The sequence below is a fragment of the Heterocephalus glaber genome, unplaced genomic scaffold, assembly GCF_053883595.1.
Source record: "Heterocephalus glaber isolate CG9 unplaced genomic scaffold, H.glaber_assembly_v1.0 deba00001673, whole genome shotgun sequence".
NCBI lineage: Eukaryota > Metazoa > Chordata > Mammalia > Rodentia > Bathyergidae > Heterocephalus > Heterocephalus glaber.
In genome coordinates this window covers 644,575-785,188 of record NW_028258410.1, presented here as the reverse complement: position 1 = coordinate 785,188, position 140,614 = coordinate 644,575, and the positions used below count along the sequence as shown (strand labels likewise).

Here is a 140,614-nt window from a genome sequence, read left to right as displayed (position 1 = left end):
TCACTCTGCCTATGACCTTCATGTCAGCCACCGGGGCCCCATTCATCTGTAACAGGGAGGAGGCACACTTGATTGTTAAGAAACAGTCCATGGCAAGCAGGCCAGAGTCAAGAAGCATCGGACTTCCTTCTCTCCCTGGTACCCCAGCCAGGTTTCAAGCCTAGTGGGTGGTGCCACCCACACCCAGGGTGGGGGTTCTGTCTTCAGTAAATCCATTCAGCCACACCTTCAACTACACTAGACCAATCAATGGACAAATGCGGGTATCTCACCCATAATCCAGAATCACACAGCCATAATCCAGCTTCCTCCAAAGGCCCATCTATGAGCGCATGAGGCTTTGAGAGGGCATCTAGATACAGACCATGACATTATTATCTGCTCAAATATATAGATGAGAAAACAAGAAAAATTAAGTTAACAGCACAAATCAAACACTACTAGGTGTGAAAGCTAGAAATTTAATTCAAGCAGACTCTAAAGTCAGAAGTTATTTTCACTGTGTTATACAGTACACACACACAGGAACACATACATACAACCCTTCCCCAGAGACATGTTTTCAAACACAGAACACAGTCATCATGACCTTCGAGGACTGTGCTATTTATCCAAGCTAAATGTGTAGCTGTACAACAGGTTAGAGCAGCATGAACCTCTTCCTGATTCTCCGCTTCACATACCTGGGCTCAGTAGAAGACTGCTCATGTGCAAAGTGTCACTTCCTTAGTAATGTCCCTATCTTCTGTGCAGGACCCTGGGCTCACTTCTGCTGTACTATGTCACTAGCTATCTGTGCGCACTCAAGAGTTGGCCTCTGCAGTGGTGCCTGTCTCAGGCTCAGGGTGGTGTTCTCTACATTTCTGTGACCCTTGGCTCTCCACCTACAGTCCACTCATTAAGCATTGAAAGAATGGAATGGGAATGAATGAATGGTAACATGTGTGGTCGACACCGACCCTTGAGAAATGCTCTGAGCAAAGAAAATCACCATCCATGACCTTCATGACCCAGAAAACAGACAGGAGGATCAGAGAGGCAAAACTTCTCTTAGTTCTTTTGAGTAATCAGAAATTTAAGCCAGACTAGAAACTCAGGATTTTGTTTCTGGATAAGGACTTGTGAGGATTGTGCTAGCCTACCTACCCTGGGAAGGAATGTATAAAAACCTGAGATCAGGAGGTGGCTTCAGGGTGACAAGGGGACCTACAAGCTCACAAGGAAGACAGTGTCCTGCTGACTTGAATTCTCAGAATTCAAACACAAAGGGTGAACCATTGACCATGATGGAAATACCAGCTTTGGTATTTTTCCATTCACTCTATTCAATAGATTTTTGAAAATGCCAAATGCATTATAGCAACTGTTATCTTAGATGATAACAAGAGGAAAAGAGACAAAGCCCTACTCTCATGGAGCTTTTATTATAGTAGAGCAAATAAAAATAAGCACAATGCATGCTGGATAACACTGATGTTTTCACTCCCACTGGTAAGGATAGTCACAAAAAAATCTGGAAAGAAGAGAAAAATGAAAAGCCTCTTATGCACATGTGGAAGTCGAGGCAGGATGCTGGCAAGACAGGAAGGTAGAAGTTGCAGGAGCCACTGGGCTGCCTCCTGTGCAGCCACATTTGGTGACTGTGCTGGCAGCTGAGGCCACTGCTGCAGCTTTCATAAATTTCTAGTCTTTCCATACTCTGGAAAGTCACTTGAGAATTCCACTTGACCTATGTCCCTTGATACTTTCCAACAGTCTTTCATACAATCGTTTCCTCTATTTAAAATTTTCTTTCACAACTACCTACATATTTTCAGGGTTCTGATTGAAACGTGAATAGTAAGGGATCTGACTAGGGGTTATTTGCAGAGAAGCCTGAAGGAAGAGTTTAGGATGTGGATATGAGGAGTGTATGCAAGTTCTAGGCAGTGACAAGGACAAGGAACAGACAAATGCGTAAATGCTGTCATCATTACAAAGTTACGTCAAAGCCAACATGGCTGTAGGAGTGTCAGAGAAGGGAAATGGGGTAGGAGACCTGAGGTCTAGGGCTTGGTTCATGGAAAAGTTGAGAATTATGGCAAGGAGTTTGGATTTTATCATCCACAGGTTATCCGAGGAGGAATGACAGGATGGAAGATGATGGAAGTACCGCATGCACATTAGCCTATCAATGGCGCCAGCATCAATAATCGATGTACAGAAAAAATGTGTAAAGCTTACAAACAGAGTACATATTGTTACCTCATTAAACCTTCATGTTAATCATGGTATGTTAGCATGCTGGATTTACAGAAGAGGGTCCTGAATTAAAGGAATTCTAATAGTGTACCTGACTTAAAATAAGTGGGAAATGACAAGGCTGTAGATCCAATCTAGATCTCCCAATTCCAAATCAGGGTACCTGTTGTGAGATCACAAATGGGTGTGTGGCAAGGTGCTATGGTTTAGATCTAAAATATCCCCCCAAAGTCTAATGTGCTTGAGGGGATTGGATCATGGGCCTACATACTCATCAGTAGATTCATCCATTGCTGAGTTCACAGCTAAACGTGCTATTAGAAGGTGAATCCTGGTTTGAGGGTTGAGGTGGGTCACCCCTGGCTTGACCTGGAAAGGCGTATTCTTGTCCCCTGAGCCTCTCATCTCTCTCTGACTCCTGGTTGCCATGGGCTGAGCAGCCTTGTTCTGCCACGCCCCTCTGCCATCCTCTTTCTTACCTACAGCTAGCCAAATGTGCCTGAACTGTGAACCAAAATGAACATCATCTCCTTTAGGTTGTGAGTGTCAGATATTTTGTGCCCTGAAAGTGACTAGACCACAATGAAATGTCTTCCCTTCTTTCTTTTTCATATACTCTAAGAAGCACCTCGAAGCCATATACCCAGGATTTGAGTGGCGAGGGTCTGCACCTTTTCACAGTGACTTCTCCAGCTATGCAGTTCTTCTGAAAATGTAGCTCTTCAGTCAAAAGAGGCTCAGATTCTGCCTTTCTAATTCAATTCAGGGTTTCCAAGTGCTGTGGCACCAATGGCGGTGAGGTTCTACCTTGCATCAAATTATTGTTCACTCAAAACACAATTTTGAGTTTACCAGGTATGATCGAAAAATTTAAAGTGTGTGCTTAAATTTTACAAACATATTGCAGTAAAAGATATATTGCCACTAATTCCTCTCAGAATATCCCCCATCCCTTCAAATACACTTATCCCATTGTTCTTGCCATTTTTTGAAGGTTTTCAAGAAGTCCTTTTTTGTCATTGTTTTTCACTGTACTGTCCTGCCTGGCACAAAGTCCTGAATCCATTCATTTTGTCTCATTTTGGTCATTTTGGCTATGCCAGATTCAGTTAGTAAGGTAGATGATGACATATTGTGATGCTTTCTGGGCCTGCCTTTCTTTTGGATGGCACTGGGTGGGAACATTGAGCTTATTTTTTTGTTTGTTTGCTACATGTTTGTGATACATCATGAATACATCCATCCTTGGGAACTGGTAATACACATATCACATCTTAGTTGTTTTTATTTCCCCTTCTCACCTTTTGCTTTCCTCACTCTCAATCACTTGATCCCCTTCTCATCTGTAAAATATCAACCTTCCTGTTTCCTATCATCTTTTATTTTGCTCTTTAAATTATTTATATTGTAGGTCTAATTTATAAGACTAGCTATGAGATAATTAACCTTCTGTGTTTGATTTATCTGGATTAGTACTTTGGTCTCAAGGTGTATCTATTTTTCTAAAAAATAACTCAAATTTATCCTTCTTTATAGCAAAGTATACTTCATTGTTTATAAGAATAGTGCCTTTGTCCACCCATGAGGTGATATACATATACGCTACTTCTAAGATTTAGCTTTTATCAATTATGCTGCTATGAACATGAGTATGCATGTATTACAGTTATATTATATCCTTAAAATTTTGAAAAGATACCTGGAAAAGGTATGGCTGGGTCAAGTAGAATTTCTGTTTTTAGTTTTTAAGGGAATCTCTGTACTGATTTCCATATTGGTTGTTCTAACTTACATTCCCACCAAGAGTATAGAAATGTTTCCCCACTACCATCTCACCAGTATTTCTTCTTTTTTGTAATCATGATGATGGCCATTCTTGCTCCAGTAAGGTGAAATCTCAATGATGTTTTGATTTGCATTTCTTTTACGGTCAGGACACATTGCCATAATGTCCCGCAAAGTATAACCTCTAGCTTTAAACACATTTGTCCCACCCTAGCTACTTTGTGAATCAGTTCTTCAGGGGTAGATGAAACAGGGTTTTCAGAACTGCTTCAGAGTGTGGCAAGAATGAAAGTATAAGTACACGCAAAGATGGGGGACTATTTTGAGGGGAATTATGGCTTGTGCCTTTTACAATAGTAATTGTAAAAATGTAAACATTCACTTTAGTTTGCAATCAACCTTTACACTCCATGCTTGGATCTCTAAGAGCAAAGATAGAATGACTTTGATTTAACTGCAGCTAGCATGGTACCCTCAAAAGTTTGAGAAGAAAAATGATTGATGTCCATTAAACTGATTATCAATTAATTTTGAAATTGTCTGCTTTCGCTATTAAAATATCTAGCTCTTGACAACATTCTAGATTCCTCTATGAAATCTAAGTAAAACCCTAACTGTATTTTCTTTAAATTAAATTTTTTATGAGTAAGACTGAGATGCTACTAATTTGATATACACCGTAAAAGGATTAAACATTCTATATTATCCAAATAAGGAAAAAATTTTAGAATAAAAATCTCAATTACTTTTGACAAAACTATGTACATATGTGCTCCACTTTGATTGCAGAATGATTTTAGATGTTATTATACAGCATCAGTTTAATGTTTTCCAGTATAAAATATGGCTATTTTACTGAATGATTGAATACACTTAATTTCAGGTTGTATGCTGTGAACTATTGATCCAAAAATAATTCATATGGACTATTAGAAAGGGATGATTCATTTCTCATTTTACCATTTTAAGCAACCCTTATATACTATTTACAGGTTGAAACCTAGGAATAAAAGATTTTAGTGCAATATTTCTACAGTAGAGCAGCTCATTGTGGGAGTCCAAGGTAGCATTACACAGTGTAATAAAAAATTCTGTTACTTTGAATTTCAGTAGGTGAAAAGGGATCCCTTTCTCCCTTCAGTTAAATATTTTAATTGCAGGACTGTTCACAATGACATATGAACCTTTCCAGCAAAACTGAAATATTTAATATAAAATATAAAATATTTTAAGTGCTCTGTAGATTTCTCAAAAATGAATCGAAGGGGAGTTCATTTTTCTTTCCTTTTTTGGCTCCTATAGGAAAGCATTTTTTCCCTTAACTTAGTCATTTTTCCTTTTATATAAAGAACAAAGGATTTGGGTCAGTGGTGAGTTTCATCCAAGAATGTTTAGAGCTCATCACTTAATAGTGGTTTAAAAAGACAGCTTAGGAAAGTATTTTATAGGTTAGGTGTCTCACTCTTGTTTTTAATGGACTTTCCTTCACCGGGCAGTGTATCAAGCACAGTTTCATGTTTAGCCATTTATTATGTGCCTCCTGATCTACAAGATAACAGAACCCACTGAGATCAATTAAATAACTACTGTGTGTAGGACAAGTAGCCCCCAGTGTGTTATGTGCGCCACTTTATGTTGATTGACTCAACCGTTAATCTCACTATACAGAATAATGAAATGAGAGGTAAGAAAGGAAAGTGAATTTGCAGGGATGTAAGTCCAGGGATGAACAGAGCTCAGATTCATAGGCTAACTTTGACACTCATTAAAGGCTATTCTTTTTTAAAAATTTTTTTCCCCATCATCTTACTTAAAATATTGTATGGCTGATTTTCTCAACTGCAGCTCTGTGACACCAAGGTCTTTGGTACAGCAAGGTGTTTGTTCCTGAAAAGGAAGCAGCTTACAAACTTCATCTTAGTTTTCATGGAATGCTCGGGACTGGGGCTTAGAAAGGAGGTGGCAGAAAGCAGGACTTGAGGGTCAAACAAGAGGTTTTACATATTAAACTGGGAAGAAATGCACATATTTTCATCAGATGAGCCTTAGGATCACAGTGTAGATGTACTGGCATATGAGAAAGGCAGGAGAACAGCTGTTGAGGTTGGAGGGAACGAATGACAAGTAAACTAGTGAGGGCTCCATTTGACAAGTGGTGAAGTGTGCACCAGCGCACCGCTCCCACCTTCCCATGGATAGGAACTCCATGAGGATGTTGTTACAATGGTGATTATGACTCATGTGGTCTGATTCTATATTTTTAAGAAGCTTTCAGATGATGCCAGGATCACTGGAACGTATCTCTAGTAGCAGAAAATAAGACCAGCGATGCTGCAAGTTTGATCCTTGTTCAGCAGCTTCAACAGCACCCAAGATTTTTTTAGGACTGCAAATTCTCCTGCCACATCTCAGGTCAATTACATCACAATGTCTGGGATTAAGTACAAGCATTAGTATTAGGGTTTAAGTTCTAATATGCAGCATGAGAGCAAAACAGTGACTCAGAGAGGGAAAAGTAGGAACGGAGAAAAGCAATGGTCCTTGCAATATTGAGTTAAGAAGCAGAACCAAGAGTGACTGAGTAAAACATATTTAGATTCTACTTATATTAGAAGGGCGCAAGATGACCTAATTTTATCCCCCAAACCTTGCTTTTTTTTTTTTAATATGAAAATGTTTGTAATCTTTCTGGCAACAGTGTACTACATGCTTGGAAAGATCTAATGTCTTCTGCCAGGCAATTAAGTAATTTGGATACTTATGTTAATTAACAATTGTGCCCAAACCAAACCTCATTGCATAAAAAAGCTTCTAATGAAGCAGGAGAATTAGCTGGGAAAAATGCGCTGTGGTAATATGGAATAAGAATGACGAGACTGATGGTTCCCTTAACCAATAAACCAAATTGCTTCCAACTTTTATTGTGAACCACTCATGAGGTATCTGGAAAGCTAAATGGAAACAAAGCATTATTGCTGCTTGATACAATACTATGTGTCATCTTAGAGAATGAACTTTAACTGGAGTATTGCTACTGTCGAATTAGCAATAAATGTTTAAGACAAACTGTGATTAACAGTACTGCAGGAAACTTGCCGCTGATGTAAAATCTGCTGTAAATTGCAAAGAATTTATATTTTCCATTAGCACACAGTCATGAGCATCAAAATGATAAAAGATTAAATACAGTTTGGATGTTCTTTAACTGTACTGAAATTATCACAGAAAAGTAGCGTAACACTTCAAATTTCTGGGGCTTGAAAATTCATGAGTTTCACAATAAATGTAATCATGGGTTTGAGTCTCTGTGCCTCTACTTTTAGCTGTGTAGTCTGGGGAAACTGCTGCCTTAGATCTATCTGGTTATATCATTTGCAGAATGGAAACCTGTCCTGACAGCTCACAGTGGAGTCCGAGACAGCATGTGTGAATGCACTGTGGATTCACGGAGGGTCTGTGGGGTTTCATATCAAAGAACCTCAGTTCTGTATTGTAACTGCGTGGCCAAAGTAACAAAATGAATGTTTCTGAATCTACTGCTTTACTTGCAAAATAAAGATCAAATGAATCTCTCACAAGGCTGGCTGTGAGACTCATATGAAGCAATGCAACTAAATTACGCAGCATATAAGATGTATAAGAGCAGCAATTAATAGCACTACTAATGAACATGCAGACATGTTTGTTTTGTACTCTGCAGACAGTAAGGGACATTTTAAATAATTGTTGCTTTTGTCTCACTGGTATCTGTCAGCCACTTCATTTAAGAAGATAGATAGCATCTTGGGGAGATTTTTTTTCTTCTTTTTTGTTTTTAAAGAACATCAGTTGGTTTGTATTAGTCAATAGTTTACTTTTTTATTAATTATATTGGTACATTTTAGGTGTACAATATAATGACATTCATCATTGGGAATTTGCACCTTTACATAGTCTCTCTTGGTTCTTATTTTTCACCCTTGCCCAGCCCTCCCTTCAACCTCTCCAGCCCTCCCTATCTACACTTTGTTTCCATTTTTTCCTTTTCTCATATTAGTTCCATTCCCTTCTTTCCTTTCCCTACCCCTCCCACTTCCCCCTCCCCTTTGCCCCATTTCTTCCTATTTCACATCATCTATTATACCTTTTAGTCTTTATTTACATGTTCAGTTTCTCACACTAAAACTATTCGGTATTTACACGTGTGTCCTATTTATTTCATTCTTTTCCTACTTATAATGTGGAAGTTTCTTCATGTGTGAGTAATGTCTGTGCCAGTGGCGAAAATTACTAGTGGCTAGAAATGATTAGGTATCACTTTTTTTTTTTTTTTTTTTGGTATCAGGGACCAAACTCAGGACCTTGTGCTTGCGGGGTAGGCACGGTGCACTGAGCTAAATCCCCAGCCAGGCATTGCTTTTTAACATAAGATAGATTCTGTTTCTCCCTTGAATCTGGGCTGGTCTGGTCTGTGACTTTTTTCCTAATGGACCACAGGGAAGGTGACACTAGGCCAATTCTCGATCTAGACATTGATAAGACTGGAATTTTCTGCTTTGGTCTCCGGAGCCCCCAAATCCTTAATTCTTTTTCTGAGAGATGCACAGGATGCTTGGAGGGTGATATGATACAAACAAGGTTATCTATTTAGTTGCCTCTTCTAAAGCAGCAGGCATGAGAGTGAATCAACTACCTGGAAGATCATCAGACAATTCAACTGATGCAACATACAGCGAAATAGTCCACATGAACTCTGTGAATTCCTAACCCTCAAAGCCCAATATATAAGAAATAGTTGTTTTTTGATTCACTAAGCTCTGGGTGCTTTGTTATGCTACTAGCATAGACAGCTAAGTTAGGTAGAAATATTATGGACAGTCAGACAGGGCTAGGCCCTCCATGGAATCAGTGCAGAAGATGAGAATGTATCACAAATGTGGCTGGAGGAGCAACTGTCAAAGGCCAGGCCTCAAGATAAAGATGGACCTGCATACCTCCCTGAGGGATAAGCAATGACTAGAGATTATACTATAATTGGTATCACCTGGCCCAGTAAAGTTGAGGTAGATACCGCTGGCCCCTTCCCTTTCCCCAAAGGCTTTTGTTCTTTCCATGGACCCTCGTTACATGACCTGTTCCCCTATTAGATCAATATTAGCTAGGCAGCTATAGCATAATCTTGTTAGTTGACTAATTTGATCCACATTGTACTCCCCCCTTGATTTTGTACCCATCTCATGATTTTGCTCTATAAAACATTGTAAGAGAAGTGGTGTCTGTGGCAAACCATTTTGGATCCCCTCCTGTCTCTTAGGAGCGATCTCTCAATAAATCTTTTCTACTCTTAGCTTCCACTGTGCCTGAGAATTCATTCTTCCATTTTGGGGGACATGAACTCTGCATATCTGCCATCTAGCAGGCTGGGAGTTACATTTCCCCATGTCACTATAGTAGCTATCTGAAGCACAGGCCTGCTCAGGCACACGTTTCCAGCAGGGACTCTGTTGCTCCTTTCTACAGGGACAAACTGTTGACCTCTCTGTTGGATAAGCACCATCTAATGCCATATCCACTACCTGCTCCTGTGGAAGGCTCAATAGTATCAGATTTTTGGTTGAGAAAGTAGAGGGCTGACAAGAAGATGAATGCATGCCATTCAGAAAAGTCTAGTGTCTCAGCCATGGGGACTGTTCATTGTCTGTACATGGCACTTTCACTGGCAGCCATCATCTTCCAAATCACAGGTCTGATTTTCTCCTTCACTGCCCATTTTGAGGAAAAGTGAACTCATGACCATCCCAGAATCAACTGTAAAAAATCTCTTAGCACTTAATGACTCTACACAAACCTAGGTCCTGAACAAGTCCACCAAACTGTAGCATTATATTTTAGTGGCTTCTGGCTGAGGCTCTAGGACGCTTCTGACTCTAGGAAATATTTGCCCAAAAAAGCTCAACAGAGCTAGGGACCTGGTGGTATAATGCTCTAATCCCAGTACTCTGGGAGGCTGAAGCAGTAAGATCACAACTTAGACATTTAGCTAGACCCTGTCTTAAACTTAAAAAATAAGTGATTTGAGCATATAGCTCAGGGTAAGGGTTGTAGGGATGTGGTGAACCCTCATTAATGATAACATAATTTACTGGTTTTTCCAGACAAAACCTGATGACAGACCTACAGAGGTCTAAACCCTTTCTTAGAAGAGTTACTTGAGAAGCCTTAACAATTGTAAACCCTTTCTCTGCTCCTTTGAGATGTCTTCTATTTCTCAGAAGTGTCTTCTGAAGGATCTGAAGTTGTCTCTTTGAAATGCAAACATTCAAAAAGAAGACTGCAGCCTCCCAGTCCTTGTAGGAATCTGAAGGCCACACTCGCATGGGAGGCTTGCATAGTTCACTTCAGATATACGCCAGTCAGCATATATGGGTTCTCTGGTCTCAGCAAACAACCTTCCTACACATACTCCGCTATTTCTCCTTGATCGCCTTCTAGGACTGAACATGTGTCTGGCTGCGTTGTTGTTATTGTTGCTATAGTTTGGGTTTTTTATTGCTGTTGTTTTTGCAGATTTTTTTTGGCAAACTTGAGGTTAGTTTTCCTTGGGATGTCTTCCCTTCTATGATAGCTGTCACTGAATGAAATCTGTCTTTATCTCTCTAACTAGAGTTCAGCCTGCTTTCTCTGTGACACAAAGCAGGGGAGAGTTCACAGAGAGAGAAAGCAATAGTGAATCTGTGTGTATGTGTGGGTTGTGGGTTTGTGAGCTAGACAGATAGACACAGAGATATGGGAGGGGGGAAGGGACAGGGAGAAAGAGAGAAAGAGATTGATTCTTCTGGTACTTCTTTTGATGAATGATGAAAAATGAAGTAAAGGAAACTAACCATTGATTGAGCCACACTGAGAAGGTGTAATATGCTGTGACAGAGAGTGTCACATGACATAAAGCTCATGATATAAAGTTCTGTGGGGAAGAAATGATACAGGTGATAACAGAGTTCCAGAAGTCAAAGACATATTTGTATCTCCTCACTGGTGTCTGTATTTCTTCTCCAAGATGCTGATTTATTATGACGTTGCTCCATCATCATTTAGAAGTTATGTCAGGAAAATGCCTCACATTTTATGGAGAATGTATGACCTAGTTTGGATATAGATTTATCCATGTTGAAAGTGGGTTGTTTATATACTTGATAAGCCAGAATTTCTTTAAACAAATTGAATCTGCATTGTTATTTAGAATTGATAAAAGTCCTCTAAATAGAGAAATCTCTGCTGATTTAGCATAGCAGCTAAGCAAAAAACAAACAAAAATGATGACAGCCACCAATAACAAGACATTTAGATTATTTAGTCATCATGACCTCAAATAGTTTCCAAATGAAATCTGAGAGATATGTTTATTATTTAATTGAGATATTTCTTTTAATAATTAATGCATTCAGCAAATAATTTCTGAAGACCTGTTCCTTTTCTAAGCAATATCAAGTGATATAACTCTGAATAAGGGCCTGTTGCCCTTTCATGGACACCTCAAAGTTAGAGACAAGTTACAGACAGACCAACCCAGTTCAACTTCCTCTTTGCTTTATTTAGATAGTGCCAAAACATATGGGATCATAAAGCTGATTGGAGAGTTTATAAAAATAAGATTTATAGAAACATTTACTGGAAAATATCATTCAGATGACTTGAGGCCAGTCCAGGTATTTATTTTTTGTAAGGCTTCTTATTTTATTTCTATTTTGGGATTTGGCTTATTATATTCATTTTTGTATTATTTTGTTGTGCTTTTGCATTGGAAGGTTTTGGAAGTATGGAATTAAAATTTTCGGGACATGAGGGAGTTCACCAGCAGGTGAAGTTAGGTTAGTCTTTCCTAAAACTAGAGAAAGCTGTTCCAGATTCCAGGCACGGGGCTCTGCCTCTAGGACTCACCAGGGAAGCGACTAGGGAGGGCAGCAAGTCTGCAAAGCCTGTCCCAAGTGAGTCACACAGCAACTAAAAGGTAGGATAGACTGGGATCTGAATATCCTATGTACTCAGAAAAAGAAAGCCTTCAAGAGTTAAAGGGACCTAGGAAAGTGTCCCTTCCCTCCAAAGGCGAAAAGGGTCTTATGCTTAGTCCACAGGACTCTCTCACCCTAACAAGTCTTGTTTCAAGCCTGTCTCTCCAGCCCTTAGTCGCAAGTGCCCCCCATGTTAGAACTTGAGCTCCAGTCATCCTGGGCAGGTGCCAGTTATTTGCAAGTCTCCTATGATAACTAGGTCATAACTTGTGACAATAAATGAGAATGATGATAAAGATAATAATAATAGGTAAAATCTATTTTACCCTATACTAGACATCAAGTGTTTTACATGGACAGAGCCAACTTAATTTACAAGAGTATTTCATTTACTGCTTTTATCTATCAAACTATTTTATAGAGGCTAGTGTACTTTTTCATATGCATATAGCTGGTAAAATGTAGACCTAAAGGTTTTCATGTTGTCAGTGTTGTTCATTTATTGTTATGCTTTTAATTTACATGTGATATTTGCACTTATTTATGGAGTTCATTGTGATAATACAAATACATGCATATGATGTGCAATGACTGAATCAGGAGAATTAGCATTCCTTTATTCATATGTTATCATTTCTCTGTTTGGGGAAACCTCACACTCTTCGTATTATAAAATATACATGAAATTGTTGAAGTCCTGAAGATTTGAACGCAGTCCTTTTGAATCCAGTGTGGAAAACAATACAAAAAGCAATATATCTAAACCGAGCTCAGGTGCAATTCATCCTGTTTCTTAGATAACTTCCTGTGATGCTACTGAAGTCATTACCACAAATGACCATGCGTATGCACATATAGAACCAGAAACAGTATGAAGGCAGGATGATGGTGATGATGATAGAATAGTGTATACATATATGTGTATATATATATATATGTCTTCACACTTAGAATGCTTTAGTGTGCCATATTTGTAATACACTTCTTTGCTTTTTCTTTTATGGAGATTTCCAAAAAGCTATCCTATAAGCCAAAAGATGGAGAGACGTAGGAGTCAAATACAGTAAGATAATAGAGAATATATAACCCAGAAATGTGACTAATTTGGTACAGGTGTGAAGTCCCTTAAGCAGAAGGGTGTCATATGTCACTGGATACTATGTGATTAATAACTTTATTGATCAGGGTTTATTAATTATATTGGTACATTTAAGGTATATGATATAATGACATTGTTCATTGGAAATTTGCACCTTTACATAATCCATCTTGGTTCTAGAAACTGAAAGTGTGGGTCAGGATTTATTTTAAAAGACAATTTTCTCTTCTGTTGGTCAACCTTTTCATCCTTGCTTCTATTCAAGAAAGAGTGATAATGCTCTTATAACTTTTTTATATCTATTTATTTGCTTACGACATCAATTTCTGAAGGGCAAGAGCCTGAATGTGATCTAGTCATCTTCATATCTTACTATCTAATAGCATAGTGAGTGGAAAGCTTGATTCAGTGAGAGGAAAAGGTAGAAAACACTCACGTCTGGAGGAACAGAAATTCCTGGAAAGCCATTCCAAACTAAGTGTTAGAGGACTCCAGACCTCCCTGCGGTGGCTGCAGCCTTTTAGGGACGTCAATAAAGAAGTGTTATTTTGTATGAGGGCTTTAGGGTTCACCCTTGAGCTTTAGGAAATCAGTTTTCTCACTCAAACATGCTCCGTGGCTTTCTCCATGGCCTAAAGCCAGTCACTTCATCTCCTTCAGTTATTTTCTGTAGACAAATAGATTTCTTCATTAATGTTCCATTCCACAGGGTGAGTTGCAAGATTAATTAATTAATGTACATAAAGTGCTTCAATTAAGGTAATTGCCATTAACTGCAGATAGTTTCATCAGTCCCTATTTGGAAAATAATCCAAAATCCTTTCTCAAGGGATTTCTAATAATTACTCCAAAGGTTTTCAGGAAGTTCTGTGATACAGGAGCCATTTCCAAAATAATGAATTATTTTCTTTCTAAAGGTCTGACTGTAGGCACAAATATGTGTACAGTCCACCTCCGTCAACACTTATATGAGCCACCTGGTCCCTGGATCTAAGGATGGTGTTTTGGAGGTCATCTACCCCCTCCCACATTTTCTATACAGTAAGGAATTTAAGGTCAGGTAAAATAAGTAAATGAACCAAGAAAACACAAGACACCCTTTAACAATAGTGTCAAGACTTCCATTATGACATGTAAAAGCAGGAGCAGAGTCCACAACTTTACCCCTAAGAGTATTCAGTTCCTTTCCGTGAAAGATGACCCAGTTGCATAAACTGGTATGACTGTAAGCAGCAGGAATATTCTTTGCATATTATGTTGAGGAAACAAGGCTTAGCTGGAGAAAGAAGTTTCAGAAACCTAATATTAAAAACTCATTAATCTGTAAAACTAATATGCACTAGTAAAAATGAAAACAGAAAGAAAATGTGTGCTTTGCAAACTAAACTATGAATATTTTCACCTAAATTGGAATATTCATTTTTTATACCATCTTGGCAAGTTAAATACTAATACTATTTCTTTGCAATAGTAAAATATAGTTTCCTATGGTGGTTACAATCCACAGTTTCTGTTTGGATGATAAAAATGTTTCAGAAATAGTAACTGATGTACAAATTTTCAATGTAATTATTGTCACATTTGTCACCTCTTTGCCATTATGTCTTCATCTACAGATAGGAACTAAAAGTAACAATAATTAATTGAGATTATATTACTGAGGTGAAGAATCTTGAACATCTTTTCACCAAGCTAACTCAATCTCAAGTTTGTAGCATTCAAAACATGGAATTTTTCACTTTTTCAATACACAGTTAAATTTGAATCAAGATTCTTTTTTATATTGCACAAACTGAGGAATGCTATTTGTCCATTTGTAATTAATTTTCTGTTAAAATATTTGTTGGGGTAAAACTTAATCCCTCCAAGACAGGTTTTACAGAAATAAACTAGAGCTCAGGGAACACAAATACAGTACACTTCAGGTCTAGTAGCAGGTATATAGAACCACTAGTTACCACTATCGTTTCTAAACTTCAATTGTTTTCTCTATAAAGTAAGTAAAATAAAAGTTGAAATAATCTCTTTACTCCAATCTAAAGTTTTCTGATTTTCAAATCACACAATGACTTTCTTCCTGCACAGTTTATGTATGTATATAATATATTAACTCATTTATTTACGTTAATTTACTTCCAATTACAAAAATAGCCTTATAAGGTTGGTAATTAATTTTATACATCAAAGAAAGAGAATGAGAAATCAAAGTAGAAGATGTTTTTTACTAGGCCGTGGCAAATACGAGGTAGTGCAGTTTTGATGCAAACTCGGCAATCCAGTCCTTGAGTATCTGTCACAAGTCATCAAGCTGTGATGCTTCACTGCAGAACATGTAGGAACCTGAGGATGGAGATTGAACAATGCAGGTGAATGGAAGATGAACTGTATCCTACCAGAATGCAAGAGAGCAGGGAATATTGGCAAAAGACAGATAGGGGTTTAAATATTAGACTACTATCTTTCTGACCTTGGATAATTACTCTCTGATTTTCACCTCGAAAAACTATGAGTTGAGATGAGAAATATTAATTTATAAAAGTTTGCACGACATATTTGGTCAATTAATTTGATAAAGACAATGTGCCCAAGTGCTTGTCATACAGAAGATGCTCAGTAAGTGGCTATGAGGTCCATTGCCTCAGTCCAGCCCAATGCAGCCCCACTGATTTACTTCAATCACATGCCCAGTTCAATAATTTCACTCAGTTATGTTGTGGAGCTTGATTGGATATTCACTTTCAGTTTCTTATTGAGTGTTACACTTCTTTCACTTCTCATTCAAGAGGATTAAACTCAGATGGAGTTAAGTACACTAATTTCAAAATCACATGTATCCAAGCCTATCTGTTAGTGTTAAAGAGCATGACTAAAGAGATTTGTATTCCTGGTATCCTGCAACCAGGAGAAAATCCAATGCTAAGTGTAGAATAAACTTCTTACTTAATTGATTTTAAATTAAAAAGAACTTCCTAGATTAATCTACTCCCTCCTTTTATAAAAGTGCAGTGTCCATTAATAGGATCTCCCTGTTATTTTTATCTGAAGTGTTATAAATTGTTCTGTGTTCTACAAGATAGAGGTCTATATGGAATTAATATTATATATATTCTGTAGAAAAGGAGTTAATTTTCTCTGTAACCTACGAGTTTTAACAAAATAGACAAAAGTCAAGTGTTGGAATTTGCATATTGATAAATGGTACGAGTACATTGTAGAAGGGATACTTTCTACTTAATCTTTTATTCTTTCTAATTTTGAACTACTGAGCTAATTTTCATTAACTTACTTGTAATTATCAATTACTTAAATATGTAGGGCCAGGGATTTAGCTCAGTGGTTTTGCCACCTGCTGTGCAAGCACAGGGACCTGAGTTCAGTCCCAGGCAGCAAAAAAAAAAAAAAAAAAAGAATCACACAAATAAATAAATAAATAAATAAATAAATAAAAACATTTATTTGATAGAAATGACTATTTACTCCCTAAAATAAAGGCTCAAGATGCTGGATATAGGCAACATTGAGTTTATGCTGTCATGCATCCAAACTTTTCTCTTGAATTTGACCTTGAAAACAGTCACAACGAGACATTAAAGTCACTGTGTATTCCCCAGAGGGGTGTCAAAGAATCAGCTCCTCCCAGGAAAGTCTTAACTGTCGTTATTTGCAGGCAGACTACTCTATTTCAGTACAGATATTGTCTTTCAGTGAAAGATATTCCTCCAGAAATACTTTAGAAAATCCCAGTGGATTAAAATTGGGCAACTTATGTTTAAAGGAGTGCCATCCACCCGAATTGCAAATAGCCATGGCAAAATGAACCACATCACTTACTATTTCTCTCTTTTTTATTAGAAAATTCAAAAAGGTACATGATGAATTGTGAATCAGCTGAATTTTATCTGAGCTTTCTGGAAGTTATTAAACAGTGATTAAATCCTCTGGGAGATGCCAATTATATCAAACCAAGTTCACTCTAGAGAAACCTAACTAAAAATGACATGCATTCTTTGAATCAACTTGCTCTGTATTCACGTGCTTGCCTTGTTTCTCTGATTACTCTAGAATGTTCCTTCTGTTTTTTGCCATTTGAGAAAATGATAGTGTATAACGATCAAAAGACCTTCCTCACAATTTGATGTGGTTTGTTTTCTTTTATTTCTCTATTGTTATAATGTTTTCTTCTCAAGCACTTTTTCCATTGTCTTAAAAATTTCAATAGAATTCAAATTATGGAGTGTTTAGATAAACAGATTTTCCACTATAAATACAAAATTTACTCACAGTTTGAATGAATGCAAAATTGATGATGGCAATAGCATATAAGCAATAAAATATATAGGACAATTTACACATTTCTTTACATTACCACATTTTGAGTTTCACTTGAGTAGAAAGACCAGACAGTAATTTGTAACATAACAGATGTTGTTATTTTATAGATGAAGAAATTTAAACTGGATAGAAAAGGAATTAAGTGCCATGTCTGAGATGATGAAGATACAAAATTGTCAAGCCAGAACTCCACTCCCATTATTGTGATGTTAGATTATGAATTCTTTCTTCCACTTTGTAGTCTCACCTCTCCATAAAGAAGGCTATTGTTTTGGGTTTCGTTGTGGTACTTTTATATATATGCGTATAATATAGTTTGACTGTATCCATCCCCAGATGACCTCTCTTACCCTTTTTTATCCTGTCTCACTGATAACCCTTTCTCTTCTCTAATAAAGTCCTTTCTACTTACAACTCATCTTTTTTCTACCATAAATTCCCTATATCAGGGAAAATGTATGATATTTGTTTTTCTTGAGTCTGGCTTATTTCACTGAATTTGATATCCAGTTCCATCCATTTTTTCTGAAAGTGGTGTGATTTTGTTCTTTTCGGATATATATATATATATATATATATATATCTTTTTATTTATCTGGTCTACATTTTCTTTATCTATGCATCTATTGACAAGTTGATTATATTACATGGCTATTGCAAATTGTGCCATGATAATTTAAGGAATGCTGATATCTCTATATGCTGACTTTAATTCCTTCAGGGATATGCTGAGGAGGTGGTACAGATGAGTTCTCTGGTACTACTACTTCTAAAGTTTTGAAGAAACTCCATAGTGATTTCCATAGTGACTGCACTAGTTAAGATTGCTCTTAAACAAAATGGAAAGACAGGGCTATCTATTGCTAAGAGGTATTGTACTTTTCCCCCTCAATATTAGTGTCATGATTGGGCATGTTCCAGGGAATTTTGCACATTCTAAAATGTAAATTGGCACAATATGAGCATATATTTTCTATGATATGTAGATAAGCTATGTTGATAGTAGACAAAGAGAGTGATCATTTTATCTGGCTGTTGTGTTCTCTAGGTATCTGACTCTGTAGCTTTCTTTAAAAATTTTGTCTGAAAGTCCTGGCTTATAATTGTTTTCTGCTGTATGTTCTACCCATACCTCAAATTCAGGTAAAAGTGACCTTCAGTATGGTGCCTGAATATATTCATTTATTTTATTTGAATGAAAACAGTTCCAGAAAAAATTCTGATCTTGAACTCAGAGGATGTGAGATTCCAGACGCTTTGCATCATGGATTGGTCCATGTAAGTGTAACAGAGGGAAAGAGATGATGCAAGGCAATGAGACGATTTCTTTCATCCCTAAAACTTCCATAAAGATGATCTATGACTTTACAATGTGAGATATTCCAAAAACAAATGCTAATTTATATGATGCTTTTGTTATTTATTGGCTTTTTTTTCTTTAACTTTATTTGATCTTTACACTTGTTCTACTCATTATAAGAACTGAAATGCTCTGTCTTCTTTTTCTGAGTAAATAATAATTCATAATTCACCATAAATAATTCAAAATATCTCAATGCCATTGAGGCATATTCAGGAAAGATAAGTTGATGTCCCTTTCTATTTCACTTGTTCTTCAAGTCACATGAGTTGGGTAATCAGGGGGACAGTTATCTTTTAAATTACCAATATTTTATCCAAGTCAAAATCACTTTTCTTTTTATTGACATAATGAATGTAAAGTCATACAAACAAAAAGAAAAATAAAACAGGTCACACAAGATAGCTACAAGAGGACGTGGTATTGAGCTAACTGAATGTCTGTATAGAAGAATTTTAAATGATTGGAATTAAATCCATTTATAGCAGAACAACTATTTTCAAAGTCAAGTTAGAATTGGAAATGTTTCATAGAATACAATGCATATCTAACCTTACATTTTCTTATAGATAATTCATTTATTCATCCACTCAAAATATTGATAGAATATAAACCCATTGTTAGTAACCTGTTAACATTAGAAATTCAAAATAATAGAATATGACTCCTGTCCTCAAGCATTCTATGATAATGATTAGAGCAACTGTGCATGCAAATAGCAGAGTTGATGACTTAGTGTCTTTCTCATCCTTGAAACACAATCCCCAACACACACAAATTAAAGGAGAAAAAGTTAATTTTGACTCACAGTTTGAACAGGTTTCAGTCCATAGTTTTGACTGGGTCCGAGGTAGGGAAGCATGGCAGAGGGTCATGACAGAGGAGAAACAGCTTGTATCAGGGCAGCAGGAACCATGGGGGTGGGGATCAAGGAAAGAGATATACTCAGGCTTTTCCCCAGTGACCCACATCTTTTTACCAGATTCACCTTGTAAATCACATTTAACCAGCGGACTAAGTGTCTGGTGAGTATCACACCTCTGTTATCCAATCACCTTCCAAAAGGCCCACTGATGAGTGCCATGAGGCTTTAGGAAGACATCCAGATACAAACTGTAACGGTATTACAAAATAGACGCAAATGTATAATTTTATTTTTGTGCAATAAGAGATAAGATAAAGTGTAACTTATTATGAGACTTCCTAAAGCTTTGTTACAAAATCAGTCATCACAGTTGGACCAAAGAATGCAGAGGTGTGCAGCCAAGAGCCAGGCCTCTTGGGGATTCTGCTTGCAGATCACTGTTCTCATGTGTGAGCAGCAGACTTCCAAGCTGTGAGAGATTTGTGAGTGCATTCAGTGAGATGAAAAATGTTGGGAGACATAAGGTAATGCATGAAAGCCATGACTATTTATCTGGGAAAACCATCAGATTTTTAAAAGTATTATCAAAGTTAAAAAGTAAAGCCAGGCATCATGGTGCACACCTATAGTTCCACTGACCCTGGAGGCTTTGGAGGGAGTTTAAGATTCCATGTCATAAAACAAATAAAATGAAGGAAGGAAGGATGGAAGAAAGAAAGGAAAATTCACATGACTAGACTTTAAAAGAAGACAATAGATGAATCTTGCTATATGTAAAACAAGAGGCTAAGAGCAAAGATATTTTGTAAACATGGCTAAGATCCTCAAGGCATTTGCTTCTTATTTGCTGACCATGAAATGACTGAGTAGGATTTCCTCATTCAACAACATACTTGCATAGGACTGATAATGCCATAGCAACATAAAACATTGTAGGGTAGTTAACTTTCTCTAACATGTCTGTTAGGCATGTGCACAGAACCATTTCATTCCATCTAGGACTGTTACAGCTTTATTCCCTCTTGACCATGAACATTTCCCACAACTGAGACACTTGAAAGTACTTGTGACTTGCAAATCTGTGTCCTTCAGTGTGTTCTGCTGCAAGAATGACCTCAAAAGTAGACTGTCTTTTCAACAAGATGGGGAGGGGGTGTGAGGAGGAAGAGGAAATTGAGAGAGAGGGAGGAAACAAGAAAAAGAGGGAGAGAGGGGAGGGGAGGGGAGGGAAAACAAGAAAGAAAAAGCAATTAAAATTTGAACACTAGTTTTTGCTGTAGAACATTTTACCATCTAACCTGAAAAGGACATAAATTTGTTAAAATAAACATTTACCACGTGCTAATAGTTGATTTATTGGGAGTTAGGTTAGAAGGGGTTGCAAATAGAGGTCTTTGTCTTCTGCAAGATTATCACAGTGACTGTTCAGAGATTAAACCTCCAAACAGGGAATAGAAGAGTATAGAGTCAAATATTCAGACAACAGGAGAGATAAAATACAGGGTGTAGAATCAGTAAGGACTGATAATCATGATATTTATAAAATCTGCATCTGAAATGCTAGGGTTATCAGTATGGAAGAACATCCTCATGCATATAATCTCTATGTTTCTGCATTATTTAGAGGCCAAAGGATGCACTTCTGAATGGATGCATATATTTGCATATGCATATAAAGCTTTCTTTCTGTAATCATATAGTTACTTCATAACTCAGTGATCTAAAGAAATATTCATTAAGCATCGATTGTAAGCCCAGACAGGTTCTGTGTGAGTACGTTAGTAAACACAGGCGGAGCTCTATCTAACGACATCCTTAGGGAAGACAAATAGAAAAAAAGGGGTACCAGTGAGACAGGACTGTGAACAGGAAGAGAAGTGTCAGCTGGAAGAGCATTTTAGGTGGCTGTAACATGATCTGACACTGGGAACTTCACGATTTTCCTTACCACTCCTAAAATGATGATATACCCTGTACAGAAATTTATCATTATGGCTTAGTAAAGAAACGGCTTCCAGTACTTCATTAGTTTAACATTTTGCTACATTTCCAGTCTCATATTTTGCTCCTTAATTACCACTATTTAAATGGCCTTTTAAGATCAGATGTAAATTAAAATTGATGCACTGTCAGCAATCTCCAACAGTCGGAAACCATTGATACAGATGAAATTCGAGTTGTATAGTGTCTTTCTGAGAAGACAAAAATGTAATGAAATGAGCCTACTCTGCAACTTGGCCAAAAGGCAACATGTGATTTTCTCCACCGCCAACAGCTTATCTCTCTTGTGGAGAGACAGAGAGATCCCTGACCTCCTGGAGCCCCGCTGCATCCAACCTGAGCCACACCCACGGGCAATCACTGGAGGGTGAGGACCCCTTGCTGTTTGCCACACCCATGGCTGGTAATCACTATGACTGGTGCAGGTTGGACAAAGAGGAGTGGTCAGGGACCTCTCTCTCGCACAGGCAGTAATCTGGGAGCCCTGGGCATGGCACATGAGGAGGGGACCCCTCCTTCCGGCTGATCGACCTTGAGCATGTGGCAGGCTGACCTGAGCAGGGCTCCAGGCGGTGTAGAAAGCCATACCGCTGCCAGGCCTGCGGCAAGGGCTTCCCACAGCTCAGCTCCTACCAGAGCCGGGAGTTCACGCACGCACTCCGGGGAGAAGCCCTTCCTGTGCCAGTACTGTGGCCTTGTGTTCCCCGACCCATCCAGCTTCTGGCTCCTGGCTCTAGTTGGCCTGGGACCTCTGTCTTCGACCTTGGTAAGCTGAGAGCGCTGGGCATGGAAAGCAGTGAGGGGCCCTCAGCCTCCAGCTGGGTGCTGGTGGGCATAAGACTGGTTGAACCTCCCCCTCCCCCTCTCCGCCCCTCCCCCTCCCCCTCTCCCCCCTCCCCCTCTCCTCCTCACCCCTCCCCCTCTCCCCCCTCTCCCCTCTCCCTTCTCCCCTCCCCCTCTCCCTCCTCTCCCCCTCCCCCTCTCCCCCTTCCCCCCTCCCCCCTCCCCCCTCTCCCTCCACCTTCCCCCCTTTGCCCCTCCCCTCCCCCTCCCCCCTCCCCCTTTCCCTCCTCCTCCCCCTCCCCAGTGGGCTTGCCAAGTGGTGAGTGGCCCTAACCCTTTTCTGATGCTTAGTGAGCATGGCTCAGTTTGGACGTGAGGCAGGTTGAACAGAGCGGGACTCCAGGCGGCCAGGGACCTTTCTTATTATAAAGTGTTTAGGTATGATTCTTTATACCTCATTTGTTTAGGTTTTTTTAATTTTTGCCATGAAGGTAAACTTTACCAAGTTTAATCCAACCTTTTCTCTGCATCTATTGAGAGTATCATACGATTTTTGTCCTTCATTCTGTTGACTTAGTGATTTGCACAGGTAGAATCAGTCTTAGACAATACTTGAGGGGAAATCAGCTTGAGCATGGTGCATCACTTTTTAGTGTGCTGTTGAAATTCGATTTGTGAGCATTTTGTGGAGAATTTTTGGGTCTGTGTTCATCTAGGATAATGGTCTATGGTTTATTTTTTGTTGTTGTGTCTCCACATGACTTTCAACAACGCAATGCTGGTTTCATAGGAGGAGTCTGGAAGGGTTCCTTTCCTTTTAGTTTTGTGGAATGGTTTGAGTAGGACTGTGATTAGTTCTTCTTCAACTCTGTGGTATACCGCAGCAATGAAACCGTCCTGTCCTGGGCTTTTCTTTCTTGGCAGAAATTGCATGGATAATTTAGTCTCATCACTTGTGTTTGTATGTTTAGGATTTTTATGTCTTCAAGTTTCTGTGTGTCCAGAAATTTATCTTTCTCTTCTATGTTTCTCAACTTGTTAGCATGCAGTTGTTTTTTGTACTAATCTCTAATGATTCTTTGTACTTCTGTAGTATTAGTTGTGATGTTTCCTTTTGCACCTCAACCTTTAGTGTTTTAGGTCTTCTCACATGCTGCATGGTAAAGGTTTGTTGGTTTTATTTTTCTTTGCAACAGCTCATTCTTTGTTTATTGATATTTCGTACTGTGTTGTAGTGTCTCTCTTTTTTGCTCCACTGTTTTTGGTTTTGTTTTCCTTCTTTGATTTTTGAGTTGGAGTCTTCTTGTGGCCTCTCGTCTGGCCTTGAACTTGTATTCCTCTTCATCACCTTCCCAAGTGGAGGGATTACAGGCATGCGTGACCACACCTGGATTACCTTTGCTTTTGTCATTTCTTTTCTTCTACTTTTGGGTTTGGTCCTTCCTTCTTTTCTGTGTTGTTAAGGTGCATTATTAGGTTCTTTATTTTAAATCTTTCTAGTTTTTGATGGAAGCATTCATTGATAATGTTGTGCCCAGATAGCGAAGACTCCAAAGACCACCAAGGAGCTGATTCCGATGCAAACACATGAGGGTCCTTTATTCAAGCTTGAGCAGGGGCACTCAACCATCACCAACACAGGGGATCAGGATTGAGAGCCCCGAATTTCAAATTTGTGGGGTTTTTATAGAGGTTAAAGCAAGGTTTGGAGATTTTCCATTTAGCAGTTACATGATTGGTTGACATTTAGTAAGTATGGGGTGTACATTGGTGGGGGAGGTTGAAGGGCGGCTACATGTAGATTTTACGGAAGAAAGGAACAATCAGTGCATTGACAGAATGTTCTATAGATAATGGGCCCGGGACTGTCTGTTTTCTGGGCAGACAGAGGGTTGAGTTAGGAGCTGTGTCCGTTTTTTATCTGTTGTTCCACATCAAGGACATTTTATCATTACTTTATGGGCATAAAGGAGACTAGGGGAATAGTTGACTTTAGTGAAGTGGAATTTATGTCAAGGCCACTTTACTGTCTTATTCTAAGATGGAGTCAAATTTTAAAATGGAGTTAGTTAGGTCTCACAATAACATATTCTTTACTCTTAGTAATGCTCTTTCTGTATCCCAAAGGCTTTAGATGTATGTTTTCATTTTCATTTATTTGGAGAAATTTTTTAAAATTATCATTTGTCTTCCTCAATTCCCCACTATTTGTTCAAAATTGTGCTGTTCAGCCTTCATGCTTTTGTATAATTACTAAATTTCTTTCGTTCTGGACTTCTGGTTTTATTGTGTTGTTGTCATAACAAACAAGACATGATTTCAGTTATTTTGAATTTGTTAAGACCTATTTTATGGTTTAATATATCATCTAATCTAGCTAATGTTTCATACGCTGATGACAGGATTGTGCATTCTGCAGTTTGCAGACGGAGTGTTCTGTAAATGTGAAGTCCACTTGGTCTAAGGTTTAGTTGAACTCTGATGCTTCCCTATTTATTTTTGCATCTGAATTATGCCCATAGATAGTCATGGGGGAATAAAGTTCACAGGTATCATTTTATTAAATTCCACCTCTCCTTGTAGATCTAAAAAAAATTGCTTTATATATTTGATGGTGTGCTGTTGAGCAGATATATATGTATAATTGTTCTATCCTTTTGCTAATTTTATATCTTTACTATGATATAATGACCTTATATATAATTGACCCTTTCTTTATAGTGTTTATAATAAAGTCTATATTGTCTAATATAAGTACTCCTGTTCACTTTTGGTTTTACTTTGGGTGGAAAAATTCATTCACTTTCAGTCTGTGTGTCTTGTAAGAGAAGTTGCTTATACACAGCATATATTAGCATATTTTTGTCTTGAAATATTTAGCTAGTCTATCAGTATTTCTCAAGCAGCTAAGTAAATCAATGAACATACTCCTGTAGTTGTGTTGTTTTCTGATTAATTTTATGTTTTATTCCTTTCTTCATCATTATTGTGAATTTTTGTGAGGTGCTTTTCATTTAATTATTGTTCTCATTTGAGTGTCTCCTCTATGTGGCTACCCCATACTTTCCTCTGTTTTCCTAGTGGCAGTCTTCATGCATTTCCTTCCAGATGTAGGAGTCCCTTAACTGTTTCTTTTATGGTCACCCTACTCACCATGCATTTCTTCAGCTCTTCCTTATTGAGAAATATTTTATTTTTCTGACATTTCTGGAGGGCTACTTTAGGTAACATTTTCTTTTTCTTTTACCAGTTGGAGTATATCATCCCATTGTCTTCTGACCTGCAGGGTTTCTGTTGAGAAATCTGCTATTAAATAATGGGAATCCTCGTATATGGCACTTGTGGTTTTACCTTGTTGCTTTTAAACTTTTCTCTGTACATTAGCTTTTAAACTTTTCTCTGTACATTTCTTACCCCCCGCCCGCCCCCTCCCTGTGCTGTCAATTGAATCCAGTAGCCAAGTGCTCACTTTGGCTTTTTAAAATTTTTGTGTTGGAGAGGCCCACCGGCTTCAGTCTCATTGGAATTCCTTGAGTTTCGTGTATCTGACATCCCTATCTCTCCAAGACTTGGGGAGTTTGCAGCTATTATTTTCTTAAACATATCTCTGTGCCTTTCTTCCTCTCCATAACTCTCATACTTGGAATATGTTTTTGAATGGAAATGGGTACCATAGATTTTCTTCATTCTTTTTGTTCTTTTCTTTTATTCTGACTGAATTCATTTAAAGATCAATCTTGAAATTCAGGATTCTTTTTCTCCTTGACCATGTCTACTGATGTGGCTTTCAATTGTATTTTTTCTTTTCCCCTTTGAATTCTCTGGTGACAAAATTTCTGTTTTTACTTTCAAATTATGAGATCTATCTCTTCATTGATCTTCTCATTCACATTATTTTCCTGATTTCAATGAATTGCTTGTCTATCTGCTTTTGTAACTCAGTGATCTTCTTTAAGATGTGTTCTGAATTCTTTTGGGGACATTTTATACATTTCTGTTCCTTTGGGGTCTGTTGCTGGGGAATTACTGTTTTCTGGTGAAACTCAAATTTCCTTACTTTTTCATGTTTCTTGTGCTCCTATTCCCAAGCTCTTGCAACAATCACCTTTTGGGGTGTATTTTCCTAGGGGGAGGTATTTTACAGATGAATGGGTGCTAGGGTGGGTCTATTGTGTATGGTTTGTTAGATTTCCTTCTAGATGGGAAAAGCACTGGAGTATTGGCGGTTTCTTTAGCCTCTAATCTTTGTCAGTGATATTTGTGGTTGTTTCGGTGGTCTGTTCTGTGCATGTTTGTGACTGTGCTATGACATCGTTTTAGTTGGAAACAAGGCCACTTCCTAGCTGGCTGTTAGGTTGAGCATTGATGCCTGCAGGTGATGTGGTCCGGCAGCTGTGTGGTAGATTCCCCAGTGGGTAGGGGGACTGTCTAGCTCTCTGTCCTGCTGAGCTTGGGTATGCACAACTGCAGTGGGCCAGCCAGCTGCGTAGTGGGCTCCCAGTGTCAAGGGGAGAATGAGCAGGATCCTTGCCTTTGTGGCTATTGGAGAAGGATCAGGTACATGTGGTTGCCACCGGACAGCTAGGTGTGCAACAAGTTCATTCATGGGTACAGGGGTGGCGGGCCTGCTGTCTGTCTGGCCACTGGGTTCAGATACACATGGATGTTGTGGGCCAACTCACTGCATGTCAGGGTGATTGAGGAATCAGACTAATGCCTGCCCTGTTCTCATGCCAGGTGCGGGCACATTTCGGCGTCTTGACCTGATGGCCGTTAGATTCCTCTGCGTGCAAGTACACCTGACCTATTCCCTGGGTGTCAGAGTGGGAGATGCTTTTAACAGTCTATGTCTTGGGCTTCCTGGCCCGCTGGCTCCGCCCCTGCCCCTGCCCTGCTGGGCCCCAGTGCCAGCCCTTCCCAGACAGAATCCAGGCTTCTGTTGGTGTGAGGAACTAATCCCTGTGGGGCGGAGTCGGCCCCAGTCGAGTGAGATGAGAAAACAGAGGTCCTAAAATACGCAATACATTGCACAAGGTTACATCAACTGGAAAGTGATGGAGGCAAGATTTGAACTTGGGCATTCTGGCTTCAAAGGCTGTGCACTTAACCACAGTGCTGTGCTGTTGCTCTGCACCTCAGTTCTGTGTATGAAAAGAACTTTTCTCAAGATGCTGACCTGAAGGAGAAGCCCCACCCACCAAGGCCATGGAGGTGGAGGCCATGGAGGCCAGGTCCCAAGCCCCCGGGTACAAGTGCTGTGGCCACAGCTATAAGTCCCTGTTCTGTTCCAAGACATTTCCCAACGCTCCCAGGACCGCGCGCCATGCTGCCACGTATGTGCCTGCAGACCCGAGCAGAGGAGGTGGCAGACGTGAAGCCAAAGCAGGGCACTGAAGCCAAGGGAGAAAAAGCCAGTGGAGACAAAGGGTCAGGCTCAGCAGCAAAGCCTCGGCCCTACGTGTGTGTGCCCACTGTGCCCCAAGGCCTACAAGAGGGCACTTGAGCTCTGCAGCCACGGCGCAGCCACACGGGCGAGAAGCCCTTCCCGTGTCCGGAGTGTGATCACCGCTTCACGCACGCGGCCCTTGTGCTTGCGCGTGCACTTGGCCTCGCAGGCGGGTGAGCTGCCTTTCTGGTGCGTACACTGTCCCGAGGCCTATGGCGCGCTCTCCAAGCTCAAGATCCACCAGCGTGGCCACACGGGGTAAGCGGCCCTAGGCCTGCACTGACTGCCCCAAGAGCTTCGCAGATCCCTCGGTGGTGGCCTGCGGCCCTAGGGCTGTGAGCTCTGAGACAAGGCAAGACAAGGCCTATATGGAGGAGCTGTTCAAGGAGCTGTGGAACCAGGAGCTGTCCCGCACTGGGGAGCGCCCCTTCCTCTGCTCCAGTGCGGGAACAGCTTCTCCCGCTCATGGTCTCTCACCCGCCAACCTCGCATCCTCATGGCGCAGAAAGCCCTCCCGCTGCCTGGCCTGCAGCAAAGGCTTCCCACAGCTCAGCTCCTACCAGAGCCGGGAGTTCACGCACGCACTCCGGGGAGAAGCCCTTCCTGTGCTGGCGCTGCGGCCGCAGGTTCCCCGACCTGTCCAGCTTCGTGCGCCAGCATCACGTGCACAGGCCCTGAAGCAGTACTGCTGTGACAAGTGCGGCAAGGACTTCCCGCATCCGGCTGACCTGGCCATGCACTGACGCGTGCTCACCTGCGACCGGCCCTTCAAGTGCCTGCAGTGCTACAAGAGGTTCCTGGCATCCTGGGACCTTGAGTTGCCTGAGCTGGTGCACTGGGGCCAGTGGCCTTTCCTGCTGCGAGGAGTTCGAGTGCGGGCGCGCCTTCACCTAGCGGGCCAGCCTGACCAAACACAGCCGCGTGCACTTGGGAGTCCTTCCTGGTGTCCCCCAGCCTCCGGAAGCACGAGGGGACCCACCGCAGCAGTGAGGCCGCCCTGCCAGAGCTGGTGGTCTGGTTGGCACTGCCGGTTGGTGTGACAGGCGAGGGCCCCGCCACCCCTGGTGCAGCCACAGGACGGGGGAACCTCCACGGGGCTGCTAGGGCTGCCCTCTGAGTCCAGCACGGTAATGGCCATACAGTGGCAAGTGATGGGCATGACAGTGGAGCACGTGGAGTGCCAGGGTCCAGGCTTTGGGGAGGCTCTGGGCCCCTTAGGATTGGCAGGGGTTGAGGAGGCCAATTAGAAGCCACCACAGTTTACTTGTCACGAGTGCAGAGACCTTCCCCACGCTGACCTTGCTGCATCGTTGGCATGAGTGGTCATACCCTGAGCTGTGGCCCTTTCCCTGTTCACAGTGTGGCAGGAGTTTCTCAGATAGAGTGGGTCTGTGCAAGCACAGCCGCACTCACAGCTCAGTGCACCCCCAAGCCTGTTCCCACTGCCCCAAGGCTTTCCTAAGTGCCAGTGACCTCCCCAAGCATGAACATACTCACCCTGTGCCGGTAGGGACCCCCATACCACTGGAGCAGCTCCTGGCTTTGCTAGGAATGCCTGAAGAGGGGCCGTCCTTAGGCCCAGTTCCCTTCACCACAGTCCTTCTTGGAGGGACCTGCCCCCATGGGGACCTCTTGAACTGCTTTGTGCCCCTCCAGCTCTTTAGACTCCAGATCCCTGCCCCTTAGGCAACTAGTTCACCTGACACAAAATTGAGAGCTGGGGACAGTAGAGGCTGGCAGCAGCTGAGAGACTGAGAGACAGGGTTCTCTTTGGACACTCACTAAAGCATCTGCTTTGACCCTGGGCTACCTTCTATGTCTGGCTGAGGGTGAGTGGATGGACCCAGACAAGAGAAGAGGTTCTGTGGAGACCCCCAGACTGACGGGTCCTTAGATGTATTGTTTCCCAAGGTGTTTGGGATCTCTCGTGACAAAGGACTTCGCGGCCAAGTAAGTAGAAAGCTCCCCATCCTCTTCTTGGAGAATTTTATTAAAGAGATCAAACCATGTATGGTGCACAAACCTGTAATCCCAGCTACCTGGGAGGTTGATGCAGGAGGATCCCAAGTTTGAGGCCAGACTGGGCAAATTTAGCAAGATCCGGTCTCACAATAAAAAGGGGGGGAGGTGGCTAGGGATGTAACTTGGTGCCCTCTAGGTTTGATCCTGAGGTCCAAAAAAAAGCTGGATGTGGTGGCGCATGCCTGTAATCCCAGCACTCGAGGCTGAGCCAGGAGGATGGCTGTGAGTTCAATCCTGGGCTACATAGTGAGCTCAAGGCCAGCTGAATTACATAATGAGACCCTGTCTCCAAGAAAAAAGTCCTGCAATGAAGAAACCCACGTAGCTCAGTTTAGCCCATACTTATATAACCATAGAAACCTTTTTCTGAGTAGTTTTTTGTTTTGTTTTTGTTTTGAGAGAGGGTCTTGCCTTGTAGTTCAGGCTGGCCTCGAACTCACAGCGATCCTCCTGCCTCAGCCCTGAGTAGTTTGTAGATAACCTGAGGCCAAAATTTATTCCTGTCCATTATAGTAACAAATTAGAAAATATCCTTGGATGAAAAGGGTTCCTATAACAACAACAGAAAGATGGAAACTAAAAAGAATACAACTCACAAGAAATGTGTGAAATGTATATAAAGAAAATGATGTATCTGGCCTTAAATATAAAACCTAAGTATTAGGGGGGCTGGGGATTTAGCTCAGTGGCACCATCCCTGCCTTGCAAGGGCAAGGTCCTGGGTTTGATCCCTGGTACTGCAAAAAAACAAAAAAAAACAAAACCTAAGTACTTGGGAACATGGAAAGTTGTTTCTAAAAGATGCTGATATTCCCACCCCAGTTTAGTCTTTGAATTATTTAGCATTCTAAAATAGATTTTTAAACAAAAATCAAAAACTATACCTTTTTATTTTTTTCATTCTTCTGTTGGTACATTTTACGTATACAATATGTTTACATTTATCATTGGATGCTTGTACCTGTACATGATGTATATTAGTTCTTATTTTTTTCCCCATTACCTGTGCGCCCTTCACTCCCTCCACCCTTCCCCATTAACATAGATTTTGTTTCCATTTTTTTTTTCTTTGCTCAAAATTTTTCCTTTTCCTTTTTCACTTTCCCCTTCCCCTCCCACCACTCCTACACCTTTGGAACTTTACCTATTTCAAATTATCAGTTATTCTTTTTAATCATTTTAATCCTTATTTATACTTTCAGTTTCTCACACTAGAGAAAGTATTGAGTATTTACACGTATGTACCCTATTTATTTCACTTAAGAGTATGGCCACAATATGCATCCATTAAGCTATAAATGTCTCTTGTTTCTCATTTTTATGGCTGAGTAGTACTCCATTTTATAAGAAAAAACACATCTTCTTTGACATAGGTCAAAATCGCCAGTACCTCTTCTTTTATTTCTCTTAGCACTGTCTTTGGAGTTGACTTCATCAAGTTCTGGAATGCCTTCACTTTCATCATCTGATACATCCATGAGTGTTCCTCCATCTTCATCAAGTTCAGCAAATTCTTCGTCCATACTTTCTAAAGAAACTTCTTCATCATCCAAGTTAGCAAATTCATCATCGCTACCCTCTGAATCTTCTTCTTCACAGTTATCCTTAGCTCTTTTTGTTTTCTTTTTCACATTGCTTACAAAATCAAGGTCATCCTTTCCACCAATATAATAGTTATCACCTTCAAATGTGTCAATCATCTTTTCAAATTCCTCATCATCCACATCTCCTATACTTTCTTCATCTGCATTCCATTTTTGTTTCTCTTTTATAACAGCAACTTTTTATAATACATATGGAAAAACACTTCATCCACTGGTATCTGGCTTTCTTCTTTTGCAAGGAACTCCTTACTATTCACAGCAAGACTGCGGATATCCTTTATAAAAAGTTTCCCTTTCAGCTGCATCACAACACTGTCAGTATTTTCTTTGCCTTTATGTGGCTTTGGATTTCGGTGTGAAATCATGCAGTGGGTCCCCTGAATGCTGAATATAATTTCCCTGAAGGATAGTCTTTGCAAAAAGGGCTACAGAGGGATGAAAATGCTCAGGTAGCTTTTTGAGTTCCCAAAGACTTATATTTTCAGCTCCACAGAACAAAGGGTTTCTACTGAGTGGAACATGAGTATTCAGCTGTTTGACACCTCTCAAATTATCCATATGTACCCAGGAAGCAGTCTTTGGGTTTTTGGTTTTTGTGTCAGACCCAGTTTCCTCTGGGTCAACTTTTTGCACTGTATCTATTTCTGTTTCTTCGTCTGCATCAGTGAATTGTTCTGTGTCCTCATCATGTCCTGTGTCAACAAATTTTTCTTCATCGTCAGTCTCCACATGATCATCTAGTTGACTTCTTAAATCTGGTTTTGCTTTAAGGATCTCAGACACAAGATACAGAGCTCCACATATGAACGGTGGCATCTGTGTACAAGTAACTTGAAGCAACCTCTTCACAAAAGCTTTCGCCTGGTGCAAGATGATGTCTGCTTTCAGAGATTTGTAGACAAGGTTAAGAAACATAGCTTGCTTGGAACACAACCCTGGATCCAACATCTTTCTATATAATGCTGAATAATATCGATCCGATAGCATCTGCTGAGAATTCATTACTTGGAAAAGCAACATCAAAGCCTGAACACTAGTATTAAAATTTACAATATGCAACACTTTGAACAACGTGTCCACCTGCTCCCTCATTTTGTCATCCCCACCCTGGGAGTAAGGATATCCCCTGTTCACACCTGCATTTTGGACTCAATATCTTTTTTCTTGATACAAGTCTGAAAAAACTCAAAATAGATCGTTATTAATTTGTTAGCCAATTCACTTTCTTCATGGGAAAGGGCTATTTGATTTAAAAAGCAAATTGCATATTGAACTTGGGGCTGATATTTGAACAAAAGACTAGCCTTTCTATTTTGCCACACTCAACTCCTTTCATAGTTGGATGTTTACAAAGTAATGTCTCTAACAGATGGGAGGCTTTGTGGCTATTCTGTTCTCTGGATCTCCCAGTTTATTTACCACCTGCACAAGAAGAGCCTTTTCATCTTCAGGCTTGTTACAGAGTAGCTCATGAGCTGCTGCGAGGGCCAGAGTTTTACTGGCTGCCAAAGAATCCTGACTTAAAGTTTCTAAGATCTGCACAAATTCAGCTACTAAGTGTTTCAGCTGGTGTTCAAAATACCATATTAGCCTTCTACCTCTCGAGTCCTTGTTGCCACTGGACAACTGTTCCAGTTTGTTGAAAGGATGTTGGCTGAAAACTCGCGGTTTCCAATTATCTGGTAAAAGGTCTGTAATGAGCAACTTTTTGAAAGTATCCAAAGAAGAGGACGCGCTAGGCCCTAGGGTGCGCGGCCTGCCATGCTCGGCCTGTGCGGCTATGGTTGCTTGAGGGGCTGCAGCTCCGGGGGGTGTGGACGATGCCTGCGGAGATCCTGATGTGCCTCAGATAAACTCGAAGAGTAAAGAAAAGGAATCAATCAAGAGCCAGCAAGAAAAGAAGAGGGAAAAAAAGCATAAAGATTATCAACCCAGCTATTTCTTGTCCATTCCAATCACCAACAAAAAGGAGCCTTTGTGAGGAGGCCTAGGAAAAGGGGCAGCATTTGTGACCTTGTTTCAGAGGAAGACTGAATTCTAGATGCCAATTAAGCGACGTGCGCGGGGGCTGTTGGGAGCCAGCACTTTCACAAGGAGTTGCTCTACTTTTGGCCTCTATTTGTTGGCATCTAGTTTTAAAGCAAAAACCATTCAAAATTACACAGGTCTTTGAAAACAGGCACATTCTTAGAAGATTGGAATTTGGTAACAATGGAAAATCCGTAGTGATAGAAAACCTTGACATCCTATTTTTAAGAATTAGACCTGGGAAATGTACCGGAATGGCTACATAAAAGTTTCAGAAGTGTATAGGAGTATGTGATTCTTCAGATTAAAGATGAAAGAAGAAAAACAACAACAAAAAACCAAACAAACAAGAAAGAAAGTATCCAAAGCCATGAAGCACTGCTGCTTGCTGCCCTTCTTTTTTTAACAAGGTTCAGGAGTGTTTCTACAAATTGGAGTGTGTGAACAGCATCATCTTGGATAAGAAGTATCATGGCTGCCATCCTGTCACCTGGCGTCCCCGATGACACAGTTGCCTTCATCCATGTAGAAGAGGCTCCCTTTTGTTTATTTGTGTTATTTTTGAATAATTTGATTTCACATTCATACAGCTTCTGAGCCAGGGTTTTGTACTTAGACACAGTATCCCGAGGCTGGGGTTCCAAACAATACTCATTGCTATACTCTAGATCACACCATTTGCCTCCAGCCTTGAGCAACAAAGTCTCTCTCTCCCTCTCTCAAAAAATTCAAAGACATCCTGTTGTTTATCTTTCTTTACTTTTGGTATGGCACTGCTATTCTTCCCAGAATGCTTTTCTGGCATAGCCTTATTTTTCACCTTATTGAGCGATATCCTCTCCCTTTCTGCTGCGTTTTGCTGTTTATTTTCTATTGTAGATACTTTTGCTTCTTTTTTGCTGTCATTTTCTTTTTTAGCTGGTTCCTCTTCCTCAATGAAAGATTTTGCATATCTGGCTAAGCTACGGCTTTGAATAAATGCTTTCAGGTCACCCTCTTGAAGGTCATCAGTTGTTCCTTTTTTGCTTCCATCCACCACTTCCTCATTGTCACCCAAAGCAGCCAGCATAAGGTAATCTTGCTTGGTGCCTGGGAGCCCTAACACTTCCTCCGGGGAGAAGCCATTCTCGGCTTCACCGCTATCATCATATCATCGTCGTCTTCCTCCTCTGAATCTTCTAGCACCTCTTTTCGGGGCCAGGGCCACTTGGCGTGGAACTCCAAAGGTTCCTTGGTGGCCGCCATAGCTCGCAAAGCACGCGCACAGGTGGAGCTCACTTCTGCTTGGAGAGTGACGCACTTCCTCCATGTGAGATGTAGCCTGGAAGGGGTTGCAGTCACCCTCCCAGGGGCAGTGCTGGGCCCCAGGCCCAGCTTGGCGTGGTGGGTGTTCTGGTGAGATCCCCTGCCCTGCCGGCAGCTGTGCTAAGTGCGGGCGGCAAGTGCAGGTAAGGGTGTTCCCGGTAGAACCCAGTTGTCCTGGAAAACGCTTGGATCGCCTTCGCAGTTTCCCAGTTTAGAGCTCTTGGGAGCTCCGGGCTCACTTCTAGCCTGAGGCGCCCTCCCCTGAGTGGTCGCGGGCAAAGTGCGTGCCTTCTCTTGCTTCTTGGGTGAGTTGCGCGCGCGTCCTGTATTGTTTTATTTTTGATCTTCAAATTATATAAATGTGTTACCTATTAAAATACAAAAGCGTTTAAAACTGGATGATTATCCCTTTGACATATGCAAAAAGTTTATTATCTACAATGAGGTTAATCAATAGAGGTTATTCACTAAAAATGATTGTAATGCACTATAAAAATGAAGAAAAAGACTAGAAGTCATTTTACATGGTATGATTCCAATATATAGTGAATGTTTAAATTTTAAAAATTGTATTACCGTAAAAGATACATTACCAATAGTTTCCAGCAAAATACTCTTCCTCACTTCAGACACACGTAACCTGTCACAGCGTGCCACTTTCTGAAGCAGGTCTGGAAGTCTTCTTTCATCAATGTCTTTAGTTGTGCTGTTGTGGCTGCCTCGTGGTCTGGAATCCATTCACAATGTCATTTTGATTTGGGTGAAGAGCCGGAAGGCACACAGTACCAAATCTGATGAATAAGGTGGATGAGGGTACATCATAATGCTCTTATGAGTCGGTATTTATGGTGATGGCATTCAACAGCAGCATTCACTGTAATTTTGATCACCTCTCTCTTTTAAAGACACTCACAAAAGAATACGTCCAGAACTGCTTCAGAAAGTGGCAAGAACAACATAATAAGTGTGTTCAAAATGAGAGGAAGTATTTTGAGAGGTACTAATGGCAATGTTTCTTTTACTGTAACAATTTTTAAAAATTTGTAACATTCACTTCATTTCAGTCACCCTTGCAGGTTAGCTTCTCGTCATTAGAATAGCATAGAAGAATTAACAAAGGTCAGCATATTATTGAATCTCATTAAAAATCAGGATGTGTCGAAAGAAAACTGTGGCAACACGCAGTCAAATACCACTCAACCATTAAAAAAATGAAATCTTGTCACTTGTAACAACAGAAACAGAAGTAGAACTGGAGAACATTATGTAAAGTGAAATAATCCAGCACAAAAATATAAAGAGCATATAATCTCACTCATCTTAAAATCTAAGGAAGTTGACTTCACAGAAGTAGAGAGGAGAATGATGGTTACCAGAGGCTAGAGAGGACAGGAGAGCAGGATCGGTAGAGGTTGATCAATGGGTACTAAGTTAACCAATAGGAGCAAGAAGTTCTACTGCACATTGGGGTGACTAGGGATAATGATAATTTACTAAGAAAGAATTTTGCACATTTTCACCACACAAAAATGATAAATGTTTGAGGAGATAGCTGTCTGATTGAAACACTCTACAATGTATATATGTGTGGAAACAGCACCTAGTACCCCATAAATATATTATGCCAACTAAGAAAAATCTGGGACATACAAATAAAAATAAAATTCCATTTCACATCCACCAATTGGAAACCGCTTTCAAGTCTGGTGAGGTTAAATATCAGTGAGGTTGTGGAGTTGTGGGACTCTGCTGTTGAGTCTAAAAATTGGTACAACCACTGCATTTCGGAAAGCAAATTCCATTCCTCGATCTACGCTTGACAAATGTGTGTGTCAGAATATACCCAGGGTACGCCAAACAGCTTGTAATGTCAAAGAACCAAATACACCCCAAACTCCATCAAGAGTAGAATGGATCTATAGATGGGAGTACATTCACCTGGCTAAATTCTAAGCAAGACTGAAAATGAGTGAAATAGAATTATAAGCAACAGAAATGAACTTTTAAAATAAGTTATTTAGATCAAATACCTATGGGAGTATATTCACATACAACTTAATATATATTCAAAACTGAATGACTTTTTAAAAGAGATCTGTACTGATTTAGTACAAGAATTCTAAAGAAAGCTGAAACTAAAAACACAAAAAAAGCAGGATAATGATTAATTCTGGGGGAAGAAAAGAGGAGCTGTATTGAAGAGAGAGTGGTGCAAGTGGAATCCTAGAAATGTGATGGTGATTTTATTTTCATAAACTGACAAGTACACGTTGCAGATTTGTAGGGGACAGGGGAAGGGGACGTTACCAGAACCTCTGCAGTAAGTCCTAGTCTCCTGTGAGCCATGGCAGCACAAGGCGAATTACAGGAAAGGTAGACAAATGAGACTGAGAAGAAGCTGAGCTTTGGGTCTGATCAGTGCTGCTCTGGGCAGCAAAGACAAAACCCTCTAGCTTGCAGCACCTTTTATTCAGTACATGGGGAAAACAAATGGAACAAGTGAAAAATAGAGTTCAGTACTTCACATTGGGATAAACAAGGTGTAACAAAAGGCTGGGGGGCAGTGGAAATCTAAGAACAAGGAGGAACTATGTAAATGAAGATTTGGTTCCTCCCTGGAGTCTCCCAAAGGTGTGGTCTTGTCCTGGAGCATTATGGCATGGGGGGGGGGGGAATCACTGAGGTCTCAGTTGTGACCAGAGGCCAAAATGCAATTATGTCTGGAATGTCCTAGCTGGGCTGTAGGCAGGAGAACTAGGCATACTCAAATGATTTTTCCCTAGAATTATGTAGCATTGCTCCCAACACAGATTGTATCATTAATCTTTATATCTTCAATAATTTTATAAAAATGTTGATTCCATCCATTACTTAATAACATTACTGATTTTTAAGTTTGCTAACCTTAGTAATCTTGAAAGTCTGTTTTTATGAGAAATAATTACTTCAATTCATCGATGTAACTCATGTTCTTGTATTTAATTCAATGTACTGGCACCTGCATTCCAAAGTAAATTACAGCATCCAGGTTTCTTTTTCAGTAGAGCACTTCCATCATGGTGTTCTAGTGTTACCATTATTGCTAACTTGACAAAATGAATTGAAGACTTTTCAGTTCTTTTCTCATCTGGTTTAAATATTCAGGAACTAACTCATTTTTTGCTTGTTTCATTGCTTTTATTTGTTTTATTTATTTTCTTCACTGAGGATGAGCACTATTTTAAATTTCCTAAATAGAAGTCACAACAAATAAGCTAGGAAGTTCTTCGATCCTGCTTTTTTAAAGGTAAACACTAACACTAGGATGTTGTGTAACCCCAACTGTGGGAGAGAGCCTGCTTTTGAAAACAAATCAATGAAGGGTTATCACATTTGCAGGCCACTTGGATTGTCCAGTGTCTTCAGTGAACTTGGGCAAGTCTTTCATAGGAAACAGTCCTGGTAGTTCTAGAGAAAGAACTCAACTCACAACTAAGTTGCTACTCACGGCGAATTCCCAAGTGCCTCAGCTAATTTTCTGCATGATCCCAGGTAACATGAAAGGGTATCTTGATTAAAGATCAATTTAGAATCTTTGTGTAGTGGGCTCAATCTCCTCCCTCCAGTAGGTCCACATTCAACCCCCTTGAACCTGCATTAGGTTATTTATAGAAGGGTCTCTGCAGATGTCATTAAATTAACGATCTGGAGATGAGGACATCAGCTTGGATTATCCGGTGAGCCTCATACCCAATGACAGGTGTTCTTACAAGAACCAGATGTGAAGAAGAGAGATGTACACAGAAATGAAGGCACTGTGAATACAGATGTAGGATTGGGATGATGTAACCCCAAGCCAAGGAAGCTGGGAAAACAGAAGTTGGAAGAGGCAGGGAGGTGAGCCTTCCCAGAGCTATTGGAGGGAAGATCACCAATACCTGTCTTATTCTCTGGCATCCAGAATAGTAACAGTATAGATCTGTGTTTTTAGTCCACCCAGTTTTTTTATAATTTATTACAGAAACCACAGGAAACTAATGCAGACTTTTGGACTGAAACGTAGGATGTTTTTATACAAGTGACTGATATTGGGCAGTGGGCAGAGACTCAGTTAATTTTGAGGTACTTTGAAGAAAAAAGTTTAGATTGCCTTGAAAAGACTGTTAGTAGAATTATGGCTGTAAAAGGCTCTGTAATTGAGAATATAGGAGAAATTGAGGAGGACAGTAGATAACGTTTTAATCACAGAGCGTGCATGTGTAGTCATAAAAAAAAATTGGTAGAAATATGAGCACTGAAGTTACTCTTGGTGATGGTTTAGAAGCAAATGCAAAACATGTCATCATTGGAAAATGTAAGAAAGCAAATCCTGTTTGATTGTGCAGAGGGCTTGGCTGAGTTTTGTCCTGTGTTTGTGGAAAACAGAACTTGTAAGCAATAAGCTTACATATTTAGCTCAAGAGCTTCCAACTGAAGTACTGAAGGTGTGGTTTGGTTTTGTCTTTGCTCCTTCTACAAATTGCAAAAGGAAAGAGGGAAATAAAAGGAGCTATTAGTAAAAACACATTTTTTTAAAAGATGATTTAAGAAATTTGTAGTCGATCTAGCTCAAAAGATGCTAATGGTAGGAGATTCACTGCTAGGAAAGCGTCTCTGGAGAGAAGGCCAAAGGTGAAGCTACACAAGTTTTGCTGAAGAGTATTAGGACTCATGGGTCCACTCAGCCATTTTCCCAGAGACAAGAATAGAATGAGGTTATCCAGGAAACACCTTTGCAGGACTGTCTTGTCCAATGGTGTGGATTCCTGTGATGTGCAGTAGAGGAGCTGCAAGGCTTTTAAGAAAGTTTCATTAACAGAAACACTGCCGACTTGGACTAAAGGGACCTGAGCTAGGAGAAGGTGTAGGAAGGCTGTTGGTTTAGGATCCTGCTGGCAGGAAATGGCCCCGTGCAGCTGTTTAACTGCAAACACATGATACCCTTCAAACATGTGACACTCTGAGGGCAGAGCCCTGGGCTCAGGGGGTAGAGCTATGTGTACAGAGCACCAAACAACAAAGGATTATCCTAAGGCCTTAAAACCTAAGGAACATTTACTGCTGAATTTGATATTCCTTGGCACCAGTGACTCCTTTCAAGTTTCCATTTTATCTTTTTAGAATAGGTGTATCTATAACTATTATTTTGTGACTCCTCCACCATTGTCTTGGAAGTCAATACTGTATCTTGTTTTCTAGCTTACTATGTCCATGAATGGTGAAATTTACCCCAAGTTGGATCTTACCCACAGTCTCACTCATATATAATTTACATGTTTAGATATGAGATTTGGGACCTTTGAGCTAATGATATTTAGATGAGATCTTAGATTTAGAGTTGATGCTACAATGGATTGTGACTTGTGAGTATATTGGGATGAGTCAAATGTATTTTGCATACGGGATAGATGCTCATGGGGAGGGTGGTGGGCAGAGTAGAGGGTAGGGTTGAGTAGTAGCCTCCAAAAGTATCAGTCTGTTTCCTAACCCTTGAAAGCTATGAACATGATCTTATTTGGAAAAAGGCTCTTTGCTGATATAATTAAGATTCAGATCATAAGATGAGATCACACTGATTATCAGTGTCAGGTGCTCTTGTAAGTGGTACACGTGAAGACCCACAAATGAGCAGGCATTGTGACTGTGGAGGTAAGGATAGGAGTGATATGACCACAAACCAGGAAAGCTGACAAACACCATACACGTAGGAGAGGCAAAGGACAGAGTCTCTTTCTTGAGAGAGGATGGACCTGCTAACATCTTATGTCTCCAGAATTGGGAAACAATGCATTTCAATACCCCATTTGTGGTAACTTGGCACAGCATACCTAGGAACCTAGTTCACTGGGAAATGCCACCAAATCCCAGATATGAGCCATACTGGTCACTAAAGCCCTGTAGTGCTCTGCCCTAGTAAGTGGGAAGCCTGTATCAGGTTCTCATTGCGGCAATCATGAGTTGACCGCTTCAACGTAAATTGTCATAAGTGCTACCAGTGAAAAAGAAAATTCTTCATTTAACCTGTATGGTAATTTTCTTGCTTTTCAATGTATTCATACAGAAAATTAAATTGCATAACTAAAGAGTACTATTAAAATAAACTACACCTTATTAGACTAAGCTTATTTTTATGATTTGAATATTAATTTATGTGCATCCATGCTTTAGACAAAATTCACTGGCACTTCATCCTATGCTACTTTCATCTCTGATGAATTTTTCATCTTTATGTATAATTTTATTAATAAATATTTGTACATATTTACCAGTCACAGTATGATAATCCAATACATGTAGCCAGTGTGTAATGGTCATATCAGGATAATGAACATTCCCATCCTATTCCACTGCTGGGAATCTTCCCCAAAGAATTAAAAGAATCATACCACAGTGATATATGTGCACCCATGTTCATAGCAGTGCAGTTTGTAATAGCTAAAACTTGGAAACAGCCCAAATGCCCATCAACTGGAGACTGAATAAAGAAAATGTGGTTTTTTTATAGAATGGAGTACTACTCAGCCATAAAAAATGAGAAATTAGAGACATTTAGAGCTAAGTGGATGCACATTGAGGCAATACACTTAAGTGAAATAAATAGGACACACATGTGTAAATACCGAATAGTTTCTCTGCTGTGAGAAACTGAAAGTGTAAATAAGGACTAAATGTATAATAGGTAATGTGAAATAGGAAGAAAAGGGGCAAAGGGGAAGGAAGTGGGAGGGCTAGGGGAAAGGATAGAAGGGAGTGGGATTAATATGAGAAAATGGAAAAATAGGAACAAAATCTTTGTAAATAGGGAGGAATGGAGGGGTTGAAGGGAGGGCTGGGCAAGGGTGAAAAATAAGAACCAAGACAGACTATGTAAAGGTGCAAATTTCCAATGATGAACGTCATTATATTGTATACCTAAAATGTACCAATGATTAGAATGAATAATCGACAATGTAAAATAGGAAGAAAAGGTCCAAAGGGGTAGGGGTAGTGGGAGGGGCAGTGGAAAGGAAAGAAGGGAAAGGAAAAATGATGAGAAATGGAAAAAATGGAAATAAAGTCTCTGTAAATAGGGAAGGGTGGAGGGCATGAAGGGAGGGCTAGGAATGGGGAAAAATAAGAACCAAGATGCATTATGTAAAGGTACAATTCCCAATGAGAAATGTAATTGTGTTGTATACCTACAATGTACCAATAAAAGAATTTAATAAAAACAAACAAACAAACAAAAATTCCCATCTACTCGAGAACTTCAATCATTTCTACATGTTGAGTATGCATGTACTCTTCTTTTGGGGTTATTTTGAAAGATAACATAGATTATTGCAGAGTATACTTACTGTATTATGGCATAGAACTGAACTAATTTCTGCCAAGTATTTTGCTTATTAATGAAAAGCAAAGATAAAATCCAAGTTTCTAAAGCCCTATGAAACTGTGCCCTTGACTCATTAGTATTAAGAAAGCTTAAGGAGTTTACTCTGCAGGACACAAAATTTCCAGAAATTGATCATCTTTGACTATAAAGACTCCAACAACATATTATTTCGTACACTGGTACCAAGTGGTGACTATTATTCCCAAAGTTACAGGTGAGTGCTTGTTGAGTGACTGTAGGCTTAATAGGCACTGTAACACAAGAGGTGTAGAGCAGCAGTAAAGTAGCTCATGTGCATGAGGTGGGTCCCCCATGTCTCATCCATAGCTAAGTGCTTTACAGTATGGTGAGAAGGGATTAGCTGTGGTTTCCTGATGCCTGGGACTCTCCACTATAAGCACAATCATCCCCAACCCTTAAGCCTTGAGTTTCATTGGGCTGGCAGGGTTGGGTCTGACTTTCTTTCATCTTTATTACCTAATGGTAATGTATGCCCGCTACCCCCTACCCTGGGCCAGGGCATCAGTGCACAGGCCAAGATAAAGTAAACCATAAGAGCATGAAAATATTAAACCAAAATAAAACACGAGAAAAGCATATCAGTAGTCAGCGTACTGACTAATTTTACATCAACCTAATTCATTGCTCAATTCTGTTATCTAAAATTGGCACTACCGTTATCTCCACGGAGCAGCCAGACATCAGATTTTTATCACTGCCATGGCTCACGTTAGTGCTCATCCCCGCCAACTCCTTTTTTCTGGCCACCAAGGCAAGGGCTCTAAGAAAGCAGCTTCTCCCTTGTGTATGAGACCTTTCAAGTGTTCCACTCATGCCTCTGTCCTCCTTATGTAGGGTAGTCCCATTATCCCCTCAAGCTACATCAGCAGTTACATATAAAACAGGATCCCTAGAACACAAAGACCTCCACCCTGTAAGATAAGACACTTTACGTCAGTGTTCCAGATGTTGCTTTTTTTTTTTTTTAGCAATAAACTCAAATCCCTGTACATAAAGAAAAGCTTATGCTGCCTGCTTGCCATCTGTTAAGAACAAAATAACTCTTCAAAAGTAGCCCTAGAAATTAGGTCCCACTACTCCATTAAGGGTATCATCTGGGGACTTTATTTTCTTTTAAAGTGACCGGTCATTTTTACACTGCCATTTTGTAATTCAGAGTCACTTTTTGGGGGATACTGAGGATCAAACTCAGGACCTTGCACTTGCAAGGCAGGCTCCATGCCACTGAACTAGAGCCCTGGGCCTAGAGTCACTTTTATCAAACATAAAGTTCTCATAACAGAGCCTTTGTGACGTGTCTGTGAACTAGCCGGACTCCTGGCTCCCTCTCCCTTGGCAAACAGCAAACCTGGAAAGACACTGTGAGACAGACAGACAGCTCTCTTCAGCAGGCATATGTTCTGGGGTAATGCTGGCAGACAAGCTGGGCATTAGGAGGACAACTCAGTCAAAGAGCTTGAGTTTTCCTTCTGTTGTTTGGCATATCTCTGTTGGGGCATGGTACCGGTGGGATTCTGGACTCCAAGACCAGATGTCTTTCTGAGAAAAATCCAGTGGCTGAGAGCATTTGCAGAGGAGAAGAGGAATGGAGCCAAGAGAAGTGTCACAGAGATAAGAGATCTGTTTCCAGAAGTGACTCAGAGCAGCAGCCCCTGATGGGAAGTCATCTTAGGAACGTCTCAGCCAGTATGTTTTCTGTTTCATGTGTGTGTGAACATGTCGTTGCACAAATATCTCAAGAAGCTTAAACAAAAGATCTTCAGCTATTTAAAAAATGAACACTCGAAAGCACATTTGCTACAGATAAACTGTCAGCCATCAACTTAGATTATTTCTTCATGATTTGTATAAAAATGGTGTGACAGTCAGTAGCAACTTAGATTTTATTAAATGGATGGAGTCTATGAAGGATATCCAGCTTTTTGTGAAGAGATTTGAAGACTCAAAGGAAATGGATTATTTCTTAAAAATAGTTAAATTGATAACATCAGTTGATGAACTACAGAAGGTGAGAGGACATTATTAAAATTGAAAAACTAAAAAGAGGAGAGTCATGTTAAAAGTCTGCTTTTTTAAAAAAAGAAGTCAGTCCAGGTGATTTTACTGTTGGTTCCTGATTCTTCTGAATTATCTCCACAAAGAAGGAAAATTCCAAGTTCACTGTTCTATGCGGCCATGTTAACTTGACTGCCTAAAGTAGGTGGAGATGGCAGCCTAAATTCAAACCTATGGGCACTATACTTCTTAAAATAGGTGCAAATATCTTAAAGTAGACGCAACAACAAAGCAATAGAATAAAATGAGCCTTGGTCCCCATGGAGAATTGTGATTAAATAAGTTGTAACTGTCTGTATTTGCTGTCTTTCTCTCCAATTTTGGGGAGAGCAGTTCTTCCTGTGACTTTCATTCCCTGACCAATCTAAGTACAATTGTGTGTGTGTTTTCTTTCCCTCTCTCTCTCTCTCTCTCTCTCTCTCTCTTTCTTTTTTTTCCCGGCTAGTTCAGCTTTTTGTTGCCTATTACGACAGACTAGCAACTTCCAAGCTCTCGATATGCCAGACCAGAAACTGCCAGTTCTCTTTATTCAGTTTTTAATTTTCAAGAGCTTGTTGTTTGCCTTTTCCATAGCCTATTGTTTCTATCTCGTGATGATGGTATCTTCTACTTGCTTAAGAATTTGTTAAGTTTTATATCTGCACATGCCCCCAGGAGCCTCATGTGCTCATAGGCAGGGCTTTTAGAGGTGATTTGATTATGGGGCCTGAGAGCTGACTTGTTGTTAGGAGACAGGGCCTGATCAGAAGATGCTGGACACTGGGGGGGGGGGGCGTGATCTGAAAGGTTCTTTCTCCCTTAACTCTCTGCTTTCTGTCTGGCATGAAGTCAGCAGCTTTTCCTCTGTCTGCCCCTGAGCCACCCAGCAATGGACTGAAGACAAAATAAACCTCTCCTGCTTTAAGTTGCAGGTGTCAGGTATTGTGACTCAGTGAGGAGAAAGTGACGAAGGCAAGGCACCGCTTCTTTATAATCATTTTGGTTCTCAGATCATTTGGGGAGTAGTGGTGCTGCTCATTTTTTCCTTTCTCACTCATACTTTGTGATTGCTGACCTTTGGTCATATTTAGGATTACAAGATTATGTGATTGGGATTGATTTACCTTTTCTCCAGTGATAAACAGAAGATTCCTTCTTCTAAATGAGAAAGTCGGCTGTGTGGAGCATGTGGTGATGGTGTGCAGAGGCTTGGAGAGTTTTGCTGTAGGGCACAGGGACGCCCTTGGCTGATTAGCGCTGCAGGACTCTTCCCCATATGCCAGCCCCCAGTGTGCCAGTGTGGGGTCCTGTGTGCTGAGGAGCTGGGTGCCCTGGGGGAGGGAGAGGGTTTATCGTCTGGGACAGTCTGGTAGATCTTGAGTTAATGCTTCACCACATTCCTCCTGTCTTCTCTAAGGTCAGAGATAGCTTAGGGAGGCTTCAGAGAGAGTTCCTCCTGCTTCCAGGCTGTGTCTTGCCTCCATGTCTGTTTTGGGGGTGAAGCGGTGAAGCAAGTTTTTACTCTATTACAGTATAGTGTATTCTGGGGCTTATTCTGGAGTATTCTGGGATTGTGAAGTTCATTGTGCTGAGTAGTTATGTGTGCATATATGCATGGTACATATGTATTTAGGGGGCGGTTCTTTGTATTTTTAGGGCATTGTGAAGTGCTGTGAATTTTGTGCATGCATTTGAGAAGATAGGTGACCTATGGAACATGTGTGTATTCACAGATGAGTTCTACATGTGCCCAAGGTGCTAACATTAGAATGTGGGTATGCACTGTTTGGTGTGGAAAAATTTGAGAAAAGTGAGGTGGCCAGGTGTGTATATGGGGTGACAAAGTCTACATTTGGGGGTTGTGAGTTGTGTATATATAAGCAGAGAGTATTAACAGGGTGTTTCCGTTTTTCAAAATGGAGCTCGTGAGCTAGGCGTGGGGGTTCAAACCTACAATTCTAGCCCTCTGGGAGGTTGAAGCAGGGGACTGAAAGTTTGACCCTAGCCTGGGCCACTTAGCAACTTAATGAGACTCTGTTTCAAAAATGAAAAACAGAGCTGGCGATTGAGCTCAGTGGCGCCACCGGCCTGCCTCGCAAGCAGAAGGTCCCAAGTTCAATCCTCAGTACCAAAAAGAAAAAAAAGGGGGCTGGGGTATATGGAGCAGTAAAAAGGTCCTGGGGTCAATCCCCAGAAGCAAAAGTGAGAGAGAGCAAAAGGGAGAAGGAGGGAGGGAAGGAAGAAGTTGGAAGGCAGGCAGCAGGCAACAGGCAGGCAGGCAGGAAGGAGGGAAGGGAAGAGAAAGAAAGGAAAAACGGTTAAAGCTTGGGTATGCTTGTATTGGGAGGTGATAAAAATATTCCAATAGCTGAAAATTCTATGAATACACTCACTGCACTTATGGTTGCAAGTTGTACAAATAACCACCCTTAAAATGTTTAAAGAGGGGAATGTATGTTATGTGCATACATTTATAAAGTGTTCTTTAAAAATATCCTGAAGCCAAAACATTTAAGGTCTTAAGGTCAGGCTGTGAGTCAGCTGCCTGCGCACCTTGATAAGGCAGCCTGACCAAGGTCCCACAAATCAGGAACTCTCACCAATCCTGCTCAGTGCACAGAGACCCAGAGGACTTCCCGCATCTCTGAGTTAGAATAAAAGCGCACCTCCAAAAGGTGGTCCCCAGGAGCTAGGCCTCCCTGGTGTCAGAAAAGAAGGCATTTTCATTAGGCCTTGCTGGTGCTGTCAGTTGAAGTTTCCCCAAGATGCAGTGGCTTCTTCCCATAGTAACCAGGCTTTGTCCTCTGGTCAAACCACCCTCTCAGGAAGGCCCTGCCAGAGCTGAGTGTCGGTCCAGCCTTCCCTTCTGGGCTCTTCCAAGAAGGAGAAAGAAGGTCCCTAAGAAAAGTGCCAGCTGCAGGCTGCATGCTAGCACACTGGCTAATGGTACAGAGGGCTGAAGGGGACGTTAAAGGGGTGCAGTTCAGGTCTGGATGGGCACAGAAGGCCCCCTAAACAAAATGAGGCCTTGTGAGTGGGGTGGTGAAGGGGACTCCAAGGAGCATTCAGCCTGTCTGCACCCAGGAGCAGTGGGAAGAACAGCCCCATTGTGCAGGGAAGACCTGGGCCAGGCTCCTGTGCACCCTGGACCTTCGCACACCAGGTCCTTCCCTGCTTGCTGTCCTCATGCCCCAGAGGAGACAAAGGCTGAGATGGGAGCAGCAAGCCTGAGAGTATTTTCCAATCATCTTTATTTACATTGTGAAACAACACCCCCAAAGAACAGCCCCATCCCCACCCCAGCAGCTCCTCCCTCCCACCCACCCCCTCCCATCACCTCTCCATGCCCCAGAGCAGCTGGATCAGAACTCAGGGAGGAGGGACCTCTGGCTTGTGGGGTGCAAGATGCAGCCAGGGTGAAATCTTGCCAAGGGCCACCTGAGGGACGGGCACCCCAGAGTCTGCCCACCAGCCTTATGGGGGGCAGGTCTTCCTCCTCCTCTGGGAGCCTAGTTTGTTACACCTCCTCTTCTTAGGCCGTGGGCGTGGAACCAGCCCCTGAGCCAAATCTTGCCCTCCTGAGACCTGGCAGGAAGACCCTGGGCGGGACAACTTTCCCACAAGAGCCACACCCGCCGTGAGGACTCCCTTCTTGGACCGGGCAGATGGAGGGAGGTCAGGGCTGAGACTGCCTCCCTGGGGGTGTGAGGCCTGGCATGCTGGACCTGCAGGGCGGGGGAGGCCCACGCCAGGCTCTGGGGTCGGGGGCCGTGCCCAGGGCAGCAGCTGACGAGGGGAGGCCAGGAGGAAGGACAGGCTGGAGACGTCCCTGTCATCCTCACCCAGGCTGGATGTTGGCTCGCAGGGCACCCCGGAGGGAGGGGCTCCTCCAAAGCCCAGGGCACCTTGGGGTGCTAGGTCCTGGGGAAGAGCACTGGGACCGGAGGCTCTCAGTGGGGCTGGGCGGTGTCGCCTGCACAGGACAGCAGGGACCTCAGGCCCGGGCAGCTCTTCATCGGTGGCCCTGCATCTCTTACGGACCTGGGAAGCTTTTGGAGCGGGGCAGGTCTCCTTGTTGACCCTTCGCTTGGGGTCACAGTCATCTTGCTCTGCACCTTGGTGGACAGCAGATCGGGATGCACCTTGGCTCTGGGGCCTGCACACACCTCCTTTGGTCTTGGAGCCCAGGAGGCGCTTTTCCACCAGCTGCAGGAGGAAATGGACACTCGCTGGGTCTGCACCAGGCATGAGGAGGGCTGACAGCATGCGAATGAGGGCATTTGGACAGGAGACGGGCTTTGAAGGTTCACCTGTCTTAGTTTCAGAGACTGAGGCTGAGTCCCTGGGACCACCCTGCTGAGCTTCCTTCCAGCCCTGCACCCTCGGCCCTCCACCCTCAGCCCTCCTCACTCTCGGGTCTTCTCCTTCTTTGTCCCCATGCTCATCCCCCTCTGGGTGCAGCCTCTCTCTAGAAGGCAGCAATTCTTGGCTGGGTTAGGGCTGGACAAAGTCACAGGGACCTGGTGTGCAGGGTCCCCCCTTCATCTTGATGAAGATCTACCTGTTGTCCTTCCCTCCCCTGTCTACCTGATGTCCCTCCTTCAAATCTACCTGGTGTCCTTCCATCACTTGTCTCCCTCTCCCCTCATACTCCCCTGTCCTACTTGGTGCCCCTCTCTCCCTCCTGTGCCTGTTGTTCCCTCCCCTTGTCTTGTTAATCTAGTGCCCCTGCCCTTGTCTTTCTGGTGCCCCTCCATCCCTTGTCCATCTGGTGTCCCTCATGCCCCTGGCCTACCTGGTCAAGAGTGAGTGCATGTTCCTCTTCTAGCACCTCACTTACAGCCAAGATGATATCTGTCTCTACATCTGTAGATTCTACTTCTTCCAGGAACTTGGGGTTGATAATGTCTTCCACCTGGATCAGAAGAAGAAACCGTGAGTGTCCTTGGTAAAGAGCAACTCTAAGCCAAGGGGAAGCCCAAGAGAAGCAGGATCAATGCCCAGCCTATTCTGGTCCACACTTTGGAGTTGTTAATCATGACCACCAGCTACACTCACTTACCCAGACACATGGTCACAATGAGACAAAAACTAACCCACGGGGGGGGGGGGGGGGAGACAGGAGAAACTCAGTAGTTAAGGAATCAGGCTAAACTCCAAAGGCTTGGGATGCTGTTCCTGCAATCTTAAGAACACCCAGGGCTCTAGCCCCAGCACACCTTGTTGACAAACTCTTCTTGGGAGCATAGCTGATCACAGTAACTCAGGATATCTGGGTATAAGTCATCCTCTTCCTGATCCTGCTTTTCGTCTTGGTTTTCTTCAGGCTCCTCAATGACCAAGAGATGATGTTCTTCCAGCCAGGCCATGATCTCCTTGTATTCCTTCACGGCTTCAGGAGGGATCTCATCAGGTGCCTTAGTCTCAGGTGGCTGCTGGCTTTTGGGTGCTGGGGGCAGGCAGCCTGTGCCTTCGAGTCTGTCTGCCTGGGGATGCATACTAGAATGGGAGAAGGGAGTGTTGTATGGATGGGGCCTCCAGCTACACTCCAATCCCAGTGGGGAGAGCAGTGATCAGGGGGACCTAATGTCATCCAGAGTAGTCCAGGATAACCTGACCTCAGAACCTATGAGGGGAGACACTGCATGAGGTGGAATGTGGAGACAGTCACATGGGAGGACATGTGGAGCTACCAAAATGCCAGATACTCTCCCCACCCTGCCCCCAAGTCCTGGGCAGATGGTGGGTTCAGATATTGCCCAGCCAATCAATACCCTGCTCAAAACCAAGGGCTGGGGAATTCCCGGCGCTGGGGTATTTTCTGCTGTCAAAACCAAATGCCTCATCCCAATTGAAAACCCAACAGATGTGGACATCAGCTTCCCTGTGCCCCCTTCGGCCTCTGCCATGACTGCCTGTGGAACATGGGAAGCCCTACCTGGTTGTTGGACAACCTTAGGCATTGAGGGCCTTGGAGTTTCGGGCCTCAGTGGGGCTGGAATTGACTGGCCCGGAAGTCCTCCAGTCAACTGCAACCCGGGATGTTCCATCTTTTCAGCAGCCTCAAACTCCATGAACCTGGGGTGTGGGGAGGCACAGGCTGAGCTGGTAGGGAAGCCAGGCCACAGGCCATAAGGACCCTGGGCTGGACCAGTGTCAGGCGTGGGGAGCAGTGCCCTGGGTAGACGTCTCATCGTCAGAGGGTGCAGATCCCAGGGCACAATCACAGTTCTGGGCACACCCTTCATCATCTGTGGGGAATCTCGTTAGGCCTAGGTGACCCACAGAGCCTTTTTCAGCCTTTTCAGGCCTGCCATGGCCTTGCACAGAGCCACAAACAGGAACTGCCCATCAGAAGCTGGTCAGGAAGTGAGTTAAGGCAGAAAATACCGGGAGTCCTCGTCCCATCCAGGGATCCTGAGCTGGGACTGTGAGTCCTGGAATGATGCCCTGGAAACAAGGGCCCTGGAGAAGTCAGGAGAAAGAGGGAGCCAAGGAGGGAAGATTAGGTCTCTTTCCTCTGTGGCCTGTTTCTCTGTTTCTCTGTTTCTCTGTTTGTTCATGTGTTTGTTTGAATAGAACAAATGAGATGGAGCAAAAGCAGTAATGGCAAGGACATGTCCTCGGGGTGCCTGAGAGGCTGTCTTCCCCTGATCATGCTGTCCCCTCTCCCATTCTCTTCTGGGACCTTGGGTTATAACCTCTTGTCCCTTTCATGGACAGAGATGGTCCCTTCTTTGGCAATTTGGGACTAACATGTGACTAAATGGCACTTTACACAGCCCCCACTGCCGGAAGAAGCCCCATGAACAGTGAGACCCGAGCTTCTGGGCAAAGTCTTCTTTGTCATCCCTCCAGGTAGAAGGAGCTGCCTCCTGAGGACCAAGGTGTACAGGGGTGGGGTCTGTGAAGCCCTGCGACACTGTGTGGGTGACAAGCACCATTGGACACAGCTGCACAGCCCATGTGCTCTTGCAACTCAGGCCCAGGCCCAGGGTCCCTGACTCACTCTTTAGCCATCTCATAGAATGTCATGCGGTCATAGTTGCTGGTGCGGTCCTATTCCCGAATGCCTATCTGCAGGCCCTTCTCCACACTCATGGTCGGCTGCCGGCGGGACAGGGACCGAAGCACTGGCCTGTAATTGCTCAGGATCAGTTACCATCCACTACCCTCACCCTGCATACCCAGTTGATCCAGCCCTGCACACCCCATGCTTCTGTCACTTCTGCCCTTGGCACAACACTATTCCTTTGTGGTCTGACAGCCTCCAGGATGCCCTAGCAGGCACCAGACATCAACGTCAGTGCTGCACTGGAGACTGATTTTCCTTCATGTCCTCGTTGTTGGTGTTGTCTGTTATGGACAGGATGGTTTTGTCTCCCACAGTCCATGTGTTGAAGTACTGACCCTCAATGTGATGGTATTTAGAAAGAGTCAGATGAGGTCAGCAGGGTCTTCCTGCCTTAGAACTTTGAGGAATGAATGTGGGTGGCTTCCACTTGCCAGTCTAGGGTATTGTGTCTGGCAGCCTGGGGTGACAGGGCCAGTGATCTGAAGCCAGGGATAAAGCCTGTGGTGAAGATTTAAATGGTGGCTGAGGATCAAATGGAATGCGGGCCCCTGGTGTGCACTCATGTGACTGCTGCAGCACCTCGCTCTCCTAACCATCGATCCCCACAACAGGGGTGGAAACAAGTGTCATTTTCCCTCTCAGTTTCTCTACCTCCTACCACCAGTGGTTGTGGTGACCTCAGGGCCGTGAATCCACAGGTCTATGAAGGAAGGTGAAAATAGAAGGGGAGTGACCATGACAAGTCAGATACCTAAACTCAAATGGTGGCTCGTGTTACACCAGGAACCTTCTCTGACCTTGAGTCTTGAGCAGCATGGTGATGAATATTGTAAAAGAACCATTGGCTGCACTCAGAGAGGGGCAGTGGTGTCCATAGATCAGGCACTCTTCCTAAACTTATTATATCACCCTCAGCCCTTCCCGTGAGTTCCTCTACATCCCAAATTCCTTGACTCCCCTCCTCCTTCCTCACATTGGAGCCAAAGGTTGAGCTCCTGGGTCCCTGCAAGGGCACTCACACCAGGAAGCAGGACACCGCTTCCATGTCAGGAGTTTGGGGAAGGTGTTCCCGGAGCAGAGTCTTCAAATACTGCCAGCGCCGGAAGTTCTCATAGACACTTGGAAACTTGCAGGTGTGATGTGGTGAGGCATTGGCCGTCAAGGTGGCCAGCCCACACTCTGTGCAGTTACAGTGTGGTGGTGGACCTGTGTTCACCCTGGACATGGCAGGGGCCACTGGTGGTATGGCTGAGGGACAGAGGCCCCAGGGCCACATCTCATCATAAACTTTGATGCTCACCCGAATTGGGGTAGGCATGAAGGTGGTCATGGGTGGAGCTCTCAGCTGCAGGGGAGAAGGATTCTGCACAGCCCAATGCCGGACCCCTGGGGCACCCCTCATGCGTGGGGCCTGAGTGAGGAGAGTGCTCTGAGTGGGCAGGGACCCTGCTGGCCTCCTTGCTCTCCTGGCTTGGGCCGTGATGTTGAAAGGCCCAGCCCCAGGCTTGCCATAGTTACCATGTCCTGCCATCACAGGTGTCATGGGGAAAGGGGAAAGCACCAGGGGCTTACCCCGAGGAAGTGGTGCATTCCCAAAGGGTGGTGGGGGCGGCTCCCAGTGTAGCTGCTGTACTGGGACCGAGGCAGGTGGAAGAGGGCGCAGGACCACAGTAGGAGATGGGATGACACCAGACTTCAGGATCATATGTGGCTGCAGCACTGATGATGCTGGGAAGAGAAGGGAAGGAGTAATTGGAGGGGGGGAGAGGGCAGGAGGGAGGCTCTCTTCTTCCCCAGTCACTGCGAATCAGAGGACAAATCACTCCAGTTCAGGGTTGTGTGGACAGGAATATTTTGCAGTTAGCAACCCCGCCCCCCCCACCCCAAGTGAGCTTTCATGCTCTCTTCCTCCTATTCAGAATTTCTCTAGTATAGAGCTTGTTTCCAGGTCCCTAAGATTCCCAACCCCTGCTTGTCCAAAGAAACTCCTCTCCTTTTCCCTCCCTCTAAGGGATACTTCCTTTTCCTGATGGTCCTCCAAAGCCCCTGTCTTTCTTGCCTTGCAAGTGGAATACAACACAGCCCCCAAATGAAATGTTTCCCCACTCTAACACCTGAGGAACCCTGGAGATGACCCCGGGAGGGATCCCACCCAGTTCCCACAACAAACACTAATTTGGGGACTGATCCTAACCAGTCCTGTCACTGGAAATGTGTGGTTCCTGCCATGACACTGGAGGCTCTGTTCCTATGGAACAGGTCTGGAAGATAGACATTGGCTTCCCTGAGTCCTTGTCCTTGCAGAAATAGGAGTTTCTGCAGAGGACCAGAAAGAGCCAAGTGATAGTGGCTGTGGAGTTTCCAAGAGATTGTCACAGCTACTGGCTGTCAGATTAGGTTGTGGAAGTGGAACCTACCTGTGGAGCTTTTCCCTTGGGGTCCCAATAATGGAAAGGAAAGAGCCCCATGGGTCCTCCATGAGCCAGGTACCACATGAGACAAAGTTACTTGGAGCCCATCCTTGGTCAGTGGGACCTTATGCAGACCCTGCTCAAAGAGAGCAAGGTCCATGACACCTGCACCCAGTAACCAGCACACCTGTCCTACCCTAGTACTAACATGACAGCGAAGGATCTTCCTGTGAGCTACTCACCATCCTCTCTTAGGATGGAAACCAGCTTTCACTGCCATAGAAACCCAACACCACTCCACATGTGCTCCCTGTGCATGAAGCACCAGACAGGAACATGGGCTGCGTTCCTGCCAACAGTGAAATGAAGGGCTGAGGGTCCACAATGACAGTGGACAAGACTAAGAACCCTCTGAAGAACTGTTTTGATGAAAAAGATGACATTTTGGAACAACTCAGGGAGGTCCAAGTCCTGTGTTGAAGTTTCTGTGCTGTGATGGAAGACAAGTGCAACTTGGACTGAGGGAAAAGCCCTCTCTGAGCGAGAAGGTACTTGAGGGCTCTGGGCTGTGGCAGTTGAGTAAGCCCTACCTATCCTTGTTCACACAGAGGATATTCCACTGCACACTTGGGCCAAGGAGTTTTCTGAGCAGTTTTCTATCTAAGATCATTCTCTTCACTGCCCTCCCAAGATCCAGGAAACTCCAATCAAACCCCTCAGAGCAGTAAGACACACAAGTCCCAGGTTCCTGAAGAAAGTTCACAGGACTAACGGTTCCCCTTGAAAATATCCTTGTTTCCAACTTGATACCATCCCACCATAGTCTATCAAGCCTGTTGAAGTAACAGCTCTCCCTTTCTAGAGAGGATTTCCTCCCATCCTTTCTATAACCCAGTGTGTCTCCTGAGGTGTCTTGAAATATGTCCTTCTCGGTGTCATAAGGAGTCCCCTCCCCTGAGAGCTCACAGCCTGACATGGACTTTCCCTGCATCCCAGTGGAGATGTCCTTCCTGAAGTCCCAGACAATCTTTTCTTTACATCAGCTCAACCACCTGTACCCAGGGAAGTGACAAATTCAAATTTCTAACAGCTTAAGAGAGGTCAGGGAGTCCCTGAGCTTCCAAGCCATCCCCATAGACATGGACACAAATATCAACTTCTAGTAGCTACCACCAAGGGAAGAGTGAAGGGCAGGACCCAGAGAGAGACCTGTGACCAGAGGCTCACTCAGGTCCAACTGCAGAGGGTAAAATTTGAAAGTAGACAGCACTGGAGTGTTGACAAACTGACATTCTGCCCTGCAGTGGGGGAGGGGCAGAGGCAGTGGGGCTGGGAGGGGGGAGGGGGGAGAGACATCCCCTGAAAAGCTCTGGTGGGTAGAGGAGCTCCTCAAGATCCCTTCAAATAACTTGTGAAAACATCGCTGCTGTGTGACTCTAGCCAACTTTTGAATCATTTCTTACCACTCTCAGTGGTATGGTTTTATTTGTCGTCTGACTTCAACTTCTCATCAGTAAAACTTGTTTTGAAATAGGCTCCACTAATTTAAAAAAATCATTGTACTTTCTCAACAAAATTCAGACCATATATTTAGCTAAATATGGAGCATGTTAGGGAGAAGATGAATAATTTGAATTGAGATTGTGTAGGAGGATCCAGTGGTTGCCCTATGCATATCATTCCTTAGGAAGCAGTTCTTGTGTGTTCCTCAAGTGTCCACTGCTGGGACCTATGTCTTATCCAGGATAATAGTCTTACTTAGGATCTCCTTTGCTATGAAGCCTTGTTCACCAAGCAACCATACAAGGTAGCCTACAGGACCCAACACAGAAATCCCTTCTTGGAAATGGGGAGCTCATGGCCCTTTGGACCTCTCCCTCTGACCCTTCCTGCAGAAAGGCCCAGGACCCTCACTGAGTGCTGGGCAGAAAACGTCTCTGATGTTAGATCACTGGCTACAGACTTAAGCAGTTTCATCCAGTACTGCAACATTAGCGGAATGGGGAGAACCCTTATCTGTATCTCTAGAGTTGTTACACTGGGAGGTAATTGGCAATGTTTGATTGGAAGGCTGTTTGAAGTTATCTTGCTATTAAGCTTGCAAATTACCAGAAAGAGGATCTGCTGATAGATTTCTCAAACTTGTACATTCAAGTTAGAGAGTTTTAAATTTTTTCATTAGCAACTGAAATTCTTCAATGTATGTCAAGCAGGAGAAACTAAAATTATTCCCATTTTACCTGCTATGTTGGCTGAAATTGACCATGATTGTCAATTCTTGGTTAAAGGAAAAGCTTTGCAAAGAAAATATTTGTGACTTAACATTTATTGAGAGAGCTGTGCACATGAAATAAATATATAGTACAGTAAACGCAGACAAAACTAGGAATGCAGTCAGGACAAATCATGTCTGTCTTAGAGAGCTTCCCAGGTATGAAGTTCTTCGCCCGAACTATTTTTTAATAGAAACTTTCAAAGAGCTAGGAGAGAAGGACACACTCGTTTTTTGGAAAGAAATTCATTCCAAAAGAGGTAAAAGCGCTGGGCCCCATATAAGCAGTTTGCTTTAGGAAAAAATGGTTCAAAGTGCATGGATGGCAGGTTTGCAAATCTGAAAATCATGTGTGGTTGTTTGGAGGCCACCACAATGTTTCCTTAAAAGGGATTCACCCGCAGAGAAGTCTCTGAGGAAGGCCTGGGGCTGGTTCTTTGCTTCTTTTTTTTTTTTTTCTTAAATTCTTTTATTGGTGCATTTTAGGTATACAACACATTGACATTTCTCATTGGGAATTGTACCTTTACATGATACATCTTGGTTCTTATTTTTTCCCCATTCCTAGCCCTCCCTTCACCCCCTCCACCCTTCCCTATTTACAAAGACTTTATTTCCATTTTTTCCATTTCTCAGCATTTTTCCTTTCCCTTCTTTCCTTTCTCCTGCCCGTCTACCCCTACCCCTACCCCTTTGGTCCTTTTCTTCCTATTTTGCATTATTGATTATTCATTCTAATCATTGGTACATTTTAGGTATACAATATAATGCCATTCATCATGGGAAATTTGCACCTTTACATAATCTCTCTTGGTTCTTACTTTTCACCCTTGCCCGGCCCTCCCTTCAACCCCTCCATTCCTAACAATTTACAAAGATTTTGTTCCTATTTTTCCATTTTCTCATATTAATTCCATTCCCTTCTATCCTTTCCCCTACCCCTCCCATTTCCTTCCCCTTTGCCCCTTTTCTTCCTATGTCACATTACCTATTATACATTTTAGTCCTTATTTACACTTTCAGTTTCTGACACTAGAGAAACTATTTGGTATTTATACATGTGTGTCCTATTTATTTCACTTAAGAGTATCGCCTCAATGTGCATCCATTTAGCTATAAATTTCTCTAATTTCTCATTTTTTATGGCAAGTAGTACTCTGTTTTATTAAAAAAACCACCTTTTCCTTATCCAGTCTCCAGTTGATGGGCATTTGGGCTGTTTCCAAGTTTTAGCTATCACAAACTGTGCTGCTATGAACATGGGCGGACATATATCACTGTGGTATGATTCTTTTAATTCTTTGGGGAAGATCCCCAGCACTGGAATAGCGGGGTCAAACGTGACTTCCAGTCCTAGTTCTTTGAGGTATCTCCAGACTGATTTCCACAGTGGTTGCACCTGTCTACACTCCCACCAGCAGTGGAGCAGGCTTCCTCTTTCCTCACAGCCGCGCCAGCATTTGTTATTGCTTGATTTCATGATAGCAGCCATTTTTTCTGGAGTGAGGTGGAATCTCAGCATTGTTTTCATTTGCATCTCTCGAATGACCAGTGCTGAGGACCAGTGGAACTGATTAGCAGATGCAGAAACAACACCAGACACACTCAGCCATCTCATCTTCGATAAAGGAGCCAAACACCCTCACTGGAGGAAAGATAGCCTCTTTAATAAATGCTGCTGGAAAAATTGGGTTTCAACTTGCCAAAGACTAAAACTAGACCTATATCTTTCGCCATGCACTAAACTAAAATTGAAATGGATTAAAGATCTAAATATTAAAATAGAAACGCTCAACCAGTTGGAATAGAGGTTAGGTAGAACTCTTGAAGACATTGGTGTAGGAAAAGATTTTATGAACAAAACCTCAGTTGCCCGTAAACTAACACAAACAATCAACAAGTGGGATCTTTTCTTATTAAAAAGCTTCTGCCCAGCAAGAGAAACCACCAGCAATGTGAACAGACAACCCACAATGTGGGAAAAATCTTCACCTCCTGTCCCTCAGACAAAGGTCTGCTATCTCGAATCTATAAAGAACTTGAAAAAGATCAGACCTCCCAAATTTAAACACTCAAACAGAAAATGGGCATCTGAAATGAAGACATTTCTCAGACAAAGAAGTAGAAATAGCAAATACATGAAAGAAGGTTCTTTGCTTCTTGCATGGCTTTCGCTGGTGCGCCCTGCCCATGCGCTTGTCCTAGGCTCAAGGTGCCTCCCCCCCCCCCCCCCGCCCCCAAGCTCCAACCGCTCTCTGAGTTGGTGGAGCAGTATTCATGCAATGCGCGTGCCTTTGCTCTGGGCTCCCTGCCTCGCGCTCTAACTGCTCTGGGAGTCCATGGAGCGCATTCAAAAGATGCACTTGAACTCCTCAGCTCTCCGTCCTCAGCTCTCCTTCCCCGCCTGGCGCTCCAACCGCTCTTGAGGATTTACTCAGGGAAGGCGCATGCGCAAGCGCAGAGGCCTGGTTGAAGGTTGGGGCCAACATGGCGGTTGCGGAGTTCCTTACTCAAACCAGAGATAATGGGTATTCTGACCCACCACTTCCGCAGTATGTTCCTGCACTTTCCCCTTGTGCCTGCCCTTGAGGTATTGGCATGTGTGTGTCCTGGGGGGCAACACTCCCTCCTGTGCCCCGGGTCCATCTCTAGCTGGCCCTCGTCTTTTCCAAAGGCCGTGGGTGAAGGCCCAGGCAGGGCTCCAGTCCCTGTTCTGCGGTCCGAGGCTGGGAGGGACGGGGACACCCAGGGATGTGGTGGAGCTTGACAGCGTGTCGCGTCTGTGTCCCTTTCATGCGCCGTGAGGCAGAAGCGCGAGGAACACTTCTCGTGTCTGAAAAGTGTCGTCCAGCGCCTCAGAGAAGTAGCTCCTGTCACTGAAAAGTGAGTGGCCCGCTGTGCGACACCTTCCTTGTTTTCACGTATGAAACTTGTTAAGGCAGGGAAAGTATCAGCCTCCATTCATGTGCCAACTACACTCAGTAGTGACTGCCCAAGTTGTATAACATGCTTTTTTGCTCAGTGTGACGTCCTGCGTTGATTGAGTTGCAAATGTAGGTTCCTGTGGGTGCAGGAGGCTGGCAAAAGTCAACAGTAGCATTGTGTGAGAACCAGTTGACTCAAAGGAATTTGCACTAAACAGATTTATCTATTGTATTTTTAAATTACGGTATGCATGTGTTATGTCCAGAAACTTCATTACATGCTTTGTGCGTGCATGTGTGTGTTTTGCTGGGGAGACCTTGTGTGTACTTGAGGATGGGAAGGAATTTTAGTTCTTATTTTGGGAGTCATGAAAATTGTGGGTGGTGGTTTATGAAACTGTGGTATACTTGATGGGCTCCTGAAGACTCTAGGAATTCTCAGGGCATGGGTGGTTTGTTGTAGGTATCTTTGGGTTGTGTTGGGAATGTGTGCATATGAATTCATAGGTTGGGATTTGCTCCATTTTAAATCGACTGTGACAGTCTAATCTGTGTATTCACCTGTGTGGGTGATGGTGTCTGGGTGGATGTTTGAGATAAAGGGAAAGTCATGATTGTTTTTGTGCAACTGTGTAGAGTTAGTTGCATAAGGAGTGTGATATATTATGCATGCATACCCAGGCAGTTGGTGCTAAGTGTTTGTAATTTGAGTTTTGGAATATTTCACCTGTGGTTTCTCCCCTCCTGAATGCTGAGATATTGTGTGTGGTGTGTGTATGTGTGTGTGTGTGTGTGTGTGTGTGTGTGTGTGTGAGAGAGAGAGAGAGAGAGAGAGAGAGAGAGACAGAGAGAGAGAGAGAGAGAGACAGAGACAGAGAGACAGAGAGACAGAGACAGAGATTGATTTTATTCATAAGGAGTGAGGTTGTTAGAAGTATAAAATGTATTTCTTTGGAGAAATCTGGGATATCTGTAAGTGCTATGAGAACTTTTTGGGTGGAATGTTGCATCCTACAGATGTGGACTATAAATATTCAGGTCCTGGAAAATATTTATCTGTGTGCCTATTTGTATATTAGCATGTGGGAATTGTGTATTAGTCAGTGTACCAAGATTTGTGCGTGTGTGTGTGTGTGTGTGTGTGTGTGTTTTGGTGCTAGGCATTGAACATAGCCCTCACAATGCAACTTTAGTGGTTATTTCCAATGTGTGTATGCCTCTGAGTTACAGTGTGAATTTGTGGGTTTTGTGGAAGTATATATTTGGAGTCTGGGAGCATGCAAGAGGTTCAAGCATTCTCCTTTGTGTTTGTTTTGGAATGTAATCCTTGAAGATTCTAATGATGTTGTTTGAGCATGTGGTCCTGGTGTTTGTGTTTGTTCTTACATATTTGAGAAGTATAGTATGTTTGTAGCTCTGTGTATATTTGAGTCAATGGGTGTATAATGTATATATTATGGGAGATGTGGCAGGTACATTATGTGTGATTGGAAAGACAGAAGCTGTGTAGATTGTGTGTGTATTCAGGAATTATGGAGCATGTGTATTGTAAAATTGAGGGTTTTTGTGTGGCCTGTGAAACATCTGTGTGCTTGGTGCATTTGTAGGGCCTGTGCCAATAAGGTGTTCACTGTGTACATATTGGCAGTGGGTTTGTTACACATGTATGCTGTATGTGTATGCATAATTGCAGAGATGACATATTAACATTTAGAGTGGCTAGGGTTCTTTAATTCTGTGAATGTCTGGGTGGTAACCAGGGTCTGTCTCTGTGTTCAGGTGCAGGTGGCATTTTTGCTGATGGTAGTCATTTGTTCCTGGTTCTCTGTCCGGTTTCATCAGGTTTGTAGGTGAAATTAATCATGCTGGGATAGTAACATCATGAGAACTAACAGATAAGAATTTCTTTCCTCCTCCTGGAGGATACCTTATTAAGTATGTACTAGCACACCTTTCATGCACGCACACGTGTGTGTTTAGCATATAGGATGAAGTGATTGTATAATAAAAACATTCAGATTATAGGAAGTACATATATTTGAGACTTCATGCAAATTATGAGTCAGACATTAGGGGATCTGGACCCTTGTGTGTGTGCTGGTCATTCTGAACCTTGCTCCTAACTAGGTTAGTTCATTGTTTAGGGCCAAAAATCTCATAAATACCAATTTCTGGCTCCTCCTTAGGCATATGAATTGAGTGGTGTGTAGGCAGGTGAATACTCCTTTACCATGAGTGTGGTCCCAGCATAAAGATGTATCTTGACTGGTGGACAGATGGGCATAGAGACTAGCATTTTCATTGGTTCTGTCTCAGTGATGGACAGCAGTGATAAATGGTACCGTTTCTTGGGCAGAGGTCTGATGGGCCAAGACCTCTCCCATGAAAATCTCCCTGAGAAGCAGCTAGGCAACCACTGCAGGCTGATAAATGAGGACATCCTTCATGGGGTCCAGCTTTGAAAGCCTGCAGAACCTCTGGCCCCTGGTACTGTTGTCCTCCTGGTTGTGAGCACTGTTGACTGTCAGGCAGTTTATCTGCATCAGTAGGTTTGGTGCTAGACAGAACCTCCCCACATCCTTGTTGCTGATGAAATGTCTTGGTTTCTGACTTGGGAATAAGGGTTCAGTGGGTCATGTTTTGAAGAAATGTTCTCCTTTCTCTTCTGAAACCTGAGGATACCTCTGTCTCTGAAACACTCATGTCAGATTTCTGTTTTTCTGATAAGTATCCATGGCCTTGATTTATCCTATTCTGGTTGATAATGAGAGGAAGCTGTGTAATTAAAGTGGTCACCAGCTGACCCCACAACCTCTCATACCTCTCTAGCACCCACACAATTATTTCCTTGGCTCTGAATCTCCTTCTGACTGGGATCCAAGGGTAGATAATACCTGAGGGGCATTGGCCTTTGCAGGAAGAGGTCAAAAAGGCAAGTCAGGGGATATGAGTACCAAGTCGTTATTTGGATTTTAATTGTCCCTCAAAGGCTCTTCCCTTAAAGGCCTCGTCCCTATTTGATGATGCTGTTGTCAGGGGATGGAACATGTGGGGAGATGAGGCCTAATGGCAGCAGCATTTTCATGAAGGAAACATTGTGGCCTGTCTTACTTTCTCATTGCTGGGACAAAAATACCTGACACTCGCAAGTTAAAGGAGCAGAGGTTTATTTTGGCTCGAAGATTGTAGCGATTTCAGTCCATAGTCAGCTGGCTTGAATGCAGGGTGGCCTGGAAGAGGAGAAAGTATTCGTGGCATAATCTAATCGACAAGGAGCAGCAGCAGTAATCAAGGGAGTAGGAAGGATATGTACTTCCAAGCCACACCCCCAGTGACCTACCTCTTTTCACCAAGCTTTATCTCCCAACATCACACCCACCTATCAGTGGACTAACCCAGTATAACACACCCATGATCTAGTCACCTCCCAAAAGCCCCACCTATGAGCACATAATGCTTGAGGGGACATCTAGGTATAAACCATAACATCCCAACCCTGGCTCCCAAAGACTCATGCACATCCCTTTGTGCAAAATGTATTTAGTCCCAGGCCAGAGATCTAGCTCAGTGACACTGTGCCTGCCTGGCAAGCACAAGGTCCTGAATTCAATCCCTGGTACCAGAAAAAAAAAAATCAAAATGTATTTAGTCCATCTTTAAGAGTTGCCAAACTCCTAACAGTTTTAGCATTGCTAAATTTCCAAGTGCAGAGTCTCTGAGATTTAAAGCAAACTCTTAGCTGGAAACCCCTGTAAAAATGAAAAGAAAGGTAAACACTTCCAGCATTCAATGGCACAGGCTAATTATTCCCATCCCAAAAGGCAGAAATAGGGGGGTAGAGAGAAATGGCATCAAAGCAAATACAAAATTCAGCAGAGCAAACATTAAATTCCATAGTTCCACGTCCAGCACCCAGGGCAGTCTGTGGCAAGATGTGAACTCAGAAGAGTTTGGGTGACCCTGTCCTTAAGGCATTGCTGGTGATTGTAGCTCTCATGGCTTCTCTCTTGGGCCAGCTTTGCTGACTGCTTGAGGCTTTTGTTAAACAATCCAGATTCCTGCCTTCTCCATTCTTCTGGGTCTCCACTGCACTTTCAGCTTCGGACTCACAACTTCACACATTGCCCTCTTGGGCATACTGTTTGACCTCCCAGGCCTTCTTCTGAAGTCTAGATGGAAGCATTCTGGATCCCCAACCCGTATATTCTGTGTGTGTCTAAAACCAGCACCATATGGATGACTTCGGTGCCTGCCACCAGCAAGAGATTTGTTTCTCTTGTTCATTCTGACAGACACTCAGGCTGCTGCAGCCATGATCCAAGAGGGCCCAGATCCTCTTTGAATTGTAGTCAGATCTTGCTGTCATCTACATGGTGCTGTTTTGCAGACTTTTAAAATTCAAGCATAATCAGGTTAGGCGAGATTCCAGTAAGATTTCAGAGAAAAACGTGGGAGATTTGGCAGTGTGTAACACTGTCAGAGTCCCTACAAGCAGCCTGAAAAAGGCAGTCATGTGAAGTTGTGAGAATTTATTCAAAGCTGCAGCAAAGACCCCAGGGAGGTAGAGATGCCAGGAATGTGGAACACCTCCTGAGTATAACCACAGGTATTGATGAAAGCCAATCCAAGAAAGAGGCCTGCTGCACAGGCAAAGACATAGGCCCACATGGGCCCACAAGGACCCATATCATACCACTATACAGCCCAGTGAGTGACATGGAGCTACAGGATTTAATGTTTGCCCTTTTAGATTATGGTCTCGGTTTGGTCTAATTCATCCTTGCTGTTTTACTGTTCCTTCCTTTTAAAATGGAAACATTTACCCTGTGACATCATATCTTGGAACTATACAACTTTTTTTAGATTTTTTTTTTCGGTACTGGGGATCGAACTCAGGACCTTGCTCTTGTGAGGCAGGCGCAGCACCACTGAGATAAATCCCAAGCCCTCTTTTAGATTTTTATAGGTACTGATAGTTAAATGTAATTGTGACAGGTTTGATTTTTCTGGCATTGAAGAAAATGAATAGCTGGAGAGTCAGTTCCAGTAGGAAAAAAGAAAAGGTGTTTTTTTGGTTATTGTTTTGTTTTTTTAGCAACAAACTGTCATGAAAGAAGATGATAGGCTAGCACCTGAGTTTATCTTGCCTAATGCCAAGGAGAGGGAGTTGACATGGCATCTTTTGTCAGAATGTTATCTCAATCTGTAGTTGGGTTCCTGTGCAGTTCATTAGTCCTGAGACACTGCCTGTTCTGTAATGGCATCTTACCTGGTTCTAAGGGTCAACAAGTCACCCATGATTTGTGAATCTAGGAAAATTCTGGTGTTTGGAAGTTTGCCATTTGGATTGTGTGCCTGGTTTCCATTAGTCAGCCCCTTTTCTATATTTTTACAAGTTTTCTTTTTGGTATGTGTGGTACTGAAGATTATTGAACCCAGAATCTTTGCACTAAGCCACATCCCAGCTATTTTAAATGTTTATTTTGAAACAGGGTCTCACTAAGTTGCCCAGTTGAATTTGCAATTCTTCTGCCTCAGCCTGTCAGAGTTCTGGGATTATAGGAATATGCCATGATGCCTGGCTACAAGTACCTTTAAGAATCTTAGGGAGGAGGAGTGTGCAGGGAAAGGGTTAGTGCTGTTTCAGTAACTCTCCAGTTAGTCATTATGATATGGCACTAGGTACAGGGAGAATAAGCTACCCTTATGAACTGAAAAGAAGAAATAGGAGAAAAACGCTTATGCAGAAACTTTGGACTTGAGCTTTTGAGCAGTGCTGGAGCTGTTGGACCTTTGGGAACTCTAGGAAATGGACTGAATGTATTTTGCATTGTGAGATGTACTGAAACATTGAGATGCCAGGGGTACAATATTATGGCTTGGATATCCAGTGCCCCCCCAAAGGTTTTGTCTCTAACACTTTTGTAGAAAGTACTGAGACCCTTTGCGCTGCCCTGCCTCTCCCCTCCTCTCCCTTCCCTTCTCTTCTCTCTCCTCTTCCTGGTCACCACCACTCTAGCACTTTTCCTTCATGATATGTTTTCCTGCCACAGTCAAAGAGCAACAGAGCCAAATGACCATGGACTGCAGTCTATGAACTGTGTCAGCCATTATAAATCTTTCTTCCTTTTAAGCTGTTGACAGCAGATATTTTGACACAGTGACAGAAAGCTTACTAACATCTCTGTCAAAAACACTGGAGGTTCCCACTCTCCTCCTGTGGCTGCAGTAAGCAAGGAACACTTGAGGGCCATCAGCTTGTGCTCAGTGTTCTAGATCCTTCTTGTTGGGTAAGACTTTACTCATCTATCCTTTGAGCAACAAATATGTCCATGGTACCTTCAAGTTAAAGGAAGCCAGGTGTCATGGCTTGTATCTAGATGTCCCTTCCAAACCTCATGTACTCATAGGTGGGGTTTTTGAGAGTGACTAGATCATGAGTGTGAGATACTGGATTAGTCCACTGATTGGCTTAGCATAGTTCTGTGTGGGGGTGATGGACTTACTGAGGAGGGAAGACTCATCCTGAGTGTGAATGCCACCAATTAATATGCTTGTAACCTGAATGGAGTAAAAGGAAAAGTAGAATGAAGGATTGCTGCTTTTGCCTGCCACACCATGAACTGTTTCTTTTCTGCTGTGCCCCTCTGCCATGCTGCCCTGTCTTGGAGCCAGCTGACTATGCACTGAAACCTCTATAAACTGTGAGCTAAAATAAACCTTTCCTCTTTTAACTTGTGGGAGTCAAGTATTTTTTCCAGGCAATGAGAAAGTAAGACACCAAGGACATCTTCTTTGAGAACATGCCAGAATCCATTCATCTGTGGGGACAGACATGCCTGTGTTCAGCTCGAGAACAGGGAGTAGGCGATGGGGCATCATTGCATCAATGAGACAGCTCCCCGGACTGTCAGTGCCCATTATAATGGAGTGATGCTCCCTTCTGGGAACCCTCTTAGTACTCATTGTGAGTGTATTGATCCAGTCTATTCAAATTAGCACAAATGCTCTAGTCTTTTATGGATGGTGCATTGATGAACACTGTCTCCATCACGTTCTAGTTGCTGAGGCACAATACATCCACAACTTAAAAGAAGAGAAGTTGATTTTAGCCCACATTTTAAGTCTATAGTCCTCTGGCTTCAAGGTAGGACAACATGGCAGAGGGGCATAGTAGAGAAAAAGCTGCTTACATCATGGTGCTTAGAAATCAGAAAGAAAGGGGAGGAGCAGGACAAGGAGATACACCCTTCCTGGTCACACCCCCAGTGACCTGCCTCTGCTGACCAGGCCTCAGCTCTTAACAGGAAGTCAGCTATATTGCCCCCATGAGTCAGTCACCTTCCAAGAGTCCTGCCTATGAGCACATGGGGCTATGTCTCTTTAACAGACATTGAGAGGTAGCTTCATCCCTGGAAGAAATGTCTGAAAGGTCACATACTTTATTGTGTTTTCTCTACATTCAGCTGTCCTTGGTGACTGTCAAGGACCTTGAGGAGAAGCTTGGGTCAGTTGAGTCAACAGGCTGAAGAATAAGGCTCCAGGCTCAAATTCCAGAGAATGTGTCACTTCTGTGACCTTACCTCTCTGAACGTCACTTCTCCAAAAGCAGAATAACAGTACAAACTCTACTTGATTGTGAAGATCTGAGCAGTGAATGATGTGTTGTAAGTTGTCATAGTGGCTGGTATTCTGATTATTCATCCATGTACTCAGAATAACACAAAAGCTTGAGGAAAACTTCTTATGTAGTTGAAAAAGCATTATCTAATTCACCAAAGAAGTATCCCATGTCACTGAAAAAATGAATGGACTTCGGAATGACATCTTCCTTCTTTTCACTTAGGAAACTTGAAATGTAAGCAAAAGTATCAGCCACCATTCATGTTCTTAAATACACTCATTTGTCAGTGATGTCAGCAACTTTCCAAAATTGAGTAAGTACTATGCTTTTCCTCAGTCTCATTTTATCAAATCAGGATTGAATTTTAAGCATAGGTTGACGGCAGCCTGGCAAAAATCATCAGAATCATTATATGAGAGTTGGTTTACTAAAAGGAATTTACAATATAGAGGATTGTATGTTTTATTATTAAAATGTAAGACATGCATTGCATGAATAATATTTATAGTCTCATATTTATGTCTGTTGATGGACTTCTGAGAGTTGTATTTTTTCCATGCATGTTGGAATGTTTTAGTGTGTCAGGAAAAGTTGAAAGAATTTCTAAATTTGCTTATGGGCACCATCATGTAGCATATTCTATGGGCCTGTAATCTCTGTGTATAATTAAGCAGTATTGGAGGTTTGTGCATTCAGAACATGTTTTATGGTTATGTATATTGTTCTTGTGGATTCTAGGATCTGTGTATGTGTATTTCAGTGTTTGAGGACAGGTTTATGACTAGTTTTGGGGACTCATAAAATGAGTGTTTGTAGTTGTGGTATGGAGTTTATATAATTCTTCTGTAAATTGTAGAAATTATTTGTATCAGCAATCTATGATTATGTAAGTCAGGTAGTGTGGGCTTGCATGTATATTGGGGATGGATGGTGGTATGTTTGCATATTTATCATGTGTGAGGTAATTTGAGTATATTGTGGCTTGAGAGGAGATCTATTGTGTTTTCGTGTGTATTCAAGGAACATGTTGGTTTGGAGTAGCATTTTCTGTGGCTATCTGTACTTTTCAGTAGGCAGTTACTAGCGTGTATTTGGAAAGTAAAGATATATTTATCTAGCCAAAAGGTGAAGTTACAGGTTTCTTCGGGGAGAATGGAAATTCTATACATATTAGAAGTATGATTGTTAGCATTTGGGGATGTAAGAAGGCTTTGACTAGCTTGGGATAAATAAGAGGTTTTATGTGTATTTATAGATGGTATATTGGAGATGTTCTGTTTCTTAGATTTGTATGTGGTTTGTATGTATATCTATCTGGATGAATTAATTATATCAGTTTACTCAAGGGTGAGGGGTTATTAGAAGTATTCTAGGTATGTTTAGGGCTATTTGAGTATTGAGGTTAGAAGGAGGTATTCTGGAGGTATGAAAAAATGTATGGTGTTTTGGGGGGACTGTATACATTCAAGAATTAATATTGTTTATATGTGTGCTCCCATAGATGTGTGGGCCTTGTGTATGTATATTAATAAGCATACAGATGTTCTTAGTGTTTTGTCTATTTCTCTGAATGTTTGAGGCATACATTAACGACTTTGGCAGGTGTTTTGGGGGTTTTGTGAGTGTACAAGTGTGATGGTTGATTGGCTGTGTCAACCTGAGTAACACCCAACGAAACTGGTTCAGCGTAGTTCTAGGAGTGGAAGACCCACCTTAGGAAGGATCATCACCAGAATGGTATTAAAGGGAAATGGAGAAGGAAGGCTTGCTTCTGTTTTCTTCAGAGGAGCTCCAGTTTTCACTTTCACCTTGAACATTGCCTCCTGGGTTCCAGTGCAGACTCTTTAGCCTCCAGCACTGACCCCTTGGCCTTCCAGTATAGAACCTTCAGCCTTGCGTTGAAGACCTTTTGGCCTACTGATATGGATTTGCACACGACACTGCACTGAGCTCCAGGGCTTTGACTGGATCCTTCAGATCCTCAGTGTACAGACAGACCTTTTGCACTCTTCCACACCTGACTCTGGGCAGCCATTGTAAGCCAATCATGTAAATTGCTATGTATTTGTATATCTTACATTAAATCACTGACTGATACAGCGAGTGACTCAGGGGTCCTCTTTCTTTTTATTCTGGAATGTAATTTTTGAGTTTTGTGATGTTGCTTTTATTGTTGTTTTTTCTTTTTTTTTGGTACTGGGGATCAAACTTGGGTCCTTGTGCTTGCGCAGCAGGCTGTGAAACCACTGAGCTAAATCCCCAGCCCAGTGATGTTGCTTTTATGTGTCATCCTCATGTCTGTGGCATGGTCTAACGTATTTGATCAATGTAGGGTTTTTGTGGCTATTTGAAGTCACGAGGTCTAAGTGTATATTCTGGGAGTGCGGGAAGTTCATCATGTGTGTTTAGAAAAAGGTTGTATAGATTGTGTGTGGGTTTAGGAATTGTGCAGTATGTGCATTTTAGAGTTGTCGTATTTTGTACAGGTCTTTTATAGATGGTACATGAGAAAATAGTTTGTATTATTGTTCCTAGAGTCTGTGTGTATAGTTTTCATTTTTATCATAGGGGCAGTGTATTTATTGCTCACAATTGTATTTATGTACATATTGTATTTGTACACATAGTTGGAGTGCTATGGTGACATTTAGGGTGAGTGGTATTTGCTTCTGTAAAATTTACATAGTGACAGGTAGCCAGTGTGTTCAGAGTGCAGGCAGCGGTTGTACACATGTGTTTGGGCATGTCAGTTCTGGAGACATACAGTGTGACTTTTATTGTATATTTGGGGTTGGGTTAAGGATCCTACTTTGGGACAGGTGAATTGTGTGCTCACATCTGTGTGAAAGAATATGGATGTGCTGAAGCTCAGTAGTACTGGCTTGGACACATGATGATACAAACATCTCCACAGCTGTATGTTTGGTGGTATCAGATTGGTAGGTTTATATGAACCATGTTGAGATATTTATACCACTTAAACACCCTGGATCGAGTCTTTTCTACCTGCTCGTGCATATCTGTGGAGTGTGTGTGTGTGTTTTCAGTATGTGTGAACAGATGTTTCTGTGAAGTAAGAATATTCAGGTGAAAATTAGTACATATATTGAACTCTAAGGGAATTGGAAATGGGACATTGAGAACTACGTAGGCTAATGGGTGTGAACTGACCTTGGCCATTCTGAGCCATTGCAGTGATCCTATCTAGGACTATTCATTATTTCAGGCCAGAAAATCCCCACAAATGTTGATTTCCAGCTCTTTTTTGTTAGGATGAATATTGGAGTATGTGTACTTTAGACAGACAGATGCTACTACATTTCTTTAGTTCTGGCATGTGTCTCCTAGAATACCTGGGCCTGATAGCCACAGAGAGCAGAACTAATGCCTCTGCAGTGGATAGCTGTCAGAAAGTGGGGTTTCCTCGAGAAGTTACATGGGCCAAGTCCTTTGCCATGCAAATCCCTTTGAGAATCATTTGGGCAAGCTCAGGTGATGATAGTTTCCCTATGGTGCAGCTGACAGAAAGGGCAACCCTCCCCCATGGGGGTCCAGCTGTTGAAAGCCAGAAGAACCTGTGCTTTTACTACTGTCTGCCTTCTGGCTAGTGGGTACTGCTGGGTATCATTGACCCATTTTTATTTCATTTTTGTGTGGGATGGAAGATCTATGTCTAGATTAAAAAAAATTATATCTCTTTCTCTCCACATTATTCATCTGCCCTTCTTTTTTCCATTAGCGCCTTTTGCAGTCCTATGATTAGGCCCTGCCTTTTGGTTAGACTGTGCCCCAGGTCTGTGAATGTCACCTGTGCTTCTCAGTCCCCAGCCCCTCACGGGGTAGGGTGGCTTGATCAGATGCTCAAGGTCCTGGAAATAAAACTTGGGAAAGTGGGAGCCCTCCTATGAGTGTTCCCCCTCTCCTAGCCTCTTTAACTCACATCCCTACTGACCCTTGAGCAATGCTAGCCACAGTTTAGGGTTTCCTAACCTCATAACCAAAAGGACTTATCCTGGGAATACAATGGCTCATACATAGAGGGATCCATTTAGGAATTTTATTGATAAAAAGCTAGGGCTGGGGATTTAGCTCAGTGGTTCCGCTGCTTGCCTTGCAAGCTCAAGGACCCAAGTTCAATCCCCAGTACCAAAAAAAAAAATAAATAAATAAAAAGCTCACATTAATAGACCAGTCCATCTTAATAAATTCCTCTGAAAAAGAAGACAGTGGATAAAATTTATTGTTTATAATTGTTGTATAAACAAACCAAGAAATTCAGGATAAAATTCATCCTCTAAATCAAATAGAATATATATACTAGAAATTTGCAGTAGACATAAAATGTGTACTAAAGATAGTACTACGATTCCTCTTAAATCCACCTGAGCTAAACCAAGTTCTCCATTTCAGTTACTTGTATATTTTTTATTTCTAGAATATTTATTCTATTTTTAAATACAGTGTTTTTTGTATTCTGCCAAAGGTCTCAATCTTATTTTTAATGCCTCCAACATAATAATATATTTTGATGCCTGTGGTCGATAAATTCATTATGAGTGTTCTGTGGATCTCTGCTATGTTCTCTCATTTTTCCTCTTGCCAGGTAAAATTTTCTCTTCTTAAATTCCTGATTATTTTTGAGTGGCTAGCAAATATTGTGATTAAAATGTATAGGGTTAATTCCAATCTCTTGATGATGGAATCTTTCTGCAGAGACTTTGCCTCTATCAGAAAGATGGAAAGAGAGAATTAGCACTCTTGGATCACTTTAATCCTCTGAGGGGACCAGGGATTGAGACTATTTGAATCCTGTGAGAGGGCCATTTCCAGCTCATTCTCACTCTTGGGCCAGAAACAGTAAACTGTTATCCAAGGTCTCTCTTGCTTGGAAGTTTCAATTTCACTGAAATTCTACACTGTAATCCTAGCTCTATTGGCCGAGTGGATGAGATATGACTATTAATAAGAAGTAGTGATCTACTAAAGCCAAAGTCTACTCAGTAAGAACACTTCATACCACATCATATGGAAAATATTAATGAGTGAGCCAGGTATGATGGCTCACACCTGAAATCCTAGCTATTCAGAAGGCCGAGGCCAGAGGAGTACAAGTTCAAGGCCAGCCTTGGCAATTTAGCTACTTAGTGAGAGCTTATCTCAAAATTAAAAAAAAAAAAGGGCTGGGAATGTAGCTCTAAGGACTGTGCTCTGAGGTAATGCTGCAGTCTCTCAGTAGAGGTAGGCCAGGGGACAGTGGCTCTGAGCCTGCAGCAGCTAGGGGAAACAGCACCTTGTGCTGGAAGGAACTAGACTACATGAAGCCATACCACTTGACCTTACCTGATGCTAGGCTCCACAGTACCCAGGAAAATTGCCTACAACTGGAATTAGACACAGCACTGGAATTGGTTGGCAAGTCATGAACTTTTACAGAAATCAGTTCTTTGCTAACAAGTGATCTTATTATGGGGGAAATATCTCTTAGATGTCAACCTGTTAGATGTCAAATGTGTCAAGTTTCTGGTCTCAAAACATCAAGGAATGAAATTACAAACCAAAGAAGGAAGTTAAGAGAGTTATTGGAAATAGGCAAAATAGCTTCTGGTAGGAGGCCACCAAAGCGCTTCGTCAGGGATAATTTATATAGCAAAATTACAGCATGGATACAACATGGGTCAAACTACAATCAACCTATAAGATTACAAGTATAGCTGCTTAGCTAATATATCCAGTAGGGAAATAAATCACATAACAAGGGTATATGGAATGAACAAAGGTGTTTTTGGAAAGGGATAGTCCAGAATTTTTGGTCATTTTCTTATGTGTCTCATGCCTATCTGAGCTCACTGGACCAGGTGGTGCTAATTGCACTAAGGGTAAAAATCAAAAAGCATAAACATAAAGTACCTAACTCCAAGCCTAGCATAGAATAGGTGCTTAATGAATGTTAGCTCTCTTTTGATCCACCCATCACCGCCCTCTATAGATTCTAGGAAGTGTTGAGAATCAGGTGACTTGAACAGTGGAGAGAAACAGTGAATACGGGCCTTGAACTCAGATAGGATCAAAACAACACTCAAAGAAAAACAGGAAAATGAAGGGGCAATATGCCAACATATTTACTAATGACTTGAATTATCACACACAACTTAAAAGAGGAAAGGTTCATTTTGGCACACGTTCCAGAGGTTTCAGTCCACTAGCTCTAGTACAGAGGAAAGCTGCTCATGTCACAGCAAGAGGAAGGAGAGAGGGAAAGAGCCAGAAGAGAAGGGGCTGGGGACCAGTTATATCCTTCAATGGCATCCCCCCAGTGACCTACTTCCTCCAACTAGGCCCTGTCTTCTAACAGCACATTCACTCCGGCAATTCATCAATGAATTAATCCACTGATGAGGTTAGCACTCCCATGATCTAATCACCCTGCAAATCCCTGCCTCTGAACACATGAGATTTTTGGTGGACATTTTAATCTGAACAATAACAAAGGTCCAAAGAATGTTTGCCTATTAAACCTGTAGCTGATAAACACTTAAACAGTCATCTGTCTCAACAAAGCTTTTTTAAATAAATACATAAATAAATAAATCTAATTATATTATCCAAAAGATAAAGAAATAGCAGCATTTTGGATGATAAGAGACAGAGGGATCATTGTACAACTTGGAATGACAGGGTGAAGAACATAACACTTAACTGAGATAAAAGTGAAATATTTAATAAAGGTTCAACAATTAAGTTTCACACACTCAGACACATATGTGCATGCATGCACACCACATACAACCAGAAAAGTAAATAATAATGGCTGGAGTTTACTGAGTGGTGCTCATGAGCCAGGCCCTATACTTTGTCCCTTGTCCATTATGCAACTAGAGGGCAAAAAGTGCTAAATTCTTTACATGGCTAACTTCATTAATCCAATCAGCAAACCTATAAGACAGATTTTATTACCCTTGATTTTCATAGAGGTAAACTGTGTCTTGGAGAGAAAGTAATTCTTCCCAGAGTCAAACACCTCAGAAGAGGTGAAGCCAAATACCAGTAGTTATCTGAGAACCTTGATGTACATGACCACCACAGTATTTTACTTTCTATGTGAGAGAGAAAGGAAATTAACATATAACAAATTACATATTATATCATTTAATTCCCACATCTGCCAGTCAGGGCATGTAAGTAATAAAAAATATCAACTTGAACAGGTTTTAAAAAGTGAGATGTTAGTTGGGTTATATAATTGGAAGTCCAGACATAGAGGGACATTGAGGGTTGGCTGAATCTAAGGCCCTTGTCTCTATTTCCCTGAAAATCTCTCTGCTCAGCTTCACCTAGTCCAAAGATGACATGAACACAACAATACAAATGCTCCCACCCAAGTGCAATAAATACAAAAAGAGAAAGGGTAGTTTCCAGGAATCTGCCCAAGAACTTTCCAGAAAGCTCAGCCCACCTTTTCATCTATTTCCTGAGCTAAAATTATTCACTAATGGAACAAGGGCATGAAATTGCCTTTAGATCAGTTGTACCACATCTGGGCAAAGTGAGCTCAGCATTCCTTGAGACACTTGGACTTCCTGGATATCTGAAAGAAAGTGGGGTTCAGTAAAAAGAAGGAAACAATGGCTATCTTGCTCAGTACAATTCTTAGAGAGGTGAATTCTCATGCCCTTTGGAGATGATCTGTGGCTTTAAACTAGTCATTTGAAAAAATCCGTGGTTTTTACCTAACGCTGAGTTACTCTGTTTGCCAAACTTCAGTCTACAGGTTAAACTTCTCTGCTGAGCTCCCAACAAGCTATAACTGCCTAAAGACATCTCTTAGAGGTGCAGAGACTCATGGACACCTGAAACTTGGCATGTGCATGTGGATTCACATCTCTCTACCAGTATTCATGACATCTTCTTATTTGGTGTATTTTGTGGCTTTGAAATCTTAGTATCTTCCTGACCTGAAATTATTGCCTCTCTCAGGAGCAGCTAACTTCTAGAGATAATTAGCCTGCCCAGGAGCTTCCCTTTCAAATCCAACTGATTCACACCTCTACAGCCTCCTGTAAAAAACTCTACATAGGGCTACTGACACCCTGCCCTAATCACCTTAGGACCAGGGTCTAGACAACTAAGACAGCCCTGTGCCTCAGAACCCACTGAAACCATCTTTTCAAACTAGCCAATTCTAAACTCCTTATACTGCCTCGCCTGGAAGCCATTACAAAGGCTCCTGTCCATAGTTCCTCCACTCCCTTCTCCCATTGCTTCCTGTCCAACTCTGGAGCTCTTCCATGTGGTCTTCCATTATCTAGTGTCTTGGAATCTGGGAGTATTACAAAGTATCTTCTCCATGACAGTCATCTTTGTTGGCCTGACCATACCTGAAGAATAATAAAACTACATTTAAAACACCCCCATCAGTTCTTCCTGTACTGACTTTTTCCACATGTGGCAGTCATATCAACTATCTAGATTCATCCTCTGTCATTCATTCTGTAATTTCTACCATTTCTATCTCCTTAGTCTTTTATTATTCCTCCTTTCCTTACTCACTGCAACTGTCTAAATCCAGGTTCTTAGAATCTCTCACCTGGATTACAAAAAACTCAAAAATATTAAAGAAAAGTTGGCCCAGTTCTCTCCAGTTGAATCAGTATTGTTATGATCTCAGAATTTTGTAATTCAATGTAGTTAGAGAGTACTTTTGGAAATTCTGTATTCCCTGCAAACTATGGATTGGAGGATGAGACTCCAGCACCCATTACACTTAAAACTAAGATTAATTCATAATTTCTAGTGCTCCTAAAACTTCACAAAAAATAACAGTAGCAAAATGTATTCTAAGAATGGGAGATGTTTCTGGGAGTGCTATGTTTACAAATCTGGTGGAAAGAGGATGACAGAGCAGCAGGGGAGGGTGACCCTTAAAATGCCCAAGAAAATGATGCCAACAGAAAGCAAGCAGATTCTCCTAACAAAAACCAGAAAGATCAGGAACCAGGGCTTTGAGTGCCTTAGAAAATAGGGTAGAGGAGTGTGGCCAGAAGTGAGAGGCACATCAAAGACCTGGGAAGCAAAAATGAGGTTTACTCCGTGTGGAAATTGAATTAGGTTCTGGATGGAGCATTCAACACAACAGGGTGGGGAGGGTGGTTTTGAAAATTAGGGTTAATTGCAAATTTGCATTCTGAATGGCAAGACTACTCTCAAGGTAGCCATCTTCAACCCCATTATGCGCAATAATTTTGATTAGTTTGTTAAAACAGCACCCACCAGTTTCTTCCTTGTAACATTACTGTTCTTCCCGTTGTAATGAGTAAACTATGGAGAGACATGTTAAGATTATATGTATTATTTATTCTTAATTGAATTCACCCACTAGTGTCTTTTTTCATCACTGGACAAAGCACAGGATAAACCTCAGATGCCCTTCAAGGCAAGGAAGCTAACAGCCTTCTCCACAAAGCTGCAATTTCAGAGGGCAGTCACCATTACATAATTCATCATACAGATGGAAATTTTTGTCTTGATCTTGATGCTGGGAGTTAAAAAGAATTTCCTTAAAATAGGTAATTATGAATTAGTGTTCAGAATTTTTCGTTTTGTTTTTGGGGGAGGGAGGGGTTACAAATTGACATTTAATATTTTCCAAAAACTCTCAGGCTGAGAAATGAGAGTTTTTCCTGAATGGTATAGTCTTCAGGCAACTGGCAGAATCTAATCATCTCTGGTAGAAAATAAATTTAAACTTGATCTATCAATTCCCACAGACAAAATTCCAAGGTATATAAATTCATATTCAGAAGTTCAAATCATCCAGTGAAGCAATGCATCATGAGTTTTCTTAACCTGAGCAATACTGCAAGGAACAATTATCTGACAGTTGAGATCCGTTCGTCTTATAAATGACAAAGAGACAGGGAGTGAGCTTGACATGCAGGCAGCCATGGGGGTCGTATCCCTAGTAGGCAGAGAAGCCCCAAGCGTTTGGCTCACCTTGCTTTAATTAACTCAAATATGGGCACATGCAATCAAAGTAACACAAGATTCATCTGGCTTCCGATAGACACTAGTACATTCTCTGGTAAACAATTTAACCTCAGCTGTCTTAACTTTTCCCTAATATGCAATCACCCTTAAGAGCAGCCTTTCTCCTTTGTGCTCTCAAAGGAGGCAAATTAGGCCTTAATTCTCCTCTGGTCTTCAACACTTAAGTTGCTCTGAAGAAGTACCCTGAAGAAAAGAAGAGAAGGGAAGGGAAGAGGAAGGGAAGAGAAAACTAAGATGAAGGGAAGAGAAGAGAAATATGTTCTGTACACAGGGTGGGCCACTGCAAGAATAAGAGAGGACAATGGCCACAAGGCCAGTGGTCACTGTCCTTTACATCATCCTTCTGACCTCAAAGCCAGCCACCCCATGCAGGTCTCCATAGCTGCTCTGTGCAGGAGCCATAGCTCTTCCATGTCTGAGCCATGATGGACAGGTCTCTGTGATTGATAGGTTCTGATTGTCCCTCTGTTTTTTGTGCTCTAATCTCTTGCCTCAATACTGTTTTATGCTTTGTACAATATGCTTAGCAGTGTCTTTGGCTTGTGCCAAATAGGTACCACTTCTTCTGTTGCTCCTAACTGTGACAACAAAAACGTCTCCAGACTTGGCTGAGGGCGATATTGAACTGGTTCAGAACCACTGAGTTAGAACAATGAGACAGAACATGCAATAGATTGAGACATTGCATTCCTTTGTGTTTGGGGGATCTTGGCATATTAAATTCAATAAATAATATGTTTCCAATAATTAGAGAAAAGTTTTAAAATGTTGGGGCCAGGGATTTAGCTCAGTGGTTCTGCCGCCTGCCTTGCAAGCGCAAGGACCCGAGTTCAATACCCAGTACCAAAAAAAACAGTCAAGAAACAGAGGCTATAAATTCTCATCAAGCAGTATTTTCCTAAAAAAAGGTGAAAAAATAGAATTTATAAAAATAAAAAATATCACATTGAAATTATAAACTCAGTGGATGTGTTAAACACCAGAATAAACACAGCTGAGGCAAAAATCAGTAAACTGAATTATGTTTCAAAAGAAACTGGAACAAAGAACTGAGAGAAAGAAGGAAAATATGAAAGGAAAATAACATCTACAGAGATGTATATGAGAGTTCTAACCTATGTCTATTCATTTCTGGAACAAGAGAACAGAGATAAAGGAATATAAAACAAGAGGGAAATTTTAAAGAAAAAAAAAGTAAGTTCACAGACATAAGCCCAAATATTTCAGTAATTATTTTAACTTTAAAAGAATGAAATGAAATGTACCCATTACCAAAGTACAGATTGTGGATAAATTGTAAAATAAGATCTACTTTGCTTACAAGAAACACAACTAAATATAAAGCTATAGAACAATTGACTATTAAAAAATTGAAAAAGAGTAAACATTAACCAAATAAAGCTAGTAGTGCAGTTATACTTATAGAAAAATCAGTTTTAAGAGATCACTAGAGATAATGAGTGATATTTCATAATGAAAAAATATTAATTCATTAGGAAAGTATAAAAATTCTCAATGTATATCAATTTAAACACAAATCTTTCAGCCAAGTGTAGTGTCACATGCTTGTATTTCTAGCTCTCAGAAGGCTGTGGCAGGAGAACATCAAGTTTGAGGCCAGCTTAGATTACATAGCAAGACCCTGTGTCAAAAACAGAACCAAACAAACAAACAATGATAACAACAATATCATGGCTTCCAAATATATAAGACTAAAATGAGAAATGAACAAATCCATGGACACAGGAGCTTTGAACAGCACAATTCACAAAGTTAACCTAATGACATGTATAAAACATTACTTGCAAGACTGAAAGAGTTAAAATTCTCTGTCAGAGAAAGACCCAACCGAAAAGGAGAACTATAGGCCAATCTCACTAATGAACATAGATGCAAAGATCCTTAATAAGATAATGGCAAACAGAATGCAGAAGATCATCAAGAAGATTAGGGCTGGGGATTTAGTTTAGTGGTTCTGCTGCCTGCCTTGCAAGCGGAAGGATCTAAGTTCGATCCCTGGTACAAAAAAAAAAAAAAAAGAAGAAGATCATACACCCTGATCAAGTGGGATTCATCCCAGGGATGCAGGGATGGTTCAATACGTACAAATCAATCAATGTAATACACTATATCAATAGAGCCAAGGACAAAAACCATATGATTATCTCCATAGATGCAGAAAAAGCATTTGATGAAATCCAACATGCATTTAGGACAAAAATCCTACAAAAAATTGGAATAGATGCTCTCTACCTCAAACTGATAGAAGCCATCTATGAAAAACCAACAGTCAATATCATACTAAATGGTCAAAAACTGAAATCCTTCACACTAAAATCAGGAACAAGACAAGGATGTCCACTATGACCACTCTTGTTCAATATAGTTCTGGAAACATTAGCCATGGCAATTAGACAAGAGAAAGAAATAAAAGGAATAAAGATAGGAAATGAAGAAGTCAAATTGTCATTATTTGCAGATGACATGATACTGTATATAGAAGACCCCAAAAACTCCACCAAAAGTCTGCTAGACTTAATAACCAAATTCAGTCAAGTAGCTGGGTACAAGGTCAACACACAAAAATCAATAGCTTTCCTCTAAACAAATGACAGACTCACTGAGAGAGAAATAGGGCAAATAATTCCTATCACAATAGCATTCAAAAAACTGAAATACCTAGGAAATAACCTAATGAAAGAAATCAAAGACCTCTTTTCTGTAAACTATGGCACTCTGAAAAGAGATTGAAGATGATATCAGAAAATGGACAGACATCCCCTGCTCCTGGGTAGGAAGGATTAATATAGTGAAAATGGCCATACTTCCAAAACTGCTATATAAATTTAATGCAATTCCAATTGAGATCCCAGCAGCATACTTCATGGACCTTTAGAAAACAATCCAAAAATTCATTTGGAACAAGATGAGACCCAGAATAGCAAAAGCAATACTAGGTAACAGAGACATGGCAGAGGGTATCACAATCCCCAACCTGCAACTATACTACAAAGCTACTGTGATAAAGACAGCATGGTACTGGCAAAGAAACAGACCTGAGGACCAGTGGAACAGATTAGAAGATGCAGAAACAATGCCAGACACACTCAGCCATCTCATCTTTGATAAAGGAGCCAAACACCCCCACTGGAGGAAACATAGCCTCTTTAATAAATGGTGCTGGAAAAATTGGGCTTCACCTTGCCAAAGATTAAAACTAGACCTATATCTCTCACCATGCAGTAAACTAAAATCAAAATGGATTAAAGAACTAAATATTAAAATAGAAACTCTGAACCAGTTGGAACAGAGGTTAGCTAGAACCCTTGAAGACATCGGTGTAGGAAAAGATTTTATGAACAAAACCTCAGTTGCCAGTGAACTAGCACAATCAATAAGTGGGATCTCTTCTTATTAAAAGGCTTCTTCACAGCAAGAGAAACCACCAGCAGTGTGAAGAGACAACCCACAATGTGGGAAAAAATCTTCACCTGCTCTTCCTCAGACAAAGGTTTACTATCTCGAATCTATAAAGAACCTAAAAAGATCAGACCACCCAAATTTAAAGACTCAATCTGAAAATGGGCATCTGAAATGAACAGACATTTCTCAGACAAAGAAGTAGAAACAGCAAATAAATACATGAAAAAATGTTCAACATCACTGGTCATTTGAGAGATGCAAATGAAAACAATGCTGAGATTCCATTTCACTCCAGAAAGAATGGCGGCTATCATGAAATCAACCAATAACAAATGCTGGTGGGCCTGTGGAGAAAGAGGAACTGTGCTCCACTGCGGGTGGGAGTGTAGACTGGTGCAACCACTGTGGAAATCAGTATGGAGATACCTCAAAGAACTAGGATTGGAAGTCCCATTTGACCCTGCTATTCCACTGCTGGGGATCTTCCCCAGAGAATTAGAAGAATCATACCACAGTGATATATGTGCACTTATGTTCATAGCAGCACAGTTTGTGCTAGCTAAAACTTGGAAACAGCCCAAATGCCCATCAACTGGAGACTGGATAAAGACAATGTGGTTTTTTAATGAAATGGAGAACTCTCAGCCATAAAAAATGAGAAATTAGAGACATTTTTAGCTAAGTGGATGCACATTGAGGCAATACACTTGAGTGAAATAAATAGGACACACATGTATAAATACCAAATAGTTTCTCTGGTGTGAGAAACTGAAAGTGTAAATAAGGATTAAATGTATAATAGGTAATGTGACATAGGAAGAAAAGGGGCAAAGGGGAAGGAAGTCGGAGGGCTAGGGGAAAGGATAGAAGGGAGTGGGATTAATATGAGAAAATGGAAAAATAGGAACAAAATCTTTGTAAATAGGGAGGAATGGAAGGGTTGAAGGGAGGGCTGGGCAAGGGTGAAAAATAAGAACCAAGAGAGACTATGTAAAGGTGCAAATTTCCAATGATGAATGTCATTATATTGTATACCTAAAATGTACCAATGATTAGAATGAATAATCGATAATGCAAAATAGGAAGAAAAGTTCCAAAGGGGTAAGCGTAGTGGGAAGGGCAGGGGAAAGGAAAGAAGGGAAAGGAAAAATGCTGAGAAATGGAAAAAATGGAAATAAAGTTTTTGTAAATAGGGAAGGGTGGAGGGGGTGAAGGGAGGGCTAGGAATGGGGAATAAATAAGAATCAAGATGCATTATATAAAGGTACAATTCCCAATGAGAAATGTAATTGTGTTGTATACCTACAATGTACCAATAAAAGAATTTAATAAAGTGAAAAAAAATAAAAATAAATAAAATTCTCTGTCAGTGTCCATAGAACATTTGACAAATATTAACTATATGCTAAATCATTAAGTAAATTCCAAATGATTAAAATCCTTCAACTATGTTCATTGATTATTGTTAGGGTAAACTGAGGCCTGACCAAGACTACCAGAGCAGGCAAAAATGAAGCAACAAGCAAGGTTTTATTTTCAGCCTCGGTACAGGCTAGTCAAGGGAAACAAATCTGGTGATCCTGAGGTCTTGGGCAAGGGGAAACTTTATAGAGGAATTTGGGTAGGGGAGGGGTAGTGCCAGGAGGAATGGAAAATTTTGTCCTGGAGTAGAGGAAGTCTTTTGTTCTGGGGCAGAGAAAGTCTGGTGGTCTCCAGGGTTACCTGGACCCGCAGATGTTGCTGCTTGTGGCAGGCTGCTTATCTGGAACCTGGACCTTGGCTTCCTGTTATCCTTTGCGCCTTGCAGGATGTGATACTGCATTGCCTGGGAGGTTTTTCTCTTCTGTATGGTCTGGGGTCTGAAAATTATCATATAATGAAGCTAGAAATAACTAAAAACAAAAAGTGAGAAAATTTTAAAATGGAGAATTAAGCAATGTATTCCTAGTTACCTCATTATCAAGGAAGGAAATAAAGAAAAATATAATAAAAATATGGCACATTTTTAATAGAATCATTTAAAGAATAACATTGAGACTAAGGAGGTAGCTCATTGGTGGGCTTACCATGTACAAGGCCCTGAGTTTGATACTCAACACACACACACACACACACACACACACACACACGTCATCAAAATTTGTGAAAAATTTTAGTAAAACAAAGCTTAGAAATAAATTTATTTCTTTAAATTAATATATAAGAAATGAGAGGCTAAAAAGACCAACAACCCAAGTATCCAGCTTAAGAAGTTATAGTCAACAAATTAAATCTAAAAATGTTAAAGGAAAAAGGAAAGAAGTAAGAGCAGAAACTACTAAAAAAACAAATATAAAGAAGCATATATAAAATGTCTTTATTTAATAAACACAAAGAAAAAATATAAATAGGAAGAAAAAAGAAGAAATTGACAAAAATATAGGAAAGAAAAATTAAAGTCAGATGTAGATACACCTTATACTCATTTTAGACATTTCATATATTTTATAATTTAAAAATTTGAAGACTAAAAACAAAACAAATCATTCAGAAATAAAATATATACATTTCCAGGTTCAAATAATCTGTCAAATATCCAGCTCATATTAGAAGAGAGGCAATAATAAGATAAGGATATATATATATAAATGCAATAGAGTGAATTAAATGTTAACCAAGATAAAAGAAATGTGTTCACAGATACTGAATTATAATATAAACTAATACCATAAAGCCACCCAGAATGTGAAAATAAGTCCAACATCACAAGTCAACTTGATGTGTGGAAGACAGTGTGTGCAATATGAAAGAGGTTTAGTGTTTTACTTCTATTCTGTCAATCTAAACAGTAATCAGAGAGATTCTTTAAAGTGCAATATTTATTTAAGAACAGTATTATAATGCAAATTTACATGCCATAATAAAATGAGTGTATGCAAGGAGGCTGAGGCCAAGGAAAAAAATAAAGAGGGTTACATAAGGTATTTTGAAATAATAATCCCTTGGTCACAAGGATTAATAACAAGAGTGGTGTGAGTTCAAAGTTGAGCAATTATTGGGCAGATGTCTTGGCAAAATTTTTGTATAAGGTTGTGATTCTCGCATAGTTTTTTGTGATAGTTACTATCAAGCAGTCATGTATGAGAACCCTTCCTTCATAACTTCCCAGCTTCATGGCTTGCATTTTTCTATCTTTCTTTTCTCTTTCTTCTCCCTTCCTTCCTTCCTTTCTTTCTTTCTTCCTTCCTTTCTTTCTTCCTTCCTTCCTTTCTTTTTTTCTTTGTTTTTTCTTTCCTTCCTTCCTTCTTTCCTTCTTTCATTTTATTTTAGTTTTTTGGGATAGAGTTTCACTACGTATTTCAGGCTGGCCTTGAACTCAATATTATATTGGAGGCTGACCTTGAGCTTGCAGCAATCCTCCTTCCTCAGCCTCCCAGGTGCTGGGATTATGGGGTGCACCATCCTGCCTGGCTAATTTATTTATTTTTTAATTAAGATTAACACAAATTACTCCGTTTTGAGTCTGACAATTTTCACAACTCTTTCAGTTACATTCATACAGATAACCATCACCTTGAAAGTGAAAAAATAGTCAAAATCAGTGATGTATGCTTTCACCACCTCTATTCAAGGTACTATCAGAAGTTCTAGCCAGAGGTCTTAGACAAGCATGAGAAATAAAATGTATCCAAATCAAAAAGAAAGTAATAAGATTATCTTTGTTAATAGATAACATGATCGTAAAAGTTGAAAACTCCATTCTACTCAGCCATAAAGAATAAGAAACTAGAGACATTTATAGCTAAATGGATGGACGTTGAGGTCATGCTTTTAAGTGAAATAAATAGGACACATGTGTAAATACAGAATAGTTTCTCTGGTGTGAGAAACTGAAAGTGTAAATAAGGATCAAAAGGCATAATAGATAATATGAAATAGGAAGATAAGGCCCAAAGGGGAAGGGGAAGTGAAAAGGGTAAGGGAAGGGAAAGAAAGAAATATGAGAAAAAGAAAAAACAAAAACAAAGTTTTTGTAAATAGGAAGTGGTGGAGGGGTGGAAGGGAGGGCAGGGGAATGGGGAAAAATATAAAAGCCAAGATATATCATGTAAAGGTAAAATTCCCAGTGATGAATGTCATCATATTGTGTACCTAAAATGTGCCAATAATCTTAATGAATTTTTTAAAAAGTTGAAAACTCCATATATAGATTCCATGCACACACAATGAAAAACATGTTATAGCTATTATACAAATTTAGCAAAGATAATATAAAATCAACAAATTGAAATCAGTTGCATTTCTATAGAGTAACAATAAACTATAAATAAGAAAGTAGTTCCTTTTATAATAGCATGAAAAAGAATAAAATACTTAAGGATAAATGTAAAATAGTAACTGAAACTGTTATACACAAAACAATAAAATGTTGAATGAAATTAAAAATCTCTTTAGAAATGGAAAAGTACTAGAGACTTTAAATACACATAACTGTCTCCTCTACCTTGCCACGTGATGCCCTTCACCATGTTACAGCACAGCAAGAAAGCCTTTGCCAGATGCTGAGCAGATGATGAATAGATGCTGGCACCACACTATTGGACTTCTAAGCTTCCAGAACCAATGAGATATTGAACATTATAGATACCTTTTTTCACCCAACCTTTTTTCACAGCACATGACTCATTGTTACATTTGTTATTCTTTAAATGAGAAATCGATCTCCTTCAAAAATCACTGAAAGTCTTTTTTTCAACCTATCACATTACTTCTAATAAAAACTCAATATGAAATGGAAAAGTATCCCATTTTTATGGATTGGAGAACTTAATATTGTTAAAGTGACAATACTACCAAAAGGAATCTACAGATTCAGTGTGATGTCTATTAAATCCTGTTTGTTTTTTAGAAATAGAAAAATCCGACCTACGATTTCCATGGAACCTTAAGGAACTATGAATTAAATAAAACAATATTTAAAACAATGGTTTTAAAAAAAAGAATTTGAGGGCCAGGGATTTTAGTTCACTGCACCTGCCTTGAAAGCAGAAGGTCCTGAGTTCCATCCCCAATACTAAAAAAAATAATTTGAATGTTGAAAACAAAGTTGAAAAACTAACACTGCATGATTTCAAAACTTACTACAAAATTCCAGGTAATGGCAGCACATGCCTGTAAACCTAGCACTCAGGAAGATGGGGTAGGAGGGTCATCGTGAGTTCAAGGCTAGACTGGGCTACATAGTGAGTTTAAGGCCATCCTGAGCTATAAAGTGATACTCTATCTCAAAAAACAAACGAACAGAAAATCTTGCTACAATACTACAATGATCAGTATAGGAACATATAGTACAATATAAGAACATATAGTAGGCCAGTGGAATAGAATAGAGTCCCAAAATAAACACTTGCTTATGTAAGTCAACTGATTTTCAACAAGGGTACCAACACATTCAATGGGGAAAAGATTGTCTTTTCAACAAATACTGCTGGGAAAACTGGGTAACTATCAGTAAAAGAATAAAGTTGGACTTTTACCTTATATCATATGCAAAAATTAGTTTACAACATAAATGTAAGAGCTAAAACTGTAAAACTCAGAAGAAAACAGAGAAAAATCTTCATGACATTGAATTTTACAGGATTTTCTGGTTATGATGCCAAAGAAATAGGCAAAAAGAGAAAGAAAAAGATAAAAAATAGTTAAATTAGATCTTGTAAATTTTTTTAAAATTATGCATCAAAGGACATTACTAAGAGAGTAAAAAGACAACACACAGAAGAGAAACATTATTTGCAAATCATATATAAGATTAATATCCAGAATATGTAAAGAATTCCAAAAACTCAACATACTCAAAAGTACAATTCAAAAATGAACAAAAGAAATGTTAGAAATGCGTAGAAATGTTTCCAAAGAAATGCAAATAGCTAATGGACACATGAGAAAAATTCAACATCACTAATCATTACAGAAATGCAAATTTTAAGACCACAATGAGATACTACTTCACATTAGTCATAGGATGACTCTTATTTAAGAAACTGAAAATAACAAGTATTAGTAAGGATACATAGATTAAATCAGAACCCTCATACATTACTGATGAGAATGTAAAATGGCAAAGTCTCCAGGTAACAGTTCAGTGATTCCTCAAAAAGTTAAATATAGAATTATCATATGATCCAGCAATCTCACTTTTAGGTATATACCCAAAAGAATTGAAAGCAGCAACTCAAACACGTGCTTGTACAGAAATGTTCATAGCAGTATTATTTATTGCCAAAAGATGGAAATGCTTGCCCATCAATGGTTGAAAGATAAATATCATATACATATGCAGTGAATATTTTTCATCCATGAAAAGCAATGAAATTCTGATACCTGCTACAACATTGGATGAATCTTGAAAATACTGTTGTGCTATAGTGAAAATAGGTATATTTGATCTACTCTTGGCACCGTTTCTAAAACTAAAAATTTCCTGAGGGCAAGGAATGCCTTTTGTATGTCAAGGAGATTACTCATAGCTTGAAACTCAAGATGGGGGCTGTTCTGTTACCAGGGAGAAAAAAATTATATGATTAAAGGATTAGAACTTTCAGCCCTCTCACTGACCTGAGGAAGAGGCGAGAGGGACTAGAGATTGATTTTCATCGATGGCCCATGGCTCAATGAGTCAACAAATCATGCCACATAGAGGTTGGGGGAGCTTGTGTTGGTGAGCACATGGATATGTTGGAATAGTAATGCAACCACAAGGGACATGGAAGCTGGCACCTCACCCCCATGCCTGCTCTTTTCCATTTTGACTATTCCTGAGTTGTGTCCTTTATAATAAAATTTGTATAGTCTTTTGATGGGTCCTGTGAGTTTTTCTAGTGAATTATCAAATCTAAGGGGGTGGGGAGTTTTGGAATTGGTTGTTGCCCAGGCAGAAGTAAGGTATCCTGGGGGCCCTAGTTGCAGTAGGCATCTGAAGTGGGAGCAGCTTTAGAAGACTGAGTCCTCTTCTATGGGATCTGTGATAACACCCAGGAGAATGCAATTGAATTGTAGGTCACCCAGTTGGTGTTGAAGAATTGTAAAACTTGTGTTGGAATGATATATTTGAAGTAAAAGAAAAAAAATGCTAAATAAAACAGATAAAAAAGGTGAAAAATGGTTCTATCTCTGTAAAGTACTGAGGAGTGGGCAAATGTATTAAGACAGAAAAAAGTAGAAGTTATCAGGGACTGAAGAGTGGGGAATGGTGTTATTGTTCAAGGATATGTTACCAATTGTCTAGGGGTTCTTTTGTTTAATTTGGATAGAAATAGGCAAAATGTAGCTGTTTTTAATATTAACAGCCCTGAGTTTGTAACGTCGGTAGTTGTTAGCTTAGTGTTAGTAGCTCTCCACCACTCAGTTAGCAGCTGTCAGCCCTTGGGAACTCTTCCAGCCACCAGAGATAGTAGCTCCCAGTAATTCTCCCTTATTCTCTGGCTACTAGTTGCCTTCAGTGTTTCCAGCCCCGATGAGCTGCAGTGAAAATCAGCTTTGGTGTTACCAGCTTAGCCTGTTCTATACAAGAAATAATTATGGAAAAATATGCCTTCCAAGAAGCTTTATTAGACTTAATGTTGCAACATAAGGAGGAACAGTGTATAGACTGACCCTCCAAAGGTATAGAGAGGTTCCTTATATAGGAAAAGGTGGGCTTATGCATGTGTAATGTCAGACTTTCTGTTTAGTCATCAGTAGAGAAGGGGCTCCTTCAGATCTGCTGAGGAAGGCTGTAGGATAGAATTTTCCAGAGATGGCTGTGGGAACAGAATCATCTGGAATGGACCTACACTGAAGCTTGCTACAGCCAAAGCTAATGTTTCCAGAATATTAGACAACAGAAAAAGATCAGGGGAAATGGAAAGGGAATTGAAGAGAGAGTAATAGAGGGATGGATATGATCAAACTATTTTATATACATGTATGCCACAGTGAAGCCCAATGTTCTGTATAATTAATATGCACTAACACTATATACATGCGTGTGTGTGTGTGTGTGTGTTGTGTGTGTGTGTGTAAAGTCTCCTGGAGGAGCTGTGGGCTGTCTGAAGCAGCCATGGCCAGCGGAGAGTTACAGATATTCCTTGTTTAATAACCAAGATAGGTTCCTGCAACTTGGTAAATGATTCCATCACTAAATGAGGAACTGTATATACTATGTACATTATAATATTCAGAACAAAAAAAAAACTGGTCAAGAAAACTCCAACTTGACTTTGATTTACCTGTATAACTCTTACATGCAATACTGTAATGTATAACAGAATATAAAACTGCAGTACTAAAATTGCTGGAAGAAATTTGGATCTAAGATCCCAGTTTTGAAGCTGTCATTGTCCAAAATTCAAGTGGAGAAAAAGAATTGTGGGCAGGTGGAATGATTGGATTAAGCACCAGTTCTTTTTATTTTATTTTATTTTTTGGTACCACAGAACGAACTCAGGACATTATGCTTGTGAGACAGGCAGGCAGCCGCACCACTGAGCTAAATCCCCAGCCCAGCAATTCTTTTTAAAAGGGCTATCTTGAAGACAAAGTACTTCAAATAAGGTGACCTTGATGAATAAGTATTGAAGTACATGTGAAATTCCTTAAATAAATTTTTTTTAATTTTAAAAAACTGGGGTACTGTACAGTACAATCAGCAAAAATTACAGTACTGTACTATAGAAGCCACCATATGGCCACATTCCCACTCATGTTCTTGCATCTTAAGTAAAAATTCAGGCTGTAAGTACCAACAGTCGTTAAACTGGCAGGTTGTTAAAGGAGGAATTACCTGTATTTGGAGCAGTTGTGAAAAAATAAATAGCACCTCTTGAGGAGTGTTGCCTCTGGTACAGTCTCTGAGATTATGAAAAGCTCTGGAAATAGATTAGTGAGGATAGTTCCACAACATTTTAAATATACTTAATGCCACTGAATAATACATTTAAATGCATTAGAATGGTAAATTTGATGTTATACGCATTTTAAAATAAAAAGTAAGAAAATATTTTTGAAAAATAATCAAACATAAAAATACAAATGTTTCACTTCTATAAACATCTTTTATTCCATCAAATGGGAAACGTTATAATCTATAGACAGTCTTATAAGTGATTAAATAACTTAAAAAACTATATGTGTAATCCTTAAATACAAGATAAAACCCTTGTATTCAAAGTGTGTCTGAGCAGAGGGGGAAATTGGAAAGTTCTTTATAGACTAATAAAATCTAGATTAAGAGTTTAGAAAATCACTCTTGAACTCTCAGAATAATTTATACAGGATGTTAAAACTAAAAGGTATTGAGATAACAGGTGAAATTTAAATATGGTCTGAAGATTAGATAATAATATTATATCAATGATAATATTTCTGGTTTTGATCATTGTTCTATGGTTCTGTAATGGATGATTCACAGTCAAGGTATTGTTAAGGGGCATATATCTGCAATTTATCACCAGAGGATTAGGAACAGAAAAATGTGTAGCTATGTATGTGGACAGAGGGCAAAGAATATTTAGAGAGTAAAACAAATGAGACACATTCACAATTGGTGAATATGGGTGAAAAGTGCATGGGGCTATGTTGCAAGGTTGTAAGTTTGAAATGGGTGCAAAATTAAAGTTTTTTTAAAAAGATATGAGAAATTTCCCCTAAAAGTGTACCATGTTCATGCTTCTGGAAAGTCCTTTTATGCTTTAATTAAATTCTGACTGTCAGCACTGCCTAAAAAAGGGGCAAACCCCATATATCCTCTTTCCATTATTACTTATATTTCTCTATTTTGTTGTATTCCTTGATTCTTCTAAGTGGGATTTAAACAAAGATAAAGACCTTATCACTATAGATAGGAAGCCTACCTATTAGTGTTATCAGGGAACAAAAAAGGTTTTAAGTAAAGCAGTAAATTTTACATACTTTAAAAATAAAAGCTTTTGCTACATTAGCAACAAATGTGGTTTTTCATTAGTGTTTAAAACCCAAATATTTCCCCAAAACTTTTCTTGTTTATTCTCTAATCATTCTAGAACTGCTGATCTATTTTGAACCAAACACTGTACATGCTGGAGGAAGAAAAAAATGTAAATTGACTTTTTTCATTGAAATGTATTTACTGATTATTCATTGTGGCTAAGACATGATTGTTGATTAGAAGTGTGCAGAATAAAATTTTGAAAATGAGTTTTAAATATTAAGAAAATATCACATATACAATTTCACAAGAAAGTGAACTATAATTCAGTTCTATTTTTACATTGTTTAATTTTATATACATTACACAGAAGTATACATTTGTAATACAAAAATCTATATAAAACCCAAGTACTTTAACATCTAAAAAGGTGAGGAGATACTGCATTTGATTTTTGATACCTTTAAAACTAAATACTCTTAAAAATTAGTTTCAAGGAGACAACAATTCAAAAGCCATTAACTTTTAGAGGGCTTTGTGTTCACATAAATTCTTTGTTCAAGTTTGTGTTTTTTTTTGGAAACAATATGCCATTTGACTGGTTTCAAAGTCAAACAGAATGAGTTACAATATCTAGAAAAAACAAAACTTTCTTTAGTTTTGCTTTCCTCAACCTAGAATCAGCTTCTAACATGGAAGATAGAGCATGATAGTGATTTTTATTCTTGCACTACTAACTGTTGTATTAAAGGGCTGACAACACATCCTATAGTTTGTTTACAGACTCTTGTTAAAAATATAATAAATTATAAAAATAACAATTAGAAATGATAATTTACCTAATTTCTTTTTATTTGGTTTGAAAAACAGTACATCATTTTCACTGTGCTTGGCATTTGGACAACATACCTATGCAAATAATTTGAACATCTGATGGATAAAATATCTACATATCTCCTAGAGGATTTTGGTATTAATTCAGTTATATTTCTGGTTTGACAATTATCAATTGCAGTAAATATAAACAAGTTCAAAAGTAACATTCTAGGCAGGTGTGGTGGTGCACACCTATAATCCCAGTACTCTGGGAAGCTGAGGCAGGACAATAGCAAGTTGGAGCTCAGGCCAGGCAACTTAGCCACCTAACAAGACCCAGTCCCCCAAAAAGTAAACAAATAAAAAAATTGTCACCATAATATTATCATGTTTTTAAAAAGAAAATTATGGAGGCACAAAAACATTACATGATGCACCCAAAGCCATGAAGGGATAGAGGGACAAATAAAAGCATTCTTTTCTAACTCATTAAACTATGCTAAACCCTAGCACTAAACTATTAAACCCTTGGGCCTGGGATTTAGCTCAGTGGTTTCACCACCTGCTGCACATGCACAAGGACCTGAGTTCAATCCCTGGTACCAAAAAAAAAACACAAAAAACTATTAAACCCTAGCATTAAACTATGCTAAACCTTATACCCTCTCTTAAAATTAGTTCAGTCCAACAGATACAAAAATTAGATACAATATTCAGGAATATTTGCTTAACCTAAACTGCTATTATTAAAAATTTAATTTCAAGAAATCTATATGTTTATAATACATTATTAAGAATATACAAGTGAAATATGATCATTTTCTGAATTATGAGGCATGTAATAAGTTACTGATTAAATTTGACACAATTAATTGCAAAACAAATTGACAATATAAATTTAAACAAATTCTAAGAAAGATGCTTATTAACATGATTTTTAAAAAATACTAATTATAAGACCTATAAAGTTCAAAAGACAGTACCACAGCCACAAACATATTAATATAGATATATTAAATCATCTTCTAATTGATCCTTTGTTGTTTATGAAAACGTTCTAACAAAGCACTCATAATGTTTCCTGGTATTCTTTGGTGCTTATCAATCAAAGCTTGAACAGCATTCTTGGTCTACTAAGAAAACAAAAGGAAACCATTATTATTTTAGTAATAATGTAAAGATTTTATGTACTACTACTTTCAAGTAGTCTTCCTTAATTTGGCCTCCATCTCCTCTCAAAATGAATGATTTCCTTCTCAGTGCATTCATTCATATTTCTTACACTTATTTTATTAACCTTTAAGTTATAGTTTTTTCCACTTGGCTATTCTCTATACCAACTATTAACTCAAGATATATCTTAGTATTTTTCCATTTGTGAGCACAGAAATGCCTTGCATGTGATAAACATGTTAAAATGAACTGAAGAAAAAAATTAGAAGAAAATAAGTAGTAGAAAATTTGTAGTAGACAAATGGATGATTCAGTCCTTTTCAGCCATTAATTAACTCCAATATAATAAACATTTTCATTTATCACCTTACACACCTAACAATTATATCAGTCAATGTAATAGGAAAAAATGAGGAAAACAAAGAATGAACTAACATACTTTAGTTTGCTGTCTCAATTTATAGAGTTCAATAGGTATTTTCATTAAGTTATAGCAATGGAAAAGTTAATTAGAATATAGCAAGAAATTTCTAAAGCTATTTATTTTCCACCAAATTAATGGCAAATTTCAACAATTTTTACTTTTAAATCAGTTTACTTCAATTTAAATTTTTTTATTTATACATGTACATAGGATATACATGAACACATATAATTTCGATCCTAACCCTTAAACCAATAAACCCTAGCTCAAAGATGTGTTTTAAAAATATGTCACTTCACATCTGTGAAATGAGTAGTAATGCATATAGTTATTAAAGGATTAAATGAACTTCAAATGGTATCTTCACATACTCACCACAGTCATGAAGTGACTGACACAGGTTATTTTCCATTAAGTGCATTTCTAAAATTTTATTTATTCATTCATTCACTGATTCATTCAGGAAATATTAGATGTATTAAAAGCTATAATGATAGTCAAATAAGCCTCTGATATTAAGGAGCTTAGAGGAAGACTCAAGTACAAAGCAAGTAAAATATAAGATCATTTGTGGTATGTATCATCTGGAAGGTGAAAAGAAAATACTCAGAAGTTCAGACTGAAGAGCCCACTGAGAGGGCAGTGTTCAGTCACACCAACTGGGTGCAGTTTGGCCTGAGCCTTAAAGGTCAGTGAGATCTTAGTACTGGGGAAGAAAACAGCATGAAGAACAAAGACAATAGGAAGACAACCATTTAAAGAATGATGAGTCAGTCTATTTCACTGGTGCTTCAGGTATTCAAAAACCGGGTGATACAAGGTTTTTAAATTATTTCAATTAAATCATAAAGAAAGTTAAATATCAAGTGATAAGACTATAGACTTTTAGTATGATGAGGTATCAAAGAAGAATTTTTGGGTGAAGAAGTACGAGGGCCATGGATTAAGAAAATACAATTCTTGCAAGGATCACTGATGATCCCCTTCTGAAACTAAACCCAGTGGATATGTTTTCAATTTCCATTTTACTTTTCCTCCTAATCATCATTGGCCACTTCTTTCTTATAATGCCATCTGCTTTGGGAACTGACACTGTTTTGATTTTAACTTCTTTTTGCAGTTTCATTCTTCCAAAAGGAAGCACTGACTTATTCTCCAAAGGCTCAGTAATGTCATTCATTTTCACAGCTTCACCTACCATTCATCTGCAGTCCTCCTAGCTTCAATATAACTTCCTTTGGATGTTTTAAAGGGACCTTAAACTCAACATGCCTAATTTAAGACTAAATTAACATTTTCCTTCTTATTTTGTCCTTTCCTTAGTTTCCTCTCTGTTCAGCAAATGACTAACACAACTTCAGCCAATTAAGGGAATCATGATTGTCATTTGTAAAAAGAATCCATGAGAAAAACCCATTAGTTTTACCCCTGAACAAGACTTTCTCAGACAAAGAAGTAAAAGCAGCAAATAAATATATGAAAAAATGTTCATCACTGGTCACTTGAGAGATGCAGATGAAAGCAACACTGAGATTCCACCTCACTCCAGAAAGAATGGCTGCTATCAAGAAATCAACCAATAACAAATGCTGGCAGGGGTGTGGAGAGAAAGGAACCCTTCTCCATTGTTGGTGGGAGTGCAGACTGGTGCAACCACGTGGAAATCAGTATGGAGATACTCAAAGAACTAGGGCTAGAGGTCCCATTTGACCCAGCTATTCCCTGCTGGGTATCTTCCCCAAAGAATTAAAAGAATCATACCACAGGGATATACGTGCACCCATGTTTATAGCGGCACAGTTTGTAATAGCTAAAACTTGGAAACAGCCCAAGTGCCCATCAACTGGAAAGTGGATAAAGAAGATGTGGTTTTTTTATAAAATGGAGTAATACCCAACCATAAAGAATGAAAAACTAGGCATTTATAGCTAAATGGATGCATATTGAGGTGATACTCTTAAGTGAAATAAATAGGACACGTGTAAATACCAAATAGTTTCTCTAGTGTGAGAAACTGAAAGTGTAAATAAGGATTAAAGTGAATAATTTATAAATTGAAATAGGAAATGGTCCAAAGGTTTAGGGGTGGTTGGAGGGGAAGGGGAAACTGAAGAAGGGAAAAGAAACAGGAGAAAAGAAAAAAAAAAGGAAATGAAATTTATGTAAATAGGGAAGGGTGGAAGGGGTGAAGGGCACACAATGGGGAAAAAAATAAGAACTAAGATACGTAATATACAGGTAATGAGAGACCTAAGTTAGCTTAGGAGACTCCATTTTGTCTGAACAGCCCCAGTCCTGATGGGAAAACTGTCCTCTGTGTGAACTCTGAAAGGGGGGGAATCTTATCTCACGTTTGTACTCCTGTGTGATGTCTCAACACACCAGATGTTCTTATCTTGTGCCCATACTCCTGCTTTTAATTGATGCTTAAGGGTTTAGACAAACAACCACAGGGCACATATGGGACCCACCTGTCCTAAAAAACAAATAACAGGATGTGTGTTTACATTTTATAAGGGCTGGTTTTACATTATGTATCTGGTAACCCAGAGGTGCTAACCACACATTCTTTCTCACTTCTGTAGACATGCTTACTTCAGGGCTAGGGAGGGGAGGAGGAGGAAAGGGTTTTCTTCATAAAAACTGACCAAAAGTTCAGTCCAGGGCCAGTCTCCTTGCAGGAAATTTGGTCCAGGCTGGAAATAAAGTTCTCTGCGGAATTTACATCATGTTGTGACTAGGGTGATTATCGCTGTTGGGGATTTAGGCCCAACAGTACAAGCACCCAATGATAAACGTAAATGTATTGTATACCTAAAATGTACCAATAAAAGAATTAAAAAAAGAAAGAAAATGTGGTAAATACATACAATGAAAATATTATTAAGCTTTAAGAAAAGGAAAATCCTGTCACATGCTACAAGATTGATGAATCTTAGGACATTAAGTTAAAAAAATAGTCAATCACAAGAAAAAACTGTACAGTTCCACTCAAAAACAGTGTAAGCAAAAGTGGAATACTGCCTGTTAGGGGCTGAGGGGAGGGAAAAACGGGATGTTGGGTTGCAGTGGTGTCAGAAGCAATTCCACATGATTTTGAGGAAAAATCATTTCACAGTTAAATCATGATTAGGGCCTGCTTTTCACACCGACAGGCCAGCTATGGCATGTTGAGACATAACTCCATTTTCGCCTCTGGTCACAGCTAGACCCCAATGGTCTGGTGATGCTGTGATGTCCCAGGAGAAGATTACCCCAGCTAAAGACACTCTGGGAGGTACAAAATCTTCATCTGCATAGTTCCTCATTGTTCTAGGATTTTTGCCTCCACTGCCACCACTGCCCCATGCTGCCCAAGTGACCTTTTACATTTGTTACTCTGATGTACTGAACTCCCTGCCCTGAGTCATCTCACATTTGTTTCTCCTGATGTACTGAATAAAGATGTGGCAAGCACAGGGGCTTTTGTCTTTGCTGCCCAGAGCAGCACTGATCGGGCCCAAAGCTCAGCTTCTTCTCAAAATCTCACTTTTTCAACCTTTCCTGAATAATAAATTAATTAGCCTTGTGCTGTTGTGGTTTGCAGGAGACTAGTATTTACTGCAGAGGTTCTAGTAAAGTCCCCTTTTCCTGTTCCCTACACAGTGGGAGTAGGGCGAATTTTGCAAGGTGAAAGAATTTTAGAGATCTAGTATACAACGATGTGAATGTTCCTAACAGTACTCAATTTTATGCTTAAAAATGGTTCAGATGGTAAATTTATGTGTTTTTCTATAACAACTTAAATTTTTTAAATAAATCAGACTAATATATATACTAAAAGCTGCTAAAAAAATCATAACCAAACACATTCATCCCATTTTTAAAGAGATTCAGTAATATGACATTTATTGCTTTTTTGTAGTTTTAAACTCTGTGAAAGTACAGTCATAAGGTAGGGTTTAGGTTTAGATCTAGAATGTCTTCCAAAAGTCCAATGTATTCAGAAATGAGGCTTTTGAAAGGTGATTGGATCATGCGGTGCTACACTTATCGGTGAATTAACCCACTGATGAGTTCTTAGCTGAATGCACTGTTAGGAGGTGCAGCCTGGCCAAAACAGACAGGTTATTGGAGGCATAATGTAGAAGGGCATATGACCTATTCAATTCCTCCCCTTCTCTGCTTCCTGGATGCCAATGAGTTGAACAGTTTTCCTCCTCCATGCCTTTCCCCCATGCTTTCTCTGCCTAGAAGTCAGCCAACTGTGGACTGAAATGGTAAGCCAGGGAGGACCTCTCCTCCTTGGAATTGTGCATGATGGGTATTTTCCTTTGTAAGAACTATTACTGATAATTCTCACTCTTTTAAAAACCTCACCCACTGACTTTTGTCATACACATTTACCTGTTCTCCTTCTCTGCTAGTTCCCCTCTAGTTGGGTTCAATTGTTGTTGGCCTACAGCTTAAATATCACATCTCCTGCAGCTTTTCTCAGTCCTCTTTTTCTAATTTGCCTTGTAAACCTCCAAGGTTCAGAAATAGTCTCAGAGTTAATGACTTCTGCATCTTCAGTACCGTTCTAACTTTGTTCCCTAACTCTATCCCAGTATTTCCAAAATCTTACATATAGAAACAAATATATAAGCTAATAAATGTCATTTTACATATAATAATTGAAAATGAAAATCTGTCCTAAGACTAAGAAAGAAAAAATAATTTACCTTTTCAGCTAATTCTGCTGTTATCTTTGTATCATAGGGAATGGGGTCACCTAAATAGGTCCGTAACTTCACTGGAAAATCCCCATACATTGGAGCAAATGGATAGTGGAATTTTTCATAAAGCCGTCTAGATAACCCTGTTTTAAAATAGACAAAATCATTTTTATTGTTAAATATTGTGAGTATATAACTGTAAGCTTTTAAATTAATTATGCAAGATTTATAGGAAAATAGAAAAATATCACTTCTTGAAAATAAAATATTTTAAAAAGACAACCTTTCATCAGTTGCAACAAATGTACTGCATCAATGTAAATATTAACAATAGAGAAAACTAGAGAATGGTGAGGAAATATATAAAAATCACCTATATTTCCTGTTCAATTTTATTAACTTAAAAAAGATAAGGTTTTAAAATATGAGAATTTGAAAGGACAAACCAATTATTATTACCAAACAAAAAGTAAAGATTGCAACCAAATGGTAGTAACTAAATTTTCTAGAGATTCAAACTAAGTGACCTAAAAGTGGGGGTAGGAGGTAGGAGTGAGTAAAATAAGTTTAGGTAAACCTGAAAGACTACCATGAACCAATAAAGTACTTACAGGCTAAACATACATGATAGTACACTGAAAAAACAAAACTAACACATCAAAAATAAAACTTACTAATGTTAATGACCAAGTATGAAATTTAGCAGAATTAAATATAAAGTAGTTAAAATGTAAGATAAACTGATGAAGTAAGTTTAAAAAATAGCATTAAAGAAATCCATAAAAGGTAAGCCAGATGGACTATACTATATAGCCCTGTATTATTATTGAAAGTAGAAAACACTGTTAATGTATAGAAATACGAAACTCACCATCAGATCCAAAGTAACACTTTTTTAGTGTTAACTAAACCACTATATCCTAATTTTTGACATACTGAGGTTCAAGTTCAAGAAAAATAAAAAACAGTTCAAATGAATTTTAACGCTAATTTAAGATTAAAGAAAACATTTCTGGAATAATTTCTGCTTTGCCTTTTAAGTTATGAACAGATAGGCTAAGAGAAAATTTGAAAGAACTCTACAACAAAAGTTAAATATAACAATCTGCCTTTCTACTTTAAATTTGAAAAAAAGAAGAAAATTAAGACAAAAATCACAAGAGAGTATGAACAAATAGCAACATTAGACATTAAAGAACAATTTAAAGTTCTTCAAAGGAGGACTCGCTCATGTGTATACAAATAGTAACAATAGTGCTAGGGATATAAAATAAATGATTGAACACAATATAGGTTAAACTGAAAATTGCAAAGTAGGAAAACAGACATTTGCAAAGAAAAGACATATCCAATTGTTATCATTGCTATAACTGGATTAAAAGCTTATTTTTAACCAGTAAATTAAAGGTAGATAAAAGAACTTTCAATTAAATATATTATCATTTAAAACATACTTTTTTCTTAAAGTTGAATTATAAACCAGAACAAATGATACCTGCTTAGGTTGTTAATCTTATTTTAACACATAGTGTCATCCTTTTTAAAACTGGTAACTTCTTCATGGCTGAGTTAAAAAGATAGTATATAAAATTTTTTCTAAACCTCATCAACATGATTTAATACTATTATAATAATGCTACTGTATTAATTAGATAAATTGTTTTGAAATTTTGAAAAGCTCCTTACAAATAAGCTCCTATATATATGCACCATATATACATGTAACAAAAATATAACATCTAAGAATCATCATTGCTTAGAGCCAGTTATCATTTAGGTTTATATAATAAAATCTAAATAATATATCCATTTTCTAAAGTTAATCCAAAAGGATTCCTTATAGGGTTCAAAAGTTCAAATATTTTAAGTATATATTGCAAGTAAAAAGCATATTAATCAGAACTTACTTGTTCCTCCAAGTGATCTAAATCCTTCTCGAATATTTTGTGTAAACATAGGGATAATGGGCTAAAGAAAAGAATTTAAATTAAAAAAGTAAATAAATCTATTCAATGACTCTATTGAGTCATTAAGGCAAACTTTTGAAGGCCTGTTTGAAATTATAAAAATAAGATTTTAAAAATAGAGGCACACTTAACTAATGTGATTTACCAGACTAAATTTAACTTAACCATTTGTAAAAATATAAATTGTAAAAATATACCAGGCTAATTTCAACTTAATCATTTGTAAAAATATAAACACTACCCCCTAGTGGTAATATGTAATATTTCATTTACAAATCAGCTAACATTCCATACAAACCCTTAAAACTCAAACTACAGATTACAGTATAATTTCATTAAATAAAATTAATGTAAATTGGTAAATTTGCTTTAGTGGGCTACTGAATAGTATAGTCGCTGAAGAAAAGTTATAAGATAAAGATTCTAAGGGGAATGTTACATAAATTTAAATGACAGATTTTGGCAAGATGCTGTTGTGCAATTCATGGAATTAGTAAAATATCATTTTTTAAAAGTCTATTAAATGTAAAACATTCAACATTCACAAAAAGTTAGTATAAGACTCACTACCAAGAAAAAAATGGAAAATATATATTTAAGAATTCCTTTATATCATTAATTTCAGAGAATTTCTGCTCACTGGGTCATGATTTTTTATTTTTCCATGAATATTAATGATTAAATGTGATTTTAATAATGAAAACATTGACTAAACATCATAAAATCATGAAATATCATGAAATAGTACACAGGGAGGTTATGCTACTAAGAATACTGAAATAGATAAAACACTTTAATATATACAGATATACTAAATGTTTTAGAATAGAAAAAACTGTGTGTGTGTATGCATGTATGTAAAGTAGCATGTATACGCCTAACATAGAATTACCTGTAACAAGCAGGATTTGAGATATATTTAAATAAGCTAAAATTTTAGAACTCATTCTTACTCATACACCAAATGAAAGAAAACTCAAGTACAGATTTCTTCATAATGCTTAAGCCCTTCCACAGAACTAACCAATCACTTCCTGAATCTCTCCTCTGAGCAGAAGAGAAGACAGCTAATACATTTTAGGGACATTGTTTTGGTCACTGTTGTAACCCTAACACTAGAATCTTGTACCTGGAATTGATGAGGAGTTGAAAGAAAGTGAAGTGATGGATGAATTAAAGAAGGAATGAAAAAACAGAACAGAGGCAATGCTTCTAATGAATTAATTTGTATTCTCTGAAAACAAAGAGCAGACATACCCAGTGTGATCCCAAAATCAAGAAGAAGAAAAGTCAGTAAAGAAAAAGAGGTGAAGAATTTAAAATTTCATAGAGTTAATTTAACAAAGAAGAAGGTATAGTACAGTAAATTCTTTTGTAAAAAAACAAACTAGGAAGCACTAGTTTTATAAAAATTTTAAAAATGATGGTGAAATCCTAATAGCTATGTCTATAATAATGTCTATAAATATATAATGTCTATAATAAATGTCTACAAATAGTTATAAAATGTCTTTAGAGTCAAGAACCTAAACTGCCCAAGAGAGAACAGAAAACAGCTCATAGATTTACTGTTTTACCTCCCTTGACCAGTACCGCTAGACTTATGTCTACTGACTGGCATGATCGCAGAAGTACGTATTGAAGAATGCACTTCTATAGATCATTCGGGTTCAATATCATTCCTTAAATAGCTAACTCTCTGGAGTCTAGACATTTCTAGAACCTACTGATAGTACAGAAGAAAGTGTACCTTAGCAGGCTCAGTATTCCCTATGGTTTCTAAATTTTCATTCAAGTTTGCATTCTTAGCCACAACCATTAGCTTATTACAGCTTGACTGGGTAGTATAATCATATTAAATCTTTCCTTGTATACACTATGTATACAAGATAGATGTGTAAGTATCATACAGTGCAACTATTTACATATATACATGTGTCTCCATGTATGTCTGTGTACACATGGAAGACAGAATGTGTATTTTTAAAACTATTCTTGGGGAATCAGTTTAGCATATTCCTAGGGTCTTGCTTCTGCTACTAAAAACATAAGAACCACTAGACAAATTACTTACCACACATCTAAGTCTTTCTCCATGTATAAAATAAGGATAAATAATTATCTTTAGCTCAATGGGTTTTTATGCATTGAGATAATACGAATTAACAATTTATCAATACAAATGTTATCTTTTACATTTATTTTCCAATTAAAAAGGTAGTTTTCCCCCTTATTTAAATATTAAATTACCTAAAATCTTTTTCAAAGCCCTAATGCTCAGCAATTTGTAAAATAAGAATGATTTATAGTACATATCAAAAAACTGTTACTTCAAATGAACCGCACATATTTTCTACCGGTATTTTGTGAGCTGTATTAACAATCTGGATTTTTCTTTTTATGTTAGTACATCACATTTATTTATTTATTGCAGTGCTAGGGATTGAACACAGGCCCTCATACCTGCTAGGCAGGCACGCTACCACTGAGTTACACCCTGAAGCCTAGTAGGTCACAATTTAACGGTAGATAATCCTTTAACAATAGTCTTAAATTTTTTACTTATAATAATTTTGTGAGGCCAACTAAGGAATTTTCCAGATGGGATTTCTGTGTCATCTACAACTGCATCCATACATTACTGAAAGATTTCCCTCACATTACGTGGAAGGGCCCTTTAGTCTCAGATGTCAGCAGACTCACTGTGAAATGCAGTCAGGGATGCCAACAGCCATTGGCTCGAGTCCTGAACTGTGTGCTCTGCTCTGCTGCTGCCTTGCTTGTGACCAGATCCCTTCCATCCCTCCATCTCTCTGTGCCTGAGTCTTCTCATCTGTAACATTGGAATAATTACATACATCACCTCCTTATTACACAGGAGTACCAAGGTCAGTCTTTAAAGACCTATAAAATGTTGGGCTGGCACAATACTTTTCAAACTTAAAACGTTACTTTGTGAATGTACAATGTTAAAGATTTTTGTTTTCAAATGTATAAAGTTTATTTCTTAAATTTTCCGAAGTTTTATATACAAATCTTAACTAAAGTATTGAGATTATTTTAACTGATTATCTAGAAACTCAAGGATTAGAAAAACTTCTTCCTGTATAATCTTTCTCTCAAACCTCTTGTAAGCAACATCCTACTTAAAATTATAAACTTAAGGATAAAGAATTAAAATTCCATGACAAATTCATGTAATTGCAAATCTATTTTTGTTATCTTAAGAAATTATCTTTAAAAATATAAATGTAAAAAGTGAATCATCTATAGGTTTTAGTTTAATTAGGCTTTTAGTTTATATTATTGCTTTAATAATACATTATATTGATTAGCCTTAATGTTTACTAACACTATTAACAAAATTAAATTCAAAAGGCTGAAAAGAAGCCTTAACACTTAACAGTCTATTTTTTTTAAAAGTTGCTTCAATAAAATTAACACTTAAAAAGCCTACTCAAAGCTGGTCATTATAGTAAGAACTTGAATATGAAATCTTTGTCATGATAATACTATTTAAATTGTTATGTTACCTAAATATTTGGGCAACAATATTCACTTGAACTAGGATGACATTATTAAGATACAGCAATAATTTTCAAAGAGTTACATATACATATATACAGGAACAAGAAAGGATCATTGCATTTTATTTTATTGTAAACTTTGTAATTAAATTATAAAAATATCTATTCTTCAAATATTATTTTTTGGTTAGAATGAGTTGTCTATAATCTTCCTTTTTTAATCAACGGTCTACAGATGGGTAGTCAAGCTAAAGACGCGGACTGGTCTCTTTATGTGGCAGCAGCTAGGATACAAAAAAAACTGAAATATAAAAGTTACTAGCAGCAGTCTCTATGTAGTAGGCCTGGAAAAAGAACAAAAAAACTCTATGAAAGGTAATAAAAGTTCTCTTTCAGACAGTCTAAAATAAAAATAAACAGAAAACAAAGGAGAGACATTTCCTAAGTAACAGATAATTGTTTCATAGAATAAAGCACAATATGAAAACCAAAATGCCGAAAAATACTTTCCAAAGGCAAAAGAAAAACAAAATGACATTCCATTGTTCAGTCTATTAGGTAGAATAATTACAGTAAATCACAGAGGAACACTTAATTTACTGATAAATTCATTTGGAAAGTCTTTAAGAAATATCTAAACTACAGCAGTGTCTATTATCTTTTTACTATTACGTAGCTTATCATATTTGCTGATGAAAATGATAGAAATCATATATTATCTAGGTCTTATTATAAAAGTTGGTCACACACAAAAAATTATTATGAAACCAAAACCATCATTGAAATATATCAACTCATTCATACTAAAAGTACCAAAGGACTAAAATACATACAATTGATTGCTTATACTTATGAAAAAAGTGTAACTGAAGGAAGAAAGTGTAAATGAAGGAAGTGTAACTAATATTATTTGTATAATATTACTCTCATGAAAAGAAATTGGATTTTGAACTTTGATAAAAAAACCTTGCTGAATATTTACCAAATTTCCAGATTAATTTTATTTAATATGATATCCCATGCACAAGGAATATTTCTCTATTGAGAGCATACAAATTGTTATCTAAGTTCTTATGTATTTTGGGTCCATAAAAATTTATTTTTCATTTAACTAAGTTTACTTGAACAATTTTATATGGCTTACCGCTTTTGCATTGATTGCAACCTGAGCAAAGCCCTTACGATTACTCCATATGATGTTGTAGGTTTCATCACTAATTAGGGCTTCTTGAACTCTGCCTGGTAAAATAGCTAACAAGTGACCACTCCTCAGAATTTCAACACATTTTTCTCTTGGTCCATGTAGAGCACAAAATACATCAAGTAATAAACTAAACCCTATAAGAAATACAATCAGAAAAATCTGAAATAGTTCTTCTTCAACTCTTTTAAGAACAAAAATTTTCATGACCTATATGATATACTATCTATACTTATATCAGCAAACTTGTATTTTATAAAACAATTCCTAAGGTTAACATAAAATTATATTGCTTGTGAAGTAATAGTTATATCTTACTGATCAGTTACTACTGATTACTACCACTCTGACTACATACTCACAAACTCAGTTAAAATTCACAACAATCTTGGAAAACAGGGATTTTTTTTTTTTTTTGCGGGGGTACTGGTGATCAAACTCAGGACCTTGCACTTGTGAAGCAGGCAGCAGAACCACTAAACTAAATACCCGGCCCAGAAAACGGATTCTTTCCCCCATTTTTAGAGAAATCTTGGGCTCAAATTAGGCAGCATGCTCAAAGTCACACAGCTAAGAAGTGGCAATGCAGAAATTCTCATCCAGGTATATATAGGACAAAGTTCAAATATATTCTAAAGTATTTATTAGGTCAATCAGAAATGATAGCCCATCAGCAAGCACAAATCTAATCTCACATTAATCCTATAAAAATCACTCAAGAGAATGTAAATCTAACTATGCTTAGCCCAACCAAAACATGCAAGATTATAATATACTGAAATGGTTAGATGCTAATCCTACAATTAAATTTTTAAAAATAATAGCAAACATCATTAAGACTTTTTAATAAAATGAAGGTGTTTGATTCAAGAATAACTAATTCCAAGTCATAATGTTACACAGCTTTTCAAATTACAATTATTTGATGTATGAAAGACACAATCCTCTCAGTAATTAAATATTTTAATCAAATCCTACACTAGAGCTTTAGAGGTCTTTTAGTACAGTATATGTGCATTTCTTCTTGAGACTGGGGAATACAGGGATGACTATTAAAAACTTTGCAGACTAATCAAATTCTCATTGGTTTAAAGAAATGAAGCAAAAATTACAACTACTATATCATTAAGATTTAAACAATTTTCATCCTACATTATTTTAAAATCTCACAGATTTAACTAAAGGCATTCTTGTGATGAATGACTGAAGGGGACTTCATAAATTACTAAGATAAAATCTGAAATTTCTCCTGCACCAAGAAGTGTAATGACTTCATACCTTCTGAAAACAGTAACAGAGTTAAGGTAAATCAATATCAAAATGTTACAACAATCGTAAAGGAAAATTTTTTTTCAAAAAGACAATGCTAAAATAATTTTATTATTTTTAAAAAGGAAAAAATGAAAAGCAACCTAATACTTTTTTGTTTTTTTATGGGGTTTTTTCTTTTTTGTTTTCTGAGATTGGGTCTTGCTATATAGTTCAGATTGGCCTTGAATTTACTATGTAGTTCAGGCTGGCCTGGAACTTGTGGCAATTCTCCTGCCTCAGCCTCACAAGTGCTGGGATTATAGGCATGTGCCACCACAGGCCTGACCCAGCAACCTAATCCTAAAAGAAAAAAATGATACAGATTTAATGCAATCCAAATCAAAATCCCAACAGCATATCTCACAGAATGAGAAAAAAATAATCCTAAAATTCATTTGGAACCAGGCCAGGGATTTAGCTCAGTGATACGGCTGCCTGCCTTGCAAGCGCAAGGTCCCAGGATTGATCCTGGTACCAAAAAAAAAAAATCATTTGGAACATAAGACACCTAGAATAGCAAAGACAATTCTGGGCAACAAAGGTAAGGCAAGGGGCATCACAATCCCTGACTTGAAATTATACTACAAAGCTACTGTGATAAAAGCATCATGGTACTGGCAAAAAACAAACAAACAAACCAACCAGGTCTGAGGATCAATGGAAAAGATTAGAAGATGCAGGAATAACTCCAGACATACTCAGCCACTTTATCTTTGACAAAGGAGCCAAAACCCTTCACTGGAGGAAAGATAGTCTCTTTAATAAATGGTGCTGGAAAAACTGCATTTCAACTTGCCAAAGATTAAAACTAGACCCATATATTTCACCATGCACTAAACTAAAATGGAAATGGATCTAAGATCTAAATATTAAAACAGAAACACTAACCCTGCTGGGAGATAGATTAGGTTGAAGATATTGGCTTAGGCAAAGACTATGAACAAAACCTCAGTCACAGGGGAACTATCACAAAGAATCAAAAACTGGGATCTCATACTATTAAAAAGATTTTGCACAGCAAGAGAAACCACCAACAGAGTGAAGAGAATAACCACAATGTGGGAAAATGTTTTTACCAGATGTTCCCCAGACAAAGGACTAGAATCTAGAATATGTGAAGAACTCAAAAACATCAGATCCAGCAATTTAAAGACCAAATCCAAAAATGGGTATCTGAAATGAATACACACTTTTCAGATGAAAAAGTAGAAGCAGCATATAAATATATGAAAAAATTTTCAACATCACTAGTCATTCATGAGATGCGAATTAAAACAATGTTGAGACCACCAGCGACCAGCGAGCAGACAGAGGACCTCCGCCGTGTGGAGCGGGGCCTCCTCCCACAGGCTCCCCATGCCCCAGCAACCAACAAGGGAAGGACCTCGGCCATGTGGAGGTGGGCTCAGTCGCACCCCGCGCCTCCCAGCGACCAGTGAGGGAATGGTGAGGACCTCGGCGGCATAGACCAGGGCTCTCTCCTGCCCATGATCAGCCCTGGCCCCCATCGACCAGCTGAGCCGAGGGGGCACCTGCAGCACCCCCGACCCCCCGCTTCTGGCCTCCTGGCTGGGCTGGTACCTGATTCCACACTACAGAGGTATAGAGCATCACAAAAGTCATTGTTGTGAGCTCCAGAAAATAGGACGGTAGTGAACAACAGAAAGAGGGCCTCTCTCAGGCTCCTTCCTGAAAATTGAAGCCCACTGGAAAAGTGAAGAGAATCTCTGCAGTAAAGGCAGTACTAGACCACCGTACTTGGTAAGTTGGAGGGATCATCACTTCCCATCAGAATTTGGACTATCTTCAGGCGAAAGACAGCTGGAACCTGCAATACAACCTTGCACATTCAATCCTGCAGGAGGACAGGGAGCTCAACTTGGGACTTGCAATCCGAAATCTGCCTGAATCTCACAGGTCTGCGACTGGCTTAATGAGACTCACTGACTTATAACTGAACACTGCTACCCACATTGTCTATTGTGACAGAAGAGACATACCCTGAAGGAGGCCCTTCATTTTTATCTTTTATTTGTTATTTTCAAAATTACCACTATCTTTTTGCTCTTATTTTTAATATTTTTTCTTTTTCTAGTCTTTTAAAATTTTTCTTTTTCTTTTTTGTTTCTTTCCTTTTCTTTCTCTCTCTCCCCCTCACTTCCTTACTGTCCCACATTGTTCTTCATCTCCTTTTGTGTTCCTGTTCAGGCCATAATCCATATTTCTTCTTCATTTTTCTTTTCTTCTCTTTCCTTCTCTGGCCTGTGTCCTCTGGCCTCACTGCAAACCTTCCACTATCCTTCCACCTACCTATCCCTCCCTCCCCAACTCCTTGTAACTCCCCATCCCAAAGGGTAAAGTTGTTATATTGAAGAGATTATTCACTATAAAAATATGTTGGATTGGTCCTTGATTTTGATTTAATTTGCACAGTTAAAGGTGATAGATTAATAACTACCCAAAATTGTCATTTTTTAAGAGGTACTTGATGTTATTGTGTTGCGGACTGTATCACTGGGGTAAGGTGTTGTGATTGATCTAATCAGTTGTCCTTCCGGGGATAATAAAAATGAGATAGCCTCAGAGCCAATAGAGACTCAAAGCCTAAAGACCAACTATATCTGGAGACACCTCTGAGAAGCAATCATTTCATAAGGGTTCTAAATACATGAACAAAGATACTTAAAATAAGCAACTTCAAAGTATCAACCCAAGAAGTAAACCAAAGAAGTACCAAAAACAAAAATGAGAAGACATTTAAGTAGGCCACAAATTCAGACTTCCACCCCACAAAAGGCAAATTCTGGGGGAAACAAGGTAGAAAAGTCTGATAATCAACCACCTGGACACTCTGAAATGACAGCACAGGAGGTAACAAAACAGATGAGTGAGGCTCTGGAAAAACTCAAAACAGAAAGAATCACCCAGATAACTACAGAGATGGTGAGCAGTGTGAAACACATGATTAGAGGGTCTAGAACAGAAACTGATAAAAAAAATACATGACCTCAGAAATATGCTGGAAGCCATGAATGCTCACCATAACAAAGAAATGGAAACCATGATCGCCCAACATAAGAAAGAAATGGAATGCATGAAACAGATACAAACATATTCAGGAGATTAAAAACTCCATTGAAAGAAGGAAATCTGGAGATAGAATATCAGATATAGAAGACAGGATTGCGGTTAAGGACCATGAAAACAGAGATTTCTTAAAAATAGTAAGGGACCATGAGAAATCAATCCAGCAGCTGCTAGATGATGCAAAGAAGAATAACAGAAGACTGATAAGAGTCCATGAAAAAGCAAGAGAAATTGCAAATGACATTAAAAAACTGTTCACAGAATTAATAGTAGAAAACTTTCCAGACAGAGGTGGAGAATTGGACATACAGATAAGTAGGCATATAGAACTCCAAATAGCCACCATCAAAAAAAATCTACACCTAGACATATAACAGTCAAGATCCCAGAAACCCAATGGAAGAACAAAATGCTACAGGCAGTTAGAGAAAAGACACAAATCACTTACAAAGGAAAGCCCATCAGAACCATGGCAGACTTCTCAACACAAATCCTCAAGTCAAGGAGAGCCTGGAGTGAAGTATTTGAAGCCCTAAAAGAAAATAACTTCCAATCTAGACTATTGTATACTGCAAAATTAACTAAAAATTGGTGGGGAAATTAGATACTTCCATGACAAAGCAGACCTGAGAAATTTCATGAACACCAAACCAGCACTCCAAACAATTTTATGCAATATCCTAGAAAAAGACAATGAAGGTTACAACTCCATGAGGCCTAACAGAGGAAACCCACCAGGCAAGGTAAGAAACTAAAGGGAAAGAGGGGAAAGATAAGAAATAAAAGAGCCAACAACAGTGAAACATCATGACAAGGATGAGTCAATATTCTATCAATTATAACTATCAATGTTAATGGCCTCAATTCACCAATCAAAAGAAACAGACTGACAGAATGGATTAAGAAGCAAAATCCAGCAATATGCTGTATACAAGAAACACACTTAACTCAAAAAGAAATTCATAGACTGAAAGTAAAAGGATGGAAAACAGTTCTCCAAAGGACAGAAACCCAGAAAAAAATCAGGGGTAGCAATCTTATTTGCAGACAAAGTAATTTCAAACCAAAACTACTTAAGAGAGACAAAGACGGTGAGTACATCCTTGTAAAGGGAACAATCCAACAGGAAGAGATGACAATCCTAAATATATATGCACCAAATACGAATGCCCCCAACTATACAAAACAAATATTAATGGACGTGAAAAACTACATAAGCACTAAAACAATTATAGTGGGGAACCTCAATACCCCACTATCACAAATAGACAGATCATCTAGATAAAAAATTAACAATGAAATTCTAGAACTGAACCAAGCTATTGAACAAATGAACTTCATAGATGTTTACAAAGTGTTCCACCCCACAAAATCAGAATACAGAATTGTTTTCGGCTGCACACGGGTCATTCTCCAAAATAGACCACATGATAGGTAATAAAACATGTCTAAATAAATGTAAAAGAATTGAAGTGAACCCCTGTATATTATCAGACCATAATGCAATAAAATTGGAGTTCAACAACATAAGAAACCGCAAAATTCCCCCACACACATGGAAATTGAATAACACCCTCCTGAACAACCAATGGATCACAGAGGAAATTAAAGAAGAAATTAGACAGTTTCCACAAGTACATGATAACACCAGTACAACATACAGGAATCTATGGGACACAATGAAAGCAGTCCTACATGGGAAATTCATAGCAGGGAATGCCCACATTAGGAAAGCAGAGAGAACTAAAATAACCTAATGCAGAAGCTCAAGCTCATAGAAAAAGAAGAGCATAAAAAACTCAAAGGTCATGCAAGAGAGGAAATTATAAAGATCAGAGCGGAAGTCACTGCAATGGAGAGTAAGAGAATGATACAAAAAATTAATGAATCAAAGAGTTGGTTTTCCAAAACAATAAATAAAATGGATAAACATTTAGGCAACCTGAACAAAAAAGGAAAGAAAAGGCTCAAGTCCATGCCATTAAGAATGAAAAGGGGGAAGTCACAACAGACCCAGCAGAAATCAGAGGATCATCAGTACCTACTTCGAGAACCTGTACTCTAATAAAATTGAAAACACAGAAGACATGGACACATTCCTAGATACATACAAATTGCCAAAGTTAAATGAAGAAGATATAGAAATTCTAAACACCCCAATTACAATCAGTGAAATTGAAAATGTAATAAAAAATTTACCAACAAAGAAAAGCTCAAGTTCTGATGGCTTCACTGCTGAAATCTACAAGACATTTAAAGAACTATCGCCATTACTCTTTAAACTCATCAAAGAAATTGAAAGGGAAGCAAGGCTACCAAATTCATTCCTGGAAGCAAGTGTTACTTTGATTCCAAAACCAGGGAAAGACCCAACCCCAAAAGAGAATTACAGGCCAATCTCCCTAATGAACATAGATACAAAAATCCACAATAAGATATCAGAACACAGAATACAGAGGGTCATCAAGAAGATCATACACCCTGACCAAGTCAGATTTATCCTAGGGATGCAAGGATGGTTCAACATTTGAAAATCAATAAATGTAATACACTATATTAGCAGAGTCAAGGACAAAAACCATATGATCATCTCAACAGATGCAGAAAAAGTATTTAACAAAATCCAACACCCATTCATGACAAAAACCCTACAGAAAATCTCAACCTGATTAAGGCAATCTATCTATGAAAAACAAACACCCAACATCATACTAAATGGTCAAAAACTAAAAACTTTCGCACTAAAATCAGGAACAAGACAAGGATGCCCACTATCACCACTCCTGTTCAATACAGTTCTGAAAACATTAGCCACAGCAATAAGAAACAAGAAAGAAATAAAAGGAATAAAGATAGGAAAGGAAGAAGTTAAACTGTCGTTATTTCCTGACGATATGATACTTTACATAGAAGACCCAAAAAACTCCACAAAAGACTTCTAGACTGAATCGACATATTCAGTAGAGTAGCTGGATACAAGGTCAACTCTCAAAAAACAACGCCATTCTTGTGCAAAAATGATAGACTCACTGAGAGAGGAGTTCAGGGAACAATTCCTTTTATAATAGCATCCAAAAAAATGAAATATCTAGGAATCAATCTAACAGAGGAAGCAAAAGACCTCTACACTGAAAACTACAGCACTCTGAAGAAAGAGATTGAAAAGCCTATAAAAGAAATGGAAAGACATCCCTTACTCCTGGGTAGGAAGAACCACTAGTCAAAATGGCCATACTTCCAAAACTGCTATACAAATTTCATGCAATGCCAGTTGAAATTCCTACAATATATTTCACAGAACGAGAGAAAACAATCCAAAAATTTATTTGGAACTAGAACAAATCTAGAATAGCAAAAGCAATTCTAGGCAACAGAGACATGACAGGGGGTATCACAATCCCCAACTTGAAACTATACTACAAAGCTACTGTGATAAAAACAGCATGGCACTGTCAAAGAAACAATCTGAGGATCATTGGAATAGATTAGAAGATAAAGAAACAACTCCAGACATACTCAACCACCTCATCTTTGAAAAAGGAGCCAAACACCCTCATTTGAGGAAAGATAGCTGATTTAATAAATGGTGTAGGAAAAACAGGATTTTAATCTGCCAAAGTTTAAAACTAGACTCATATCTATCACCATGCACTAAACTAAGATCGAAGTAGATTAAAGATCTAAATATTAAAACATTGAATGAATGTTTTGACAATGAAAAACCTTCACAGAATTAATGACAGAAAACTTCCCAAAAGGAGTGAAAGAATTTGACATACAGAATAGAGAGGCATATAGGACTCCAACTTGTGATGATCAAAAGAAATCTACCTAGACATATAATAATCAAGATCCCTCAAACCCAATAAAAGAAGAAAATAGTACAATCAATTAGAGAAAAGAAAGAAATCACATACAAAGTGTTGTCCATCAGAATCACAGCAGACTTTTCTTTGGTTTTTCTGCATCTATTGAGATGATCATATATTTTTTATCATCGGCTCTGTTAATATACTGTATTACAATTATTGATTTATGTATGTTGAACTATCCTTGCATCCCTGGGAAAATCTGACTTGGTCAGGGTGTATGATCTTCTTGATGACCCTCTGTGTTCTGTTTTCCAGTATTTTGTTGAGGATTTTGCATCTATGAAAGTATGAGAGAAAACAATCCAAAAATTCATTTGGAAGCAGAAGAGACCTAGAATAGCAAAAGCAATTATAGGCAACAGGGGGTTGCCTATACTGTGACAATGAGTATCACAATCCCCAACTTGAAACTATGGTACAAAGCCACTGTGATAAAAGCAGCATGGTACTGGCAAAGAAACAGATCTGAAGATCAGTGGAACAGATTAGAAAATAAACAACTCCAGACATACTCAGCTACCTCATCTTTGACAAAGGAGCCAAGCATCATCACTGGAGGAAAGATAGCCTCTTTAATAAATGGTGTTGGGAAAACTGGATTTCAACCTGCCAAAGATTAAAACTTGACCCTATCTTTCACCAAGCACTAAACTAAGATTGAAGTGGATTAAAGATCTAAATATTAAAACAGAAATACTAAACTTGCTGGAAGGTAAGGTAGAACTCTTCAAGACATTCGCATAGAAAAAGATTATAAGAACAAATCCTCCATAGAATGGGAACTATCAGAAAGAATCAACAACTGGGATCTCATCTTATTAAAAAGCTTCAAGAATGCAAGAGAAATCACCAACAGAGCTAAGAGACAGTCTACAATGTGGGAAAAAGTTTTTACCAGCTGTTTCTTAGACAAAGTTCAACTATCTAGGATATATAAAGAATTCAAAAAAATCAGACCCCCCAAATATAAAAACCTAATTCAAAAATGGGCATCTGAAATGAACAGGAATCTCTCAGAAAAAGAAGTAAAAGCAGCAAATAAACATATGAAAAAATGTTCCAACGTTACTTGTCATTCGAGAGATGCTGATGTAAACAACACAGATTCCACCCCACTCCAGAAAGAATGGCTGCTATCAAGAAATCAACCAATAACAAATGCTGGTGGGGCTGTGGGGAGAAAGGAAACCTTCTCCATTGTTGGTGGGAGTGCAGACTGGTGCAACCACTGTGGAAATCAATATGGAGATACCTCAAAAAAGTGGGATTAGAGGTCCCATTTGACCCTGTCCCTCTGCTGGGTATCTTTCCAAAAGAATTAAAAGAATCATACCATAGTTATATATGTGCATCCATAGCAGCACAGTTTGTAATAGCTAGAACTTGGAAAAAGCCCAAATGTACATCAACTGGAGACTGAATAAAGAAGATGTGGGTTTTTTATAAAATGGAGTACTATTCAGCCATAAAGAACGAGTAACTAGAGACATTTATAGCTAAATGGTTGCACATTGAGGCCATAATCTTAAGTGAAAGAAATAGGACACCACATGTGTAAATACCAAATACTTTCTCTGCTGTGAAAAATTAAAAAGGTAAATAAGATTCAAATGGTATAAGTGATAATGTAAAATAGGAAGAAAAGGTATAAAAGAGTTGGGGAAGGGGGAAGGGTAGGGGAAAGGAAAGGAAAGAAGGGAAAAGAAAAAATACGAGAAAAGGAAAAAATGGCAACAAAGTCTCTGTAAATATCAAAGGGTAGAGGGGGTGAAGGGAGAGCAGGGAAGTGGGCAAAACATAAGAACTAAGATACATCATGTAAAGGTACAAGATCCCAACAATGAATGTAACTATTTTATATCTAGAATGTACCAATAAACTTAATTAAAATTTAAAAAATAAAACAATGCCGAGATTCCATGTCACTTCACAAAGAATGGTTGCTATGAAGAAATCAATCACCAAATGCTGGTGGGGCTGTTGGGAAAAAGGAACCCTTCTTCATTGTTGGTGGGAGTGTAGACTGGTGCAACCACTGTGGAAATCAGTGTGAAGATTCCTCAAAAAACTAGGATTAGAGGTCCCGTTTGACCCAGGTATTCCCCTTCTGGGTATATTCCCAAAAGAATAAAAGCATTGTACCACAACAATATATGTGCACCCACATTTATAGTGGCACAGTTTGTTATAGCTACATCTTGGAAACAGCCCAAGTGCCCATCAACTGATGAATGGATAAAAAATGTGTGGTTTTGTTGATACAATGGAGTAATATTCAGCCATAAAGAAGAATAAACTTGAGATATTCCTAGGTAAATGGATGCACCTTTGAAAGCATACTCTTAAGTGAAATGAATCAAACACAGATGTGTAAATATCACATTGTCTCTCTGCTGTGAGAAACTGAAAGTGTAAATGATCAAAATTTATAATAGATATTGTGAGTTCCATCCCCGTACTAAAAAAAAAGAATGAAACACTTAAAAATTAGAACTTTTCCTATTAAGAGAGCTACAATTTACAAAAATAAATAATAAATGTTGATGATAATGTAGAAAATTACACTCTTTAAACACTGTTGGTGAGACTGCAAAGTAGTGTGGCCACTGTGGAAATTAGTTTGGCAGTACCTCAAAAAGTACCAACAATTCTATGCCTAGTTATATGTCCAAGAAGCCTGCAAACATATATGCACATATAAAATTGTAAAATATTAACAGAAGCATTATTCATAATAGCTAAAAACTGGAAACAACTCAAATGTCCATCAACTGATGAAAGGCTAAACAAAATACGGTATATCCATATAATATATCTCTCAGCTATAACAAGGAATGATATACAGTACTATACTGGCTCATGAATAGATGAGTCTTGGAAATAGTATGATAAGTGAAAAAAAACAAAACAAATGGCCACATAGTTAATGATTCCATTTACATGACCAGAATAGTGTAATCCATAGAGACAAAAAAATTTGTAGTTGCCAAGGGAGGAGGAAAATGAGGAGTGATTGCTAATGGAAACAAAATATTCTGGGGACAATGAAATATTCTAGAATTAGACAGTAGCAATTGTTGTACAACCTTGCACATATATAAACAACTACTGAGCTGTACAAAGTAAAATGATCTTATGGTGAATTACATCTCAGTTTTTAAAAAGTACTTAAACACTATTAATAGATAACAAAATTTATGAACCTTTCATAGGCATCAAATGAAACTTTTCCTAGACTTAATCAACATTTTAATGATCTGATCATTACTGCTTAAAACAACTGCTCATGATAATCTAGTCTCATTTCCAGTCTTTAATAGGAATACAAAAGCTTACAACATTTTAGGACTTCCCCAGACAAACCAGTAATAGGATTATAGCAGAGTTCCTTTATCCACAAGGGATAGGTTCCAAGACCACTAGATGATACCAGAAAACTGAGGATAGTACCCAACTTTACATATAGGTTGAGCATCTCGGGCCGGGCCTTTAGATCAGTGGTTCTGCTGCCTGCCTCTCAAGTGCAAGGTCCCAAGTTCGATCCCCAGTACCAAAAAACCCCACAAAAAACAGGCATAGATTGAGCATCTCTAATCCAAAAATCTGAAATGCTCTAAAATCAGAAATTTCATGGGCTGGGGATTTAGCTCAGTGACACCGCACCTGCCTTGCAAGTACAAGGTCCTGAGTTCCATCCCAGGTACCAAAAAAAGAGATTTCTTGAACAATAGCAAGTGGAACATTCTGTGCTGGACCAACTGCAGTGATAAGTTGCAGTAAAAATGCAGGTGAACAAAAATATCGTAAAAAATTACCTTCAGGCTGTCCACATAAGTGAAAAAAAAAATCTAGAGTAAATCTAACCAAGGAAGTGAATAACTGTCACAATAAAAACTACAAAACATATAGTGATGAAAGCAATTAAAGAAGACACAAAAAGTGAAAAGACATCTCGTGTTCATGGGTTGGAAGAATATTGGTGAAATGTTCATATACTCAAAATGATTCAAAGCAATTCACATCAAAATATCAATGACATTCTCCACAGAATTATAAAAAACATACTTCACAGAACTAGAAAAAAATCATAAAACTCATATGGAACCACAAAATACCTCCTATCCAAAGCAATCCTAAGCAAGAGAGACAAAGCTGAAGGCATAACAATACCTGACTACCAAACAGACATGGAACTGGCATAAAAACACACACAGACCAATGGAACAGAACAGTGAATGCAGTAGTAAATTCACATATTTACAGCCAACTAATTTTGAACAAAGCTAAAAAGCAAGTACATACATTGGAGAAAGAACAGTCTCTTCGATAAAAGACTCCTGGAAAACTGGGTGTCCATATACAGAAGAAACTAGATGGCTATCTCTCAATATATATAAAGATCAACCCAAAATGGATGAAAGATTTGAGTTTAAAATTCAAAACTTTAAAACTGTTAGAAGAAAATATAGGGGAAACTCTTCAGGACATGGGTCTGGACAACGTTTTTTTATATATGACCCTTAAAGAACAGGTGACAAAAGCAAAAATTAACAAATGAGATTATATCAAACTGAAAAACTTCTGTGCAGCAAAGGAAACAACCTACAGAATGAGAGAAAATACTGTATTTGGAAACTATTCATCCAACAAGGAATCAATTTTCAGATAAGGAGCTCAAAAGACTAAACAAAATAACCCAAGTAAATCAATTTAAAAGTACACAAACATCCCACTTGCTGACACATACCTGTAATCCTGGCTAGTATTACTGTGAAGCAAGGGGATTTCATGTTCAAGGGCAGCCTGGGCAATTTAGGAGACCATATCTCAAAAATAGGGTGTGGGGGCTGGAAATATAGATCAATCTAAAGGTCCTAGGTTCAATCCCAGGAGTTGTGGGGGGAAAGAGGGAGGCAAATGACCGGAATAGACATTCCTCAAACATGTACAATTAAAAAAAATTAAGTTAAATTTTGAAAAAGGAGGGGCCAGGGATTTAGCTCAGTGGTTCCACCACCTACCTCACAAGCGCAAGGTCGGGAGTTTGATACCCGGTACCAAACAAACAAACAACAAGAGCAACACCATAGCAAGACAAAATTTTTAAAAAGGATATACAAATGGGAAACAAGTATATTAAAAAAATGTTCAACATCATAATCATCAAGGAAATTCATTTTATAACCACAATGAGAAATCATCTCACCCCAGTTAAAATAGTTTTTATCAAAAAGATTTTTAAAAATAAATGTAGAGCTGAGGGTATATTTGGTAGACGGTAGAGTACATATTTAGCATGCTCAAAAAGCCCTGTCAATCCCCAGCATTAAAACAAGCAAAAAACAACAATAAATTGAATATTTCAAAAAACTGAGAGGATTTTGAGTGTTCCCAACACAAAGAAAATGATGTCTGCGATGACAGATAAGCTAATTACCCTGATCTGATCATTATACATTGTATACAGGTACTGAAATGCCACAACACGCTCCACAAATATTTGCAATTATGTAATCATTATGTACTCCAAACATGTACTAATAAAAGTTTTTAAAGATTTAATTCCAGTACTATATATATATATATAGAGAGAGAGAGAGAGAGAGAGAGAGAGAGAGAGAGAGACAGAGACAGAGACAGAGACAGAGACAGAGACAGAGACAGACAAACTTAGATTTCAAGCTGCAAGCTCAAGGTTCTGATATAAATTGCCTTTCAAGATTTTTTAAACTATAAGTTTAAATTTTTAAAAAATCCTAGAATGTCCTTAAACTTTTAGCTAAAATTTTTCACTCTATTTGATGATTACTATTCTACCCTTATGTTCGTATCCAGTCATCTCAATAATGCTACACATCTAAACTGGTTCACTTGTAACTCTGGGGCCTCTCACTGGTATCACCAAAATCAGCCTGTTTCTGACCTCAAAGTGCAGCAGCACTACGGTTTGGGAATAAATGTTTCCTTTTAAAGTTAATTTTCTATTTCCACCCACTCGTAGATGAGGCCAAAATATCAATGACGGTTCTAAATGTCTGGATTTAAGCTCAATCCCACCAGAAGTTCTTTATTCCAAATATATAACACACTGAAGCTTGGTACTAAAATATTTTATACCCACTACTTCTAATATTGGCATTGATATATTTAAACTTTATTTTTAGTATTATTTTTATTAGTACATGTTTGAACTACAGAATGATTGCAATTATCTTGGGGAGTTGGTACATATTCATGTCTTAATTCCTTTCTTATTTTTATTTATCATTCCCTTCCCCTCTCTTACCTCCCTGCTCTTTCCAACTCTTGGTCCCTTTCCCATTTGCAAAGGCTCAATTTTCATCATTTTCCCCTTTTGATTATGTTTTGAAATCCCTTTTCCCTCTCCTCTCTCCCCCTTGCTCAACCCTATTCTTCTATCAATTTGAAAATCATCTCCTTACTTCCCATTTATTTACCTTCTATTTTGCTTTATACATATTATATAGTTTTTCATATGAGAGAAACAATGCAATATTTCATTTTGTGTGTCTGACTTATTTCACTTAATATCAAGTTTCATTCCTTTACCTATGAGTGCTCAAGTTTGTCTTTATAGCAGAGCCATTCTCCACTGTGTATAAAGATTTTTATACTTAACATTTTCCCTTTAGTCTATTAACCATTTAAATTTATGTACATAAACATAAAAATCTATCTTTTCAGAATTGAAGTTAATTGCTACAAAATTACCTTCTGGCATATATTATACCAAACAATAAAGAAGGGGTATTCATAGTGTTCAAATAAACCATTTAATTTAATCAAAACCATTTAATGCAATCCACTGTTTCACTCTTTGAGATTCTTATCAAGGAATAGATCAAATCATGCTTTAAAGACACAATGTTAAGAGTTTCTTTTCAGATCGAATGGAAAATTAATAGAAAATTAAAGAAATTATCAGAAGAGCATTTTAAAGTAGACTATTTTCTGTAATTTCAGATAAAACACATTATTTAAATAGGATAATCATAAAAGTTAAGCAAATCCTGTTTATTAGAAGGAGAGGGCATTTGAAATGAACCTACTATTTATTTTTAAAATTTTATGCAAAGCCCATATGGTGCATGGTTCAATAACTATAATCCATGCTCCTGAATCACTTGAAAGCATTGGCTTCCCTATTTTCAAAGTTTCTCTAGAAATCTAAGAAGCATGGTTCCTTCATGTCTGTAAGACCTATTTTGTATTTTCACATCTTTAAATGTATCACAATGTCAGTTTATCACTAGATATCCTTTACAATATTGAGCTATTTGGGCTACAATTACAAACTTAATCTCTTCCATCTCTCTGTACTCCTGCCTCACTCAGTGGTGGTAAATATGCCATACCCTTTTGCAGATTTCAAGGTTTACTTAAGCATAAATAACTGTTGAGTGTGAAGTAGATCATTAAGAACTTCCTCTGGATCTGACCTAATGACATACAAAACAGTGGGTCAGCAGCTGGGCCTGAGGGATGGTCACCTTTATTACAAAGACATCTAAGAAAGTTACAACTACACACGGAGGTTGATTCCTTATTTATCACTGACACTAAAGTCTTCTAATACTAAAACCACACCAAAGCGACTTTCCTCCCAGTCTCCTTCACGGCATGCTACCTTAAACTCCCTAAACATTTTTGTCTTTATGCCATCCAAATTCTCAGAAATCACAGTGTTTACAGTTCAAACTTTAGTGTCTCTCACCAGCTTACCTTAACACTCGGCATTACAGCAGCTGGACTTTTTGCCATTCGTAACTGAGACTTATTTAAAATTCTACCAGAACTCCTACAGTTTTCAAATACAGGTTTCACTGACAACTACACTCCACAATATAGTACATAATCAAAACTTCTCCACCTTTTGATTCTTATAACTATTTTTCTTTATGTTGCTTATTTATTTTGTTGATTATTACATGCTGTAGTCCAATTCTCTAAGGAAATTGTAACTTGGTGAGTGTGAGGATCACAGCCTTAATTTTTCCTTATCTTGGACATAAGGGGGGAAAAACCCACAAAACAAAATTGTGTGACCAATTTTTGTGTTGAATCTTGGGTGTTTGATTTTTGAACAAATGATGCAGAATTTCTTTATATCACATTTTTGTTTGCCAAGTAAGGAAAATAAAAGTTATCTCCTGTTGATTTGTATAAAGTCTAATTAATTTATTAATCATTGAGTACTCTGTAGGAAGTATTGTGCTTGGTGGGTAAAAGAGGAAAATCACTGAGGCTTTACTAAAATTTCTATTTAATAAGATGGGCTGGGGATTTAGCTCAGTGGTTCCAGGGCCTGCCTCGCAAGCACAAGGTCCTGAGTTTGATCCCTGGTACCAAAAAAAAATAGGCAGTAAGATAATAACCTGGTCCTCTCATAGTAGGATTGTAAATAACTAATTCAGTCAAGAATTGTGAAGGATTCAATAAATTAATATATACATTAATATTCAATCAGTTAGCATCTGACAGCATCATACTTTAAAATATTAATTCCCTTCTATTCTTTATTTTACTGCACTGTAGTTTGATATTTTAATAATTACATGCATTCTCCTAACTAATGAATTAATTTAGTTTCAATATTTGAGAAAAATGAAATGGAAGTCAGTTTCAATATATAATGTTCTTGTCTTAATCTTTTGCCATATTGAGGAACTTTAAAAACACAGGATAATTATAGTCAAATGATAGAGATACCGAGGTCATAGTTTAGAATAGTCATCCTAATTTCTACCAACGTCCTGTGTCTTAGCAGTAGAGTGACTGCATGAAGCCCACAATTCCTACTTGTACTATTTCTTAGTAAAAATTTCCCTAAAATCATAGTGGGCTCCTCTCTGGGTGATCCCCCAAATATGTTTTTCCTTATTCTTCAGTCTTTGACCTACCCTGGAGGAATATTCTGATAGTCTTCATTGATTTCTTATTTTAACAGAAAGCCCAAGTTTTGCTGAATTGCAAGAGAAAAAAACAACATTTAAATATAAAAATAAGAAACACAAATCACAAGTATCATGTATTCTGACAATTATCAGACAGTCATAACAAATCCACTTTTCATACACTGTAATTTCCTGAGTTTTCCTTGTCAGGTTTTCTTGATATCTTTCATGGAAATACAGATCACAAATTTCATTTTTATATCTCCCTATCTCAAACTCGTGAAAAAAAATTATCACTGTTTGAACTGACTTAGCAGTTTTCAAAGATAAATGATCACATGTAGATTGTGTAAAAAATGTGAAGAAATGGTCTGCATTATTAAGCAAATGGAATAGTAGTTTTAATAATTATTTGATGTAAATTTATTGTATGTGAAGTTTTCAATTGAAAATTTGCAAATATTCATTAAATCTATATTTTAATGAGATTTAAAAATTATAATTCTTATTACTCTTCAGATAATGATTAACTGCTGGTTGCTTAAATTAAATTTAACCTGTGTCCAATTCACTGGGTGGTTGATTTAAATCTAAGATACGGGCAATGCTCCATGACTATCATAACTCAGAATTAACCAATACATTCAGTGAATATATAAATACATCTCCCCATGCATTCTGAAGAATTCTGAGGTTAGAACTTACCCACTTTCAAAGGGAAAGCTGTCTAATTGTTTTTAGAAGAAATTTGAGTCCTTTCCCAGTTGTATCCTAATATTCAAGAGAAGAAGAAGCTAGTATTTTCATCATTTATATTGGCAACTCTTTTTTGTCCCTCCTCAAAGAGGAACTCAAGGGAAAATGAAGACCAAGAAAATTCATGGTTCCTAATGATTTCCAAACGGTGTTTCCTGGGAGACGTTGTACATGTAGAAATGTGATGTGGCATCGCTGTGAATCTCGGAATTTGCCTTGGGATAATTTGACCAAAGTAGAGCAGAACACATTTAATGTTGTTTAAAGGTCTAAAAATAGGTACATCACACAAGTCATCTTTTTCACTGTGCACACATGGAGACTTACATGACACCATCTGGCATTTTTCTAGGAGAATAGTTATGGATGACCTGGAAAGAAAGGACCTGATGCACACAACTCCAAAGAGAAGAAGGAAAACAGAAAATGCTGAGTCACAAATAGATGGGAAATATATATTTCCTAATTGAATAAAACTTTAAAAATGTTAACACTATCCACCTTCCCTTTTTGATGTATTTGGCTGTTCATTTCCCTGCCAACCTGTTGCCCAAAGAATCCATTATGAACCTTGTCTCTGTGATGAAACATTTTCCTGAATCTTTTTTGCTTTATTTTTATTTAAATGAATTTTATTTTTAACTAATATATAAATATATTAAAAAAAGAATACAAAGAAAGAAAGGAAGTTAAGATTAGAAAAACGGAGTGATATTAAGTAATAACATAGTAATGCAACTAAAGAACCTAGAAAAACAAGAACAAACCCATCCATAAACAAGTAAGAATACATTTTAAAAAATCAGAGCAGAAATTAATGAAACTGAAACTTGAGAAAGCAGCACAAGAGATCAATAAACTAAAGATTTGTTTCTTTGATTGAAAAATCCTTAGTCGAATTTACCGAAAGAAAGACAAAATTACAAAAAAGAGAGATGAAAACAGTAAAATCAAAACGGACACTACTAAAATCTATGTGATTATTAGAAATTATTTTGAAAAAACTTCTAAAAATTAAGAAAATCCAGGACCCAGTGGTATTACCCATGAATCTGCCAGACTTTTAAATAAGGATAGACACCAATGCTCCTCATAATTTTCAATGTAATTGAAAAGGGGAGAATGCTTTCAAACCTCAGTGTTTGAAATCAGTATTACCTTGATACCAAAACCCAATAAGGACCCAATCAAGTTCAGGCTAACATGTTTGATACATGAAAAAAACCCTCAGTAAGAGTCTCATAAACAAAAAAAAAAAGAGTCTCATAAACAGATTACAACAATTTATTAAAATATACATCATGATTAAGTCATTTTCCCATGAATGGAAGATGGTTCAACATACATGAATCAATACATATAAGATACCACATAAATAGACTCAAGGATAAAAATAACAGAATTGTTTCAACACATGCAGAAAACATTTACAACAAAACCTGTCATCCCTTCGTGATGAAAATAAGTATAAAAGAATCTTACCTCAAATTCTTAAAAGCCATTTATGACAATCCCACTGGCACCTTCATACTGAATAGGGAAAACTAAAAGCATCTCCTTCAAAATCAGGAGTAAGACAAGGCTGTTCACTGTTACCATGTCTGTTCAGTATAATGTTTGAAATTCAGTGAATATAGGATACAAAATCACACTGAAATCAATTGTGTTCTTGTAGATCAATATTGAAACCATAAATAAAATAATCAGAAAGCAATCTCATTCACAATAGCATCAAAAAATTAAATTTCTAAGTATCAACCTAACCAAGGAAATGAATGACTTCTACAATGAATATTACAAGTCTCCAAAGAAAGAAATTGAAAACTTTAGAAAATAGAAAGACACCCTTGATCTTGGATAAGAAGTAATATTGTAAAAATGGCAATATTAACAGAAATAATATTTTTATATAATGCAATTTCTATGAAAATACCAACACCTTTTTTTCCTGAACTAGAAAAACATTCATAGAAATCATATGCAGTCGGAAAAGATCCAGAATAGTCAAAGCAATGCTGAAGAAAAAAAGAAAACAAAGCAATGCAGGAAGTAGGTATCACAATGCTGGAGTCCCAACTGTGTTATAAAATTATAGTAACAAAAACAAAAGAGTAACTGGTACAAAAAATAGAAGCAGACCAGACCTATACATGAAAACTGAAAACACAGAAATTTAGCAAAGCATAGGATACAAATATAGCCACCTAGGTTTTGACAAAGGGGCCAAACATATACTTTGGAGAGAAGTCAGCCTCTTTAACACATTGTGCTGTGAAAACTGGATTTCAGTTACAGAAGGTTGAAACTAGATCCCCATCCCTTACTCTGTATTAGAATCAAATTAAAATAGACAAAAGGCTTGGATGTACTAATAAAAATTTCAAAACTGTTGGAAGATAATATGGAGGAAACACTGGAAACATAGGCCCAGGAAAAGACTTTCTGAATAGAACACCAAGAGTGCAAGAATTAATATCAAGAATCAATACCTAATATCATAGAAAATTTTTAAAAATCCCCAGAAGAAGGAGACAACAGTATGAAGATACATTGTACAGAAAGGGAGAATTTTTTTGCTAGCTACTCTTCTAATAGAGGACTCATACCTAGAATATTAATATCCATAAAACAAATGACCCAGTCAAAAACTTAGTAACTCAGAACTAAAGAATTCAAGCATTAATACTCATAAAACAAATGACTCTCTCCAAAATGGGCAAGTGAATGGAATGGAAGCTTCCAAAAGATGAAATACATATGGCAAATAAGTATGGGAAAAAATATTCAGAATCATTGGCCATTAGAAAATGCAAATCAAAAGTACTTGGAGCTTCCACATTCCTCCTTCAGAATGGCTATCATCAGGAATACAAAAGAGATAGATATTAGGACATAGGGATATACATATTTTGCAAGGAAAGGATGGGGATGGGAAGGGAGGGAGATGTAAAAAGAATTAAGATGTGTTATGAGTATGTACCAACTCACCAGGAGGAATTACAAACTGTAAACATGTGCAAATAAAAAATAAAAATTGAAACTGATGATAAGAATAAAGGATTGCTAGTGAGGATGAGGAAAAAAAGGGATTCTTTTTCATTGTTTGTGGAAGTGTAAACTAATTCAACCACTCTGGAAATCACTTGGAGATGCCTCAAAAGACTAAAGTAAAAATACCACTTGAGACAGCTGTAATTCTTTTTTGCCATAGTTCCAAATGAATTAAAGGAATCATACTGCACTGACTCATGCCCACCCATGTGTATGTTGAGGAATACAGTCTAGATGCCCATCAACAGGTAAATGGATAAAGAAAATGTTATACACCTGCACAAGAGAATAGTATTCTGCCATAAAAACAATTAAATCATGTTGTTTGTAGGAAAATAGATGGAACTCAAGATCATCCTGTTAATTGAAATAAGCCTACTCAGAAAGTTAAATATCATGTTTTCTTTTATATACAAAACCAAAAAATAAATAAACTAATAAATAAAATGAAGGAGAGGTGGTAGGACAAGAGGTAGACTTGGGCAATGGTAAAGGCAGGAAGAAGAAGGAAGGAAAAAAGGGAAGAGGGGGTTGATGGGATATAAAATGATTGAGATGCCTCAAATGCCAAAACCAAATTCCTCAAACAAAGTTCCGAATTCTGTATTGCCAAAATGAACTCAAATAGAAGGTTAAAAGAGAGTTGTGCAAAGGATTTGAACAGATATTTCTCCCAAGTAATATTGAAATGGCCAATAGGTATTTGAAAGATGTTTAACATACCTGGTCATTAGGGAGATACAAATCAAAACCAAAATATAATACCACATCATAGTTTTAAGGGTGATAACTGTCAACAAAAAGAAAGACATAATCTTTGATGAGGTTCTAGAGAAGCTGGAGCTCTTGTGCATTGTTGCTGTGAAAGCAAAAAGGTGCAACCAGTGTGGAAAACAATATGGCAACTTCTTGAAAACTTACAAATGGAGTTTCTGGAAGATTTAGCAACTCTGCTTCTAAATGTATGTCCAAAAGAATTGAAAGCAAAGTTTTGAAAGGATATTTGTACAACAGCTGAGGGTGGAAGCAGCCAGTTACCTTTGGAATGGGTAAAAACAGCCATAAGGAAGGGAACAATGCCATTTGCAGGAAAATGGATGGAAACCATCATGTTAAGTGAAATTCAAAGCACACACCAGCTTTCCTAAGGATATTCTATTATAATGTCATATTAACACACAGTAATAATTTTTTAAAAGAATGTACATTTAATATTATGACACAATTATGAAAACAATTACTAAATATGATTAATTTCTAAATGATGGAGTCAATCTACACTTCAAATTCGCATGAACCTAATAATAGAACTCTAAAATACATAAATACAAAATAAAAATTATAAAAATTAGACAAGTTTTCATCATCATGGGACTCTTTAACATTTCTCATCCAGAGATGACTCAAACTAACAATATAGTCTAAAGCATGAGAATCAAAATAGCATAACTAACTTATTTGTCCCATTTAATTTACAAGGAATATGTCATCCATCCTAAAGAGTAGACGAATGTTTTTCACTTGAAATAGAAAATTTGCCAGGCATGGTGGTGCACATCTGTAATTCCAGCACTTGGGAAGCTGAGGCAGGAGAATGCCATTAGTTTGAGGACAACCTGGGCTACATAGTGAGTTCAAGTCCAGTCTGCACTAAATAACAAGACCCTGTCTAATAGAAAAGCAAAATATTTTTTAAAATAAAAGGAAATTTTCCAATAATGATCATTTGTGGAATCTTACAAGACGTCTTAGCAGATTTCAAAGACTCAAATAATTGATTATATTTTCTGTAATAGTGAAATAAATTAGGAATCGGCACCTAATTCTTTAGTTTTAACTGTACTTAATCTCCTATTTAAGAGTTCCTCATGCACAGAGCATACTACTGAATTTGTTAATCTGATATAATTACTATGTGGTGTTTCAGCCTTGTAATATTTTGTCACATAGATGATACTTTACTTCATATGCAAGCATAAGTGTGTGATATATGATTCACAACATATGTATCATGTAAGTTGATAAGATTGCTTCTATGTGTTGAGTTTTGTTTGCCCCTTGCTTTTAGAGGATTTATGTGCTCACATAGATTTTTATCTTCATATTTATATTTGCTTATGTCAATTATCCATTTTATTTGTATACATTGTAAATATATTAAATGGTAGAGATTCAAATTAGGTTCTTAGGAGTATTTGTAGTTGTTATTTGATAGAAAATCTGGATTTTCTTTTTTAAAATTGGTGATAGAAATAACCAGGACTCAAGGCATTGCCACTAGTCAAAATTGACATGTGAAGAAAACAAAAATTAAAGCATATGTATATTGGAAAGTGGTCATGTTATTTACCATCTGTGGATATTTGATCTCTTATCATAAAACGAAAGTGTATGGAATATATAATGTGATGGTTTCCTTTTCGTTTTTGTTACTCTCTTTAAAATAATGAAAATTTTAGAATTTCTTCATTTAAATCATGGCGTCATTCTGCCACCTAGTGGATGTTCTATTTTTAACATTTAGAAGCCAAAAATGTGTGCTACCCGCTAGCATTTTTGGAGATGGATTTTGTATTACTGAGTAGATGAAACCAAATTCTACCAACCTCCATGTGATTTGGCTAAGTGTAAGAAAAAAATAGCAGTACACTTGGTAATATTTTTGGAACAAAGATTCAACATTTGCTTCTCATTGTGTCAAACAAAAATAAACTTTTAAAACAAATTGTTTATTTTTTCATGTGGAACAAGAAAAAAAATACTGAACTAAGATTTAAGAGATCTGAGTTTTGTTGATTTCTGATATAATGAGGTATATTTTCCAAATAATTCATTAAAATATTTATAATTTTTTCATTTGCAGTATTTCACAGATCTTTAAAGTATTCTGTAATTCTTTGAGAATCAGAGTATGAAAGTTTGTCAATGACTTGTAAATACACTGTTTTGCAAATTTTAAAACATAAAATGTATGCATAATGTGATTCATGCACCCATATGAATATGTATATGTAGTTTGGGCATACATGTATGTCTATATTTCTGCAATTATAAGTCTACCTATATATTTCTCTATATACAACTAACAATTATCTATCAGTCAGCTATTTGACTCTAAATTAGTATTTCCTTTAACTTTTATGTTTCAAACATTAGCATAAACAAAATTTTCTTGCAACTAAGATTTAAGTCCCACTATTGTAGATTTCATTTCTCTTTTTTATTATCATTCATTAATTTTAGTGATACATTTTAGGTATACAATTTGCTGACATTTATTATTGGGAATTTGTGCCTTTAGATAATACATCTTGCTTCTTATTTTTTCCCCATTCCCCTATCCTCCCTTCACCTCTTCCATTCCTCCTTTTTTACAAAGACTTTGTTTCCATTTTTTCCTTTTCTCGTATTTATTCCTTTCCCTTTTTTTCCCCTACCCTCCCACTTCTCCTTCCCCTTTGGACCTGTTCTTCCTATTTCACATTATCTATTATACATTTTGATCCTTATTTACATTTTCAGTTTCTCACTCTAGAGAAACTATTCAGTATTTACATGTGTGTCCTAGTTATTTCACTTAAGAGTATGTCCTCAGTGTACATCAATTTAGCTATAAATGTCTCTAGTTTCTCATTCTTTATGGCTGAGTAGTACTCCATTTTTATTTAAAATAAAAACACATTTTCTTTATCCAGTTTCCAGTTGATGGGCAATTGGGCTGCTTCCAAGTTTTAGATATTACAAACTGTGCCACTATGAATATGGGTGCACATATATCACTGTGGTATGATTCTTTTAATTCTTTTGGGAAGATACCCAGCAAGGGAATTGCTGGGTCAAAAAGAAATCCTCCAAGAATCACCTCACTGTCTCAAATATACTATAAAATTTTCAATTTATTGCAAGAATACTAAAATTATTATGTATTTTTAAAATTAAGAAAAAAATGCCAAAATTCTGCACAGATTTTTAGGATTTCAGTGAGTTTGACAATCATACTAACTTGTGTAATTGTTTTCCCCTCTTATCAGGCGTGTGTAAGTTACAGTTATTTCATATCTTTGTCAGAAATTCATATTGTTAGATTTAAAAGTTTTAATCATTTATGCCAGGTAAGTAGTGGTGTCTCATTAGTATTTTTTTTTTTTTGCATTCTCTTGATGGTCACTAATTCCGAGCACTTTTCCAGCAATTTGGGCCAACTACACATCTCAAGTCTGTTAAAATTGCTCATTTGAAACTGTTTTTCTCAGGACTGATTTGTTAGTGTTTTATTAAATCATAAAAGGTAATCTCAAATATTCAGAATATGAAACTCACTATCTTCACACCTTTGAGTGTACAATTTAGTGACAATAGGCACATTGTTGTGCAGCCATAACTACAATTTAAAAACTTTTTCACCATCTCCAACTGGAAGTGTTTCCATTAAAAGCAGCTTGCCATTTGTCATCAACCCTGACCTCTAGTAAGTGGTTCTTTTTGGGTGTCTGCAAACCTAACCTTAACATTACCCCATATACATGGGGCCACCCATACTGCTATGGTCCATCTATGCTGAAATTCACACATCTCTTGAGGCACAGTTGTGTTGCTTCTACTTTTTGCTCATTGTAAATTATGCTGCTGAGAACATATGAAGGCTTCCATGAACAAGATATGCATTTCCATTTATTTAGTGTCCTCTTGAATCTTTGTAAGTAACAATTTATAGTTTTCCATGTACCATTCTTGTAGCTGTTTGGTTAAGTTTATTCCTAACTTTTTTTTGAGGCTATTATTTATGAATTATATGCTTAATGTCATTTTCAAGTTATTCCTTGATGTTATTGAAACCCAAATGTTTTTATATAGAATTTGAGTCCTGGAATTTTCTTGAACTAGTTTATTGGTTGTATGGTGTGTGTGTGTGTGTGTGTGAGTGTGTGTTGTAGGTGTGTGTATATGTGTGGCTGTATATGTGGGCACACTCATATGTGTTTAGAATCTTTAGTAACTTTTATATATAAGGTATGCCATCTGTGAAAAGAAGTAAATTTAACTTTTTTCTTTAATTTGAATTTTGCATTTGTTTACATATCTACACATTCACACACTGAATGTGTGGTACTGGAGTCTGTATTATGTGGCAGATATTATATGAAATTGATATTTTTCAGGATTACCAAATATTTATAATGACATACTTAATGGCATTGCCAGGGTTAAGAGAATGAGTTAAGTGGGGATCAAATTAATGAATGAAATAAATAAACTAGGAGAATAGAGCATTAGAAGGACTATGTGGGTTTATAAAACAATTCAGTGCAGAAAACTAACTAATTATTGTAATTGCAAAGGAAGCAATGTCTTATTTTTGGAAGCTTTGAAGTACACAAACATGACCACCTGAAGATGATGTGGTACAGACTTCAACACAGAAAACAGCCAGGACATGCTGTAATTGAATCTGTCACAATTTAAATTATCCTGAACATCTAAACTGTAATACACTGAGAACAGATATAATCATTTATACTTTTCAGTAACTATGAATTATTCTTCTGTAGGAAAGATCTAGAATATGTGGGAAGAAATGTGTGACAATGTGTGAAGCTCATTGGAAAGTGAAATTCAGAAATAGCCATGGAAAAAACAATTAACAAAGCAATTTTATTACTCTTCCAGTAAATTTCTTATATGGATTATAAGTTCTCAGAGTTAAACGCATGAGGAAGGGGAAGCTTGTTGGAATTAATGATGACTATTCTAGCCAAGAAAAAAATTTTCGGTAAACTGAGATTGATGCAAAAACTAGGCTGACACTTCCCATGAATTCGGTGCCCAGGAAAGATAGAAGTCTGATCATTTGAATGACAGATAGAAATCATTCTATATGACATACTTTATGGGTAAACACTAAGACTCTAAACATTGCCTCATTTTACTGTGTCTACTTGCTTCTGCAAACATACTTTCCTTTTTTTCTCCCAGAACCCAAGAAAATCAGACTTCTGGAGTCACCTTCATCCTCCTGGGCTTCTCTGAGTATCCAGACCTTCAGGTCCCCCTGTTCCTGGTGTTCCTGGCCATCTACAGTGTCACCATGCTGGGAAACCTGGGCATGATCCTGATCATCAGGGTCAGTCCCAGACTCCACACCCCCATGTACTGTTTCCTCAGTCACCTGTCCTTTGTTGATTTTTGTTACTCCAGCGTAGTGACTCCCAAGCTACTAGAAAATCTAATTGTGGAAGACAGAACCATCTCCTTCACAGGATGCATCCTGCAGTTCTTCTTAGCATATTTGTGGTGACAGAAACTTTCATGTTGGCAGTGATGGCCTATGACCGATTTGTGGCAGTTTGCAACCCTCTCCTCTATACAGTGGTGACGTCCCCGAAGCTGTGTTCCTTGTTAGTGGGTGTATCATACTCTTGGGGGTTGACATGTTCCCTCACACTCACTTACTTCTTACTGAAATTATCCTTCCTGGGAAATAACATCATCAATAACTTTGTGAGCATGCTGCTATTGTTGCTCTCTCCTGCTCTGACCCCTACATTAACGAGCAGATCATTTTCTTTTCTGCCACATTCAATGAAACCAGCAGCCTGTGGATTATTCTGACTTCCTTTGTTTTCATTTTTATCACAATCATAAAGATGCCCTCCCCGGGGGGTCGTGGTAAAACCCTCTCCACTTGTGCCTCCCATCTGACGGCCATCAGCATCTTCCATGGCATCATCCTGTTCCTCTACTGTGCTCCTACTGCCAAGAGCTCATGGCTCATGACCAGAGTGGCCTCTGTCTTCTACACTGTGGTCATTCCCATGTTGAACACCCTGATCAATAGTCTCAGGAACAAAGATGTGAAAGACACAGTCAGGAAACTCGTCCAGTCCAAATTACTATGTCACACAGCATGAGGTCTGTGAGATTTACCTTTGCATTTTAAAGAAAATTGTGCAAAATTGTCCAGAATTTGGAGAATTGCTAACAACCGGAAATTTCAGTTTTCAAAAAGTAAGCAGTACTTATTTAACCTAACTTAGTTGATTAATCAACAGCAGTTTAATTTGAATTTTAGTACATCAACTCTAAATAAAATAAACTATAGTTTCATCTCTGATCATTTGAATTGTTTCTAAACTCAGGATTTTTTGCGTAAAATTGCAGATATGGCACACATTTTCATTTGGATGCTAACAGAAACCTGCCTTTATTTTTCCATAACAGAGGAATGGGATGATAATCTGCTCTTAGACCTTATCATGATGGAGATACATCAGATGCCATAGAGCAACCTGATAGCTGGTCAAAATAGTAAGAAAGCTCAAAAGGAATATTTATTTCCTCTTGCATAGGGAGCATTGGTTTACTCTAAGTACATAAATCATATGTCTGTTCCATGAAATCCCTAATATTATTTTGTTAAGTAATGTTTTAACATAAATTGAATTTGATGTTGTATATAAGACATTAAAAACAAAAGCAAAATCCACAGAAATTTCTAAATCTAAATTTGTCATTTAAGCCAATGTTGGATTGTGTTGTATATGTATGTTACACATATATAAGTTATACAAAATTATGTGAAATTTCAGTAATACATAACATCAGATAATGTTTTATTTCTGATTGACTGGTTAGGCAGCCCCATGGATATTCCATCTGGGCATCTTGACTAAGCTGATCTGTGTGGGTTTGTCTGCTAAACTCATTTCTACTCTGTCGTTCAAAATATTTTGGCATCTTTGTTCTCTGGGTCTATGTCCTCTTTGAATCAGTAAGTCAGATAAAGTATTTTCTTCCAATACCAAGGGCCAAAGCACAGGTGGCACAAAATCAAAAGCTAGCCCAGCCTACTTCTATGCCATGGTTAAAATTCTACTGGATGATGTGCAACGTGTAGCTGAGCCAAAAGTGATTAATTCTGAATATATGCCTGTTTCCCATAGAATGGAAATGTTAAAGAGCAAGGAGAATAGACACAGAGGGAAAAGAAACATAAGGTTCCATGTTAAATATACCTAGAGTGGAGGTAATCTTGGGTAAAAAGAAAATATTATTCTGTATTTCAGATAAATGCAATTGTCCTACTTTGACAGGAGAGTTCCATAAATTGATATACATTTGATTCTGTCAACTAAATGTAAATATTTCCTATGTTCACTTGCTCCTCATGCTTGACGTGGCATAGAAAATGTGAAGTCTTGATAAAATTCCATGTAACATGATTCCAGTCCAACTGCAGACTGTACATAGGCATGTCCAACCCTCAGGCTATGGGTTGGACAATTCTGCTATATTTCTGGCTTCTTCTAAATTGTAAGGCTGTTCATTCACACACTTCCAGGTCTCTCTGCCCTGCCTCATCTGTGCAGACTCCCCTCCTAACAGGGCAGTCAGCTGTGCACTCATGAGTGGATTAATTCACTGGCGAGCATAGCATCCCATCATCAATTCGCCTTCCACATGCATGAGAATTCAGCAGGACATTCTAGATCTAAACCATAGCACATGATAAACAATTAGAAAACACTTGTAGTCAATAGTTCAGAATAAAATACATAGAAATGAAACTCCAATAAATCACATTTATAAAATATTACCAAATAATTAAAATACAGTTTGGTACAGAATAATAACTGTGGTACATTATTTGTGATTTACGAAACCTACCAACATCCATATTAGTATTGTGATTTGGAATAAGACAAAATATTTTAAAGTAGAATATGATACATGCATTGTATAAATCTATCTGTGGTTCGGTTTGTGTGGTCAGAGTTATTGCTGATACTGTCTTTTTTGGTCTACTTTCATAATTAAAGATATACAACATTTTACTTAGAGCTTATTAAAAGCTCTTGTGTGTTTTTATTCTTGCTTTATTTTAAGCTATCAGATCATTAAAATTTATTTCTTTCTCCTTTTTACATTCTATTTCATTGTTTTCAAATTTCATTTTAGTATTTTCCAAGTGTAATAAAATAGTTCAAATTTTCTTATCTCATTAAATCTTATCTACATGTATCTATTTATCATTTGAAAATACTAATGTTAAGTATTTTCTATACTTGTTTTAAAAAATATTGTGCTAAGAACTCTTAACTTAAGAAACACCTTCAACAAAATTTTAAGTATAAAATGCATAGTACTTGTAAGCACTTTATACACAATATTGTATTCTCTAGAACTTTTACATCTTGCCTAATTAGATAATTGTACTGGCAATTTCAGACACCTCATATAGTTTAATCGTTACTTAGTTATCCTTCTGTAACCGTGTTATTTCAGCAAACATAATATCCCACACGTTAATTAAGACTCTCACATATGACAAGATTTCTTTCTTTTTAAAAGCTAAATAATATTCCCTTGTGTGTGCATATATGTATGTGTGTGCACCACTGTGTGTTTCACCAATGATTTTGCAAATATGTATATCCAGTATTTCAATAATGTTTTTTAAAGAGATTTTTTTTCCCCTCAGATTATTATAATCCCTGTGGAAGATTATTTGGATGAATACATGTTGGCATTCAATATTTACAAATGTAGTTTTGCCTTTGTACTAGTTACAAAAAAAGCTATTCTTACATTATGATGTTGGCATTCTTCATATGTATTTTTAAAGGCATGATATATAGATTTATTAAAGTAAATAAACATAACATTGGTTCCATAAACTGCCATTTTCCATAATAATTTTAATAAAACATGACTATTTTTTCAGATGCAGTAATAAATGTAGACATCTGAAAATCACTTAGCCATATTTGAAAGGCAAACACAAATTGTTTTCTATAAAGAAAACCAATAGTTTGATTAGAAAATAAACTCTACAAAACAGACCAAATTAGCAAAGGCAATCATAATGAAAGTTATTGTGTGAGATAGATATACATTTCAACATATAGCAACATAAATGAGCCTTCATAACAAAAGGAAAAAAATAAAATCAACAAGGAATAAAATATTAATCTCTGGACTACTTTTAATAAGTGACTTTTCTTGTTTATTTCTATGCTCTGTATCTTTGAGAAATTAAGATGTAGTAATTATTAAGATTGAGCAAAGTTGATCATAGAAATGCTCTAAGGCTTTAGAAAAATAATACACAACCAAGATGTCACACGGGCTGCTTTAAACCTAGTTGCTCAAATTGTATTCTCTCAGGCAAAACCTTAAAGACAGTCTTGAGTTTCCAAATCCTCAAGGTCATGTTGATATTATTTTTAACAAAGTTTGGCCCCAGGAGATATGTTTAGGTGTAATTTTGTGTCTGTCATTTCTGGGTTTTCTTAATAGGTTGGAAAAAATGTAACACACAAAATACTCAATGAAATATAGCATGGACCAGAGTGGCCATGTTCATTTCTATTAATTAAATGTTAAACCAGTTTATTTGTGGAGTTCATTAAACTTACCAAATAATTCTTCAGTAAATGAGTCATTCAAGTGCTTCTGTATTTAGGTGAGTTTATGTAGCATTTCATTTATTTGATTTTAGAAGAAAAATCTTGAGTTCTAATAATGTTCAGCAGACACAACACATATATTTCTGTGATAAACATTTTCAAAATAATGAAATATCGCACTAAACATATTACATTACTATTGTGAAAAATTGTTAAAGATGAATAAAATGCTCTGTATAGAGCTAAAGCATAACAGCAGGATGTGTTAAGTATTAAGTTACTAGAAAATTGAGAACATGGAAAAGAAAAATTAATCAACCAATAAAAGGTGCAGTCACCATTTGGTAAAGATGATTATATTATACAACTTTTGAATACTCTAAGTTAATTCTTCCAGATTAAGAAATACATCAAGGGAGAAGCTGTAGGAATTACTATGTGTATTTTCTCTAGTGAAAGTATTGTCATTAATCTCAGAGTCATGCAAAAATGAGTGGCTGTTCTATCAAGCCAGGTGAATATGACAATACTGAGTCATGTAATTTAAAATACAGCATGTTACTTTCCATTTATTCTTTTCTTGAGCTATGTTTGTTATTGTTCCAGTATAAAAAAGTCTTCTTCACTCTATAAATGTTACAGAAGTTAACATTAACTTTTAAAATAATACTAACGGAGAAAAAGAAATTTCTGCCAATTTCTTCAATGGAGATCTAAGATGGCCACTGTTTCTTTCTCTTTCCTGTTACAAGTATTGGCTCTCACTTCTCTGCTTGAACTTTTCTCTTTTGTCCATAGGACCCAAGAAAATCAGACTTCTGGAGTCACCTTCATCTTCCTGGGCTTCTCTGAATATCTGGACCTCCAGGTGCCCCTGTTCCTGGTGTTCCTGGCTGTCTACACCATCACTGTGATGGGGAACCTGGGCATGATCCTGACCATCAGGGTCAATCCCAGACTTCACATCCCCATATACTTTTTCCTCAGTCACCTGTCCTTTGTTGATTTCTGTTACTCCAGCATAGTGACTCCCAAGCTACTAGAAAACCTGATTGTGGAAGACAGAACATCTCCTTCGCAGGCTGTATCCTGCAGTTCTTCTTAGCCTGCCTTTTTGTGGTGACAGAAACATTCATATTGGCAGTGATGGCCTATGACCAATTTGTGGCAGTTTGCAACCCTCTCCTCTACACAGTGGTGATGTCCCCAAAGCTGTGTTCTTTGCTGGTAGCTGCCTCATACTCTTTGGCTGTAATCTGTTCCTTAATATTCATATACTTTCTGTTTTGTGGGATGAAGTTCATAAATAACATTGTTTGGGAACATGGTGCCATTGTAGTTGCGTCCTGCTCTGACCCCTACATTAGCCAGAAGATCATTTTTATCTTTGCCACATTCAATGAAATAAGTAGCCTATCAATTGTTCTTACTTCTTATATTTTCATTTTCATCACTGTCCTGAAAATGTCTTCAACTGGGGGTCTCTGCAAAGGCTACTCCACGTGTGCCTCCCACCTAACCGCCATTACTGTGTTCCATTGTAGCATCCTTTTTCTTTATTCTGTTCCTACCACCAAAAGTTCATGGCTTCTGGACAAGGTGGCCTCTGTTTTCTATGCAGTAGTCATCCCCATTCTTAACCCACTCATCTACAGTCTCAGGAATAAAGATGTGAACGAGACAGCTAGGAATTTACTCCTTACCAAATTGTTGTGTCATAAAAGTTGATTCCAGGGATGCTGTGAATTTTCAGAGCAATGTTGCTGTGTTTCATTAACAAATCAGTGCAAGAATATTTATTATTTCTCTACCTAGTATTCTGATTTTTTATTTATGCTAATATTTGATAAGTTAAATTTCAAATTACAAATCTTATTGGAAATTATTACTGAGACAATTTAAATTACATCTTAGTATGAAATATTACAACACAAATTTTTCTGTGTTGGTATATTTCCTATGGCATTACCTGGAAAACTTTTAATTCAATTTGGTATGTTTCAAAATCTGGGAATTGTGAGAGGATCTTAAGAATTGTGCCATAGAATGGCAAACTTCATGTCATGATGTAAAAATGATATGTTGAAAGCTATTCAACATAAAATGCTAAATATCATAAAGATATTTACATTGAATTCTTCATGGGATATTTTGCATTCTTAAATTTCTAGGCAAAAAAAGTGTAACATAAAATGTATTTCACTCCTGATAGTGATTGATTTTCCTGAAGCTTAATAAAAGTTGATTAGTGATTTGATTGCCTTAACCCTTTGGATGATCCAGGTTACATATAAAACTTATTTTGATCCTTGTGTTTTGCTAATCACAGTTAAATTTTACCAGGTCAGAATAGGGAGATATGTATTGCTGTTGACTCACGCCACCCTCTAAGTGTTTCTATTTTAACTTTCCACATTTTACTGTATTTCTAAATAAATTTGAGTACTGTTCAATGCTTTAATGAAACTATATATCTTACCTAAGTTACTCTCTCACAAGCTGTGTTCCTTGTTGGTGGGTGTATCATACTGTTGGGGGTTGACATGTTCCCTCACACTCACTTCTTACTGAAATTATCCTTCCTGGGAAATAACATTATCAATAACTTTGTCTGTGAGCATGCTGCTATTTTTGGTCTCTCCTGCTCTGTCCCCTACATTAACCAGCATGATAATTTTCTTTTCTGCCACATTCAATGAAATCAGCAGCCTGTGGATTATTCTGACTTCCTTTGTTTTCATTTTCATCACAATCATAAAGATTCTCTCCCTGAGAGGTCATGGTAAAACCCTTTCCACTTGTGCCTCCCATCTCACGGCCATCAGCATCTTCCACGGCACCATCCTGTTCCTCTACTGTGCTCCTACTGCCAAGAGCTCATGGCTCATGATCAGAGTGGCCTCTGTCTTCTACACTGTGGTCATTCCCATGTTGAACACCCTGATCTGCAGCCTCAGGAACAAAGACATGAAAGACACAGTCAGGAAACTCGTCTAGTTCAAATTACTATGTCACACAGCATGAGGTCTGTGAGATTTACCTTTGCATTGTAACGAAAATTTTACAAAATTGTCCAGAATTGCTGGAACGATTAATAAACTGAAACTTCATTTTTCAAAAAGTAAACAGTACATGTTTAATGTAAAATTTAGTTGATTAAGCAACACTGGTTTAATTTAGTTTTAGTACATGGGCTCTAAATCAAAAAAGAATAAAATCCAAAAAAACAAACACAAAAAACCTATAGCCTCTTCTTTGATCCTTTAAATTGTTTCTAAAGTCAAAGTGTGTTCAGTAAAACTGCAGATTTAGCCCACATTTCCATTTGGCTTCTAACAGAAATGTTTCTCCCTTTTTCTATAACAGAGGAATAGGATCATAATCTGCTCTTAGACCTTATCATTATGGAGATACATGAGATGCCAGAGTGAGCAGATAGCTGGTCAAAATTGATAGAGAAAATTCAAATATTCATTTTTCCTGCATAGGGAGCATTGGTTTATTCTAAATACATAAATTGCATTTCTGTTCATGAAATTCATATTATTATTTTATTAAGTAATGTTTAATATAGAATATCTTTAGCATAGTATATAAGGCATTAAAAACAGAAAATAACATAGATATTTCTAAATCTAAATTTGAAATCTATGCCAATTTTGGATTGTTTTTTTTTTTATTGATGCATAACAAAATAATGTGATATTTTAGAAATACATAACATTAGAAAATATGCTTTTATTTCTGACTGAGTGGTTAGGAAGACTTAGGGTTAATCATTCTGAGCATCTTGAGTAAGCTGATCTAGGTGGGTTTGCCTGATAAACTCATCTCCACTCTGGAGTTCAAACTGTTTTGGCAGCTTTGCTCTCTGTGTCTATGTCCTCTTTGAATCAGTAAGTCAGATAAAGTATTTTCTTCCAATACCAAGGGCTGAATCACAGGAGATACAAAATCAAACACTAGCCCAGCCTACTTCTATGTCACGATTAACATTCTATTGGCCAATGCACACCGCATAGCTGAGCCAGAAGTGATTAGTTCAGAATGTATGCCTGTCTCCCGTAGAATGGAAACATTACAGAGCAAAGAGAATAGACACAGAGGCAAAAGAAACATAAGGTTCCATGTTAAATATACCTAAACTGAAGGTAACTTTGGGTTAAAAAGAAAATATCTTTCTGTATTTCAGATAAATGCAATTGTCCTACTTTGACAGGAGCTTGCCATAAATTGATGTGCATTTGAATTTCTCCTATGGTAACTTGCTCCTCATGCTAGATATGTCATTGAAAATGCAGTGCTGGCAAATTTCCATGTAACATGATTGCAGCCCAACTGCAGACTGTAACTAGGCATGTCCAACCCTAAGTCCATAGATTGGAAAATTCTGCTATATTTCTGGCTTCTCCAAAATTGTGAGTCTGTTAATTCATACTCTTCCAGGTATCAGTCCCGCTGTGCTGCCTCTTCTGTGCAGACTCACCTCCTAACAGGGTGGTCAGCTGTGCACTCATGAGTGGGTTAATGCCCTGGTGAGCACAGTGTCCCATCATCAATTTGCCTTCCACATGCATGAGAATTCAGGGGGACAGTTGGGATCTAAACCATAGCACATGATGAACAATTTCAAAACACTTGTAGACAATAGTTCAAAATAAAAAACATAGAAATGCAACTCAAATAAATTACCCAGTAATTAAAAATACAATTTGGCACAGAATAATAACTGTGGTATATAGGTTTTAGAAAACAAAATCTACCAACATGCATTTTCAGTGTTGTGATGTGGAAGAAGATTCAACGTTTTAGAGTAGAATGTACTAAGCGCAGTATATAATGTGTCTGTGGTTTCGTTATGTGTATAGAGCTTTTGCTAATAGTATTGTCTTTTATGGTCTACCTTCATCATTAAAGATATACAAAGGTTTACTTAGAATTTACTAAAAACGAAGTGTGTTTATTTCTTCTTGCTTTATTTTAAGCTATCTGGTCATTATTTATTTGTATGTGTGTGTGTGTGTGTGTGTGTGTGCGCGTGTGTGTGTTTTCAACCAATGGTTTTGTGAATCTGTATATCCAAATTTTCAACACCATTGTCTGAAGAGTATTTTTCCCCCTCATATTCTTATAATTATTTGATTGTATAGAGGTTGGTGCCAAATATTTAGAAATGTAGTTTGGCCTTGGCACTAGTTATAAAATAATGTATTCTTACATTATGACTCTGCTATTCTTTATGTGCATTTATAAGTTCTGATGAGTTGAGTTGCCAAATTTAATAAATAGAACATTAGTTTGATAAACTGGCATTTTCCATAAGAATTTTAATAAAAACATATTTTTATAATTATTTATAATTATTTTCCATAGTAATAAACATAGATATCTGAAAATCACTTAGCC

The 140,614-nt window shown here is 38.5% G+C and overlaps 1 protein-coding gene and 5 pseudogenes across 2 annotated transcripts; 4 read left to right on the top strand and 2 right to left on the bottom strand.

Moving 5' to 3' along the window:
* The first annotated feature begins 27,562 nt into the window (after window positions 1-27,562).
* Window positions 27,563-29,947, top strand: LOC101701231 (zinc finger protein 668-like; annotated as a pseudogene).
* Window positions 29,948-31,214: 1,267 nt separating this feature from the next.
* Window positions 31,215-34,799, bottom strand: LOC101700881 (CCAAT/enhancer-binding protein zeta pseudogene; annotated as a pseudogene).
* A 12,909-nt stretch (window positions 34,800-47,708) lies between these two features.
* On the bottom strand, window positions 47,709-53,106 carry LOC110350486 (NUT family member 2G-like). The gene is given in 8 exon segments (XM_087197535.1): window positions 47,709-48,410; window positions 48,474-48,513; window positions 49,103-49,222; window positions 49,527-49,762; window positions 49,765-49,806; window positions 50,246-50,385; window positions 51,317-51,445; window positions 52,402-53,106. Coding segments are annotated over 8 exon segments (2,022 nt in total). The 5' UTR covers window positions 53,088-53,106; the 3' UTR covers window positions 47,709-47,781.
* A 5,285-nt stretch (window positions 53,107-58,391) lies between these two features.
* Window positions 58,392-133,635, top strand: LOC101700147 (olfactory receptor 5D3-like; annotated as a pseudogene). The gene is made up of 3 exons (XR_015445968.1): window positions 58,392-58,655; window positions 58,875-58,948; window positions 130,776-133,635. The product of XR_015445968.1 is annotated as an olfactory receptor 5D3-like (transcript).
* Window positions 133,636-135,235: 1,600 nt separating this feature from the next.
* Window positions 135,236-137,041, top strand: LOC101699794 (olfactory receptor 5D3-like; annotated as a pseudogene).
* Window positions 137,042-137,505: 464 nt separating this feature from the next.
* Window positions 137,506-138,205, top strand: LOC147822057 (olfactory receptor 5D3-like; annotated as a pseudogene).
* The last annotated feature ends 2,409 nt before the right edge of the window (window positions 138,206-140,614 follow it).